Source organism: Eublepharis macularius, chromosome 3 (genome assembly GCF_028583425.1).
Source record: "Eublepharis macularius isolate TG4126 chromosome 3, MPM_Emac_v1.0, whole genome shotgun sequence".
NCBI classification, from domain to species: Eukaryota; Metazoa; Chordata; class Lepidosauria; order Squamata; family Eublepharidae; genus Eublepharis; species Eublepharis macularius.
In genome coordinates, this window is record NC_072792.1 from 177,239,746 (window position 1) to 177,383,924 (window position 144,179).

Consider the following 144,179-nt stretch of genomic DNA (forward strand, 5'->3'; position numbering starts at 1 on the left):
GGGTTGCCAGCCTCCAGGTAGTGGCTGGAGATCTCCCGGAATTACAACTGGTCTCCAGGCCACAGAGATCAGTTCACCTGGAGAAAATGGCTACTTTGGGGGTGGACTTTATGGATTTATGCCATGCCAAGGTCCTTGCCCTCCCCAAACCCCACTTTCTCCAGGTTTCTCCAGGTTTCACCCCCCAGATCTCCAGGAATTTCCCAACTTGGAGCTGGCAACCCTAGTCACAGCCGGTTTATGGGATTAGCTTTTGTAGGTGAAATGTGTTTTTGTTTTTGTTTTTTTTAATAATGAAGAATTTGTAGCCTCTGAATGCCCGTATTGGGTTGCACTTGTGATGGCGAAACTCCTTGCCGCCAATTGAGTAAATTAGTGTTATGCTATGGAACGTTTAGGAACATTCTGACTGCTCAAAGGAACCACATTTGTTGTTGAGGGGAGATCCTGCTGCATTAGTTTTTTCCCTTTAAAAAATGACATTGGCTAGATTGCATAGTCTACTGTTGGTACCTTGTTCATGGACATTGCATCCACCTGGACTGAATCAAGACATAGGCTTCCTGTCTCATTACCAATGCTGATTTCTCCGCACCCACCACCCCTCTGCATACTCAACCCTATTCAATTATGCCTTCCATTGTCATTCACCAGCTATTATCATTCGGCTTCTGCAGTCACTCCACTGTCCAAGATATAAGGACAGATGGACTCACATTCTAGCTGCATCTGAAGGAGCTGTGGCTTATGAAAGCTCATCCCTACCACAAATTTCGTTTGTCTTATAGGTGCTACTGGACTCTTGCTCTTTTCTACTTGTTCATAGTTCGACAGCCTAAGCAATACCCTATACTCTGTCTCCTTTAGCTAGCAATGCCAGGAATTATTGACCAACAACTCTCACTATAGTGTCTGTCATCTCTTGACTGTGTATTGGGCCGTTTCCACACTACTCACCTTCATCCAAAACGAGGTGCAACGTCGCGAAAAAAACATGGAAGATAGCATCTTCTTGCGTGAGTTTTGCCCGATGTCGCACAAAATTCGTGCAAGAAGACGCTTTCTTCCATGATGTTGCGTCCCGTTCCAGATGAAGGTGAGTAGTGTGGAAACGACCTTGATGTCCAGTGTGAAAAGCCAGGGGGTGGGTGGGAACGCAAAACAAATACCATACAGAGTTATTTAATAAACAGTTCCCAATTCCCGGTGCATTTCATTGAACTTCACCAGGAAGTTTCTTTCGGCATGCATATGTGTGTGTGTGTGTTTGTGTTTTAATCCATGTATTTAAGATGTTTTATGGTTTTAAATTGTATATACTATGAAATATGATTTTAAACTTGGTTGTAATCCGCCCTGAGCCTGCTGATGTGGGGAGGGTGGAATATAGATAGATAGATAGATAGATAGATAGATAGATAGATAGATAGATAGATAGATAGATAGATAGATAGATAGATAGATAGATAGATAGATAGATAGATAGATTGGACGGACGGACGGACGGACGGACGGACGGACGGACGGACGGACGGACGGACGGATGGACGGACGGACGGAAAACTCTGCAAGTTATAGATTCAGACCTCTGTATTTTTTTCTGGGGTTTTGTGTCCTTCTCTCTCTTTGGTTCCAACGCAAGTCAAGCCGCAGTGTACTATCAATGTGTTTCATGGTGCCCAGTTCCTTCTTCCTCAAAGCAAAGTGCCAATCCTGGCTTTTCTTCACCACACTGGAGTAGGAAGTGCTACTGAAGACTCCAGGAGGCATCATCTTTTCGTCTGCACGGAGCTCTCATCACAAGATGACACCACGGAGTTATCCCCATCCCAGGACAACACTTGGCTTAGGACTTCCCACTGTTTTGTAATTGGCCCCAGTCTTTATGACAGCAGTTATATGGTTGGCTGCCACTCCCCCAATGGAAGTCACCTTTTGTGTGTGTTACTCACTACTTGTCTAACTTCAAATAATGCCCACAGGCTCAAAACCATAAGGGACCTCTGATGTAATTCAACTTGCTGAACTGCAGGTAGCCAATTAACCACGTAACTGACAGCCAGTTATGGTCTCCGGAAGATTGAACCTGGTAACTGGTGAGAGGGCTGATGATGAAGACATGGCGGGGTGCGACATCAGCGACATCGCCATGTGACTTCTGCGGACAAGTGATAGAGGGTAGCTCCAGGAATCGCCAGAAAATCATTCCACTGATTCCAAGATATACTGTTATTTTGGGGAGAGTAGCCATGTTGGTCTGCAGCAGCCCAGCAGGATTTGAGTCCAGTGGCACCTTAGAGACCAACAAGATTTTCAGTGTTAAGTTTTCAAGAGTCAGCGCTAGACGTGGGCACGAACAGAAAAAAAAGCCCAAACATGGTGTTCGTTGTTCGTTGCTATCCATGAACAATGAACACTGACAAACATGACCTGTTCACAAACATGTTCGTTGTTTGTTGTTCGTGGGGGCCAGCAGGCCCTCCTCCAGCCATCAAGGTCCCTACCGCACCACTCCCAGAAACCTTACCTGAGCAGGCAGCAGGAAAGGTACCAGTAATAAATAATAGCTTAGCCCCAGAGCCTGGCAGCAGCCCTGGAACCTGAAGGGGTAGATCCCTATCCCACCACACACAGAGAAGATTCAAGCTCCAATGCACTCTCCCTGTCTCTCTCTCAAAATGCCAACAGCAACTGTCTCGCCCTCACTGTCTGCAAAACCAGAGCTGGGAGCCTCCCTCCACCCTGCTCTTTGCTTCCTTGTAACAAATTTGGAGCTCCATACTTGAAAGGAAGACCTGGCTATCAAGCTAAATTGAGCTTAGATTGGGGTTTCCAGGGCAACAGCAGGAGTTCAGAGTTCAGACAATCCCTGCCTCCAGTTGCCAAGGGAATTGATTGCAGGTGCCAGATTGTCTGGCTTGACAAACGGCAACAAACAACAATGAACGAGGCTTACAATGACCACCTGTTCGTTTAGAATGGGGCCTCATGAACAGCTTGTTCGCAAACATCTGATTGGGCTGTTCGTGGCTTTTTTTAGTTCATATTGCTGTCCATGCCCATCTCTAGTCAGCACTCCCTTCTGGTATCTGAACAGGGGAGCTCTGAGAGCCAAACTACAAGTGACGTCTTACACAGGTTGGACACTAGTCGGCTTCCCTCAAGTTTTGATGGGAAATGTAGGCATCCTGGTCTTGCAGCTGTAATGAGAGCCAAGCTGTAAAACCAGGGCGCCTACATTTCCCATCAAAACTTGAGGGAAGCCGACTAGTGTCCAACCTGTGTAAGACGTCACTTGTAGTTTGGCTCTGAGTCTCGAAAACTTACACTCAGAAACTCTTGTTTAAGGTGCCACTGGACTCTCAAATCTTGTTCTAGAAATACCCTTTGTCTCTTTTGGGTCGCACCCAAAAATGATGTGGCAATGTCACTGTTTTTTTTCTTCTGCTGCTGCTGCAATAAAGCTTTCCAGCAGGAGGCCTTCCCACCAAAGTGGGAAGACTGGCAAGCCGACGCCTCCATGCGATGCATTTTATTCTGACTGTACCCACTTCAGCCAATCACCCAGCAGAATTGGAAAGCGGGCTTTAAGTGCATTAGTAGGTTGCCTCTTCTGCCAGATGCTTGGCTACAGTAAAACTTAATCAAAACACCTCCACCTTCATGAATGCTTCTCCCCCTTTTGCTCACGCTGTGTCTGTTTTACAATTGTGACCTCTTACACAGCAATACATTTCCTGTTTAAGTACATCAAAGGACTTCCTCGTGTACTGATCTTTTTCCCTGGCACAATATAATTAGAGCTTTAATGACACCATTGTCATTGGTGTGCAGGGAGCTAACAAAATCGGGATGAAAAGTTCAGAAATTGGTAGCGTAATTTGCTCTTATCCCCGAAATGGGCTTTGATGCTGCTGACCTCCCCGTCAACTTCTCAGGCTCAGCCGAGTTCTTCTAAGAGAAATCACCTGGTTAATATTGAAGGGGCTAGCTTTAATCGCTCCCCACTGGTCATCCGAGCATCTTAGATACAGTTAGGTCCTTAAATGGAATGGAACCAAGGAGTGAGTTGGAGCGATGCCCTTCATTCATTTTTAAGGGCTTGATGGGAAACCTGATCGTTTCATATGATATAATGGGCGTGATGTTGTTTTTTGTTGAGACTTGGACGGTCATAACCATAGAGGAGTGAGACAGCATAAGGGAGGCAAAATGGATGTTTGTCATCAGAAGACCTAAACGATAGAGGTCTGCAAGATTCAGATGACACGCAACGCTTGATCAGATCTGGTACAGCAATGCGGATTAGAGCCGTGGCTTTGAGCTCTTTCCCTGTAATAATCCTTTAATTAATAATAGGGCATTTTTTGGGTGGAAGTACTCTCCAGTATTCTGTATCAGCGCTTTTGGGGGACTCCTCAATTCCTGAGGGGGAATGGGTAGACATCAGTGCAATCAGGAAGCAATTTCCCCCAGGTCAGTTTGGCTAGGGAACCTGATGGTGTTTTGTCATCTTCTGGGCATGGAGCAGGAGTCACTGGGGGTGTGTGGGGAGGGGGAGGTAGTTGTGAATTTCCTGCATTGTACAGAGGGTTGGACTAGATGACCCTGGAGCAGGAGTCACTGGGGGTGTGTGGGGAGGGGGAGGTAGTTGTGAATTTCCTGCATTGTACAGAGGGTTGGACTAGATGACCCTGGAGGTCCCTTCCAACACTATGGCCATTTTCACACTGCTTATTGATCGCGCAAAACTCCTGGAATGACGTGCCTTCCTGGCACGATTTCTCACGATAACCGGAGTTATTGTGGGAAATTGTGCCAGGAAGGCACGTTGTTCTGGGAGTTTTGCACGATCTGGTAAGCAGTGTGAAAACGGTCTGTGATTCAATGATTCTATTCATATATATGAGTGTGGTAGCTGACTTATGGCAACCTCTAGTGGAGTTTTCATGGCAAGAGACTAACAGAGGTGGTTTGCCATTGCCTGTCTCTGCAACCTTGGTCTTCATTGGAAGTCTCCCATCCAACCAAGGCTGACTCTGCTTAGCTTCTGAGATCTGACGAGATCAGGCTCACCTGGGATATCCAAGTCAGGGTGTGTGTGTGTGTGCGTGCGCGTGCGCGTGCACATGTGTGAGAGAGAGACAACGTACTGGTACCTTTCCCCTACTAGGATTAAAAGCACTCAGGGCAGGGAATTTTCATGGGGGAAATTGTATTGCAAAGATTAATGAGATGCAGTTTCTAAGCAATTCACACACTGAACTAGTACTATATAAACCCATAAACTAGTAGTATATAATGCTCCTCTTTATTACCAGGTGATGGGACTGCCTTTGATTACTCCTTTGCAAAGCAAAAGTACTTTGCACATGCTTAAATGATTCTTATTATTATCATTATTTAACAAAAGGTTTTGGCGCTGTTATAAAAACAATATCATGGAGCCATTCACAGACATGGTACGGTTACTGCATATATGGGAGGCTCTTCAGCTACACACATACATACAAGACGTCATAAACCACACACACACACACAAAAAGGAAAAAGAAAGAACACAGGCCTCCATTTTGTTATTACATCTCTTAAATGACATTTATCTGCATCATGATTGACCAGGACTCAGTCTGAGGAATAATGAGAGTCAGTTTGGTGTAGTGATTAAGAGCAGCAGGACTCTAATCTGGAGAGCCAGGTTTAATTCCCCACTCCTCTGCTTGAAGCCAGCTGGGTGACCTTGGGTCAGTCACAGCTCTCTCAGAGCTCTCTCAGCCCCACCCCGTCACAGGGTGATTGTTGAGGGGATAATAATAATACACTTTGTAAACCACTCTGAGTAGGTGTTAAGTTGTCCTGAAGGGTAGTATATAAATCAAATGTTGCTGCTGTTGTTGTTAAAATGGGCATATATAGAAGGCTTGTTTACAGTAGGTATTTAATGGAAAGGTCTTTGCTTTGGAATCAGTGAAAAATAGGCCATTGCAAGTTTGGTGTAGTGGTTAAGAGTGTGGGACTCTAATCTGGAGAACTAGGTTTGATTCCTCACTCCTCCGCTTGAAGCCAGCTGGGTGACCTTGGGTCAGTCACTCACAGCTCTCTCAGAGCTCTCTCAGCCCCACCTCTCTCAGCCCCACCCACCTCACAGGATGATTGTTGTGGGGATAATAATGACATACTTTGTAAACGGTTCTGAGTGAGTGTTAAGTCATCCTGAAGGGCGGTATATAAATCAAATGTTGTTGTTAAGTGCTTGTAATCAGAGCAGAGCCATTCACCAATGTGTAACTCAGGCAATGGTCTTTGACATGAGAATGTGACCATTCCATTTTCATCTGTGAACTGCTGGAGAGGATGTGAGCATAACCACATCTGGGTTTACCAAGCAGCCAATCAGGTCAGAAGGTGTGGCTTTGAATCTGGATGACGCTCCAGTGATCCTCTTCGTAGAAACTGAGCCAACATGCCTGCCTGCTTGGTGTAGGCTGCCTCGGCAGCTTCTGGTTTAGGAGACCAAGGGACTCGGTGATGTTAGCCCCAACACCCTGGTAGAATTCCACTTGAGATAACAATTGTCTGCTTGCATAAATTTCCCCCACGGTTTCAAATGGCATGGATTACTTGGTCCTGCCATTTGGCTTAAACTCCACCGAAGCTTGCTGCTTCGGCAACCTCATTTTCCTTTGCAGCATGTCTTACTTGTGTGTTGCAGTGCCTCTTGAGAAGCTGTGGCATTTTCATGGAATGGCTCTGTTTCAGATGGGCCGAGTAAATTATTTGCTTTAAAAATAGCACTCAGGGGGGTCTTGCAAATGCATTATTGATAATCGCCTGCATTTATTATAGCTGAGAAATACATGCAAACACTGTGCCTTCAATAAGGGCCCTTCCAGTGGATGGGAAAGGGAAGAAGGATTTCTGGTTTTAGCATTTTCCTAGAGTACTGACCTGGCTAACCCAGGCTAGCCTGGTCTTGTCAGATCTCAGAAGCTAAGCAGGGTCCGCCCTGGTGAGTACTTGGATGGGAGACTTGGATGGCCCAGGACTCCTGCATGTTTCTTGCCTTGAATATATGAATGTATTTTACCTTGAAAACCCCACCAGGGGTCGCCAAAAGTCGGCTGGGCCTTGATGGCACTTTATGCACACACAGAGTTGTGCCCAGTTATGCCCATTTCCACGGGGATACTGATGCCGTTAGCAGCTGCACTCAAGTCCAGCTCTACAGGGTGTGTTCACTCACATAGTAGTCTGGCAGTCAGCTGGCACCTGCCAACTACCAAGAGGAAAATGCTACTCTTTTGAGCAGGTTCAGGCACAAAGCCATGCACCTCTGATTTATAAAGCTTTTGGCAAATCCAGAGGCTTTATTCCATCTGGCATTCAGAAGGGCTGATGGCACACAGTTGTAACTGGGGTTTTGTGTGTGTGTGTAAAGCAAATTCTGAGTCTGGATACACACAAGCCACGGTTGTTCACAGAGCTGTCACCCAACCTCTCAGGTCCCTGGCTCAGATTCCAGACTCCTTGAGAGACAGCCTTTCAATCTCCAAGGCCTGAACTCAGAAATCTTTTCCGGAGTCCTGGGCCACCAAGGGGTCTGAGGGCAGTAGAAACCCTCTCCCTAAACCATTTAAGGAAATTGACACTAAGAAAACCTCTCCTTCAGAGCTAGCTCTACATGAGGAAAAAGAATGTCCGGGGGACCACATTTCCTTCATCACATGCCTTTGGAACGGTGTCCCCATGAGCAACTTTTAGATATCAGCAAATCTTCCTCAGAACGTTTCCCATGGTGACTGCCATAGATGGGAGACGGACCAGCATCTCTGAGCAGGTGCCTCAGAAGCAAAGCATTGCTTCCTTTAGGTGGAATATGAGCTTCTCCAGGAATCTATTTCCAGGATTCTACAACCTTCCTGCAGTCAGGTTTCACACCTCAGTAGGCTTCTGATAAATGGTGGCACACCAATCCAGGTGACCTATCAGCTGGTCTTAACCCAGCTCTGGCTCCACGGTGGCTTTCTCCAGGGTTCTCGTACTTCACATGTGGTCCCAGACTACTGATTAAGTCTATGTTCAGAACTGCTCTCTTCCTTCTAAGACTGTATGTTACTAGGCCTTACAAAACCCTATTCCCACCACTTGGTTCCTCCATGGGCCTCAACCTGCAGGAGAGCCTGTGTGTAGTGACTAGAATGGCAAAATGAGGATCAGGTGGACCCTGGTTCAAGTTCTCCCACTCGCCCATGAAGCTTGCTTGGCGATCTTGTGCTAGTCACTCCCCTATCTCACAAGGTTGTTGTAAGTGTGGGGTGGAAATGTACTAATAGATAGTCCTGAACAGAAGAGAGCTCGTGTTTTTTTTTTCTCTGAAAAAGAGGTAGGTATGTACTCCGGTGGTGAAGAGGACAAACTTTAAATTAGGTATGCCAGCTCTGGGCTGGGAAATTCCTAGAGATTTTAGGGATGGAGCCTGGGGACGGTGAGATTTGGGGAAGGGAGGGACCTCAACAGAGTTTAGTGCAATGGAGTCCCCCTTCCAAGGCAGCCATTTTCTCCATGGGAACTGATCTCTGTCACCTGGAGATCAGTTCTAATTCCAGGAGATCTGGAATTGGAGAGATAAAGAACAGGCCGCAAACAGTTCTCATTAGGCAAGGATATCACTTCAAGGGAAAGGGGTCATGTGCTGACTCCCCCCTCATTATCTCATGTGTTGTGGTCAGAGAAGAATTCCTGTTTTTGAACAACCTGTAATTTAGAGGCCTGATGTGCAGGCAGGAAACAACTACAGTTTGTTTAAGACATCACAGCTAATTGTGGTTAGTTCTAAAACAGAACGTTTTCAGTCACAGCTGTGGCGTAGTGTGGGTTTGGAGTGCCCAGGGCAATTCCCGGGCTCTGCATGCACACAAAGTGCATGCACAATCCCGGGACTACGTGATGACTGGAAATGATGACTGGAAATGATGACTGGAAATGATGACTGGAAATGCAGGGCATGGGAGCGCTCTTGTTATTTGGGCTGCTTGCCTCCCCGCCCCCGACAGACAGCCCTCCACAGGAGCTGCCCGCACCACCACCACTGGCTTGATGCGCTCCTCAGCTGCAGGACGGCCACCCCATCAGTGTGCAGGTGGCCAGGGCACCGCAGGTGGCCTCCCATGGAGCATAAGCTGTCCTCAGTGCAGCACCCCATGGTACCCCCCCAAATTATGCGCCCAGGATGACTGCTCCTCTTCCCCCCCACCACCACCACACTACACCACTGAGTCACAGTGAAGAAGGAATGTGAGCCCAAAGATTTCTGGGTCTTTTTCTCATGAAGAAACCGTGGTTTGCTTGTGTCATCTGGATTTAACCTCTGTGTATTCCTTTATTTAAGTGGCACAGCAGGCGGCATCTAGCTTCTAAATTAGATTTTCTTTTTCAAAATCACAATAAGAACTGGAAAGAAATTTTTAAACAGTTTCAGAATGCCACACTCAACTTCTGAACTTAAATCCTCTCTCTATGATTTCTGGTCACAACTTACGGGCAACTTCCAGCTTGCATGGTGGATTTAAAAGAGACATGCTCAGAAGTTTCAATGGTATGTGTCAAGAGCAAGTTGCTTGACTTTCTTGGCAGTGTGGAAATAAAATTACACACTGTAATAGTGTATCACGGCATACCTGCGACTCTAATACAAATGCAACTGTTTCCCCCCTACCTTCCCATTGTCCACATTTACAGTTAAAACCATCACTGTGTTTTTGTCGCTGACTAAAGTGTTTCCATGTCATTTTGCCACCTATTGGCTACCAATTGGCAACAGCAGTGGAAGGGAAACTTAATGTGCAGGCTACCGCTGCCACACGCTGCCATCAGAGAAGACCTCCTAAAGGTCATCCGATAGACTAGTTGTCTGACTCAGTAGCCCTGTTCATACTTTACAGTGAACACGCATACACCCTACATGTCTGCATGTTGACAAATCTGGGGTCTGCATGGTTGCTAGTACACTTTTTTAAAACCCTGGGAAGATCCTTAGAGTCATTTCTGTGCTGGTCCCAAAGTTAGCCGGTACACAGAGATAATTGAGACAATTAGAATGGGTGAGTGGATGAAGGAGAAAGTGTGCATAACAGGACATAAAGACTGCCAAATCTATTTGTCACAAGGAGCAGTTGTTGTCATCCCAGAATGGATGTTCTTTATTTCCGCAATCCTAGGGACAGAGCAAATGCCTCTTACTCAATGTATGTCCCTCGTTGAGATGAGATAGCATGATGAATGTCAAGCACCACAGCTCTGAAGTATCCCTTCAACAGGAAATTTGGATCTGGTGGCAACACAGGAGGCAGATCACCTCTCGGCAGCTCAGTTTACATCATTTCATATTTCACATTTCTCCTGAGTAGTCATAAGCAACGCAGCAGCTTCCTCAAGGGAAGAAAGCGGAGATGTTTAGGAACCTGAGTTCAGTGCCCATTCTGTCCTTTTCCAAAACTGGATGCAGAACTTTGGCATCTGCAACAATATCATTAATAGGAGAGGTTCTGCAAACGAGAGGTCATGACTAGAGATGGACACGAACAGAAAAACAAACAAACATGATGTTCGTTGTTCATTGCCATCCACGAACAGGGTCTCATGAACAACCACAAACATGGCCCTGTTCACGAATATGTTCATGGTTGGCTGTTCGTGGGGGCCAGCAGGCTCTCCTCCAGCCATCATCCAATCAAGATCCCTACTGCACCACTCCCAGAAACCTGACCTGAGCAGGCAGCAGGAAAGGTACCAATAATAAATAATAGCTTGGCCCCAGAGCCTGGCAGCAGCCTTGGAACTTGAAGAGGTAGATCTCTACCACACCACTCCCAGAAACCTTACCTGAGCAGGCAGCAGGAAAGGTACCAATAATAAATAATAGCTTGGCCCAAAGCCTGGCAGCAGCCCTGGAACTTGAAGGGGTAGATCCCTATCCCGCCACACACAAAGAAAATTCAAGCTCCAATGTACTTTCTCTATCAAAATGCCAACAGCAACTCTCTCCCTCTCCACTGTCTGCAAACTAAGCCAGAGCTGGGAGCCCCCCGCCCCCCTGCTCTTTGCTCCCTTGTAACAAATTTGGAGCTCCACACTTGAAAGGAAACCTGCCTATCAAGCTAAATTGGGCTTAAATTGGGGTTTCCAGGGCAACAGCAGGAGTTCAGACAGAGTTCAGACAATCCCTGCCTAAGATGCCAAGGGAATTGATTGTAGGTGCCAGACTGTCTGGCTTGACGAACGGCAACGAACAGCAACGAACGAGGCTTGCAATGACCACCTGTTCGTTTAGAATGGGGCCTCATCAACAGCTTGTTCACAAACAGCAGATTGGGCTGTTCGTGGCTTTTTTTTGTTCATATTGCTGTTTGTGTCCATCTCTAGTCATGACTTCAGTCCTTCTTCCAAACCTGGTTTCTGATGCTGGGCCTAGAGCTTATAGAAGAGTGAGAATTGATGGTGTGTCTGTGTGTAAGATGTTTATCCATAACCAGTATTCATCTCAGTATACAAAGTTGAAACAAAGATCATCCGTTTCAGTTCTGACTGACTTAATATTCTGAAAAAGGTCAAAAAGCAAAATTTAGATTTTCAGCTATGGGCCTATCTCTCTGTCATGGTGAACAAACTCCTCATTGTTTGCGTGACAAATGGAGATTTCTTCCATGTCAGAATGCAAGACTTCTTTGTTTCCGCTATTCATTCTCTCTCTCTCCAGAGAACAAACACCTTTATCATCATCAGTGCTAAACGGGAGGGGGGAGACCCTATCACTTCCTTGGTGTTTTCATTCCTCTGTGTTCTCTCTTACGTTCTCTCGGGGCATTGATAGAGTCCGGGATCGTGTTCCAGACCTTTATCGGGCTTCTGTTTCATTCAGCTCTTTTCTGAACGTTCTCCAACAGAGCAAGTTAGCAAGTCTATCTCTCTGTGACCTTGCACCGGGAGCTGCTCTGTCCCCTTTCAGCATGGAAAACAAGACTTCTCTCATCAGCTCAGTATGCAGAGAGGCAGCCTTCGCCCCTGGCCCTGTTATGGCCTCGCTCATATTGACACCGACAGCAGAGAATGTCCAGGCAGCAACTTTACAGGCTTTGGCTGTGATATTATCAAGGCCATCAGCTTGAGTAAGCTGTAACTGCGGAGTCCCATTACACTCCCTGTATTATGACACCAGCCTACTCGCTTTATGCCAGGTCTCGTAAGAAAGCAGTGCCCTTGATAAATACAGCCAATACTTCCTGTTACGCCTTCAGTGAAATATACAATTATATTATTTGATTGATTTAAGTAGATGTGTGGTACTAACCTGTCCAGAAACACCGTCGGACTGGGTCCAGTGAGCTTATACTTAGATTTAGCGGGAAGTAATTGAGAGTTGCCACAAAATTTCAACTGATGTGAAGGAAGGAATTAAGAGCTGCCACGAAATTTCAGCTGATGTGAAATTCTGAGACGAACTTTGAGGGTTTCATCTGAAATACACAAAAAACTGAGAAAATGGGATTTTGTAAGATGAGGGGGGAAAATGCCATTGGGAGGGTTCTGCGCATTCCTGACTAGCAGCCACAGAAAACATGGTTGCAGGTTAGGGTTGCCAGCTCTGGTCTGAAAAATACTTGGAATTTTGGGGGTGAAGCCTGGAGAGTGCAGGGTTTGGGGAGTGAAGGGACCTCAGAATGGTATAATGCCATTTAGTCCACCCTCCAAAGCAGCCCTTTTCTCCAGGTGAACTGATCTCTGTGGCCTGGAGATCAGTTGTAATTCTGGGAGATCTCCACCCACCACCTGGAGGTGGCAACCCTATTGCAGGTTGTTCACCAAAAGAGGTCATAGAGGTTTCAGCCAGAGGCCTTTTCAAGCACTGCTTCTTTAACTGGAGATGCTAGTAGAGACTGGACTTAGAACTTTTGCATACAAGGGCTATCAAAGTCACCTGCGCATTTGGCAAATGTGGTGAAATCTAGAGCTAGCTTTGCCCCATCTCAGGGCAAAAATACATGTTATGTTTGACATGAGTTAGGGGAAGTAACTCTCTAAGAAACATCAGAAGCATAAGTGGAATTCAGGAAGGGCTGAGTCCATGCAAAATTGCACAGAGATCCTTTTTGCCTAACTAGTATTGAATTCCAATCAGGCCTAAAATGTTCTCATACTGCCTAATAAAGGGATATCAGGTCCCCTGGTGGGGGTAGGGTAGGGGATCTCCCACCCTCCACCCCAGCCCCACTTACCTGGCCAGCGGGCGGAAAAGATGGGGGAATAGACCTCCCTGGCATACTTCCGGGGCAGTGCAATGACTTTTAGGGCCCAAACTGGCCACCTGCAAAGCACGGGAGCACGCCTGGCCTCTCTGCAATGATGTCACTTCCCAGAAGTGACATCATCACATCATTCCCAGGAAGACATTGAGGAAGGTAAGTGCCAGGCACCCCCTCCCCCCCCCCACACACACACACCAGGAGAGTAAGGGGACCTGGCAATCCTTGCCTAATATTCCCCCTTACTCACAAAATTGTTCTGTGTGATCCTTAATCATTCATTTAATTTTTTTTTCTGACTACATTTATATGCCTCCTTTCTACCCAAATTTGGTCCCCAAGGTGGAGAACGTTAAAATATTGTTTAAAATAAGACACTTTAAAGCAGTTTGAAACATTTAAAATAGTATAAAAACAATTCAGAAAACACACCCACATAAAGACACACAAACACACACACACACACACACGAAGATTATGTCCAGAGTGATATGGGAACAGCTATGCAACTTGGCAAGTCCCTATGGGTGAAGATCGTGTTCTGCAGTAATAAGGGAGGTATTACTGATGTAACAATCCAGTAATACTTGGCCTGGACCTCATATCACTTTGTAACAAGATCAAGGCCCTTCAATATGCTAAAAACGTTTTTTTAAAAAAGGTAAAGGTAGTGCAAGCACTGAGTCATTACTGACCCATGGGGGGATGTCACATCACGATGTTTTCTTGGCAGACTTTTGTTACGGGGTGGTTTGCCATTGCCTTCCCCAGTCATCTACACTTTACCTCCAGGAAACTGGGTACTCATTTTACCAACCTTGGAAGGATGGAAGGCTTAGGGCCAAGCTACAAGTGACGAATGACACTTGAACAGCAAGTGGATTGAGTGGAGAGCAAGTGGAGGGCAAGTGAACAGCGAAGAATACACTTTCCATTCAAGTGTCATTCATCACTTGTAGTTTGGCCCTGAGTCGACCTTGAGCCGTCTACCTGAACCCAGCTTCCACCGGGATCGAACTCTGGTCATGAGCAGAGCTTGGGCTGCAGTACTGCAGCTTACCACTCTGCACCACGGGGCTCTTATACTAAAAACAGTGGCCATATAAAATATCTGTGGTAGTGATACGTATTGAGTGAAGTTAGTGGACCCTAATGCTCCACAAGGAAAGGAACTGAAAAGCAAGACAAGCGGAATTTTTTAAAACCCTGATGCAGAAAATGCAATATAATGAGAAAAAGTGATTCCTGTAGCAGCACCTTTGCTATTGAATGCCATTATTAAGAGCTGATGTAAACACCCCAAAATCCTCATCCATATATTCCTCTTCCTCCCCCTCTACTTTTCATCTTAAGGCTTGCATCAAATGTAATAGATAGTAAAACATTGAAAAACATCATTGCTGTTTGCTTTCTTTTATTATTTACTGCAATCCCGTAAGGGATCTTGGCATGTTAATATTGTGGGATTGACTGAGAAAACTTTTCTACAAATGTCGATATTAAATATTCACAATTAATCACTGAACATCTCCCAAGGATTTGTCACAGATTTGATATCTACATCTGTCGAAATTCGAGTTCAGTATTTAACATTGGCATATACTAGCGTGGCATATTTGGCAATAACTCAGGGAGGACATGTAATAGTATTTAAAAGTTGACTGTGATCTATGGTAGATATGCAGTGATATTTTGGATTTGGTGTTCTGTGATAGATGAGCTTCCATGGTATTTAGAGTTTGACAATGTTTGACTTCTGAGATTTGATGTTTTTCCAAAATCGATACAAGCTAGTGATGCTAACAAGACAGCCCAATTTTGGAGGGACAGTCTAACATTCCCAAAATTAGAAAGGCAAAAATGTGGGGACATTGGCTCATTTTGAATATTTATTATTGTTTAGTACAGAGCTTTTATTTCCTCATACACCATGTACGCAACACCTATCTTTCTGCTTCTTCAAATTCCTCTTCAAAAACTATCTTTTTCATGAAGTGTGTAGGACTTAACCCCTCAGATGTTTGCTCCCCTCCCTCAATGGTATGTCCCGCCATCTCAACTGAGACCTTGGCCTGAATTAAATCTGCCAGAGACTTGGGCGGTAAGAATGGGCTGTACCACTTCGGACTGCAGGTGATGGATTTTAGCTTTAAAAGTCCTTCATGTAAACAGTTCCATGTTTTGCACATACAATGTACATCATTTATGCATATAGGCTTAATGTAAATGTCAAGCAGAACTCCAGAGAGGTGGCATAAATGTCTCCCAAATTAACATAACGTATTATATTATATTATAGATTTATTGACACTCAAATAGCAGTGGAAAATATGTACATTTTTAAAAGACAACTTTAGTGCGAGGAAATAGAAAAATGAAGATAGTCATGTGGGTTTAGTTTGCACCAAGGAGAAGTAAAATTAAAATAGGGATTAGGGGATTGAAACAGAAGAGATGAGAAATCATCCCTAGACAGGAACATGTCTTTTTGGCTTGCCTTACTCTGTGAGTCACCGTGGTATTATTTAAATAATAGAAATAATAAATAACAATTTGGTTCAGCTCTTCTCATGTCATCTTTGCAAGGATGCAGTTTTCTGCACAATGGAACTTCCATTAAATATTAAGTTCCCAGAAGACTTTTTTGGTCTGATATGACAACTCAGGAGCATTCTCTAGGTTTATTTCCAACACGTATTGCATTATACTATGAAAGGCCAACTTAGCAAGGTAGCTGGATGCCGGCTGTTCCCCTGCGAGCTCCCTAAAATGTGTTTACAGTCTAGTGAACTCATCCGCGGTCCAGATGTTTCTGCCCAGACTGGCGTTTACTTATTCAGCATTAAGATAGTCTCTTCGGCTGCTATTTTGTATCTACAAAACGATCATCCGTAGGTTTGCTGATGTACGAGGAGAGATTTCTCTTCTCTCAGGGTTCCTCGCAACGCCTGGCCTGCATTTAAATATTCAAGCAACTAATGTTGCTCTGCAGGAAGGATTTTTAAGGTTTGTGGAGTTTTCCAAGAGCAAGAAACAGTTGTCTCTATAAAATGGATTCTCAGTACGGGACTTTAAAATCGGATCAATTATTCATTCTTTTTTAATTTTATTTTTTATCACACCCTGCTTTTCTCCACCGAGCAGCTTCCAACATTCTTCTCTCCTCCATTTTATCCCTGCAACTCTGTACTCTGTTTGTTTGGCTCTTGAGGGCAACTGGTTGGCCGCTGTGCTAAACAAGACATTGGACTAGATGAGCCACTAGTCCTACCCAGCAGGGATCCACTTATGTCCTTAGCAACCCTGCAAGGTAGATTATGCTAAAAGAGAGCAACAGGTTCAATTTATTCTTTACTTCACTTATACCTCAGTGAGGAGCCAAAGTGTCTTACGACATTCTCCCCACTTCCATTTAACCCTCACAACAAACCTGTAAGGTAGGTAAGGCTGAGGGTATGTGACTGGCCCAAGGCCACCCAGTGGGCTTCCATGGCAGAGCAGGAAATTCGAACCTGGGTCTCTCAGATCCTAGTCTGACTCTCTACCCGCAACACGATGCTGGCTGTCAAGGTCACCTAGCAGGTAGAGTCGGGATTCAAACTTAGTTCTCCCAGGCCCTAACCCGACACTATACCGCACTGGGTCTCAAATGAATGAGCCTCTCTTCTTCCTTTCCCTCCTCTCCTCACATGTGGCCAGATCTGAACTGACAGGGTCTTTGTCCTTTGTAGGATCCCAAATGGTGGTTTCAACCTGGTTGGAAGGGAAGCTTAGTTTATTGCTTCAGGTGTGACAACATGCATCTTATGGGGAAAGGACAGAGTCAGAGGTCACCTGATTGTGCACACAACGAAGTGGAGGATTCCCCCTGAGTCAATCACAAAGCAATGAGCCATGGTGTACTATTACATCTGAGCCATATCATAGATGTTCTTCAGTCAGCATGAAGAGCCCCATGGCGCAGAGTGGCAAGCTGCAGTACTGCAGCCCAAGCTCTGCTCATGACCTGAGTTCGATCCTGGCAGAAGCCGGGTTCAGGTAGCCAGTTCAAGGTCGACTCAGGGCCAAGCTACAAGTGACAAATGACACTTGAACGGCAAGTGGATTGAGTGGAGGGCAAGTGAACAGGGAGAAATACACTTGCCGTTCAAATGTCATTCGTCACTTGTAACTTGGCCCTCAGCCTTCCATCCTTCTGAGGTCGGTAAAATGAGTACCCAGTTTCCTGGGGGTAAAGTGTAGATGGCTGGGGAAGGCAAACCACCCCGTAACAAAGTCTGTCAAGAAAACGTCATGATGTGACGTCCCCCTATGGGTCAGTAATGCCTCGGTGCTTGCACAGGGGACTATCTTTACTTTTACCTAAGTCAGCATGAGATTCAATTTGAAGTTTGACATTTACAAACAATGTGAAAAAGAATTGTGCTTTGTTTTCTATTTGTCAGGGATATTTATTTATTTTGTTTTCTCCCAGCCTTTCTCCCTAATGGGGACTCAAAGCGGCTTATGTTGTTCTCCTCTCCCCCATTTTATCTTCACAACAACCCTGTGAGATAGACTGAGAGAGCATGATTGGCCCCAAATCAGCCAGAAAGCTTCTATGGCAGAGTGGGGATTCGAACTTGGGTCTCCCAGATCCTATTCTAACTACCACACCACACTGGCACACTGTGATATGCACTCTGCATCAAGAACAGTAAGATTCTGCAGTTAGAATCAGTTATTACAATTAAATAGCCTTGTCCAGTTGCAGAATCCAAAGGAATTCCTTCCTTGGGCTTTCATAAATGGCTTCTGCCTCCATTCTGTGGGAACCAAGTGGGGCAAAGAACTTGTATGAACTTGTAGCATTTGGGGACTGCACGATTACAAGGTGTAGGTGAATGAGGTTTACAGTTGCCAGCCTCCAAGTGGTGGATGAGATCTCCTGGGCCGATTCCAGACGACTAACCTGAAGGCGCTGCATGCTGCCATGTTCCGGATCGCGACGGGGAAAACGCGAAATATCACGTTTTCTCGCGTGAGAAAATGCGATATTTCGCGTTTTCCCCGTTGCGATCCGGAACATGGCGGCATGCAGCGCCTTCAGGTTAGTCGTCTGGAATCAGCCCTGGTCTCCAGGTGACAGAGTTCAGTTCAGACGAAAAAAAAGGGGGGGTTGGGGGAAAGTCCCCACAAACTCAACCCAAACAAGCAGGGAAACAAAATAGAGGGGTTAAGTAACAACCTAAAGATATATATATATATATTAGAGAGTATTTATTATAGATGTGCACCAATATAGATTAAAAACAAGTTTAAACATATGGCCCGAATGGCAGGCTACATATATATACTAAAACTTGCTAAAACATCTCAAAATACAGATGATGGTACAGTGCAATGACCAACACAAATAGACCAAGCTACAGTAAAAACTGACCAGACGCGTCTCGGCCCTAAGGCCTTCCTCAGTGGTCAACTGTAAACAATTTATGATCAAACACACCCACACATATAGAAACCAGTCATGCAATGCTCCCGGTGTTTTATCTAGAGCTGTAACAAAAGAAGAAGGGGGGAGGAAAAATTTTAATATAATATAGTCCATTATTAAGTGCTAGAATTATTCTAGGTAAAATACTGGATCAGAATTTACCTCTAGTATTGTGTGATAAACTACAAATATTGCAGTAGATCTAGGACTGCATTCACACACTGCTCTTCATTTATTGTTGCACTCTAAAGAAAAAATGTACCAAATTAGAAAATTATTCCCTAACATGATCTTAATTGACCCCCCAGGTTTTCCAAACCGAATCACAAACTAACCTGAGGCTTGGTTTCCATTGTATAGGAGTGTGTTACATCAATCTGCAGTAAAGATAAAATGGCACTTTAACTTTCTTAGGTTAGGTTGTTACTTAACCCCTCGACAGAGATCATTTCTCCTTGAGAAAATGGCTACTTTGAAGGATGGACTCTATGGCATTCAAACCCCATTGAGGCCCCTCCCCTACTCAAACCATGCCCTCCCCAGGCTCCACCCCAAAACTCTCCAGGAATTCCTCAACCTGAACCTGGCAAGTTGGCAACCATAGTGAGACTCCTAATATTGAATGTTCCTTATTTTTTAAAAAAAATCCTCACTCCATGTAGTAAACAAATACTTCAGGAAAAAGGCTATGATTTGTTCTGAACTAGGACATCTTAAATTCCCAAGGTACATGCAAGAAGGAGGAGAAGCTCAAAAACTTCATAAACTCATTCTGATAAGGACGCATGCATCTGAAAACAGGTGCTTCAGAATAAATGTAATTTAAGCTCTTCTGTATCATTTTAGAATACTTTTGACATGGTCCAGACGTATCAACAAATTGGTGCCAAAGAAACGAACTTCGTGCTTACACACTTCCTCTTTCTCCTCCCTCGTGTGCAGTAATTCTATTTCCCCATTCCCGTTTCACAGCAAATTATAGTTTGATGTTACGTCCAAATTAGCTTGGCTCGCAGGCAACCATTTTGTTACTGACTTCAATCGCCACATGGCAACCATTTTGCGGTGGTGCCCATTCCCTGTCCGGAAAATTCCAAAAGCGTCCTGTGTCTCAACAAGTTTGGGGACCCCTTATGTGAGGCTGGACCATGCTGGCCAAACCCGCAGTCTGTGCAGTGGTTAGAGTGTAAGATGATGATGACCAGCAAGACCTGAGTTCAGATTCTTCCTTAGTGATGAAGCTCAGTAGGTGACCTTGGACCTGTCATTCTCAGCTTAGTCTGTGCCACAAGGTTGGCATGGATCAAATACAGAGGGGAGAGCCACGTGCACTGCCCTGGGCTCCTTGGAGAAAGGGTGGAAGAAGTGTATCGGATAGTTAAGTGTGTGAACTGATTGGATCTTTTTCTAAACTCTCGTTCTCTCTGTTCCCTCAGTGCCGGTAATTGGGGGAAGAGGCAAGGGCTAGTCTGGATTTTGAACAGGTGCCAGGGCGAAGCCATGGCGCGAGAACCCCACGAGACCCGTAACAATGATTTCTCACGGCCTTGCCTGACAGCTCTGGAGAGGAAAGTACTAAACTGGCTGTCAGAGAGCCGTGCAGTCCTGCGCTTTTGATTTTAAATGCAAAGTGTCTGCTTTTGGAGCCGGCCGGTGTAATGATTTCCCCGCGCGATGTAATCTGGTTTATAGATCTGTATAAGGGTTTTTATGGCGACGCTTGATTATGCGGTGTCCCAAATGATTTATCAAAGGAGCTGATGTAAAAGAGCAGCGAGAAATGCTGGGGAATTAACTACCTAATTCTTTCTGGGAAATAAACAAACAGGCAGAACCTTCAAGAAACTCCCGACCCCAGCCTTGGAATGGAAAGCAACTGCTCACGTGTTTTTTCCAACCCCTTTGATGACTTTCCTTTGTGTTAGATAACAATGCTAAATTCGCAGTGGATGACAAGTGAGAGGAGAATAGGGGGAGGCACAACATTAAATGGAAAGCCCCCAGACAAGTTTATCTAGTCAAAATGACTTTTTTGCCTCCCCTCCCACTTGACTAGAAGATGAATTATTGAGGTGGGACTGGGAAACAGTTAGAGAGGTAAGGAGGAGACATTTATTAATTTTATTTAACAAAATGTGTGTGTGCGTGTTATGTACTGTCAAGTCATTTCTGACTTATGGTGACCCCATGAATTAATAACCTCCAAAATGGCCTATCATTGACAGCCTTGCCCAGGTCTGGCAAACTGAAGGCCATGGCTTCCTTTATGGCAACAAGCCGTTTCATGATGGCGCTTCCTCTTTTCTTACTGCCTTCCATTTTCCTAGCATTATTGTCTTTTCCAGTGAGTCTTGTCTTCTGATGATGTGGCCAGACTCAATTAAACCATTTTAGCTTCTAGGGAGACTTCAGGCTTGAAGATCTAGAAGCCACTTATTTGTCTTTGTGGTGGCCCGTGGTATCTGTAAACCTGTCCTCCGATACCGCATTTCAAATGAACCAGTTTTCTCCCCGTCTTCATTGTCCAACTTTATTCCCTAATCTAGATCTTGGTCCCCAATGACACTTCCTGATCCTTAAGGAAAATTTATACTCCGGCTGCTTCCGCACACGTTGGATAATCCACTTTCAATGCTCTTTACGGAACATTTGAAACTGATTTTCCACGCGTGGAACAAAAAATCCCCTTCTAAAGGATTGCGAAAGTGCATTGAAAGTGCATTATTCAACGTGTGTGGAAACGGCCTCCATCTTTTTCCCTCATAAGGGCCGACAAACTAGCTAACAAATTAAAATATACATCATAAAAACACATCTCAAAAACCATTAAAACCAAGAAAAATCATAAAAACAATTAAAACCCACCTTGTTGGGTGGAGTTTCGCTCTGCGTATTAGAAGCACCTATATCTCTGACTATGGACTGATTGATTTCATTACTATTTATTTATTTATTATTTATTTATAGCCTGCCTTTTGCGCTGAGACTCAGAGTAGATCACCTGACTTAAACAGTTCAATCAGACGGCAGAAGACATCCAATAAACAATACAGTAGCACTAGGAGCCAAGCTACAAGAGACGAATTACACGAGGACATGCACGTGAAGGGAGTCGCAATGTTAGCCGGGAAGCTGAGTTTTAAAAGAGATCGGAAGGCTTTGTCAATTTCCCCTCTCTACTGAGCCAGGGAAATTGACAAAGCCTTCCGATCTCTTTTAAAACTCAGCTTCCCGGCTAACATTGCGACTCCCTTCACGTGCATGTCCTCGTGTAATTCGTCTCTTGTAGCTTGGCTCTAGGAGTGCAAAGTTAGAAGAACAATGCAGAAGAAAAAAGGTTTCAGGCACAAACTGTGACTGAGGGAAGCTCATATTGAAACAGATGTTGGTAGTCCACTGGACTTTTGTTTTAATTCGCTGTAACAGACTAATATGGCTACTCCTTTGCAAGGATGAGATATCGTAACAAGAAAATGCAGGAAATGGAATCAGAGACATCAAGAGCAGAATAAAACATACAAGAAACATACAGTCCTGTTTATAAAGAAGCATCCTACCAATTTTTTATTTTTAAAAGGTCTCTCAAAAGTCCTCTGATGGTACAGCTGGCACAGGGGCACTGCCTAGTCCCTGTTAGGTTATAATTCTATTGATGGCTCCTGGGGGGCAATTACCTGGGTGGGGGGGATGGCACTAGCAGTACACATTTGCTCATTTTTTCCAAGCCTCGCTGTTCTTCCCTACGGGAACGTTCAGCTTTAGTGAATAGGAATCTGGGAGACTAATTTATATTCACCCCCCCCCCGCCAGCCCCACAGATCGGGGGTACGTCCCTTTTAGATATGGGGAAGTGGTTCTTTTGACGCGGGCTTTTGTGAAATCCCTGGTGGCTGCAGTTCTCTGGTTTCCCTGGTGTCTCGAAATGTAATGAAATATTAACCTAATACATCTTCCTCTTTGCAGCTGGGATATGCAGGAATATTGATTCAGACCTAGGCGAGACAGCGTGTCGTTCCTATAATATAGTATTTCACAAGGATGACATGGGATAAGTGCAGAGGAAGGTGAAGTATTTATGGCCATGCATGGAATATAAAGATGAGATTGTACATTTCTCGTTGCAAGACAGTTGCTTCTTGCTTTGCATTTCTGAGCAAAGCAGCCACTATAATCCCTTTTCAGCATACCTTCTAGGAGAAATGAAAAGAGACTGTTCCCCAGTCCATCGATTTTCTTGTACCAGAACTCTCAAAGGTAGCTTTTACAATCAGCTACCTTGATACTGTAGCATTTAAGCTTGAGACATTCATATTGGGCCTAAAAAGAACCTTTTAATGATCAAGAATTTTCATTGGCTGTTTGTAATTTCCTTGTTTAAAAAAAAAATGGGGGTTTTCCCCAATTTCAGATATTTTGATCTGGAATTAGATATTACTGCAATAAGAAATGCATCTCAGCAGTAGAGTTAGAGCTTTGCAGGAAGAAGTGGTAGATCATGCTTAAAGCACCAGGAGATGTGCAGCCAATCAGAGTAGACTGTATTGAGCTAGATGAACCAATAGTCTGATGGGGCAGAAGTCAGCTTTCTGTGTTCTATCAACCATTGGCTTTGCATCTCCTCTGTCCTCCAATCACTCATGGTAAAACAGATTATGTCTCATCATGGCTCCATTCGGACATCAAACAAAACCATGGTGTAATTTAACCTTGTGAATCCAGGGTTTAGCTCATGTACACATGAAAACATACCACTATGCACGCAGGAAAAGGCGTTCTATCGAATTAGAACATCGGTCCATCAAGGTCAGGGTTTTCTACTCAGACTGAAAGCATCTCAGTTTGAAGGCTTTGATGTAGAGCTGGAAGGGACCCCAAGGGGCTGCGTATCCTGGAGGTTTTTTGCCTTCATCTGGGCATACAGCAGGGGTCACTGGGGAGGTGTGAATTTTCTGCATTGTGCAGGGGGTTGGATAGATGACCCTTGGAAGTAGGGTTCCCAGGTGTCCGCCGATGGCGGGCAAACTCCCCTTGCCCATTGATCCGCCAGTGATTGATGGGAGTTGGCAAGTTTCCAGAAGTTGTCCGCCACTGGCAGGCACCCCAGGAACATGCGCAACACATGCACTCCAGGGGGCATGACAATGTCAGTCCCACAAGTGATCTTGTCACATCAGCCACGGGACCACTCCCATGCTTCGTTTGGAGCCAATATTGGCCCCTCACAGAGCACAGGAGTGCTCTCATGGTTGGTGCGATGACATCTCTTACTGGAGTGACATCAACGCGCAGGTGCTGAAGCTCACACGGGCTTTGCATGCAAGGAATAAAACCACATCACCGGCATGAGTGCCAGGTTCCCCTGACTCCCGCCAGGAGGGTATAGGAACCTAGCAACCCTACTTGGAAGCGGAAAGCTTGCCTGCCAAACCTATATGTTATCCAGAGAGTCTGTGTTGTGCTTTTCCAGGGGTCATTTTGTAGAAAAAAATCTGGAGGAACTCATTAGCATAACTCATTAGCACAACTCATTAGCATATACCACACCCCTTGACATCACCGGAAGTATGTCATTAGCATAACTGATTTGCATATGCCACACCAACTGACATCACCTATCCTGGCTGTTTTGGACCCAAACCTGGCCATTCAGGGCTGAAATTGGGTCCAAAATGGCAAAAAGGGGCTGAAAATGGCCAGAAAGGGGCCTAAAATGGTCAGGATCAGGCCGCTGCTGAGTGGGAGAGTGATCCACCACTCGTCAGAGGCACGATCCAGGCTGAAACGGGCCCAAAATGGCCAAGGGTCAGGTGGGCGGGGCCACCTGACATGTGACCTCTTTGGGGACCTGCCAGAACTGCGTTCCTGTGCGTTCCCCCTCAAAATGAACCCTGTGTTTTTCTCACCAGTCTTTATCACTTCAGATTCTCTGAGGAAGAGAATATCCAAATCTTGTTCCAATTTTTTTTTAAAAAAAGAAACATACTTTAACATGGAAAATTAACATCTCATGAAGATTGCTGGGTTAGAACTCTTCTGCCTGCGTACTCTCTCTCTCTCTCTCTGTCTCTCTCTCTGTCTCTGTCTCTCTCTCTCTCTGTGGAGTGAAGAGAGGTGATTTTTATACAGGGGAGAGCACGCATTCTCCGTAATATGAAGTGGTAGAAGCAAGCAAGAGCTACTGCTTCCCATCCGATCGCTAGCATTTGCTCAAGATGGTGGAGATAGATGTGTTATCTTTGTTGGGGAAATTGCAGCTGAGTTTCAAAGCCAATTAACAAATTTACAACACTGGCCTGCTTTGGTATCTGTTTTGCAAACCAAAGGTAACGTTCAAACAGGTAAAGTTATTTAAAAAGAAAGAAAGCTGGACAACATTTACCTCTGATCAAGAAGCAGGGTGGTTTTTTAATGATCGGCGACGTCTCGAAGCCCTAGCCGAAGCATTTGCGCTGGCGAGGTGGGATGCCGATGCATACATTAAAAAAAACAGTGCCATTTCTAACAGCCGGGGATTTGGTTCAAAGGTTGTTTACCCACCCTTAAATCCAAATGGGAAAGACCTTTTCTATTTGATCATGTCTGCTTCTCAAACAGACATCTTGTTGCGGCCGCTTCTAGTGGAACAGTCACGTTTCAGACCCAGCGGCTCCTCGTTATTATTAAAGCTCAGGAAAAGGTTGTTTGTTCGTTCATTTTTTGCTAGGAAAGGGGAAATTCACCTCTGCTTTTGAAGTACCCAGGAAAGAGCTTATCCTTAGAGCCCATCAGACTCCCTTTGGTTGCAATGCTTGGGGAAAATCAGCTTGAATGAGACTAGAATATCAAAGCTGGGCCGTGCTCTTAGGATTTAGCTGGAATTTAGGGTTGCCAGGTCTCTATATCCTCTGAGTGGGAAAGGGGGGGGGACCTGGCACTTACCTTTTCCTTCCCAGGAATCTTCATCATGCTTGTGCTCCTGGGCTTGTGCAAAGACATCACTTCCAGGAAGTGACGTCATCATGCTGGCCATAGATGTGCTCCCACGCTTTGTGCTGGGCAAATTCAGCCCGTTTGGGGCTAAAATTGGCCTCAACAAAGCACGGGAGCACGCCCTTGACAGGCATGACATCACTTCAGGAAGTGACGTCAGCATGCCCAGCCGGGAGTGTGCCATGTGCGCGCTTTCCTGGGTTGCCACCAGCAGGCAACTTGGAAGCCTAAACAGCGGGAATCAGTACCTTCCTTTCGCTTGGAACACGGTGTTGCACAAAATTGCACACAAGATGGGTAGCACCGATAATGATGATTTGTCTGGTGATGGTTCGTCTGGAGACAGAAAGTGTGCCCTTGGAAACAGCTCTACAGCTGCGATGTGTTTGTGTGTCTGGCAGCCATTCCTGGATCGGAGAAGCCCTGGTTCTGCAGAGAAAGTTGCAAACTCTGGGGGCAAGTATTGTAAAGCAGCGGTAAAGATTTATAAGGATAACTGATACGAATCGCTTAGTACATTCTGCTACCAGTATTATAAGTTTTCTTAGTAAAAGGATTTTGTCATTATAGAATATTGTTAACCACAGTTAAAGGTTGGTAAGAGGGAGGCTAGAACTAGGGCTTTGATGAAAGTTTGCATATGAGCATTTTTAGCATCCAAAGTAAAACATTTGGAAGGCCAAATCTTCCCCCAGACCTTCTCTCCTATTCATCGTTTCACTGCTGTTCAAAATCTGTTTGGTGTTGGATTATCACCTGTTGCGGCATCATTACAAAGAAACAATGAAACCATCTTCTTCCTGGGAAGCAATCCCACCTAAGAAGAGGTCATCACGATGACATCATGACTTCCTACAACCAATCAGATGTAGGCATTTAGACAATATGACTGGGAAAATTCTAAAGAGCTGCTTTGCTTGTTCTGTAATACCAGAGGGGGCATGCATCAGGCACTTGCCCACTTAACTTCAGAGAGGTTGCTATATCTTGTACTTTCCTGCCACACCTTGGGACCTGCAGAATGTTAAATGACAGTTTGTGTCGGGAGGAGAATTCACACTGGATAAGAGGCACTGTGGGAGGGATGATGTAAATGCATCATGCCAACATCTGTCCCTGACCCAGTTTGGTGTAGTGATTAAGAGCAGCAGGACTCTAATCTGGAGAGCCAGGTTTGATTCCCCACTCCTCCAGTTGAAGCCAGCTGGGTGACCCTGGGTCAGTCACAGCTTCTCGGAGCTCTCTCAGCCCCACCCACCTCACAGGGTGATTGTCATGAGGATAATAATAACACATTTTGTAAACTGCTCTGAGTGGGCATTAAGTTGTCCTGAAGGGTCAAATTTTGATATTGTTGTTGTTATAAAAATTCCACCATCTAAACCAGATATATGGATGTATGCCTTTGCTTCATTAAATGTTTAAAAAACAAGGCATTTTCATGTGCTCCAAGGGACTTTGGTTGCTTTAACATAATTTCACATATTCCTGGCCGGTGCACAAAATCCTTTTGCTATGTTGATTCCCTGTCCTGAAATGAACTAAGGTTGCCATGACAAAGACATCGGGCTCCCGCAATGTTCCGGGTTTTTATCTCTTACCAGATGGGAAGGGGCATAGTTTTGACCCCAGCCCACACGCTGGCAACTCCACAGTAAACAAGCCCCATGATAAAGGGTAGGTGCATGGATTGGAACACACGCAGAGCAAATGGAGGATCCATGTCTCATCTACTGCTGTACAAAATGATGATAACGGGCTGGCTGAGGAACTGAACAGGAAGAAAACAATGGGTATTTTTTTGGCAGGGCAATGGCATCAACTTTCACTGTGAAAGAAAGAAGAACAGAAACCTCCAGAAATGGGATCCTTTGGGAGTGGAGAGTGATCCTAAGTTGCTTAATAATAAATCCCAGAAATTATGTTCAGGGAGAGAGAGAAGGCGGCATGGTGTAGCCCGATCTCAACAGATCTATGAAGCTATGCAGGGTCAGTACTTGGATGGGAGACCACCAAGGAAAACTCTTCAGAGGAAGGCAGTAGCAAACCACCTCTGCTTCTCACTCACCTGGAAAGCCCCTTGCTGGAGTTGCCATTAGCCAGTTGCGAATGGATGTAATTGTTTTTGTAGAAAATCCACATCTTCTATCTATAAAGACAAGTGTCCGACCCCTAACTGACTCATCATCAACACCTAGGCTAAACCCCAGGACCTAGAAACATGAAATTTGGGGAGAACGTTCCTTTTGTGATGTAGAGGCTCACTAAGAAGAGATTTTTTAAAATTTGCCCCCTAAGGAGTCAAAGGGGCTAAAATGTGTTTTCACAAAGGGATACAGATTCCCTATGTGGCTGGCCAACTGCTGCCTGCTTGCACCCCCACCCACTGCCAGCTTGGTCACTCTTTCCTAATTGGGCAGCCTTTCAAGGTCATTTACATATGTGGGCTGATTGGGGCTCACAACATTCCACACCTCATCCCACCCCCCAGAGATAATTGGACCACAGAGGTCATTTGCATATGCAGTGTAATTGGTCCTCACCCCCAGCATTCTAAACAGTATGCAGTTGCTATTGGAAGTTATTGAATGTGTCGTGAGGTTGAATGCCCCTCCCAGTCTTCCCCTTAGGGTTGCCAATCTCCCTGTGGGGCCTGGCTTTCCTGTGTGGCTGGCAGGCTCCTGCCTGCTTGCACCCCTTCTCTCTGATTGGTCAGCTGTGGAACTCTGTGTTCTGAGGTAAAAGTCAGGTAAAGGAAACTGCAGACAGTTGAAGAAAGATGGTACAAGACTCCTGAATAGGGATAATGCTTCACTTTATTCAAACACTTTTGTGAAGCTCGAATACTATGCTATTATACTACAACTCCTCCCCCCAAAACACACACACACACAAACCTAAAAATGTTACACACCCATAAGTATTATAATTGGATTTAAAGTAGTTAAATACTGTAGTGAAGCACAGGTATCAGGCTAGTCTTTAATATATTTATGGTGATTTTTCATAGTTATGAATGAGCTGATGTCAACTATTTATTGAGTATGATCCAAAAAGTAGTCTTCACCTGGGGCTTTTATGCATTTTAAAGGGATGGTCTTAGAAACATCTGCTCTACACCTCCTCTTTGTGATATCTTACAGAGGTCCATTTGGCCTTTATAAGATCAATGGCCTTTGGGGTATTGACACCCCTCCTTTAGAATGGGTTGCCGGAAGAGGTGTTTAGGGCACCTTCTTAAGCAACATTTCAGCCTCCCACCTTTGGGGTGAGGGAGGGTTCTCCCCACCACTGCACTTTGTTAATTTGTTTTATTGTTTGTATATTGATTTTAGTTCTCGTTTTTATCGATTTTAACTGTTCACCACCCAGAGCCCCTGGGGATGGGCAGTATATAAATTGAAATATAAATAAAATATAAAATAAGTAAACATTTCAGAAGCTGTGAAAGGCAAGTCTGTTCCAGTGAGCCTTTGGTATCCTTGTTGAATATAGGTGCCAGTATATTGTACTCTCCCGTAGATCCAATGCATAGTTAAGAACCTGCTGCATTGGCTTCTTAGCACTTTGGCATATAATTTTTGTCGTTGGATTTGATGTGGACTGCTGTTTGTTCAATTCTGCAGTTTTATCATGGTTTCATCTTCCTCTGTTAAAGCGCTCGGTTTGTAGAAGAAGTGGGATAATTTTTAAAAAATAAAAAAATAAGGGAATCCAGATTCTCATAACCGACCACTGCTTAGAAATGCAGAATTTCTAGAAAGTATGACATCATGGGGGAAAAGATATGGAGGGTTTTTTTCACACACAAAAACGAAATTTCGGGAGAAATTGAAATAGGTACAACAGTTACCTTTTAAATAAAGCCTAAACTACTTCGATACTTAGTAACATATGCATCATTTACAACGTAGCTAGTTCAACATAACAGTTCAATGTAAAATTGAACTGTGTGACATATATATGAAAATTTAAAATATAAATGCCATCGTTTTCTACAAGTAAAATTGTAAAGATAGAAGAGAGCAGCAAACTGTTGGTCCTTATTCTACCTTAGCACAAATATCTTAGCTTTTAACCATCTAATGAGGAGGAGAAAATAAAAACAGGAAAGCAGAAAACAAATTTTGTCTTAAAGTAAAGAAAGTGTATTACTGGACAGAAGCAATTTCAACAGTCATGATAAAACTCACAGCATATTTGGATATTAAGTTAAACTTTATAATACTGAAAACCCTGAACTCTTCAGTAGAGTATTATTCTTCATATTGCAGTACGATTAGTTTTGTCCACAACTAATACATTTGAACATAAATATATTATTTAAAATTAGTCGAACATGTCTGCAGTAGGAACAGCAATTATTCTTTTATGCTGTAAATTGTCATATATAAAAATCTTCAAACTTCACATTCGGAGTGAGGAAAATATTACATTAAGATTCAGGACACTCATTCCAGTAAAGTTTTAAAATCATTTCCCCTCATTTTCATCATTTCCCATCAGTTCATCATTTTGAAATAATTTTCCATCATTTTTTTTTTAGTGCTCCCCAAAATTTCCAATTGTTCTAGAACTGAAAAGTTCTCATAAAAAAGTTTTGGAAAAAAATTCTGAGTATTTTTCTAGGCCTGTCTCAAAAGCAGAAGGAAAATCATACCAACAAGAAAAGGAATTTTTGCTTCTTAGGCAGTAAACTCTGATTTGTAGTCAGAAGTATGTGCAAATATCGGGGGGCATAGTAAGCAGCAGGGCTTTTTTTCAGGGGGAACCCAGGGGAACAGAGTTCTGGAACCTCTTGAAAATGGTCACATGGGTGGTGGTCCCGCCCCCTGATCTCCAGACAGAGGGGAGTTTAGATTGCCCTCCGCCCCGCTGAGCGGCACGGAGGGCAATCTAAACTCGCCTCTGTTTGGAGATCAGGGGGTGGGGCCACCACCCATGTGAACATATTCTCCAAGGGCAACCCACTGAGTTCCCCAGAAAAAAAGCCCTGGTAAGGAGTATGTCTGATTTTTGATCTTTTTTATTTTGCTTTACTTCATTTATTTCCTGTCTGTCTCTGCAGTGGAGATTCAGAGCAGCTTACATCATTCTCCTTGCCTCTATTTTATCCTTACGACAATCAGGGCTCATTTTGAGGGGGAATGCGCACGAACGCAGTTTCGGTAGTTCTCCAAAAAGGTCACAATTTGAGGCCCATTTTGGCCTGGATCGGGGCCACAATGGCCCAATTCAGGCCCAAAATGGCCAGGATCATACCCAAAAGAGCCAGGATTGGTCCCCAAATGGCCAGGATCAGGCATCTGATGGGTGATGGATCACTCTCCCACTCAGCAGCAGCCCAATCCTGACCATTTTGGGCCCTTTTTTGGCCATTTTCAGCCCCTTTTTGCCATTTTGGGCCCAATTTCGGTCCTGAATGGCCAGGATTGGGTCCAAAACAGCCAGAATAGGTGATGTCAGGGGGTGTGGCATATGCAAATCAGTTATGCTAATGACACACTTCTGGTGATGGCAAGGGGCGTGCCATATGCAAATGAGTTATGCTAATGAGTTGCTGCAGCTCTTTTTCTATGAAATGACCCCTGACGACAATTCTGTGAGGTAGGTTAGGCTAAGAGTGCATGACTGACCCAACGTCACCGAATGAATTTTAATAGCAAAGAGGAGATTTGATCCGGAGTCTCCCAGATCTTTGTCCAAAATAGGGTTCTCAGTCCCCCAGTGGGAGCGAGGAAGGCCCCGCTCCCAACCTCTGCCTTAGGGTTGCCAGCTCCAAGTTGGGAAATTCCTGGAGATCTGGGGGGTGAAACCTGGAGAAACCTGGAGAAAGTGGGATTTGGGGAGGGAAAGAACCTTGGCAGCGCACAATTCCATAGAGTCCACACACACACACCCCAAGTAGCCATTTTCTCCAGGGGAACAGATCTCTGTGACCAGGAGACCAGTTGAAATTCTGGGAGATCTCCAGCCACTACCTGGAGGCTAGCAACTCTACTCTGCCTCCTGCCATACCTTACCTGGCCAGTGGGGGGGAAAGATGTGAGGAGTGCACCCAGGCCTTCATTGTTGCACTGGGAATGATGTCACATGACATAGAAGGGAAGGCCCCTGTGCAGGAGGGCATGACAACGAAGTCTCTGGATCTCGTGTGCGCTTTATAAGCATGTATTAAGTACACCCTTCAAGCACTCCTCCCCCAAGACAGTCCCCATTTCCCCAGTTTGGTCCCCAGGAGATCTGGCAATCCTAGTCCAAAATCCTAGTCATTACACCACCTGGGCTCTCAAATAGACCTGGAATACTGCTTGTATCCAGGGCTTTTTTTCAGCTGGAACGTGGTGGAACGGAGTTCCGGAACCTCTTGAAAATGGTCACATGGCTGGCGGCCCCGCCCCCTGATCTCCAGACAGAGGGGAGTTGAGATTGCCCTCTGTGCCGCCAAGGGGAGATCAGGGGGCGGGGCCACCAGCCATGTGACCATTTTCTCTGAGGGCAACCCACTGAGTTCCACCACCTCTTTTCCCAGAAAAAAAGCCCTGCTTGTATCAAATTGCAAACCAGTCATCAGAAGGGTCGTATAATGTACATGACGCAAGAATACATGATTGCTTGTAGACAATCATTACTTGGGGCTTGGCCTTGTGGTTCATTCTAATCTTGATTCCTGCCTCATTATTCTTTGAAGAATCAAATCAGCAAGTAAGTCTGTGGGGTTTTTTCCATAAGCTGGGAGCACACTCATTATTTTAGGTATTCTGGTTAAAAGAATTAATTAACTTGTTTATGGTATTCTTCCACCACACACACATCTCAAGCAATTATTTACCTTCGATTTTCACCGATGAACTTGGCCTGTTTACACAAAACAACTGTCATTAAGGGGGGGAGCACAAGCCCATCATTTGAAGCGTGCTTTGTATATTAATCACCAATACCTCCTTTTTTCAGGGAGAAAAAAGCAAAAAAGGAGTCTTTTTTTTGTGAGCCAGTTTTTCAGAGCTGACTGGGTAAAAAGACAGGTTGTATCGTAAGTGTAGCTGTTGAAGATAAAGGGGATTGGTTGCTGGCTCTCTCAGCTAGGAAGAGATTGTTCTACTGGGAAGAAGGCACACAGGAAGTGATGTCACCTTGGTGGGAGGATCTGGAAGTGCCCAAAGCAGTCATTTTCCATGATCCTCACAAATAACATTTGGAAATCAAACTGTCTGCTGTTCTTGAGTTCTCTCGAATCATGCACTCTCTATGCAGTACTGATGATTTGTTTGCAATTTGAAACAAACAGTATCCCAAGTAAGGTTGCCAGCCCAAGAGAATTGTGTGTGGGGGGGGAGAGTATTGAAATCCCAGAGGGGCTGGGGAAACCGTGAACCTGAAGGCAGTTTTGGAAAGGATGAGGGCTGACAAATGGAGACTTCATTCTGATAAAATGGAGGTGCTACTGATGCGGTAAGGGGTGGGGAGGAAGTTTGACAGAAGGTAGGGTTCCCAGGTGCCCGCTAGTGGTGGGCAAACTCCTGGGGATTTGACCTTTCATCCACAATTACCCAGTGGTTGGCAGGAGGGGGCAAGCACCCAGAGGTTGCCCACCACTGGCAGGCACCTCAGGAATGTGCGCCATGTGCGTTCTCCCAACCGGCGTGGCGACTTCATTTCTGGAGGTGATGTTGTCATGCCTCCCGTGGGAGCATTCCGCGCTTCTTTTGGGGCCGATTTGGGTCCCAAATGGACCAAATTGGCCCTGTGTGGAGCATGGGAGCACTCATGCTGCCAACATGGTGATGTCACTTCCAGAAGTGATGTCATCACGCTGGCCCCAGGGTGCGCAAGCTTCGCGCATGCATGAAAGAGGACCTCATGCAGCATGCAAAGTAAGTGCCTGGGACTCCACCCTCCCGACAGGAGGTGGAGGGTACCTGGCAACCCTAACTCAGAAACGGGGATATCTCCTGTTCTGGACAGGGTTGCACGTCCCCTAAAGGAGCAGGTTCATAGCTTGGTGGTGCTCCTGTATCCAAGCCTCCTGTTGGAGAAACAGGCGACTGTGGTTGTTAGGGGCACCTTTCTCCAGCTGCAGCTCTTACTGGGCAGGAAAGATCTTGCCTTTGTGGTGCTAGCCCTGGTAACGTCCAGCTTAGATTACTGCAGTTTGCTCTGTGTGGGGCTGCCCTTGAAGCAACAGGTGGTATAGAATGCATCAGCCAGAATGATAACGAGTCATAGGAACCATATTGCTTCAGTCTTGTTGCATCTACACTGACTCCCAATTTGCTTCCAGCCCCAATTCACAGTGCTGGTATTGACCTTTAAAGCACTGTACAGCTTGGAGCCGGCATACCCGAAGGACTTCCTATTCCCATATGAACCTGCCCTAAGGATCCCATCCCCCGCTTTCACCCTCCACCTGGTTGGCGGGGGAGAAGGATACAAGAACAGGCCTCACAGGCGCACTCCAGAGGTGGCACGACAATGTCACTCCTGGGAGTGATGTCATTGCGCCGCCCCAAGAGTGTGCGCATGCTTTGTGGTGGGACAATTTGAGCCCTAAATGGGCTGAATTGGGCCTGTTTAAGACCCCAGTCGGCCCCCTTGTGATGTGCATGTGTGTTCCTGCACCCACACGATAACATCAGCTGGAAGTGACGTCACCGGAAGTGACGTCATTGCGTGGGCTGAAACCGCAAGAAAGGTAAGTGCCCAGTCCCCAGCCTCCTGCCGGGAAGGTAAGGGGACCTGGCAGCCCTAACCTACCTGCTCAGTCATCTTTGGAGGCCCTGCTTTGGCCACCCTGCCATGTAAAACTAGAAGGGTGGCAGCCCAAGAAAGAGCCTTTTCAGTAATGGCACCATTTCTCTGGAATTCCCTTTTCAGCAAGATTCAAATGTCTCTCCCTATTGATGACCTCCAGCAATGGATGAAGATTTTTTTTTTTTGCTTTGTTGGACATTCTCTCATTAACTCTGATTATCCCTCCTCTCTGTTTGTGTGTGTTTTATGTGTTTATATTTTTTATTATTTAATTGTTTTAAATGTTTTCTATATATTTGTATTTTAAATGCTTCTTAATGTCTGCCATACCTCTGGGGATCTAGGAATCTCTGAGGCATTCCATATTTTACCCCAAAGAAAGTTAAAGGCTTGGTAAATCTGTTGTTTACATTGTAGGTAAGAACTGTTATTAGACACTTGCTTTGTGCCCATGTAACACCCCTCCCACCTTCTGTCTAGGCTATATAGGTTCAGGGATCTACATTTCTACTTGAATCTGATAAACAGGGCTTGAAAGCTTATACCCTGGAAATCTTGTTGGTCTTTGAGAAGTTACTGGACTTGATTGTTGCAAATAATAATCATTTTCAGGCAACCATATGAAGGAGTTCAGGCTACCAGGGCCAGGTTGAGGGGGGGCAGGGGGTAGCCTGCCCTTGGTGCTGCCAAAGAGGGGGTGCCGGGCGTGGCTGCCAGCCACCCAGGAGCATGCCATGGCTTGAGCACAGGGTTGGGAGGCCCTCGCCAGCCCTGCTGATGGGCCTGCGGGCTTGCCGCGCACGCAGGACCTCCCAGCCCTGCGCTCAGCCACCCGCACAGCAAGCCGGCTGCCCCAGTGCACACCCTCACTGCCACCGCCACCAGCTCCACGGCGCACCATGTGCTGGGGTGGCCAGCTTGCCACGCGGGCAGCATGGGGCAGTGGGGCACGTGAACTGTGTGGAGAGTCTCCCAGCCCTGTGCTCAGCCAACCGCGCAGCAAGCTGGCCGCCCAGCACACGGTGTTCCGCAGACCTGGCAGCAGCGTCATGCGCTGGGGCAGCTGGCTTGTCATGCGGATGGCTGAGCACAGGGCTGGGAGGTCCTGTGCGCACAGCTAGCCAGCCGGCATGCCCATGGCAGCGGTGGCGCCAGCTTCACAGCGCACTGGGCGCTGAGGCGGCCAGCTTGCTGTGCGAGCAGGCACACCTCCCGCCCTGCGTGATGATGTCACGAAAGTGATGTCATCACGCAGCACTGGGTGCACACGCGCACTGTGCGCTCGCACGCGGAGACCCAGGCAAGGGCTGCACCAGGCACCCGCCTCCCTCGATCCTGCTCTGCAGGCTACTTAGAAGAAGGTTTTCCCCCCTCTTCACAGCTGATGTGCCCAAAATGGTTTATATTGGTTACTTTGGCTGATGAGCTATTAAATTAGATTTTGTCTTTATCAGTTACTGTTTGTAAGCTGCCTCAAATGTAAAAAGGCTGGATTTAAATCTCTGAAAATAAATGGAAATAATATGTGGGCAAGTTATTTCATGAGGTTAATTGTAACAACAGCAACAACATTCGATTTATATACTGCCCTTCAAGATGACTTAACACCCACTCAGAGCAGTTTGCAAAGTATGTTATCATTATCCCCACAACAAAACACCCTGTAAGGTGGGTGGGGCTGAGAGAGCTAGAAGCTGTGACTAACCCAAGGTCACCCCGCTGGCTTCAAGTGGAGGAATGGGGACTCAAACCCAGCTCTCCAGATTCGAGTCCTTCCACTTTTAACCACTACACCGAACTGTATGGCAACTTCAAAGTATAATTTCCCCCTCTATCAAAACAGAATTATCTTATGCCAGGCCGGAGATGCCATATAATAGGGCACCCTGTTTAACTTGGCTGTTTCTTCCCAAGAGACAAACGCTTTCCTCCAACAGCCCTACACAGTGCAATAGAAATAACAACACCAAGTGTCAACAACATAAGTTTGAAGAGCAAACATATGGGCATAAAGAAAGAGAATGCCATTTTAAAATTTAAAAATATTCAGTGTCCATGCTCTCGCAGATAGCTTTCTTGTTCTTGCCGATGTGTATCTAAATATATTTCACAGTGCAGTAGTTTGGGAGATCCCCATTGCGAGCACAGTGGGATATCTTGCATGCAAAATGTACATCACAATATTACGGGCTAAATTGGCACTTGTCAGTCCCCCCTTTGTGCTGCAGACCCCCCTTGTGTGATTCTTCAGAGTCTCCCTCCCCTCCGAATAGCATTAAGAGCCAAAACACACGTTAAGAAAAACCTAGGTTCAGCATGTGTTCTCTTACCTCAAGGTTTGCCGGGATCTGTAGGCGTCCTGGAAGCTTAAAGTTTAGCATTTACAGAGCGCCTGTATTTTAAGCTTTAAGCTTCCAGGACACCTTTAAGCTTCCAGGACCTTCAGCTTCCAGGACGCCTACAGATCCCGGCAAACCTTGAGGTAAGAGAACACGTGCTGAACCTAGGTTTTTCTTAACGTGTGTTTTGGCTCTTAGTGGGGGATAAGTGGGCTGCAGTGGGAGGGGAGGTGTTATGTGCCATTAAGTTGCCTCCGACCTATGGCGACCCTATGAAGGAAAGACCTCCAAACTGTCCTATCATTAACAGATTTGCTCAGATCCTGCAAAATGGAGGACGTGGCTTCTTTTATTGAGTGGAGCCATCTCGTTTTAGGTCTTCCTCTATTCTTACTGCCTTCCACTGTTCCTAATGTTATTGACATTTCCAGAGAGTCTTATGTTATGATGTGACCAAAGTTCAATAGCCTTAGTCTTATCATTTTAGCTTCTAGGGAGAATTCTGGCTTGATTTAATGTAGTACTTGCTTATTTGTCTTTTTGGCTGTCCCTGGTATCCCCAAAACTCTCTTCCAGCACCACATTTCAAATGAATGAACTTTCTTCCTGTCAGCTTTCTTCACTGTAGCCAACTTTTACATCCATACATGGCAATGGGCAGGGCTTTTTTTCTGGGAAAAGAGGTGGTGGAACTCAGTGAGCTGCCCTCGGAGAAAATGGTCACATGGTTGGTGGCCCCACCCCCTGATCTCCAGACAGAGCAGAGTTTAGATTGCTGAGGACAATCTAAACTCCCCTCTGTCTGGAGATCAAGGGGTGGGGACACCAGCCATGTGACAATTTTCAAGAGGTTCCGGAACTCCGTTCCACCGCGTTCCTGCTGAAAAAAAGCCCTGGCAATGGGGAATACCATAGTTTGGATTATCTTGATCTTGGTTCCCAGAGAGACATCTTTAAGGATCTTCTCTAGCTCCCTCACAGCTGTTCTTCCAAGTCTCAATCTTCTTCTGATTTCTTCATTGCTGTCTCCCTGATTGAACCAAGGGACAGAAAATCATGAACAATTTCAGTTTCCTCATTGTCAACTTTAAAACTGTGTAATTCCACAGTAGTTATTACTTTTGTCTTCTTGATGTTCAGCTATAATCCTGCTTGGGCGCGTTCTCCTTTAACCTTCATCAGTGGTCGTTTCAAGTCTTCACTATTTTCTGCTAGTGGTGTGGTGTCATCTGCATATCTCAAATTGTTCATGTTCCTTGGGAGGCAGGAAATTCATTTTGCCATTGGAAAATCGAGTCCAGATCCAACTCTGCATCACGAGCAATGCATTTCCAACTCAGCAAAAGGAATCCTTTCTTGGAAGCTGTCTCGATGCCTGTTTCTTCTTTTCTGCTAGCAGTGTGCTTTCTTGAATCCTACTGCTGTAAAGGGCTTTGTGAGTGGGATGATGTGTTTGTGTTCACAGGATAATGTAGATTGATGCATGTTCGTTTATGGTTCCTGGCACTCTTATAGCATGGAAGGAGGGACCCCAAAGGCTGATGACGGTTTGCATACATGGCTCATAAATATGTACGCAATTGCTAAATTGTTTGTTGTTGTCACTGAAGTGGAAAACGAACCCTGAAGGGGGTGGAGGGACAGGTTGGGTTGACTTAAAAGCATTTTTTCATTCATGTAATCAGGGTAGCTACAGGGTGGTGAAACTGACAAGAGAGCGCTCTGTGATAATGTTTGCTCTCATTATGAAGATTGATTTTTAATTAAAATTAATTATTTTTAATTAAAAGGAGGAGGGAGAATGTGCACTGGCATTTCCAAGAATACACAAACGTTTTCTTTAAATGATTTTTTTAAATTGCAGCAAAGGGATGTTCGCTTGCATGTTTGTTCTATTTTTGGGTCACCCCTTTCTCCAATGTGTAAGGACCCAAAGAAAATTTCAAACATTACTTTGCCCTCTTTGGTCAGTCAAATAGAAAAGCTGCAGGGTTAAGTTGTAGCAATTGCTCGGTGTTAGATGATATGCTTTGATTGGATTTTTTTGTCTCCCTTCGGCTAAGTTGGATCCTATGACTCTCTTTTGTTACGTTTTCTTTCAAGGGAGAATGACTTCTCCAATGGAGAACATCAGGTGAGGAAAGGCTTCTGACGGAGAGCAGGATATGAGCCGAGTGGCACCTTAGAGACCGATAAGATTTTCAGAGAGTAAGCTTTCGAAAGTCACTCTGAAAATCTTGTTGATCTCTAAGGTGAGAGAGAAGACACAGGGCTCGCTCTTCCTGCTAGAGAGTTACCAAATACAAAGGAAGGCAGCAAACAATTAACAAACTTATATTTGGTTATTTATAAGTGCAATAAACAAATTAATATGCAGTACACAATGATTGAAAGAAGCAAGTTGCAAATACAAAAACAATTCAATAAGTCCGTTGGTATTGTAACTCCGTTAGAAAGCCGATGGGAAATTTCCCGTCAGAACACTCCCATTGTGGTTCTGTATCCTGTCCTGTTGGTTTGATTGCATTGCTGTATCTTTATTTGGGTGTGTTTTCTTATTATTGCCCTGAGGAAGCTTTGGCTGGTGAAACGGGAATGTCACATGATGCAAGCATTCACCCGTTGGCGGCTTTCTAACGGAGTTATTTTGCATTATCAGTTGGAATACCACCCCCATTGACTCTATTATGAACTGTATATAAACTGGTTGTTGCTTACTAACCATATGGACTATCTTATACAATACCAACGGACTTATTGAATTGTTTTTGTATTTGCAACTTGCTTCTTTCAATCATTGTGTACTGCATATTAATTTGTTTATTGCACTTATAAATAACCAAATATACGTTTGTTAATTGTTTGCTGCCTTCCTTTGTATTTGGTAGATCTCTAAGGTGCAACAGGACTCTGAATCCTGCTGTTCTACTGTAGATCAATGTGGCTACTAGACATGGGCACAAACAGCATTACGAACAGAAAAAACCCACGAACAGCCCATTCGTCTGTTCGCAAACAAGCTGTTCATGAGGCCCAATCCTAAACGAACCAGTGGTTGTTGCAAGCCTCATTTGTTGCCTTCGGCAGCCATTCGGCAAACCAGATAGTCTGGTGCATGCTGCAATCAATCCCCTTGGCAACTGGAGGCAGGGAGGGACTGAACTCTGTCTGAACTCCTTCTACCTTTCCTTCTGGCTTTAACCCTTCAAAGTACTTCCAGCAGAGAGTCCTGTTTTTGCCATTGTGAAGATAAAATGACAGCCAACAGGGAGACCCATGGATCATGCCTTTCCCAGGGTGCAATCTCTCTGAAACTTGGGGAGTCTTCAGAGGACAGTGAGGACTGTGTCCCCTGCAAATTTGGTGGGTATTGGACATTGGGAAGGTCACTTTTGTAACCCCTCAAACTAGCTGCCAGCAGACTGGTGGTTTTGCCAGGACAGAGCCCTTTAAACTATCAGCTGGCAGGCGGCAGAGGAGAATCCTCCCTGCCACCTGCCAGCTGATAGTTTAAAGGGATCTTTAAAGGTCCAGGTAAGTGGGTTTGTGGGGAGGGGGGGCTAAGGGGGTGGGGGTGGGTGAGGGTGGTTCTGGCCCCCACAAACAACGAACATGTCTGGGAACAGTTCATGTTCATCCATGTTCATTGGTCATTGTTCGTGGATGGCAATGAACGATGAACAGTGTGTTCGGATTTTTTTTTTCCATTCGTGTCCATGTCTAGTGGCTACCCACCTAAAAATATTATGATGGATATAAGTCTTTCTTTGTTCAAGAAAACCTCTCTCTCTTAGAGGAAGATTTGGTGGAAAGGGGCCACAGGACCCAAACCCATGTTTTAGGACCATCCAGTTTGATCTCTGAAGTCTGTAGTTAAATAGTATAGTTCAGTAGTGGGTGTTGGGAAAGACCTATCCTAACAGAGACTCATGGCAACCTCTGCTAATCAGAGTCTATGTTAGTGAATTCATGGGACCAATGGACTACCTCAGGCTACGGCAGATCCTACATTTGTCTGATCTTGAACAATACTCTCCAGTACAGTGCCCAATGATGCATTGGTGTCCACTTGCTTCTTCCCCAAAGCAAAGAGCAAATCCTGACTTTCTTTCACATCACTGGATTACAAGACTCTAGAGAAAACATCTTTGGATCTCCAGGGAGTGTGTATTTCTAAATGGCTGCCCTCATGGTCGTGAGGATACTTGTCATGGAATCTCCAAACATATTGATTGCTACAGCAGCCATTTTGTGCTTGGTCCCACCTCCCATGGCAGCCATTTTGTCATGGTGCCCTCTACCCTTTCTCAACCTTCCAAAAGTGCCTGTAGGCTCAACATTGCTGGGCAACCTGTCCTAGAGCATGTGTTTGATTTTAAAATGGTATACTGCTACGGTTGCCAGGTACCCTCCCAGCAGGAGAGGGGAACCGACACTCACCTAACTTGTTCTCTTTATGTGTGTGCTTCATGTGCACACACTCCTGGGCCTGTGCAATTACATCACTTCCAGGAAGTTAGGGGCTCAAATCAGCCTGCTGCAAAGTGTGGAAGTGCTCCTGTGGCAGTGCAATGAAGTCACTCCTGGGAGTGATGTCATCATGTCGCCCCCAATAGAACGCCCAGGAGGCCCATTCCCCCACCTTTCTCCTCTGCCAGCCAGGTCAGTGTGGAGGGGGGGGGCGGAGGCTGGGGGTGGGGGATCTCCTGCTCCCACTGGGAGAACAGTAGGGTTGCCAGCCTCCAGGTAGTGGCTGGAGATCTCCCGGAATTACAACTGGTCTCCAGGCCACAGAGATCAGTTCACCTGGAGAAAATGGCTACTTTGAGGTGTAGACTCTATGGAATTATGCCATGCCAAAGTTCTTTTCCTCCCCAAACCCCACTTTCTCCAGGTTTCTCCAGGTTTCACACCCTAGATCTCCAGGAATTTCCCAACTTGGAGCTGGCAACCCTAGGGAACAGCAACCTTATATATTGCCTTTCATTGAAAATGTTCACGAGTAGCCCAAGTGAGGTACACCTCTAGATATGTGATCCACAGAATTAAATCCACCCAGTAGCTGTGTCTGGAAGGCCCCTGGGGGAGGGAGGTTCATCAAAGCTCCAGTTTCCCTTCCTGTACAAGGTTCAACCCAGGGGGTTAACAAGCACCTAAGAGGCCACCTAAGTGGCTATCAGTGTATGGCTGATAGGCCACTTAAGAGGCTATCAGTGTATGGCTGATAGGCTACCTAAGAGGCTATCAGTGTATGGCTGATAGGCCACTTAAGAGGTTATATCAGTGTATGGCTGATAGGCCACCAAAGAGGCTATCAGTGTATGGCTGATAGGCCACCAAAGAGGCTCTCAGTGTATGGCTGATAGGCCACCAAAGAGGCTCTCAGTGTATGGCTGATAGGCCACCTAAGAGGCTATCGGTGTATGGCTGATAGGCCACCATAGAGGCTATCAGTGTATGGCTGATAGGCCACCAAAGAGGCTATCAGTGTATGGCTGATAGGCCACCAAAGAGGCTATCAGTGTATGGCTGATAGGCCACCTAAGAGGCTATCAGTGTATGGCTGATAGGCCACTTAAGAGGCTCTCAGTGTATGGCTGATAGGCCACCTAAGAGGCTCTCAGTGTATGGCTGATAGGCCACCAAAGAGGCTCTCAGTGTATGGCTGATAGGCCACCAAAGAGGCTCTCAGTGTATGGCTGATAGGCCACTTAAGAGGCTATCAGTGTATGGCTGATAGGCCACCAAAGAGGCTATCAGTGTATGGCTGATAGGCCACCTAAGAGGCTATCAGTGTATGGCTGATAGGCCACTTAAGAGGCTATCAGTGTATGGCTGATAGGCCACCAAAGAGGCTATCAGTGTATGGCTGATAGGCCACCTAAGAGGCTATCAGTGTATGGCTGATAGGCCACTTAAGAGGCTCTCAGTGTATGGCTGATAGGCCACCTAAGAGGCTCTCAGTGTATGGCTGATAGGCCACCATAGAGGCTCTCAGTGTATGGCTGATAGGCCACCAAAGAGGCTATCAGTGTATGGCTGATAGGCCATCAAAGAGGCTCTCAGTGTATGGCTGATAGGCCACCAAAGAGGCTCTCAGTGTATGGCTGATAGGCCACCTAAGAGGCTATCAGTGTATGGCTGATAGGCCACCATAGAGGCTCTCAGTGTATGGCTGATAGGCCACCAAAGAGGCTATCAGTGTATGGCTGATAGGCCATCAAAGAGGCTCTCAGTGTATGGCTGATAGGCCACCAAAGAGGCTCTCAGTGTATGGATGATAGGCCACCAAAGAGGCTATCAGTGTATGGCTGATAGGCCATCAAAGAGGCTCTCAGTGTATGGCTGATAGGCCACCAAAGAGGCTCTCAGTGTATGGCTGATAGGCCACCTAAGAGGCTATCAGTGTATGGCTGATAGGCCACCTAAGAGGCTATCAGTGTATGGCTGATAGGCTGCTTTCAGGTTGTTTAGTTTGCAAGCCTGCCACAGTCCACACCCCTGTAATGGAGAGATGTGGGGCAGCCTCGCTGCTGGGGAAAATGACTTGCCGTAGGGGATTGCTGTCCTCGCTTTGTCATCGCTTCAAAAAGTTATTGCAATTGTCTGGTCTTGCACACACGAGCATCCTTTGCCACCACTTCAGTGTCATGTGGCAAAGTGGCTTGTTGTCACAAGTGTGCAGATGGCGCCGTTAGAAAGCATCAGGAAATACAAGCTGCTGATATAGCCGGGAAGGAGGGGTGGGGGGAGAGGACTGCACAAAGCCATTTCTAGGCGCTGAACAAGTGACTGATGTTTATTGAGTCTTCCAGCTCGTTTTATTTGAGTTTTCATTTAATTTCGCTTTGCTGTTCACAAGCTGCATTGTATTAAATATTTACTTATTTGGGTTCGGCTGTCAAGATGCACTGGGTAGTATTATGGTAATCACCAAACAACCTTCCAGAAAGGTAGCAGGCTGTGTTTGTATTAGTGTAAATCCAGGGGACTTCTGTATCGTGCTTGTAATACACACGTGCACCCTCGAGAGCACTTCTTTTACCAATCCTCCCTATATGCAAAGAATGCCCAGCAAGACTCTGTTCCACTTACCTTCTTTATCAGACTGGCAGCCCTTGACATTGTTCCCGCTGGAATTCTTTTCATGAAGATAGTCACATTCCTTTCTGGAATGTTACAAATGGGAGAGCCGGTGTGGTGTGGAACTTAGAATAGGATCTGGAAAACTCAGGCTCACTGGGTGACTTTAGCCACTCATTCTCACTCGGCCTAACATCCCTCACAGGGTTGGTGTCAGGGGGCAGAACAGTGTTGTGAACTGCTTAAAAGTGGGGTATAAGTAAATAACAGTCTTCTTCTATCTCCCCTGATGACCTTCTGCACGGAAATGTTTTCGTCTTTTTTCTAGCGTTGCATTTTCTTATGCTATTCAGTTTTTAAAAAGCTGTCTTGGATGACAATTTCACCCAAGCGATGGTCATGGACGTGCTCTGCACTAAGGGTCAGATGCACATCAGATTTGTTGCTGACCTACACAACCTGCCCTGTCAAAAGGTGTGGCTTATTCTGCGTCTACTCAGCACGAAGAGCAGTGCCTGTACTAGGTCGTCCTGGGCCACATTCGAGAGGACTGGCTCCAGGGTTAGATACCCACATGGCGAGGCATTGTGGTGTTGCTTGTACATGAAACAGGGAGAACATTAAATGGGGAAAGCGCGTGTGCGAAGATGAGTTCGTCGGTTTTTTTTTTAATGGGGAAAGAGGTGTGTTGAAGTGGTATTGCACACACCTTGCATGTAGACCTGGCATCCCACCAACAAAATATTGTTCACAGTTATTGGGAAAGACCCCTCTGTGCCCAAGACCCTGGTGACTCTCTGTATCTGGCCAGTCAGCTAGATGGATCAATGACCTGGTATAAGGCAAATACACATTTCAGAGAGTTCAGATTTCTCTCTCTCTCTCTCTCTCTCTCTCTCTCTCTCTCTCTCTCTTTCCTGTCCATCTGTCCGTCCGTCCGTCTGTCTATCTATTGATCTATCCACCTTCCTTCCTTCCAGCCAGCCAGCCAGCCAACCATCTGTCTGTCTATCCGTTTATCCATCCGCCCGTCCATCCATCTATCTATCCATCCACCTTCCTTCTTTCCTTCCATCCATCCATCTAGCCATCTGTCTGTCTATTCGTTTATCCATCCATCTCCAGTGTTCTTTCACCCAGTGGTTAGATCCTACCCTTGTATGTGCATTAATATAAGCAGCAGGAAGCCATGCTTTGGGGGACCTCAGTTTTCCCCCCTTCCCTCCCATCCCCGGGTCAGGAAGTGTTCTGATTGCTTCTTTGGCTGCCTGGCAGTTCACTCCCCTGGCCTACATTCAGTGCAGGCCCACAGGCAAACTCCTTACTGCAGATCCCTTGGGATCTATTTTGGGTTGAATCCTTGACAGCGAGATTGCTTTGTTTCAATCATCTGGCTGGGGAAAGACAGACGGTTCATTCCCTCTCTTAATTTCTAATTTGTTTCTGGCGGTCAAGAACAGACAATATTCTTTTGGGTGCTGACCATTATGGAAAGTTCCATTTTTATTTTTAAAGCGAGCAGTAAAGACCAGTAGTTACCTCTGTAACGAAGCAGAAACTGGTTTTTGCTGACCAAAAAAAACTTAACATCGGGTGTTATACAAGAACCAAGTGCCTGCAAAATGAGCAGATTTAATAAGCCCCCCACCCTTCCCCTACTGCAGTGGCCATAACATGCCGGTTTGCAGAAGCATAGCTAGTTAATAGGAAAGTCACCCTTAGCCTTCCAAGCAAGCCAGGAAGTTTATGAAGTTGAAAACCTCCAAGAACGGCTGACAGCAGCAATTAAGGTGCCTCTAATCTGACTGACCCCTGTCCTTCTTGAGACAGTAACTGTAATAGTTACAGCCGGTGTCCTTTTACAACAGCAATAGGTCAACTGCAGCTCCAGTGCTTCATTGGCCTCAGGAGCTTTCTGTCTGCCCCCACCCCACCCCGGCAGCATAGCCCCTGCTCACATGGTCACATGAAGCTGCCGTGTGCTAAATCACTGGTCCAGCAAAGTTGGTATCGTGGACTCAGACTGGCAGCAGCTCTCCAGGGGCTCAGAGGGAGGTCTTTCACATCACCTTCTGCCTGGTCCTTTTAACTAGAGATGCCAGGGATTGAACCTGGGACCTTCTGTATGCCAAGCAGATGCTCTACCACTGAGCCATCCCAAGGACATCTCTCTTATTATGGACCTTAACAACTTATCCCGTGCAAAGCAATGCAGCAGTGAAGGGCTCAAAATGCCACCACCACCCCTTTCCCAGTTGGTGAATGGAGGCTCTGGCAGAGTTTGGTGCCTTCTGAGGTTCAGGCAAACAGGAGTCAGCAGGCGAAGTTCCCAAAGGAATGAATGGGTGGGGAAGGTTAAGAGCCCTTTGCTCATCTCTTGCGCTAAAAGAAAGCATTGAGTAATAGAGCCTCTGACAGTATTCACATTGGGGAGGAAAGGGTTAAAGAGCCCTTTGCTCATGTCTTAAAGTAGGAGGCTGGGCTGAATAATGAGAACTGTTCCAAAGCCTGCATCGCTGTTCACATGCCAGGGAAGGGGGTTAAAGTGTCCTTTGCTTGTGTCTTGCTTCAATGGGAGGAGCTAATATTATTAGTAGGTTTACCAGGCAAAGCCTAGCAACCAGTGGAATGACTAAAGGGAAGTACATGAGTGTGTGTGACATCACCAATGTCATTTCCAGGTAAAATTTGGAAATAACAAAGGGCACCTCTAGGAATTAATGCCATAGAGTTTCCAGCGATTCCTAGAGTGACCCTTTGTCAGTTCCAGGTTTTACCAGGTTTTACCAGGAAGTGATGTAGCGATGTCAGCAATGACTCTGTTTTTTTAAAAAAAATCTTCTGTCACTCTTTGGAGCAGTGGTCGGCAATGGAATTTGCCAGTGGGAGATCTCCCATCATAGTGGGAAGCCTGGCAAATCTAGTCATTAGGCCTTCGGCTCTTGTTCAGTTCAAATTACGGTCCCTGTTAAAAAAATTAGTAGCTGGCCTGGGCTTGCTTTGCATTCTCATAATGAAAGATGTGCTGCCCAGCATACCCTTGTTAAAGGCAAAATATATGCACATAGAGTTGCGTGGGTGAATGCTCATATGTTTATGTCATTGCCATTTTCTTATTATTTCTATTCTTGCAAGTGTTCTTATTTTCACAAATTGCTATTTATGATGCCCACAACAAAAAGCAGGGCTGGCTGCAGACACAAAATAAACAGCCCTACAAATGTTGCCGTATTCTTGGGAGTCAGCTTGTTTTCATGAATCACTGCTTGCGTTTTAATTTTATGTAGTTATTTAAATTTATTCCCTAGCATAGGCCATAGCCTTAGGGTAGCTCATAGTATTGGAAGGGGGGGAGGAAATCCTTGGCTCATCTAGTAAGGAACTTGCAATACATACTATTCATGAAATGCATTTATCATCCTGATGTAACAAAGGCAATTAGATGCGGTTCATCCAAGATGTCCTTTATGCCAGGAAGGATAATGCTTGAAAAAGGTTGACTGGGCGACTTGTTCAGAACCAAAGTCCATATTAGAAACTCACCTTGAGCCACCCACATTTCATTTATGTGTGATGTCAGTAGCATCTACCAGTACAGGCAGGCAGTCTGTGGGCGAGGGACATGTTGCTTTTCTCTAGGATATATTTTCTGCCCTTTTCCAGTGATTCTCTAGACTATCTCTTCACGAGACATCTTAAACGAGAACACTCAAGTATAGGGAGATGCAATGATAGCTGGGAAGCATCATTTAAAAAGACAGAGCTGAATTCTCTGTCAATTTCACCTCTCTACAGAGCCGGCAAAGATCCCTCCTCAGAAGGTTTGTTAATTTCCTCTTTGTCTTCCCAAAGCTCTGTTAGGTGAAGAGGAAATTAACAAACCCTCTTTATGAAATGGTAACAGATTTAATATTTGGTAAGAGAGTACTGTATTATTCTACTGATAGTATCTGTCACAGGTGATCCTATGCCTGGGGCACACTCCCAGGTGGCATGGCACACTCCCACATTCTGCAGTGGGCTGATTTGGGCCCCAAATGGGCCAAATTGGGCCTGTTTGGGGGCTAAATTGGCCCAGTGGGAAGCACAGGAGTTCTCCAGGGTCCTCCCAGCAGCGTTCCCGCACCCTGCGGAGGGCCGAGTCAGGCGTGTTTGGGGTCAAAATCGGCCCATTGCGAAGTGTGGGAGCACTCTGGGACCTGTCACACCACCCCTGAAGGGTCCAAGGGAGGCAGAGGGAACCATGTGTACCATCCCAAAGTTCTGTGGAAGATGGGCCAGAAAAAAATGTTATTATTGTTGCTACCTTTTTACGTTTACATAAAGGACAGGCCAACATCCAGCTAGAAATTAGACAGTGTGAGCAAAATCCTTGAAAGATGTGGCTGAAAAGATTTAAGGAGAGATGGGGGCAGACAGGAAAGGGCCCTGTGAGATTTGGCTCAGATGGGGAGGGGAGAAACACAAGCTTATAAATCTGAGAGAAAATAATCTAAAACACAGATATTCAGCCAGACAAGGCAACCTGGAAAGGAGTAATGGCAAAAGAGACCTTGGGGGTTTGGCAGACAGCACATATAATATATATAAGCTTAAAATGTTCTAAGATGACAAAAAAGGGCAAATGTGATTTGAGGCGATATGAGCACATAAGAAAACACGCTTCCTCCTTCCACAGGGGAGGTGATATTTCCCCCTCCACTCTACTGGCAGCGGGGCTCCAGGGTGCTGCAGACGGATGTTGACAAATTGGAGAAGATTCCAGCAGCAGCAGTTTAAAAAAAAAACAACCATTATGGAGTTTGGAGAGAAATCGGGTTGGGGAGACAGAGCCCCGAAGAAGACAGGCCTCCTTGATGGTATCTCAAGGCGATAATGACAAGAGAGTTTGGATTGCCTGTTTCACAGATGGATTTTTCCCCTCGTTGCAAGACCCGTCTTTTAGAATACACTCTCAAGAGAAGCAAGGAATGAAAAAGGGACTTGGAAAAAAACATCTCAAAAAGTTTCAATGTCTGTGCTAGACCGTAGGATGACTGACACCTAGGGAAATGAATTGCAGATCCCGGCAGTAATTGAGGCTGGACTGTCATGGAATTCAGAGTGTGAATGGAGACGAAGATTGACATCAGGCCAGGATATGAGCGGAGGCCTAAATTTTTGGGACCCTGAGGTTTGAACTGTTATGGGGGCCCCTTTGCGACCAGCAACAACAGGGCAACAAGGTCCAAAGGGCCTTGCAAGGACCTCGAGGCCCAAATGGCCGAGAACAGGATGGTGAGGGGGAGCCCTTGAAAACGGGCCATACCGTGAGCCCCTTAGTACTATTAAGCCGTGCACCAATGAAGGATTTGAGGATCCAGCTGCCAAAATGTAGGCTATAAATAGATTCTGGCGAGCGCCACGAGCCCATACAGCTGGGGGTTTGGGTACTGCAAGCCCCTGAGAAAATTTTGAAATTTGATCAATTACAGGGACGATGTATTGTCGAAGGCTTTCACGGCCAGAGACCGATGGTTGTTGTGGGTTTTCCGGGCTGTATTGCCGTGGTCTTGGCATTGTAGTTCCTGACGTTTCACAAGCATAAGCATAAGCAAAACTTCAACAGGAAAGAAGAAACCTTAAGAATGAACAGAGCATGGTTTCCAGTTCTGAAAAACACCAGGCTAACAAAACACTCTATACTCGACAATAGCCCTGCAGAGAAGATTAGCACATCAAGTACCAATCCATATGCAAAAGAACCTCCTCAGGATACAGTGAAGCCTCCCGCCATTAGCATTCCACACCCTGGGAAACTCTTACAGGATGACTCAGCCCAACCCCACCCCTCCTGAGTAGATACAAATGACCTACATCTTTTCCACACTGTGACACTGAGAGATCTCTGTCTTTTGGTGCTACACCTCTGAAGATGCCAGCCACAGCTGCTGGCGAAATGTCAGGAACTACTACAATGCCAAGACCACGGCAATACAGCCCGGAAAACCCACAACAACCAATTACAGGGACATTTTAAGGCCGTATGAAGAGCATATTCTAAGGTCGATATTAAGTACTTCAACCCATTGGCTTATGATTCTGTCACTAAAACCACCGGCCATACTTGACTTGACTTGAAAAGATCAGTTTGAAATGAAGTGACTCTTCCATCGCCATCTAAGGAGAAGTTTTTATTGTATGTCGTTTTAAAAAATGTATTGTAATGTTTTATCTGCTTTTATGTGTTTTTAAGTACATTAAAATGTTGTGCTCTGCCCTGAGCCCGCTCGGTGGGGAGGGCGGACTAAAAATCTAATCTAATAAATAAATAATAATATAATAACACTTTTAAAAAATCCATCAATTTTGTTGAAAAAGTCACTTATTTTAAAAAAAAATTGCTCCAGGGCCCCTCCAGGATTACAAGCCCTGAAGCCTAAGCTTCATTCGTTTCGTAGTAGATCCGCCCCGGCTGAGACATACACCTGTCAGGGGCTAGAATGACAATGCAGGAAGGGAGGTAAGTTGGCTGTCCAGCAGACTTGGGAAGGGTGTGGGCATGGAGCTGGAAGAGAAACTGGCAAGGAGTAAGACTGGAAAACCACACAAGGGAAGCCCAGTTGTTGCTCAGGAAAAGCTCTAGGAGTGACCTGGAAGGATATCATAACCAGAGCAGGTTGGGAGGAACCAATGGGAGAGGTGGATCAAAGTATTGTCTACTCAGATTGGCAGGAGCTCTCCAGGGTCTCAGGTGGAGGTCTTTCATATCACCTACTACCCCATCCTTTTTAACTATGTAGAGGAATGCAATGGCAAAGCAACTCTGCTCATCTCTTACCTTGAAAACCCAATGTGGTGGAACTTCATGGGGTCACCATGAGTCGATTGCGGCTTGACTGCACACATGTGCACACACACGCATGCACACAAGAGGGGAAATGTAGTATCCACCGGGTGACCGAAACCTACCATGTGCAGGCTGCACTGAATTCCTCAACAAAGCTTGTTGTGCGGCCTGGCCAATTCTTTTCACATCGAGTGTGTGTATCGGCCAATAATGCCGGAATCTCATTCCCTCTGCTATTTAGCTCCTTTTAAAACCAACGATAAAAATTAAAGGCAATTAACTAAAAACCAGTCGTGGGGAATAGGATTGTAATGCCATTCAAAACCCTCGATGCTGCAAGTTCCGTTTCCTCTTTTTAGCTAGTAATCTGTTAATCTGCTTTTATATTGTTGGGTAGAAATGGCAACATTAATTTCTCATTAGTATGGGTTGGGGGGGGTTGGTTTTCTCTCCTGCTAATACCTCCGCCAGCTTTCTCAGAATAGATAGCCATCTTGTTAGCCAGTGAATTGCCTTAGAGGCTCATCTTAAATCTTCCTTCCTTCCTTCCTTCCTCTCTTTCTTTCCCTTTCTTTCTCTCTTTCATACCTCACCTTTCTCACTGAGACTCAAGACAGCACAATTAAAACATTACAATCAATTAGGTAGGATTACAAAATGAAAGCGTCGGACGCTAAAAACATTGTGCTACATATCATAGAAGAGTATAATGCATACAGTTCCCGCTGTATGTTGATGGGCAGGAATCTGGAATTGACCCCATCTTGGGACAGTTATTATCTGTTTGTTGATTTTAAGATGAACTGTTGTTTTATGGTTTTAATATTTGTATTATATTTTTATAATCTGTTGTACCTCACCCTGAGCCTGCTTGCGGGAAGGGTGAGTTAGAAATGTAATAAATAATAATAATAATAATGTTGAAGGCTTTCACGGCCAGAGAACAATGGTTGTTGTGGGTTTTCCGGGCTGTATAGCCGTGGTCTTGGCATTGTAGTTCCTGACGTTTCGCCAGCAGCTGTGGCTGGCATCTTCAGAGGTGTAGCACCAAAAGACAGAGAACATTGACACTGAGAGATCTCTGTCTTTTGGTGCTACACCTCTGAAGATGCCAGTCACAGCTGCTGGCGAAACGTCAGGAACTACAATGCCAAGACCACGGCTATACAGCCCAGAAAATCCACAACAACCAATAATAATAATAATACAAACAATTTCATTATTAATTTTGTTTGTAGTCTGCCTTTCTTACTGGTTTCTGCAAGGCAGATTGCAAATCTGATAAGACCTAGTCAGTCAATCAGCAAGTGAATTACCAAGTAGGATAAAACACATTTGAATATAACAGCAAAGGTTCCTGTTAAAACAGAATAATGGGGGGGGGGGCTGAATTAAAACCATTAGATAATTGTTTCAACAGTAAAACGTATCCAACAAACAAGCTAATGAAAACTAAAATTTCACAGACGTTAACGACGACCCTGTTCCCTTTATTTTAAAAAGCCCTCTTGAACTGTTCTGTTCTACACATTCTGAGAAATGATAGAGGTACAGGAGATGGCACCATGCCACCAGACGGGAGCCTTGATAGAGAATACTAGGGTATGAGTCCAGGAGGCAGTGATGGGCTTAGATGGTGCCCACTATTTTCTCCCTCACCTCAGGGACTTGCCTCATTTGCTCGGTTAGAAAAGCAGCCCTGAATGCTGAGTAAAAATTGTAGTGTGCCAATGTTTAGCTTACCTGCCAGAGGTTACCCAGCCCAATAGTACAATAACAAAGAATGCAGAAGTTATTTCCATAGGACACAGCAGAGTGGATGCATCTGGCTATCTGGTTTAGAGAGGAGACAACTGAGAGGATAGGATAACCATCTTCAAGTGCTTGAAGGGCTGTCATAGAGAGGATGGCGTGGAGATGCCTTCAGCTGCTCCAGAAGGTTGGACCAGAACCAACAGGTTGAAATTAAATCAAAAGAATTTTCGGCTAAACATTAGGAAGAACTTCCTGTCAGTTACAGCAGGTCCCTCAGTGGAACAGGCTTCCTTGGGAGGTGGTGGTCTCTCCCTCTTTGAAGGTTTTTAAGCAGAGGCTAGATGGCCATCTGACAGCAATGCTGATTCTGCGAACCTTGGCAGATCATGAGAGGGAGGGCAGGAAGGGTTACATCAATGCTTAGTTCTCATGGCCCCTTCTTACATGTCCAGGGCGATGCTGATCACCACTTTGGTGTCAGGAAGCAATTTTCACCATGGCAGACTGGCTAGGGATTCTGATGGTCATCTTGTGGGCATGGAGCAGGGGTCATTGGGTGTGTGTGGGGCGGGGGGAGGTGGTTGTGAATTTCCTGCATTGTTCAAGGAGTTGGCCTAGCTGACCCTGGAGGTCCGTTCCAACCCTACGATTCTAAGAGGGTCCAGCTGAGGCTTCTCTCCATTTTATATAATTGATAATTTCTCAGTAGAATGTTCACCTGATCTGGATTGTTTCAGGCTATTCCGATCTCAGCAGATCTTGGAAGCTAAGCAGGGTCAGTGCTGGTTAGTGCTTGGACAGGCAGGATCACTATACAGCAGCCGGCAATGGCAAACCACCTCTGAACGTCTCTTGCCTTGCATTTCAATATCAACAAGAGCGTTGTTGTGTTGTAGGCATTAATGAAAGTTAGGATACGGTGCAGAGCAATAAACCAAACTGATTAATTAATCAAGCGATAAACGTTGCTTTCATTTTTTACTTTCTATAATGCTGTCAGACTTACTGTTTTGAATGATCTCTCTTCTTTCTGTGTGCTATTTCGAAGGAACCATCATTTTGCTCAGTCAACCTCAGAGGTTGGAAATCACACCGACGCCGACGGGCAAATCAAGCGAGTCTTTTGGCAGGGGTGGGGCTGCTTGCTTCTCTCCCTCATTCATCAACTTCACTGGCAATATTGACACTTTGGTGACACAGTGCCTGCCTATTGGAGAATACAATTTGATCCAATAACCTCCAAGCTAGTTCTCTGTAGTATATTTGTTCTATATTTTGCAATCAATTTCCCAGGGCAAATACTAATCTAGAGTGGCACCGTTCAAATCGGTGACTGTTTTGAACTCTCTCTGCACTCACACACCATAACTGAGACTGTCCAGTATTTGATATAGGACAAACCATCTCTGCCAGTCCAAGTTCAGTTACCTACAATTTATCATCCCAGTTATTATCATTGTATTTTTTATTATAGACCAATACAATGACTCTCAGTCAATGCAGACACTTTAGATTTGTTTAGTTTTCCCTATGACCATTCAATACTGTTAATTAAAACAACTTTTAGCAAGATGGCAGGGAGGGCCACAGTAACTAGAGATGGGCATGAACTGGAAAGAACCCAAACCATGTGGTTTGTGGTTCGTCAAATTTCACGAACCGTGAACTTTCATGAGCCTGCCCCTGGTTCATGAACCAGTTCATTTGGTTCATGAAAACATCACATCCAGGTCAGAAAATCATCATTTCTGGGTCCGCAGAAGGTCACTTCCAGGCCAGCAGAAGTTCACTTCTGGGTCAGCAGAAGGTCTGCAGGAAGTCCATCCCCTGTTGCCTAGGAAACTGATTGATTGGCACCAGGCTGTCTGCAATGACGAACCAAAAAATGAACCATACGAACCAGCCTAAAAGTTCGTGGTGGTTCATCAGAAATGGGATCTGATGAACCATGGTTCGTGAAACACGAACCGGCCTGGTTCGTGCTTAATTTTGTTTCGTATTTCGGTTTGTGCCCATCTCTAGCGGTAACTGCTTGGTGCATTGCCACCAGAATGCCTAGGTTTGGATCTGAACTATTTGCAATTGTGAATTATTTGCAACTTCTGAGCCTACCAAGCTAACCACAGTTATTGGGACATGAAGATCTAGTAGCTGTATGTCTGGAATTTTTACCTTTTTATATTCTTTGAATATCCATTTCTAATTACTGTTACTGGGGTTGAGTCACATAAAGCTGCCTTATACTGAATTAAAGCCTTTGGTCCATCAATGTCTGCACTAGCTGCTCACGGTCTCTGGTAGAAGACTTTCACATCGTCTATTCCCTGCTCTTTTTATCTGGAGATGCCAGGGATTCAACCCGGTGCCTTCTGCATGCCGAAACGTTCTTCTACCCCTGATCCATGGCCCCTCTCGGAGTCACATGTTTGTACATTTTTTAATTTTGGGCCTCCATGGAAATATTTTCCCCAAATATGCTGGACCCATTCCTAACCCATCATTTTTTGTTGCAAACATGTTGGCACCACCTCTTATCTCCGAGATCCCAGTCCAGCATTCTAGCCGTTAAAATGGGCTGGCTGCATCCACAGAGGGTGGCATATTGCACTGTAGCAATGTCACAACCGGATTGTTTTAGCCACCCTAGGAAACCCAGTTGTGAATGCAGCACTGTGAAAGCACCCGTCCTGTGTTTTTTAATTGCAAAGTGTTTTAATGCCTCTACATTGTGGGATTTCATCCACAGATTTTGGTAACATGAATTGTTATAACCTGTGGAGATAGATCAAAATGGATAGCTGTGTTTGTCTGTAACAGTAGAAAAGTACAAGAGACCAGTAACACCTAAAAGATTTATTGTCGAAGGCTTTCACGGCTGGAGAACGATGGTTGTTGTGGGTTTTCCGGGCTGTATTGCCGTGGTCTTGGCAAATGCCAAGACCACGGCAATACAGTCCGGAAAACCCACAACAACCACCTATAAGATTGCTGTATCAAGAGGGAATGGTCTTCAGTTGAATAACATCAAAGAAAGGAGAACCCACTCCAAGAAGATCATGTAAGATAATTTATATCAACCAATGTACAGTCCGAGAATCTTTCTCAACGATTAAATTGCAGCACTATTATATATTCCATTATATTCCATTCTATTTTTGTGGTGTGCACACGATCTTCATTACCGCAACACCCCTTCGGTGCGGTTTCCCAACCGGCAAGCTACGGGAAAACACCAAGTCCGGCAAACCCGTTGCCATCTTCCCGCTGGGAGCTCACCCCCTCAGGGGTAGCTCGCCGGTTGGGAAACAGCACCGAAGGGGTGTTGCGGTAATGAAGATCGTGTGCACACCACAAAACTAGAATGGAATACAATGTAATTTTTAGTGCTGCAATTTAATTGTTGAGAAAGATTCTAGGACTGTACATCGGTCTTACATAAATGATCTTACATGGTCTTCTTGCACCTATAAGATTAACAAAATTTATGGTAGGGTAAGGGCTTTCATTATTCACAGCTCACTTCTTCCGCTTTATGTGACTCAGTCCCAGTAACAATAATCAGAAATGGAAATTCAAAGAATATAAAGAGGTATCTGAGGAAGTGAGCTGCAACTCATGAAAACTCATACCCTATCACAAATTTTGTTAGTCTTAGAGGTGCTACTGGACTCTTGCTCTTTTCTACTGTTATAAGTTGTGTCTTTGTAACCTGTTTAACACAATATTGAGTCTGAGCAGACAAGATGGGGGTAGAAAAGTTTTAAAGGAATATACAAAACAAAACAAAATACGCAACCATATGTGGACATACCCCATCGCTGTTTCTTTCACCTAACTATATCCTTACTGTTTCCCGTTTTTTAACAGCCATCTTCCCTGCCTTTCTTTCCCTCTTCTTTTTGCTCATTAACCTTAACGAAGTTCTCTCTTCTGCTGTTAATTTGTTCCTTCAATGACTGTTTTTAGGTGGAGTGGGGTGGGGGGAAGATGCCTGACAGGGAAACCATAACTCGTCAGTGAAATGACAGTAGTAATGAAACATGTCAACATAAAGAGAACCTCTCTCAGCCAACCTAGTTAGCCCAATTTCTCCCCAGAGCGGGGATCCATTGACTTGCGGAGCAGCTGCCACCAGACGCGGCTTGGGTGTCCCATGTGGGTTTGTTAAACAGAACATATTAAAACAAACACTGGTCAGCCAAGCTTTCAAACAATTGACCCTGACCTTTAGGAGTGGGTTGTGCAAATCGAAAGCCTAATAGCTTATTACCCTGAGTGCTGCTGCTGGAACAGGCTGTGTGACAAATTTCTTTGCTAAGGGCTAAAGGGAGTGGATTTTGGATAACTTGCACAAACTGTTTCTTCTCAGTAAAAGACAGATCATTTCACTCGTGCTTCTGCCTTTTGGGTCCATTGATGGGCCGTTTTGGAATTCTGACACAGGGTAGTTGAGGAAACCACAAAATGGCTTCCTCAGGAGGCAGAGCCTACCATAAAACATCAGGGAACGAGGTTATACATAATTCTAGCTGTAAATCTTCAGCATTTCAGGCTGAAGTTCTGTTTAACTGGATGCCTTTGAAATGAACATTTTGTGTTAAAATATTTTCTCGCATATGCACAACTGACCTGCATCACACAGTGAAAATTTGTGTAAGAGTCCAGTAGCATCTATAGGACAAACAAAATTTGTGGTAGGGTAGGAGCTTTTGTGAGTCACAGCTCACTTATTCAGATAGAAAAGGGTAAGAGTCCGGAAGCACCTGTAAAAGGCATCCCCTCATGCCTTTTTCTTAATATCTAGCCTGTTGAAGAATTCAGATGAACTCACATATGCACATATGATACTGCCGTATACCGAATCAGACTGTGGGTCCATCATGGTCAATATTGTCCACTCAGACTGGCAGCTGTTCTCCAGGGCTTCAGGCAGAGGTCTTTCACCTATTACCTTATCCTTTTTTAACTGGGCCGTTTCCAGATGGCTTACCTGAAGCCGCTCCATGGCGCAATGTTGTGGATCGTGCCGGGGAAAACATGAAATATCGCGTTTTCTCGCGCATGTTTTGCATGACGTCACACAGAACTCACACAAGAAAACGTGATATTTCGCATTTTCCCCAGCACGATCCACAACATTGCGACACGGAGCGGCTTCAGGTAACCCATCTGGAAATGGCCCTGGACGTGCTGGGGTTTGAACCTGGTACCTTCTGCATGCAAAGCTGTCACTCTTCCACTGAGAGTCTCTCTGCACAAGGCACCTGGGCATGTGTTCATCAAAAGACAATGCTGGTAGAGATGGCTCCTCAGAGGGTTTGTTAACTTCATCTTCGCCTCCCCGAAGGCGCAGTCAATTTCACCTCTCTGGTCTAACACTGTGTGGGATGGCAACCAGCGGGAAGTGAAAAATGGAAATGGACTGGCGATGCCTACCAGAGCCAGGCTTGGACCTGGAGAGGTTATAGTGGGCTGAAGTTTCCCTTCTGGCATTTCACAGCCCCTTCACACAGCTCCAGTGTATAGCAAAGCCTTTGCCTTGCCACCATCTCTGTCTTTTTAAACTACCCCTCCTGGCTACCATTGCTTCTCCCAACACGTGTTCACGTGTCAGATGTCTCATGTAGAAAGACTCTTAGTTATAGCCCCTTCTTGAAAGCTTGTTTGGTGTGTTTTTTTAAAAAACCTAATTAAGATTCTATGACTGCCAGGATTCTTTATATAGTGAACTAGCTGGAACATTTCAGCAGTATCAACAAACTCAGAAGTATCCGTTCCAGAACTGATGGAATATTTTTATTTCTTTGTAGTTTAGCAATGATGATTCATTCTGCAAGGGAAAAAAATATTAAAGTCATTTCCTTTTTTATTTTTGTTTGATAAAGGGGGAAAACGCAGAAATAAGCGGAGGCATTCTACGAACGTTTACAGAATAAGTCAGGAGTGAGAAAAGATAAGAAAAGATATCAGATTTAATTTCAATGAAATGGCAAAAAGATGAATAGGCGCTTGTAAAGCACCAATAAATCTATTCAAAAACTTGACAAACGTTTTCCATCTTATTTCAAAATCGTTTCTGCCGCTTCCAAATCTCACCGACCTAGTCAGTTTAGAGTACAGTCCTAAACAGAGTTAAACCATTTGAAGCTCATTGACTTCAGTGGATTTACAGTGCAATCCTAAACCAACTAAAACATCAGTGATCTGAGAAGGATGCAGGTGCTTAGAATTTACCTGTTAGAAAGGTACTGTAGAATATTGTTTTAGTCAGGCAGGTATGGGATACTGTTCTTCCATCAAAACAGTGGTTTGTTAAAACTATCTAGTTACTGTCTCTATGTATGAAACACAGACTAGAGTGGGAAGGCATTACAAGTCACATTTACCAACTAAATAAATTTATGTATTTTGTTATATGTGACTGCCATGTTACCTTCAACACCTATATACCTTCAACACCTATAGGCATATACTTTGAAAGATCCAGGGAAAGAAGTCTTGAATGTAGCTTATGTGCTCTCTGGTACAGGCTTAAAGAAACATGTGTGTGTGTGTGTGTGTGTGTGTGTAAATAAGACATGTTAAAAAAGAGAAAACTAGTTTGCCTCTAGGACAGGTGTGTTAGGGGCAGGGGCATGGCAGAGTCCAGCATCCCTAACTAAATGACATCACTTCTGTGGAAAACCATAGAGTTTCTGGTGACTCCTAGAGCTACCCGCCTCAGTTCCCAGTTTTCCCCAGAAGTGACATCATCATGGTGGTGATGGCACAATTAAAAAAAATTCACCCGCCCCCATATGGAGAGGTGGTGGACAACTAGAGCTTATAGTGGGCAGCCCTCTTTGGCCTCCTATACCTAAAGCTGACAGTGGACTTGCATAGTAAATTAAAAGGAGGGTGTAGATGGTAAGGTAGTTTACAATTAGTGTTATAAAATAAGATAACAAGAGAAATGCCTGGATTAGGGGTTGGGTCTGTTTTTATATTCGTTCCCCTTCTCTTGGTCATCTATTGCTTTCCAACATGCTGCAAGTTCAGTCCTAGATAATGTCAAAATATCTTCATCATTGTTTCTAAATCACGCGATTCATTGGGGAAATTGCTTGGCCCATTGAACTCAGTCAGAGGGACTTTGACATTTGTTACCTGTTTCATTTTCCTCAGACACAACAGAGTGTTTGTGGCTCAGCTCTAACTTGCTTGCTGCTTTACTGTTCCTTCTCGACCTGTATATTTGCAGGTAAACAGATTGCCCCAAAGACATTGCAGATCTCCGGCAGTCTTTGTCTCACCCTGCAAGTTTCCCTCCTTACTGCTCAGAGAAAGGCCTAAGCATAATGAAACCATAGAGTTTCCAGTGATTCCTAGAGCTACCCACCTCAGTTCTGGGTTTCCCCCAGAAGTGACATCATCATGCTGGTGATGGTGCAATTAAAATAAAAATTCACCTCCCTCCATGTGGAGAGGTGGTGGACAACTAGAGCTTGCAGTGGGGCACACCCATCAAGACACAGGCAGCAGCGTTCTGGACCCGCTGTAATTTCCGGGTCAGATTCAAGGGAAGCCCTGCGTAGAGCGAGTTACAGCAATTCAATCTGGAAATGACCTTTGCATGGATCACTGTTTCCAGGTCATGGGTCGAGAGACAGGGGGCAAGCTGCCTGGCCTGCCAAAGATGGGGAAAAGCACTTCAATGCCCTTGTGCTACTAAGGTTTCAGGGTGAGCAACGGAACACATCTGGCCCCGCTCACCATATTGTTCCTGCCACTCTCAGGCAATGATTGGTGGGAGTTCCCAAATGAACCTTGAAAACAAGGGGCACATGTTCCTCTATGGTTTCTTTCTCTATACTCATTCCCAGGCTCTTCAATCCAAGCCTCAAAGCCAAGTCAGTAGGTGTGGACACCAGTTCTGCACTTCCTCCTGTGTCGAGATGCCCTGGTTTTGTTGATGTTTCTGAACTATGATGCAGCATAAAATTCTCTTATGCAGCACTGGTTTAAGCCATCACCTTATGCCCATGGAGACTTGAGAAGCAAAACTGCCTTAAGCAACACCGTTCTTTCCACAGTCACAGTCAATAGCCATCTTAATAAGTGTCTTTTAAGCCCTTCGATTGCAACAAGAATTCAGTTTCACTCAGCCCGGAGAACCCTTTTTATGCCATATTAGATTCCCTGAATACTTTCCTGGCTTCTTTGCTGAGGTAACTCTCCCCCCCGCCCCATCCGTCCTCCCCCTCTTTCCCCCTGAATTCACATTGATCTTAAAAACGCTTTGTCCTGTCTCCTACCTTTTCAGCATCAGTTCCAAATGCAGTTTATCTGATTGCTCCTTAACTCCGGCCTTGGATCTATGCAGGGCTTCACAGGCAGTTGTAGCATGGACCGATCGTGTTTCTTACATCACTCACTGTGATAACATTAGGTTCTTTGTTTGGATGGGGGATCAGGCACACAACAGTTGCCTCCTCCCTCCCTCACCTTCATAAAGGCTTATTTAGTACCTAGACTGGATGTGTATGTTCCAGCAATCTATCTCCCCCCTCCCGAAGACTGACTTAACCCAACCTGTCTCCTTAGTATTAGGTTTTCCCAATGTCAGACATGTTAGAGGTGTACCTTGGATGAAATACAACTCTTGGTGACCTTCAAGACTGTGGGGAAGTGGGGAGAGACCGTTCAGAGTTCCTGTTTTTCACGCGCAGCAAGTTCAAGAGTTGCATATTTGAGAGGAAAACGAAAGTCTACAGGAAATGGAATGATCAGCCGATCAAATATCTATATCAATTTATCGATCTATTGCAATCCAAGCACTCTTGGCGTCCTGTCTCTGTATCCCTCCCGGCTGTCTAGCAATATTCAAGACAGCAAGATGTTTATCTCACCAGCTCTTCCGTGTTTGGGAGTCAGTATCTGCTTGATTATTCCTTGATTCTTTTGCAACTCCAGCTCCAGTGGTATAGTCGCTCTGATGTGTGTGTGTGTTTCAGATAGCTGTGTTGGCCTGCAGTAGAACAGGAAGATTAGAGTATGGTAGCACCAGGAGCGGCGCCAGGGTTTTCCGTGCCTGCAGCCGGCCGGCGGGCCAGGCGCCCGCACGCCCGTGCCCGTGTGCACACACCAGCCTGTGTGATGACGTTACGTGTGACGTCATCACAGGCGCGTGCATGAGCCGGCCTGATAGCTGTGGCAGGCAGCTGGGACGGCACACAAGTGGCCTCCCAGCTCTCCCGCTCAGAGAGGCTTCTGCTGGCGGTGGCAGCAGCGTGGCACGGAAGAGCTGGGAGGCTGCTCTGTGGCGCACGCTCCCGCCACCAGCGCCTCCTCCGGCGCCCCCTCCAGTGCCCCGCGCCCTGAGGCAGCTGCCTACCTGGCTTTAATGGGCACGCCAGCCCTGGGTAGCACTTTAGGGGCCAAGAAGATATTCAGGGAATAAGGTTTTGAGAGTCAAAGCTCCCTTCTTCAGATACCTGAAGAAGATATCTGATGTGTGTGTTTTCAAGAATGTTTCATTTAACATGGTTTTAAGAAGATTTACACATTCAGAAAGACTATCGAGAAAGTATCTTATGGACAAATAAACTGTATGAATATGTGTCAGTGTCAAAATTAACATCTTATATGCACAATGGACCAATCCTAGAATTTCAGAAAAAATGGAAACCTTTCTTTGATTATGTAGGTGAAATTTAAGAAAAAAATTAAGAACAATTATCAGCAAAATGGATTAGGTTATCAAATTGGTAATTTAAAATGTTGAATATAAAACGTCGAATATAATGTATTCTAATATAAGTAAGTAAGGAGATGGAGGAGACAAATATTTTGTAGTCTATATATTCTGTTATTTATAGTTCTCTTTGATTTATATAACCATGTTATAAAATTCCTTTTTCCCCAATACTGTTTCTTATCACTGTTTTTCTTATTATTTGTTTTTCAAATAAAATCATTGTAAACCGATTTTAAAAAAGAGAGAGAGAAAATATTTTATAATAATAACTAGAAGGATGTGAAGGGGAAGACAATGCAAAATGTTTCCCTATTTTTCCAAGATTTTTTCAAGAAACCTCCCCTGGATGCATATTAATATTTATCCATAATATATTGTTATTTATATATTTATTTAGTACATTTTCATTCTGCCCTTTCTCAAAGGGGCACAGGGTATAACATTCTTCATGACAAAGCAGGGATTTGAACTCCAACCTGAAGATATTACTCTGGGCCTGGATTAAAACCATTTCATATTTTAAAGGGAAAAGCCCACATATTTTTAAAAGAAAAAAGTCAATGTGGGAAGAAGGTGAATATGAAAGAAAGAGGGTAAGAGAAAAACTACAGTTCCCAACTTTGGTTTGGGAAATTCCTAGAGATTTGAGGATGGAGCCTGGGGGTGGTGGAGTTTGGAGAGGGGATGTGATGTCATAAAATCCACCCTGTGGAGCTCCATTTCCTGCAGGGGGACTGGTCTCTGCAACTCTAGAGGGTGGCCAGATTTCCTTACCCTCCCAGGGGAGGGTGGGGGACGCAGGGCATAGCTTGACATTGGCAATCCTCCCGTGCATGCAAAACATGTGCGCTCCCAGCAGGCATGATGTTGTCACTCCTGGAAGTGATGCTATCATGTCTGGCATTGGGTTGCCAAGTCCAAGTTGGGAAATTCCTGGACATTTTGAGGGTGGAGTCTAGAGAGGGCGGGGTTTGAGGAGGGGCCTCAATAGGGTATAATGCCATGGAGTCCATCCTCCAAAGCAGCCATTTTCTCCAAAGGAACTGATTTCTGTCATCTGGAGATCAATTGTAATTCTGGGAGATCTCCAGCCACCACCTGGAGGCTGGCAATCCTAGTTCAGCAGCAGGCATGCTTCCAAAGTGACATCATCGAGCCTATGAGGAGCATGCCCGCTGTACAGTGGTCTGGGAGGTTTTTTGCCCCTCACCCTGGGCCTGTTTCACTTGGCCTTTACGCCCCACCAGCCAGGTGAGTGGTGGTGAGGGACAGAGGCTGGGAGCAGGGGATCTCCCACCGGGGGACCTGGCAGCCCTTGCTAGTTCTAGGGACGGCAGTCCATGGCAGTTAGATCCCCAAACCCTCACAGCAAGCACTCCAGTGCATTGGTTGAAAAGGTCTTTATTCAGGGATCCATTAAGTTCATGGGTACATCCATAGATGGGATAGGTTGGCAGGAATGAGTATACAAGCATATGCACTATTGATATAAGGAGCACTATTCCCCCCTCCCTTTGAGCAGTTAGCGTTTAGGTGCGGAAATCCTAAAAAGTTCCATGAGAACACAATAGCTTTGTCTGGGCAGAGAAAGGCAGAAGATTACAAGGAATCAAAACTCCCTCTTTCCCCTGTGAAGAGTTATAGTACAGCTGCAAGGTCACTGAGTATACTTTCAGGGCGAAGCTACAAGTGACGAATGACACTTGAACGGCAAGTGTATTTCTCCCTGTTCACTTGCACTCCACTCAATCCACTTGCCGTTCAAGTGTCATTCGTCACTTGTAGCTTGGCCCTCAGAGATAACAGTTGCTAGTTCTGGGAATAAGGCACTTTCGTTTTCAGCAAACAGGTTCACACTGATTCTTGATTATGTGACAACAGTACAAAGCATAATCATACGAGCAATTCATGAGATCAATGTATTGGAGCAGAGAAACACAAATGACATGGATGTGTGCAGACATGACAACCCTAGATGTAATTCCAGGAAAACTCCAGGCCTCATCTTGAGGTTGGTAACCTTAAGAAAAACATACACATTGTAAAGAACAAACCTTAAAATCGGCTACCTTGTTCCAAGGTGGGGCTCAAAATGGGTGCCGGTTTGGAAAAGGTTGTAGGCTGTCTTGAGTAAAGCAGTTGAAATCACTTTTAAAAGGAACACGGATCCTATTCACGTTTTTCAAGAGTCCCCAAAGACAGGCCGTCTGAACGAATGCCACATTTTTGGGAAGGCTTTTTAAAGACGGCCTTTCTTTTGAAATGCTTTCTGCTGTGCATTGAGCACAAGGAACGGAAAAGTACATGACAGGTGCGAGCATGTTTGTGCTGCCATGTGACCAACAAGGAACCATGAATTTGTAGTTGTCTTGCAGGGAATGGTAGTCTTTCACATGAGTTTTATTGTTAACATGAGGGAAAAGAGGCCCTCATTTCTGTTCAAGGATCCTTAATACTCATGTGGCATTACAAATTTAAAGTGGCCTTCTCGGCCATAGGAGTCTTCAGGGTCGGTGCCAGAGTTTCTGGCGCCTCAGGCCGGGGGCAGCTTCAGGGCTGTTGCCACCCCCGTGCACATGTGCATACCCAGACTGCTCAGTTGCCCCGCACCGCCCTGGCCACCTGCCACCCCTGGCCCTCAGCTGTGTGCTAGCGGTGGTGGCAGCAGCACGGGGCAGCTTAGAGCCGGACCAAATGAGATGAGGGTCGCACAAGTTTTCTTGGAGGGATGGGACGGAATAATGACAGAAGAAAGCAAAGGGGAAGGGAAAGGAGAAAGCGGGAAGGACCTCGAGAAACAGCTGCGCCTCAGGGTGTGTGCTTTGAATGAGCTGCTGAAGAGGCAAATCCTTCTTCCAGGCACAAGCCCCCCCTCCCCACCCCTGACACAGGGGCGTCCTGGGGGAGAGCAGCAGCAGCCCACCCCGGAACGGTCTTTGGGTGCCCTCGTGTCCAGCAGGCTTGTGTCTGGAAGAAGGATTTGAGACTTCAGCAGCTCATTCAGAGCGCACACCCTGAGGCGCCGCTGTTTCTCTAGGTCCTTCCCGCTTTCTCCTTCCCCTTCCCCTTTGCTTTCTTCTGTCATTATTCCACCCCAACCCCACTCCCAGTCCCCCAAAACAAACTTATCACTTTTCCTCCGCTCCTTCCCAGTTTGTGAGGCGATAGGCAGGAGATAGGGGGGAATGCTTGCCGTGCATGCGTCCTCCCAGCCCTCCCGCTCAGTTGCTCTGCAGCATGCACCCACACGCCCCTTCCGGCACCTCTGCGCTCAAGGCGATTGCCGGACCTGCCTCCATTGACGCACCAGCCCTGGGAGTCTTCATTCCTCCTGTATCTTGTATGTGGTTGTATGCGTGTGCCGTGCCGAGAGTTTTGATGTCTTCCAGCAAGAGGCCTTTCTCTCCGATCTGCTCTCTTCTGCCTTCTTCCCTCCACAAGATTCTTAATCCAGCCAATTAGCTCTTTCATCATGTACGCCTTAATCTTATGCAAGAATGTGAAACGCTGCGACTGTCTCTATCCCAGAAAAATAAATAGGTTCAACCACCACCACCCCTCTCATGCAGTGATTTTAACCAGATAAGGGAAACCAGTTTCTTACTTTTTAAAAATTTCTGGAGTGAAAAGTTGTCCCCCTGCCCCTTTAGTTCTAATTTTTGGGCAGGGGAAAGGACCGTTATATTGTGGCGGTTAGTAGAATGAGTTAGGAAGTCTGGATTAAATTTTAAAGCCGACACAAACTTGTTGTAAGATCCAAAGCAAATCTCCTCCACCCCTTTTTCCTTCTCCAGTCCATCTGAAACAGGGAGATGATCACTGGCCTACCTTATAGCCACGTCGTAACCATAACAGGGATAAGGTAAAAAGGGTAAAGCTAGTCCCCTGTGCAAGCACCGAGTCATTACTGGCCCATGGGGGGACGTCGCATCACGACGTTTTCTTGGCAGACTTTTTACAGGGTAGTTTGCCATTGCCTTCCCCAGCCATCTACACTTTACCCCCAGGAAACTGGGTACTCATTTTACCGACCTCGGAAGGATGGAAGGCTGAGTCAACCTTGAGCCGGTTACCTGAACCCGGCTTCTGCCAGGATCGAACTCACGTCATGAGTAGAGCTTGGACTGCAGTACTGCCGCTTACCACTCTACGCCACGGGGCTCACTCATAACAGGGATAATGTATGCAAATTGTTTATGTTAAGGAAAAATTTCTTTAAAGGTACTCTGCGTTCCAGATTACAACATCTGCGTTCCAGATTACAACAGCCATCACCCACAATTAACTAAGACACCAAAAGTGATCCATAAAGAATTAATGAGCTTTATTTACAATAAAACCCAGCTGCAGTGCCATGTTCCGACACATGCGTAAAGATCAGCCATAGCAGAGAATCTTATATACTTTCCAAAGTTAATTGCTTACCGAAAAGAGATAAAATTGTTATACAAAACTAGATACAAACAATTCTTCGGGATCCAATTCTTCAGGAGACATGACACAAAACAAGTCTGATTGACAAGACAGTAAACTCTCTCTGTAATATAAACATGTTCCATGTCTGGTGCCACACGGGAATCTTGGGTGTCTTCCTGAGAGAGTGTTTATCCAAGCTAAATCCTTGAGTACAAAGTCAAAACAAGAAAGATACTGTCCTTGCAACAGGGCTCTCTAACCCCAGTCTGAAAAGGAATCTGCTTACATAGGAATAACTTTTGCCTTCTGTGCGAACGGTCGGCTCCAATAAATGCTCTTGCATAGGTCTTTTAGAATAGGGGTCATAGAAATTCCCTAACAGTTTAACACTTAGGACAGCATTATAGATTGCATCCTACGAGCTTTTCCATTCGATCTCACCTGATTTCCCTATCTAGTATGTTTTTATTCCACCTTTCCTCTAAGGAACCCAGAGAGTAGCATACAGGGTTTCTCTCTGTACTGAGGACGTGTAATCCTCATAACAAACTTTAAGTAGGGCACAGAGAGAGTTACTAGCCCGTGGTCACATAGTGATCTTTAAGAACAGATTGGGGATTTGAACCCAGAGCTTCCATTTCCTAGTCCTGTCCTATCCTCCATGTTGTACCTCCCATCCTCTTTTGTCTTTTGACAGCAGAAAAGCTGGTAGGATCCAGAAAGCCGGTCATTGCTCTTGAGTGCTAGTTTATACATTCAGCTCTCCTGAACGTAATCAGGGCAGGCAAAATAACATACTTTTTTCACAGCAGCCATACTCTGTTCACTGAAAAGGAAGACAACCCTGAATGACCCCCTTAAAATTCTTACACACACACACACACACACACACACACACACACACACATTACTTGCATGCAAATATAAGACAACCCACCTCTTTTATTTTGACAGTATACATAGAGGGGGGAAACTCGCCTTGCATTTGAGTAAATACAGTAGTTAACTTGTGGAACTCCCTGTCACAGGATGTAATGATAGCCACAAGCTCAGATGGATTTAAAAGCTGGATTCGATGAATTCATGAAGTCCAGGGATGACTCGTAGCCATAATGGCTAAAATTGACCTTCATGATCCGAGGCAGCGTATTTCTGAACACTTGTGCAGGCAACAGGAGGGGGGGTGGACTTTTTGGCCCTTGGCATAATTCAGTTACTTACTTACCTCATGTATACCCCACCTTTGTCTCCAGTGGGGGGCCCCAAAGTGGCTTACATCACTTTCCTCCATTTTATCCTCACAACAATCTTGTGAGGTAGGTTAGGCTGATAGGGTGTGTGACTGGTCCAGTGTCGCCCACCAAGCTTCCATGGCAAAGCAGAGACTCGAACCTAGCTCTCCCAGAGTCTAGTCTGACACTCTAACCACTCCACCAGACTGTCTCTCTATTAGTATCTGACTGGCTGCTATGGGCCATTGGACTGATCCAGCACAGTTCTTATTTTCTACATTCTTAGCTTTTCCCACTTGGGTTGCAGGAGAGGGAATGTATTTTTAAATGCTCTGTACTTATAAAATAAGGCAGAAGCTACTGTAAACTTTTAGGAAGGTGAGGGAGATAGACAAGGCTTTTTTTCTGGGAAAAGAGGTGGTGGAACTCAGTTGCCCTCGGAGAAAATGGTCACATGGCTGGTGGCCCCGCCCCCTGATCTCCAGACAGAGGGGAGTTTAGATGGCCCTCCAGCGGCACGGAGGGCAATTTCAACTCCCCTCTGCCTGGAGATCAGGGGGCGTGGCCACCAGCCATGTGACCATTTTCAAGAGGTTCCAGAACTATGTTCCACTGCGTTCCAGCTGAAAAAAAGCCCTGGAGATAGATATTATAAAATGCATATAAAATAAATAAATGTAATCCATAAACTCGCAACACATACAGGATTTGGCTAACAATCGTAAGGGTTTGGCCTTCTCTGACCTTCTATTTTCATAATTCTGAGGTATTTGGCTGGGGCAGAGGGAACACAAAACATGGCAGCCTTCCACCTGTGGCCTACAGTGGTACAATCCGAGAAAGCTTTATCGTTGGATTCTGCCGTGCGTATCAAACAGCCCCTTGATTCTCAGTGCTAGAATGCAAAAGGCCTGCTTTGTATTCCACTTTCAGCATGTAGTGTTACGCCTTTGGGTAATAGGCTACAGGCAACTGCTCCCAACCCTATTCCTTTTGTCTCTCTTCTGGCCTGGTGCTGTCAGTCTAGTTAGCTTTCCACCCTGGCTGTCTGAGGCATTGTGGTCTCCCAGCCTTGTTTAGATGTCAGCCCTTGGATCTGTGGGATTTCCCTTTCCCGCCCACCATCTGCTGCCACGCAGGTAGAAAGCATGCTTGCCAACCTGACACAGCGTCCGTGATAATCGCTCACTCGGGGGTGAATTGACAAACAAATGCAAAGCTAAAGGAACTAAAAGGTGAATGTTTTCCCCCTAGCCTTGCCGGTTGCAAGCACAAATTTAGCTTTATAAAAATGTGCTTCTACATGCCAGAGCACATGTGTGTATTGTCGCTATTGTGAGTCTACGCACACACCCAAGCAAACACACGTTAATCCAATCCATTCAGCCAGATTGGATCAGTGGGACTAGAGGCTGTAAAGGCTGGGGTACAAAGTGTGTTTGGGAACGGGCTTGCTCTTGATAGACAGTTGGAAACATCAGTTTGAGCAGAATATGGTGGCCCACTTCATGAAGAACATATCAGAGCAGGTTTTCACTGGTCCACCAGCACATTGGTGCCAGCCCTTTGCAGCTCCATTATGGAGCAATTTCATTTTATTTACTTCATTTATACCCTGCCTTTCTCTCCAACGGGGACCCAAAGTGTCTTACATCATCACCCTTTCCTTCATTTTATCCTCACAACAACCCTGTGAGGTAGATTAGGTGTGAGAGGTGTGACTGGCCCAAGGTCACCCAGCAAGCTTCCATGGCAGAGTGGAGATTTCAACCTGAATCTCCCAGGTCATAGTTCAGCCCTCTAACCACTACACCATAGCGGTTCTCAATTCTTTCATTTCTGAAAGCACGAAGAGGAGCGATAGTTTATGATGATCCAAGAATGTGGCGGTCAAATATTCTGAAGCTGAGCAGCAAAAAGGGCAGTGAGCAGAAGACTGTACGTGCACACATGCGCACTTGCACATAGGCCCATGCATTTAGATGATCTCTAGTGTCATTTATTTGCCCCCCTGCCTGTTAAATTTAGGGCTGAGGCAAAAGACATCATTATAGAACATTCTAAAAATGTATTCTTGGCAATCCTTGGAGAAAAGTGTTTACCTCTTGATTTAGATTGCCCTCACTGTTTCTCCTTCATTTGCCTTTAATTACCTTCACTTGCAGTGATGTCATTATGTAGGTAAAACTGATTAGTTGTGTAGCATTATGAACTTCTATTTCCCGCATGATCCTGATTGAATGATAGTAAAGAGTCCAGTAGCACCTTTAAGACTAACCAACTTTATTGTAGCATAAGCTTTCGAGAACCACAGCTCTCTTCATCAGATGCACCCATGAGCATCTGACAAAGAGAACTGTGGTTCTCGAAAGCTTATGCGACAATAAAGTTGGCTAGTCTTAAAGGTGCTACTGGACTGTACTATTTTGTGACTACAGACTAACATGGCTAACTCCTCTGGATCTGATTGAATGAGGATCTTCTATGTGTCTTGTCTATGAGAGGGAAAGAATCTGATCGGCGAGGGGGTTTACACTGAAGTATAAACAAAGAGAATCAGTGCCACTGAACAGGGTTATAAACAGGAAAACCTGTAATGTTTTTCATGAAGTTCCCTGCCAAACTAATAAATGTAAACCCCCAAAGCAAGAGAGATTCAACGTGGCCTCGATTAAAGTAAATCTGTTTTGGTGCTAGATTTGTATGGTGGGCGGCAATAATATTTGATTAGTATTTGAAAGAAGGGAAATGGATTGAATGTGACATCAAACATTCTGCTTCTTCCATCCTAGAAAAAATTATTTGAAAGATACAATTTTAAAAAAATTGCTTAATGAAGACATGGAAGAGGTTGTGATAGAAAGCTGCATTCTGAACTGTTGTTTTCTTGAACGCTGTGCAGGTTGTGAACTTGCTTGCCATTTGTTGGATATATAAAATAATTCTTCATTATATGACAGGTAATTGATCATTATGAGTACTTTTTCAGGGAGTGGGTCTCCTGTGTGAGATTTTAATGCGAGCCAAGCTGTAACGGTTAAGAGGTTTATTTCTTTATTTTGATGTGTCTATCCCACTCGATTGCCCCAAAAATTCTCCAAACAAAGCAAGAAAATCAAAATGAAAACAAGCATTTGTCAAAACCATCTAAATCGTAGATGAATGAAAATCAGGTGTTGCTGGAATCTTGCCCCAATAGGTTCAAAATGACTGTACGCTCCACATCCAACAGAATTCCTCTTGACCAGCCAGCCTAGCACACCCTTCTCCCACTATCATCCATAGGATACTGCACCTCCTTAAAGCAAGCGACTGTTCTCCCAGAGTCCTCCTTTCCAATCAGTTCTTCCTTACCTTATTTCTCCATCTCTGCCTTTTTCTTCAAGTCACCATATCCTTATTTCAGATTTTTGTTTCTCAGGATACGGTTTACTTTTCACTTTTTCTTCAACCTTCTTGCTTTTTGGCTCTGTCCCCTTAGCTTGATAATCCCTGTGGGAGATTTTCATCCCAGCCAAAGCGACAACTTTCCCTTCCCTCACAGAAGCTGAGCTGCAAACTGCTTATTTTGTTATTTGCATTCTTTGTAGCCCACCTTTCTTTCAATGGAGTCAAGGCAGGTTGCATTTTCATAAAAATGAAATCTCAATACATATGCATTAATGCAACAAATAGTGGTAAGACACTAGAACAAACAAATCCCCGTGTCTATTCTGTTCTATCTGTTTAATTCTCTGAAGAACTGAATATTCAGTGCCACCACACCAGCTCAGCCAAGCAACATCAATGCTTTTCTCCATTCATGCGTTACAGTGTACCTACTTTGAAAAGTTCACAATAATTTACAGAAATACAACTTGTTTTTACCCAAATCAGTCCCTGTGTTATGACACACATGTGCACCACGTCATCTCCATGTATAGAATTGGACACAGATTCCAGGGGATCTTTTGTGTCCAGTGTATACACAGTTCCGTCCTTGCTTTATAAGGTTCTGAGGGAAGAAAGATGAAGAGGAAACAAATACATAACCAGAACTGCAACTTTGCTTACATAACCAAGATACAGAATACCAAAGAAGAGCAAAACAAGAGATCAGGACTGAACTATTCAAATGGCAACAATACAGTCAGTTTAATTATGGCCAGTCGCTTTTGCACAATCCTAGCACTCAGTTATGTTCTTTAAACACTCGATTAAAGTTACTTTTAACAACAATTGTGTTTCTTTCACATGGCTAGTGCAGAGAAACCAATCCAGAGAGAAGGAGGTCTAGGGAGTTGACCAAAAGGGGTCCATAAGATGTGAATAGGGTTGCCAGGTCTGGGTTGGAAAATTCCTGGAGATTTCTGGGGCAGAGCCTGGAGAGGAGGGGAGGGGCCTCAGTGGGTATAATTCCATAGAGTACAACCTCCAAAGCAGCCATTTTCTCCAGGGGAACTGATCTCTGTTGCCTGGAGATCAGTTGTAATTCTGGCCCATAGAGCAACTGAACAGCAGCTGTGGGCTGGGCGCGGCAGGCAGCCAGGGCAGCATGTGGTAGCATGCATCCTCCCAGCCCTCTGGCTCAGATGCTCCACATGCCACCCCAGCCACCTGCCGCACCTGGCCCGCAGCTGTATGCCGGTGGTGGCAGCAACACAGAGCAACTGGGCAGGAGGGCTGGGAGGCTGCCTGCTCAGTAGTGTGTGTCCCCGCCCCCATGCTGGCGCCCCCTCTGATGCCTTAGCACCTGAGGTGGTTGCCAGCCTGCCTTCAATGGACAGGCCGGCCCTGCCTTCATGCATCTGATGAAGAGAACTGTGGTTCTCGAAAGCTTATGTTACAGTAAAGTTGGTTTGTCTTAAAGGTGCTACTGGACTCTTTGCAATAATAACACTGACTTTGTTCACTGCTCTGAGTTGGGAACTAATCTGCCTAGAAGAATGGTATATAAGCACACTCACATTGTTGTTGTTATCATTTTAACTGTCTTGTTGGCTGCTGTAGCCTAGTGGTTAAGTGGTTGGGCTGTGGATCAGCGCTCTGCTGGTTTGACTCTCACGATTGCCATGAGCTCAGCAGGTGACTTTGGGTAAGCCATTCCCCTCAGCCCAGCTCCCCAGCTGTGTTATGTGGATAATAATAACGCTGAGTTTATTTACCACTCTGAGGGGGCAGTCATCTGTCTAGAAGAGTGGTATATAAGCACAGTTATTATTATAAGTGGTTGGGCTGTGGATCAGCACTCTGCTGGTTTGACGCCCACTACTGCCATGAGCTTAGCAGGTGGCCTTGAGTAAGCCCCTCCTCTCAGCCCAGCTCCCCCGCTGTATTGTGAAGATAATAAGAACTCTCACTTTGTTCACCGCTCTGAGCATGCACTAATCTGGATTAGTGTCCGGTAGGTGATTGTGTTGGTCTCCAGCCAAACAGCAGGATTAGAGTCCAGTGGCACCTTAGGGAGGAATGTGTTTATGTGTGTGTGCATGTGTGGTCTTCAACCTTTCCAGAACCAGAACCCACCTTTAGCCAACTGTCCCTTCAGTAGAGGCTTAATGTTTGGAAATGGACAGACTATACTTTTCATGGCATGGAGGTCAATAATATCACCTGGTACGTGACATCCCATTAAGCCTCAATTAAAGGGATAGAACATTTTTCACCAGGCCAGTTGGCAATCCTACCTTTAACCCCCAGGCTGCAGCATGAAAGACACTGAGCTACAAGCATGTGACATAATCATGTGACGAGGAGAGCGCAAGACAGGTTTATGGGCTTATGATTAACAAAGCCAGGACCACTGGCAGCAGACAAGATAGCTGGGATCAGGAAGCACAAGCCAAGCACAGGAAGTGTACCATAGTAAGGAACAAAGCAAGGGTCAGAGGCTGGAGGAATCCTCCAAAGAGACCTCACCACACTGTTCCACTGTTTTAACACAGAAGGGCAGGAAATATGATGTCCTCGCCTCTTGATGTATTCATGCTAGCAGCGGGTCCTTCCAAAAACACCAAGTTGGGGAGATCTATGGGAGCTCCCGACTCAGCAGACAGGTCAATGTGACCACCTGTTTCAGGTAGGCAGCCATGTGAGTCTTCAGGAGAACTGAAGGATTTGTGTCCAGTGGTGCCTTAGAAACCAATAAGATTTTCAGGGTGTAAGTTTTCAAGAGTCAGAGCTCTTCTATCTGAGGAATGGAGCTTTGACTCTCGAAAACTTAGGCTCTGAAAATCTTATTGGTCTCTAAAGTATCACTGGACGAAAATCCTGCTGTGACCACCTGTGGTTCTAGACTCATGGGTTGAAGACTACCGAAGCTTCTTATCTCGTCCCGATCGTTATGACAACCTTGTATGGTCAGAGTGAGAGGCTGAGAGAGTCATTTACCTAAGGCCATATGGTGAATTTAAGATAGAGATCAAGAACTATGCTCATGTGTATCTCAGCCACTCTACTTGTATATCTCTGCATGCCAGGATACTATGTATTACACGGTGGGCTAAACAATAACAACAACAACAATAATGAAATCTGTAAGGGACCTACCAACCATGAAGATATCCTTAACAACTTGAGGTATCCATAAATAATTGAGTGCTCTTAGCTGAAGCAGGTATGACCTTTGCCCTCCGTATTATCCATCTCATTTAATAAAATGTTCTAGTGGTACATTCAGAATCAACAAGGGTTTTTGTCAATGCTACAGGATGGGCTGATATCGGAGCCGATTAATGCGCGCATTGCTAACGAGAGATGAATGGGCCTGTTGTTGGGCTGTCTGGCATGGCGCCTGCAGCATTACCCAATCGTTTGTGTACAAACCCCAGAGTTTCAAGTAGCTTGCCTCCCTGCTGTTATGTATCATCATCAATTCTTTCTGGAGGATGGAGTTGGTAAATAGTGACATGCTGCTGAAAGCCAGTTAGGTTTTTTAAAAATTATTTTTAAAGAAGAAATCGCAAAGGTCAATTATGCACATTAGACTGGGATTTCTTCTGAGCCACTGTAAAATGGCTTGAAGAAATGCTGCTTGCGGAGGCTGTAATTTGACAGTAAAGCAGTGCCCCCCCCCCATCGCTTTTTTTAAAAAGCACCTCTAATAATGGAAGCATCTGATATTTAGGGGGAGAACAAGACGAGATTAGTTTGGCCAGCAGGCTTTGAAGAAGCAAAGAGTCTATTGTAGTATTCTGACTGAATGGATTCAAACCTCGATTTTTAACAAAGTTATTTTTAGGACCAGAATTAAGCCAGTTACGAGAGTTGCTAGCCTCCAGGTGGTGGCTGGAGATCTCCTGGAATTACAACTAATCTCCAGCCAACAGAGATAAGTTCCCCTGGAGAAAACAGCTGTTTTGGAGGGTGGACTCAGTGGCATTATACACCACTGAAATTCCTCCCTCTGCAAACCCTGCCCTCTACAAGCCCCACCCTCAAATCTCCAGGAATTCCTCGGCCTGGAGCTGGCAACCCTTCCCATTATACATGTAAAATCAGTTTCCTTTAATGGCTGTCATGCACCCACAGGAAACTACATTTCCCAAAGTGCCCTTGCCAACTTATTTGCTGTTGCAACAGTGTCTGAAGCTCCAAAAAGGGCAAAAGAAGCAGGGGCAGAAACTCTTCCATTCTTCTTCCAGCCATTGCCCTATTCTGGATTGGCAGCAAAAAAATAGCTAGGGATAGAGAGGTTAGAGGGGCGGGGTGGGAGAATGGAGAAGAGGTGATCAAAGAAGAGTCACACCACCTTACCACTAACTACTGCTACGCGTACCTTTTAAAGTGTGTGGGAAGAGCTTTCGTGGCAAGTTGCAACACTCTTGTTGAAACTCGGCAACCTTTCATTTCAGTGCAATGCACAAAGCTGCCTTATACATCAGTGTTGCCTGTTCTGATTGGAAGGGGCTCGCCGGAGTCTCAGATGAAGGTTTTTCACATCGTCGGCTCTAACAGAGGCTTTTAAATTGAGATGTTGGAGATCGAACCTAGACCCTTCTGAAGTCAAAGCTAGTGTCCTACCACTGAGCAACCACTGCCATTAATGTAATGTTGTGGATAAGACAGAACCAGGAGGCATCTGGATCAAACTTTACCTCCAGTATGAACTCACTAGGTGATCTCAGATGAGCTATAGTCTCATTTTTATCTCGGTATTTGCAATGCAGAGTATTATGATATTGACCTATCTTACTGCACGTTGAGAAGGAGTGTCCATGGTGACCATTCCTGTTGAGATTAATGGACGAATAGTCAGAAGCATCTCATGGTACACTCTTTTTGTATATGACAATAGCAGTGAGATTGCTATATGCTCAAAAATGGAAAGCTACAATATTACAGAGGAAAATGGCTGGAGAAGAAGAGGGAGTATTCTGAGATGGCCAAACTTACGTCTTTGATTAGGGAAAAGTCATTAGATAAATATATTGTTACATAAAAACCCCTTGCAGACTTATTTGTGGGAAACAGAAAGAAATGAACTGATGGTTTATGCATCTGAAAATTAGGAGGTGAGGGGAGAAAGTTTAGAGGGAAAAAGAGAAGTAATCATTCAGGATAAATTTTTTAAGTTAGGGTATAATATATAAGACTTGTATATCTTTTCACAGAGAAAATTGGTATTTATTCCTAATTTCTTTTGCTTTTTTCTCTCCTTTTAGCTTCATTTTCTTTTTATTAATTTGTTAAAATGTTGAATAAAAATATATATATTTTAAAAAAAGGAACGGCCATGACGATTCAGTGGTAGAGCATCAGCTCGGCAGGCAGAAGGTGCCGGGTTCAATCTTTGGCATCTCCAGTGGAAGAGGTCAGCATTTAGGCAATGTGAAAGACCTCTGCCTGAGACCCTGGAGAGCCACTGAGTAGACCCTGACGGACCAATATTGACCCTGATTCGGTATAAGGCAGCATTACGTGTACTGTCTTGATGTATTATGATCGACTGTGCTTTAGCTATCTATGTAACATACAGGTCCACTGGTTGAATTTCTACTTTGCTAGGATATGGGGAAAGGCACAGGTGCCCCAGTAGCAACTCAACTCCTCTATGAAATCTAAAGGAAAGCTACTCATGTATAAATGAGAGCCAAGCTACAAGTGATGCCTTACACAGGTTGGACACTTGTCAGCTTACCTCAAGTTTTTATGGGAAATGTAGGCGTCCTGGTTTTACAGCTTGGCTCTCCATTACAGCTGCAAGACCAGGATACCTACAATTCCCATCAAAACTTGAGGGAAGCTGACAAGTGTCCAACCTGTGTCAGCTGTCACTGGTAGCTTGGCTCTCAGCGTGTGGAGAAACCTGCCCTCATTTCTGTTCCCGAATCCCGCAAAAGCCGGTAAACAACCGAATGATCATATGAACACGGTGACGAATTGGCTTCCTGGCTTTCAGGCTGTGCCAAACCAGCCCTCGGAGAAAAAGCTTTCAACACAGAAATCCTAAGGCCCATGGCACCTGAACATGAGTAAGAAAGCAAATTTGGAAGATGGGAGGTAATCCAAAGATATGAACCCATATTGTGGACAGGGTGGTGGTTGTTTTCCTTCTCCTTTCAAAGCATTTGTGTGCTTTTGGGAGAGCATGCAGGTTTCGTGACAGGAAGGAGGCAGTGAGGCATTGTAGAAACATCCTTTAGTAGTTATGCCAGCCGGTCCATCGTTCTGACCCGTAACACCTGGAACTGTCCCCGCTGAGGGGCTCCGCCAGCCAAGCCTTAGCCACATACTGAGTTATTGGATGTTGAACACAGAAAACGGATGAGGAATTAAGACAAGCCAGATTCATTGGCAGGTTTGTTGCAAACAGGACATGAAGCATTTCTGTATGTGTTGTGGAAAGGGAGAGAACAAAGGCGTGGGCATTTGGATTTTTAGGGATGTCATAGAATGGCATAGAATGTCCAACAATCTTTCAAGAAAATATTAGATTAGATTACTTTATTACAGCACTTAGCCAGTACATTTACCATAGAAGTTTAAGTGCACATTTTACAACCATTAAAACATGGAACATATGAATACATTTCCAAGAAAAGATGTTGTCTAGATCTGAAATTCTCGTCGTCATGATTATGGGATAACGGTCCACACTCACACCTCTTTCCAAATAGCAGCACATTTTTGTTGTTGTTGTTAAAAAGAAAATAACATTGGACTGTAGAGAAAATATTAGAAGCAGACTATATAACAGAAAGTAACATTGAGACAGTAAGCATAATATCAAAAACAGAATATATAACAGAGTATTAAAAACTACATAATATTTCTCCTCTCCGTTCCCCTACTTTAAGATATATTATACTTGACATTTTATATTCAGAACTTTCCATGTAGTCCAAAAAATATTTCCATTTTTTCTTAAAATTCTGAAGTTGGTCTGTTATGTATATAAGAGGTTCATTTAGACATTGACGCACAAACATACAATTTATTAATCTATTCAGTCACATCTGGACAAAGTTCAGCCTTCCATTTTGTTGTAAATAGCAGCACCTCGTAATGCCAAGATAAGGCCCCAGGAGCCTCAGGTCAAAGACTCTGGAACCCTTCTTGAGGCATTCCTAGTCTACAGGATAGAATGATGGCCATTAACATAGGCCTGGTCAACACCTGCATCAAAACGAGAAGCTAGGATTTTCAGATGGTGGGATGGGGTGTACCACTTCAGCTTGCAAGGAAGGAGAATCATATTCTTAATACCTCTCCATGTAAAAACACTCTGTGAAGAAAAAATATGTCACACTAAGGAAAAGTTCCATCCAGGGCTTTTTTTCAGGGGGAACGCGGGGGAACGGAGTTCCGGAACCTCTTGAAAATGGTCACATGGCTGGTGGCCCCGCCCCCTGATCTCCAGACAGAGGGGAGTTGAGATTGCCCTCCGGCGTGGAGGGCAATCTCAACTCCCCTCTGTCTGGAGATCAGGGGGGGGCACCAGCCATGTGACCATTTTCTCTGAGGGCAACCCACTGAGTTCCACCACCTCTTTTCCCAGAAAAAAAACCCTGGTTCCATCCAATCCCTTTGCATGCCGTGCTAGTGTCCTATACTTTGAAAAATATAATCCCGCACCTGCATTCTGAAGACATACAGTCCATTTTACTATCTTAGTACTTTATCACCTCTTTCTCTTGCAACTGTAGACTAGGGCTAAAATGGCTTTAAAGAAGTTTCCACCAATTCACAGGCCTAACAAGTTCTCAGGAATTTCAGAATTTAATCACAAGCATAAAGATAGATAGATAGATAGATAGATAGATAGATAGATAGATAGATAGATAGATAGATAGATAGATAGATAGATAGATAGATAGATAGATAGATAGATAGATAGATAGATAGATAGATAGATAGATAGATAGATAGATAGATAGATAGATCAGGTAAGTGCCCCTGTGTGAATACTAAACTCTGTTGAAAACCTTTAATTTTGTAGAAAATTATAAAATTGTCCTCCCCCCTCCAATTGGCAGATAACCCCTCCTCTAAACAAATGTATTTGTGATATCTGTTCAGGCTCTGTTGTCAAAAAGGAAACAAACAAAAATGAGGACAGGATTTGGCTGCCATTGTGGGTTGCCCTAGCAACCACAATGCACACCAAGGCACCTGCTTGGAGATTTGGCACAAGGTCTCCAGAAAGCTATGGCAGGAGAAGGAGGACGCAGTGAAAACAGTGATGGCAAACAGGAAAATGGCTATGATGAATAGGAGAGGAGAAGATAGCTGGGGGACAAGGTGCGGTAAGCGGTCCTATCAGTCCTCACGTGCCTGCATCTTGTACTACTAAGAGCTGTAATATTCTCAAGAGATAATGAAATAGCCACTCTGCTTTTGAACCACAGAGATGTGTATCTTTGGCATGTATAACCAGTGGCTAGGTCCATTCCGGTGGGATGGATTCTGCTGATTTGCTCCACTAACAGCAAAACTTTCCTCCGGCTCAAGGAGGCATCTGAGATGCACAAAATGTCTTTTCCATGTGCAAAAGACTCCTCATGTGGTAGGAAAGTGTAACTCAGGGCCTGATCTAGAGTTGCCAGCGCCCAGGGCACCCCAAGTCTGGTATTCCCCCCCCCCCCCCGTGTGCGTGCTCACAGCACGTGTGCTCCTGGCACTGTATGATAATGTCACTTCCGTGAGGTCATCACACAGGGGCCTGGAGGTGTGCTGCCCACGCAGCAAGTCGGCTGCCCTGGCGCACGGTGCGCCTTGGAGCTGGCGGCGGCAGCGCGGGCCACTGAGCGGAGGGCTGGGAGGCCGCCCGCGCCATTCTCCTGCCCCGCTGATGGGGCGGCCGGCTTGCTGTGCACTCCCTGTCCTGCAGGGCTCTCCTCGCAAGAGGGAGGGCGCTTTGCTCTAGATGGCTTAAGGGGCACACGTAACTGGGAGTGAGCACCCTCCAAACAGATGCGCACAGGCTTGCGCTGTTGGAGTCTAATGGGAGAGCACAGCGCCGGCAAGCCCAAGACCTCCCCCTCCTCCGCCGCTGAATTTCCCTTTCATAGGGTTGGAAGGGACCTCTAGGGTCATCTAGTCCAACCCCCTCTACAATCCAGGAAATTCACGACTATCCCCACAACTGCCCCAGTGACCCCTGCTCCATATCCAGAAGATGACAAAACACGTCCAGGATTCCTAGCCAAACTGGCCTGTGGAAAATTGCTACCTAACCTGACCCCAAAGTGATGATAGGCATTACCCTGGGCATGTAAGAAGGCCATGAGAACTAATCACTGATGTAACCCGTTCTGCATTCCGCCTCATGATCTGCCCACGTTCACAGAATCAGCATTGCTGTCAGATGGCCATGTAGCCTCTGCTTAAAAACTTCCAAAGAAGGAGAGCCCACCACCTCCTGAGGAAGCCTGTTCCACTGAGGGACCAGCTCTAACTGTCAGGAAGCTCTTCCTAATATTTAGCTGAAAACTCTTTTGATTTAATTTCAAGCTGTTGGTTCTGGTCCAACCTTCTGGGGCAGCGGGAAACAACTCTGTGCCATCCTCTATATGACAGTCCTTCGAGTACTTGAAGATGGTTATCATATCACCTCTCAGTCATCTCCTAAATAGAACGGGGGATAAAACTGAGCCCAGTGGGACTCCATGCATCAATGGCCATAGGGCAGAGCTGGAGTCCCCCCAGTGCCAGCCAGACAAGTCTTGAACCACTATTGCCAGTGTCCCTTAAGCCCCAAGCTGAAAGGCAACTCAGTAGGATATCATGGTCAAAGGATGCTGAAATATCCAGCAGGACTTGCAGATTCACACTTCCCTTGTCCAATTTTCGGTAGTAGTTATCATCTAAGATGACCAATGCAAAGAAAGGCCATTTCCTCCCTATTGTAGGGATCCTCTTACTAGAGATGCCAAGGCCCGAACCAATGATCTTCCTCATGCGCGCAAAACATGCGTCATATCATACCAAAGTTGCCAGTTGGAAGCTGGTAACTGGTGAGGGGGGCTCACCGGTGATGTAGTGACATTTCTGTGACACGATGATGTCACTTCCTGTGCAACTGGAAGAAATGTTAGCACATCACTGGTGATACTGTAGCATTCAGCCAAAACTCTATTATTTAACCATAGTTACTTGGATTGGAGACTCCCAAAGAAGTTCAGAGTCACAACGCAGAGGCAGGCAATGACAAACCACCTCTGAATGTCCCTTGCCTTGGAAACCCTACAGGGTCACTATAAGACAGCTGCAGCTTAATGGCGCTTTCCACCACCATTCAATGTATAGATCCAGTGAGTTGGCTAGTGAAGGAAGCTGTATTCCTGTGCACACATAGCGTGGGAATATACTGCAGAATGTCAACAGTAAAGATGCAGAAGGATATTCCTGAAAAATAATTGTATATGGTAGGAATCCAAGAGTCACAGCCCTGACCTTAAAAGTTCAAGAGACCTTTGGGAGTCCCTGTGTTGGCACTGGCCCAGGCGTGGCAGCACCTTTGGCTTCACCAACCCGCTGTAATTGAACATTGTGTAGCTGCTGGTTTAAGGCACAGTAAACTCTGGCCGTCATCAAGTATTTTTTGCTTGGATCCTGTGAACCAGTTCCATGAGTGCTTGCTCTTCTGCAGTGGAGTTCACTTCCTCTGCCACTGGCACGTCTATTTATGCAAGGCCAATCATCTTGTGCAAATGGAATTAGTAGTAGAAGAGGAAGGAACGTGCACCACAGCTGGAGCAAAGCACAAATGGAACCTGCTCAGGATCTGGGCTCCTCCTTTTTTGATGCCACTATGCAGGGCTCATTTTGAGGGGGAACACACAGGAACGCAGTCACATGTCAGGTGGCCCCGCCCACCTGACTCTCGGACATTTTGGGCCCATTTTGGCCTGGATTGGGGCCAAAATGGCCCAGATCGGACCTCTGACGGGTGGTGGATCACTCTCCCGTTCATCAGCGGCCCAATCCTGACCATTTTGGTCCCCTTTTCGGACATTTTCAGCCCCTTTTTGCCATTTTGGGCCCAATTTTGGCCCTGAATGGCCAGGATTGGGTCCAAAACAGCCAGGATAGGTGATGCCAGGGTGTGTGGCATATGCAAATCAGTTATGCTAATGACACACTTCCGGTGATGGCAAGGGGTGTGGCGTATGTTAATGAGTTGTGCTAATGCATTGTGCTAATGAGTTCCTCCAGCTCTTTTTCTACAAAATGACCCCTGCCGCTACAGCAGCTTGTCAGAATAGAGAACCACTGGCTTGACCTCTGATGTACTGAGGTTGCCCGGAAGAAGATACTTTAAGTTGTCAAGGGATATCAGGAGCCAGCAGGATTTCAATTAAGCACATGGCCAGTGGGATTTCTCTTGGCTCTGGAAAGCTTCACCCACTAGCGGCTCCACAGATTCAGCAGCTTAACTCTTGAGAGAAAGAGGGGTGATATCTTGCCCTGGCTGTTTTCCCTCAAAAATCTTTGTTTCAGTTTTGCATCTCTGTTGCACGAGTCAAACATGCGAGTCTTTATTTCTGAGCTGCCGCAGTCCCGTTGCACCATTCCCCCCCCCCCCGCTGTGAAATGTAGCCTTTTCCCAGCATTATTTGTGCATCAATAAATCAGTATGGTATTCATGTAGCATATATATAAATGACGTCTGTTGTCATATAAATGCCAGGTGAACTGAACTGGAAAACCAGACAAGGCTAGCCAAGCTAGAAGGTTGCATCCTGCCTAAGGAAACTTCCTCCAACTTTACTCTGCTCACACCTGTCGAACGGTGCCAATTCATTCATTGCTTCCTTATGTGCTGCCGTACCACGTTGTAAGTGGTGCTAGGTAAGGCAACTGGTGAGCTGAACCCAGGGCTCATTTTGAGGGGGAACGCACAGGAACGCAGTTCTGGCAGTTCCCCAAAGAGGTCACATGTCAGGTGACCCCGCCCACCTGACTCAGCCATTTTTGGCCCGTTTCGGCCAGGATTTGGGCCGAAACGGCCTGTATCGGGCCTCTGACGGGTGGTGGATCACACTCCCACTCAGCAGTGGCCTGATCCTGACCATTTTGGACCCCTTTTTGGCCATTTTCAGCCCCTTTTTGCCATTTTGGGCCCAATTTTGGCCCTGAATGGCCAGGATTGGGTCCAAAACAGCCAGGATAGGTGATGTCAGGGGGTGTGGCATACGCAAATCAGTCATGCTAATGACACATTTCTGGTGATGTCAAGGGGCATGGCATATGCTAATGAGTTATGCTAAGGAGTTATGCTAAGGAGTTCCTCCCACTCTTTTTCTATGAAATGACCCCTGGCTGAACATATTGTTTGTGCTACTCACCAGATCTAACTAAGGGCCAAACTACAAGTGACGAATTATACTTGCCTGGCAAGTGAACAGACTCACGTGTATTCCTCCCTGTTCACTTGCCATTCACTTGCGCTCCACTTGATCAAGTGGAGCGCAAGTGAACAGGGAGGAATACACGTGAGTCTGTTCACTTGCCAGGCAAGTGTAATTCGTCACTTGTAGCTTGGCCCTAAGTGGCTCTTGCAGCACTGATAGAGCTACTGGGGCAAGCCCCTCCCCCTCGGAAGTTTCTCTATAATTTAAATGGCTGGTCCCCTTGTAACTTAAATACAAAACATAATTGAAATTACCTTCTGAGGCTGGATAGTCTGTGAAAAGCATGGCTAGCAACACATCCACCACGACGATCATTTAACTAGCAACATATCCAATGCAATCTTATGATGAATTTCTTAGAGCCCTTCTCTTGCTTCTGACAAAGAGCACTGTGATTCTTGAAAGCTTATGCTACAATCAAGTTGGATAGTCTTTAAAGTGCTACTGGACTCTTTACTATTTTGCTACTACAGACTAACACAGCTAACTCCTGTACATCTCTTGACAGTATCTTTTATTTAGATCTTCCTCCCTTTTCTCCCCGATGGGTATTCAAAGCAGCTTACAACATCATTCTCACCTGCTCCGTTTTATCCTCACACCAACAACCCTGTGAGGTAGGTTAGACTAGCAGGCCTTCATGGCAGAGTGAGGATTTGAACCTGCCTATTCTGACACTATCCATGATGCCGCACTGGTTCTCTTTTTGTTCATGAAAATAAAAATTCTTTATTTTTATTTTAATCACTTCGGCCGTTTCCACATGGAAACCTTGTTACCTTGTTCTGGAAAACAGCAAAATCTCGCATGAAATTGCGCGAGAAGACACTGTTATCACACGAGAAGACACGATAACAGCGTCTTCTCGCAAGTTTTCGCACGAGATTTCACTGTTTTCCGGAACAAGGTAAGCCGTGTGGAAACGGCCTTCATTTACAACCCTGCCTTTTCCCCTAAAATGGTTTCAGGTGTTTGTCTGTAGTAGAAGAGCAAGATTTGGGTCCAGTAGCACCTTAAAGATCAACAAGATTTCCAGGGTATGAGCTTTTGAGACTCAGCGCTGGAGCTCTGACTCTTGAAAGCTCATATCCTGGATATCTTAAAGTTGGTCTTTAAGGTGCTACTGGATCTGAATCTTGCACTCCAAAATGGCTTACATTATTTTCCTGTGTGTGTGTGTGTGTTTCAATTCTTCATCTTTGTCGGTGAATAAAAATGTCATTATTTTATTATGAATATTTTGTATAGGCTGTGCCGGAAGCTGCAGTGCCCTTATTAAGCAAGATTGTCAAGCTAGGCCTGGTTATTGAAATTGTTCCAGCATATTCAACCTATTCTCAAAGACTGACAATCAGAAAGCTTTCAGTGAATGCAGTGACTGTATATGTATATATGTTTTTAAGGCTGCATTTTCTTCTGTGAACAAGCTATGCTGTTAAGAACGGGTTTTAAGAAATCCATAATGAGCTAATGTTGCCAATTGTATTATCTTCATCTCTTATTTGTTATTAAATTGACAGTTTACATATTACCCTGACTCAAAGATTTATCAGACTATCAGTGCAATCCTATTCATAGTTACTTAGAAGCGAGTCCAACTTTAGACAATGGGGTTTATTTCCAAGTAACTGTGTAGGATTGCATCCTACCTGCACTTGCTAGATTATCTGTAGAACTTCTGAGGGCCAAGCTACACATGACGAATGACACTTGAACAGCAAGTGTATTTCTCCCTGTTCACTTGCCCTCCACTAAATCCACTTGCCGTTCAAGTGTCATTCGTCATGTGTAGCTTGGCCCTCAGTTTCTTCCCTCCCTGCCTCCTATTTCAGCCAGTTTGCTGTAGTGATTAAGAGTAGAGATGGGCATGAACCAAAATTCGGCACGAACCGGGCCGGTTCATAGTTTGTCAGAGCCCATTTCTGATGAACCACCACAAACTTTTAGGCTGGTTCATTTGGTTCATTTTTTGGTTCGTCACTGCTGACAGGCTGGCATCAATCAATCAGTTTCCTAGGCCACAGGGGTTGGACTTTCTGCAGACCTTCTGCTGACCCGGAAGTGGCCTTCTGCTGGCCCAGAAGTGACCTTCTCCTGACCCGGAAGTGAAAATTTGCTGACCCCGATGTGATGTTTTCCTGAACCAAATGAACTGGTTCATGAACCGGGGCTGGTCTGTGAAAGTTCATGGTTCATGAAATGCAACAAACCATGAACCACGGTTCGTTTTTTTCCCCCGGTTTGCGCCCATCTCTAGTTGAGAGTGCAGGACTCTAACCTGGAGAACAGGGTTTGATTCTCCACTCCTCCACTTGAAGCCAGCTGGGTGACCTTGGGTCAGTCTCAGTTCTCCAAAGCTGTCTCAGCCCCACCCACCTCACAGAGTGATTGTTGTGGGGATAATAATAGCATACTTTGTAAATCACTCTGGGTGGACTGTAAGTTGTCCTGAAGGGCAGTATATAAATCGAATGTTGTTGTTGTTGTTGTTAAAACATGTACAAATATGAAAACCAAATGAGAAGGCATTCACGTAAATAATTAAACCAAGGATAGCCATTCAATTTGCACACAATCACAGTGTCAAATAATTCAGAATATGGATCAACACTGGAGACGATATTTCTGAGATTGTTTTTCCTGCTTCAGATTAAATTTTAAATGAGTAATCATTTTTACAATTGCAAATGGAGTTCTTACAGAGGTGTAGTGCTTTCCAATGATAGGCATAGACCAGTTTTGCAACCATTTTCTGTCGTTTCCAAGATTTTTCTGTTGATTTGTACTAAGTACCTGATTTCTGCAGATTTACAAGACTGCCTTGCCCCACCCCACCCCACCCCCCGCTGCCTACTTCTGTGGTGATGACCAGCCTTTCACTTACCCCTTGAGTATGACAGCAGGGCTACAGGACTCACTCTGCATCTGTCACAACCCTATGCAGTAGGCCACCGTGATTCCCATTTTACAGATGGGTAGCTGGGAATGGACAGAGTCCTTGCTCACCTAGTGAGTCTTGTATTGTCAGCATCCATGAACAAAAGAGAAGGGATAGGCTATCAATGAAATAAATAAAAATTAGTCCGTTGCAAAAATGAGATACAGCCAGATATCCTCAACTAAAACGTATATTCACTCACAGTGTACATCTGATGAAGAAAACTGTGATTCTCGAAAGCTTATGCTACAATAAAGTTGGTTAGTTTTAAAGGTGCTACTGGACTCTTTTTGATTAGAGTACAACTAGATCTCATTGAGAAAGAAAATAACTCAGACCAATGCCATTTCAGACTGTTGGTGGGGCCTTGTATGACTGAGAGCAGAACTACAAGTGACAAAAGGCACAGATTGGACACTTGTCAGCTTCCCTCAAGTTTTGTTGGAAAATGTAGGCAGCTTGGCGGAATGTTGGACAAGTGACAGTTGAAAAGTCCATTGGACAGCAGTCGGAGAGCCAAGCTGCAAGACCAGGATGCCTACATTTCCCATCAAAACTTGAGGGAAGCTGACAAGTGTCCAATCTGTGCCTTTTCTCACTTGTAGTTCCACTCTGCGTGTTCCATAGTTTTTAAAAATTCCTTCTGTCTAGAAAATGTGTATTAAGGAGCATGATTCTAGCTAGGGTAGTTTGGCAGAAGGGCTAGGGGGCATGGACAAGGGGGTATACATGTCATGTCACCGACATCACTACATCACTTCCGAAGAGCAGCTCTAGGAATTGCCAAAAACTCTATGATAAAACTATAGTGGAGGGTGTAATAAGCCGAGTTCTGGGCTTTTAAAAGATCTGGCACTATCCACTAGTATCAGAATAACTCTGAGGTCTGCAGTGTAGATGTATCCTCAAATGTTTAGGCCAGCTCCAATAGTGAAGGTTGGTGTGGTGCAACTTTTTGAGTAATTGGCTGAGCAAACACAGATTCAAATCCCCACTCTACCATGAAGCTCTGTGGGTGACCTAGGGACAGTTACACTCTCTCGGCATGATTTACCTCACAGGGTTATTATCAGGGTAAAAATTGGGGAAGAGGAGACTTGGGTATGCTGCCCTGAGCTTCTTTAGGAAGAGTAAGATGAATGTATAGTAGAGTGAACCAGTACAGATGACTGTCTTACCCCATTATAGGGTTTTCTACCACAAGACAATGGCTCGGTTTACTTCTTTGTGGTAAAAGTTGGAGTCCTTATCAGGAGCTATGGTTTTCTATCACAAGACAATGGCCCAGTTTACTTCTGTGTGGTAAAAGTTGGGGTCCTTATCAGGAGCTATGGTAGAAACCCCCCATTATCCACCTACCTACAAAGGTGGCCAGTCCATGGGATAAGTGTGTTTAAACTTGATGGTGAACATCTGGAATGCTTAACATAACCTTGTTTAGGCTTTGACGTGGGCTGTTGAAAAGTCTGGCCCAGTTTTGTAGTGGCTTTCTGGCATTTTTGGAAATGTTTCTCTTAATAAAGTCAGCTTTACAGATGAAACATACCTATTGTGTGTGTCTGTGAGGGCAATGGTTTCTGAGAACCGGCTCCAAGCATGAATGTGGTAATAGTGGAATTCTCTGATTTCCTGTCAGAAAAGGAACATAACAATAGAATACCTGTGGGCCTGCCAGACTTTTATATAGCACTGTTGGCCAGCTTTTCAGACATTAGAATACACAAAAGTAGAAGAAGGTAATTGTGAAACCTGTGGCTTGTCTTTTCAAAGCGAGGCGCATGCCACACAGTTCAGTTAACACCTCTTAAAATGTCTCATTTCTGGAAGGAAATATCACCACCCTGTCCCTGGATTATATACACAAATATAAACAGGCAAATTTTTGACAATTTCCCCCCTGTGTATATCAACTCAGTACTGGAGTTTGAGTCAAATCAGTCTCTTTTCTTTTTCTTTTCTTAAAAGGTAGGGTGATTGGATTCATCTTCAGACAATTCAAAGGAGTCTAGAATTTTTTCCCCTTAAAAGCACGCTTCGTAATCCTGTAATTCCATGAAATCATGATAATTAGGGATTTTTATATAAATTCCTCCACCGTCATATATGCACCACACAAAGCATGGTTGTCTGTGTAGAGAAAATTGGTCTCTTTGGCCACAAGAATTAAGGCCTACTGGCAAAGAGTATTGAGGCAATATTGGTAAGCACTGCCAGTTGGAGAATGACTCCACGGTTTTCTAGCACGTGTTCCGGGAATGAGTGAGAACTACTCCAAGGGGGAGGCAGTGCTGAAGAATCCTAGCTTATCTATCCAGCTGTAGTTCTTATGGAAAAGGATATGTGCTCCTGATAGCGTAAGGTGATGCTGACATAGCCACAGAATGTCACTGCAAGAGTCTGACCAGTCCATCAAATCTTGCTGAGTTGCTAGGCCTGCGGGCATAAAAATGGCATAAAGAAGTTTGCTTTTGTTGCTTTGGCCTCCTGCTGTTGGCCTTTGGCTCCTTCTGACCCTGATTTGGTTTGGGGTGTCTTGTCCTTACATCCTGGGATTGATGCCTTCGACTTTGAAACTGAACGCTGACCAAGAATGCTGTGTGATTAGATTGGCAAAGGTTTCAGCTAGCTTTTCGTTCTATCTGTCTGTACTGTGCGCTCTCCAAATATAGCCATTTACGTACCATTTTAATAAAGCAAAATATCCTTTGTAACTGTGTGGAGTTTACTGGTTTCTGGCTTCAGCTTAACCCAGTGCTCAGACCTTTATCATTTCTTTGGGAGGATTCAACATAACTGAGTCTCCAGTATAGTTTCTTAGTCTCTCCCATTACATCCCCTGCAGGGCGTTGTGCTCTGCAGACAAGCAACTCCTGGGGGTTCCCGGCCCGAAGGACATCTGTCTAGCCTCGACCAGGGCCAGGGTTTTTTCTGCCCTAGCCCCGGCCTGGTGGAACGCTCTCCCACTGGAGATCCGGGCCCTGCTTGACCTGTTAAAGTTCTGCAGGGCCTGTAAAACAGAGAAGCTCCACCAGGCCTTTAGCTGAGGACCAGCAGGTGTCCCCCCTCTTCCACCTAAGACCACCACTTTTTCTGGGACTGCCCTTGGCTATGTGCTATGCCCATATGTATGCTTATATACAGACTCCCAACTGTTTATTTAAGTACCCTATAGATACAGCACCTGGACTATTTTAATGACTGTTTTAAGATTATTACTGATTTTATAGTTTTATGATTAAGTTATTGTATTTTATGAGTGTTGTGAGCTGCCCTGAGCCCATCCGTGGGGAGGGTGGGTATAAAGTAAAATTGATTGATTGATTGATTGATTGATTGATTGATTGATTGATTGATTGATTGATTGATTGATTGATTGATTGATTGATTGATTGATTGATTGATTGATTGATTGATTGATTGATTGATTGATTGAAACCTGGGCCTTGTTTTCCCCAGCCTCTGTGCTAGGACTTAGTTGGAGAAAACGATGGCAGCCTAATTCCCTCCCCCCCGCCTCCCCGATTTTCTGTTAGGGTTGGCTATTACTTTCTGGTTCTGAAGACACACCCCTCCCCGAATCGGTGGGCCTTTTTGTTCCCATTGAACTCTTGAAAATCTTCATTTTGAAATGCAAGTAATTAAAAACATTGTATCATGGAGGTAAACCTGCTCAATTGTATGAGCAGGCCAGGGCTGGCATCAGCACACAGTGAGGTGGTACAGCTGCCAGGACCTGTGGCTTCTGGTGAGGCCCACTGCTGTTGACTTCCTACTCACACATCAGCTCTGATGCCTGCACTCACATCCTTCCACTGCCTGCTTGCATATGCTTTGTCTCCTCTGCTCCCAGCAGAATATGCTGCCCAGCGATGCTGGAGAAGGGCATGGGGATGGTGCACAAAGCATCAGCATTCCTAGTGGCCTCAGCAGTGCTCCTCCTAGCTATGCCAACCACCATCAGGGAAAGGGCATGCGGGCAGTGCGGGCAGGTGGTGAGAAAGCTCACGAGTGGGCAAAGGAAGGATGCACAGGCAGGTAGGAACATGTGTGTGGGAGGAGAAGAGGGGGAGCCCAGTAGTGGGCATAGGGGGCCCTTGAGCACTCTCTGCCCAGGGCACCCCAAAACCTGGGGCCAGCCCTGTTGCAGACGAAGAAAAGAGGAGGAGGATTGTGACATCGCCACTGCTGGTTCAAACAAGCAGAAATCTCAGGTTGGAATGACAGTATGCTGCATTGGTAGAAAGGACTGCAGATCATTTCTTAGAATGTATATTTCTGTTTTAAAACTCCCTGCAAAGAGAAAACCAGCAGCAGAAGCAAAGAGAGGGAGGCAGAACCTTTCTCCCTGCTGTACTACTTTTATGTCTGCAGGGAGTTCTTGGAATATGAGCCATAAAGTCAGAATCTACCCTTGGTGGTCTGAATCGGTCCACTCCGTTCTGCCATCTGGAGGCTCTGCCGTGTCATGACCACCTCATTCCTCTGCATTTGTGGGCCTTTTGGGGGCGGGGAGTGGTTTATAAATTAAAAGCATTAAAAGTTAAAAGCATTACATCAGTATCACAGGAAACAATAATGTACTATCCCCGTATAATTATGTTATAACTAGAGATGGGCACGAACTGGGGAAAAACTGAACCATGCGGTTCGTGATTCGTCAAATTTCACGAACCACGAACTTTCACGAACCTTTCAATTCAATCCCTGTCATCTTCAATTAAATAATCTAGCATTAGATGATGTGAAAGGGTTCTATCTGAGACCTTGGAGAGCAGCTGCCAGTCAGAGTAGACAACACCAACCTTGGCAAAACAATGGTCTAAGTAAGTAGAGGGCAGCTTTATGCGTTCAATGTTATTTATGGATTTTGTGCCTATCCTCTTTCAAGCAGACCATAATATTCCCAGAGAATCTGCTAGGAATTCAGCTTTACTCAGGGCAACTTCTTCGCCGCCTCCTCCACCTAATGTGTGAATCGTCAGTTTTGGAGTCTATTTCTCTTTTACAGCCCTCCCCAACACCTTTTCTCCTGCACTGTCCAGCGAGCAAGATTGACAGTGAATGGACAGATAAAGCAATTATGCGTTTGATGGCTAGGGTTTACAATGAACGTTCAGCCCTCCGTGGATCCCCGCAATAAAGATTCAAGAGTCATCCTCTCGGCCCTTATCTCCCCTTTGCAGATATGGCGAGAGAGAAAGGCATCGCCTGCCATGAGGAGGTGAACTTTACATTTGGGCACGTGACTGGCTGGACAGAAACAGCCCCCCCCCCAAGGTTTAATAGAGTGGCTTCAGTGTAGGTGGCTATTTGAAAAGAAGAAACGTAATGCATTGCCTTTGGCCTTTTCGGAAAAGAACCAAAGCAGAGGATTCTCGGCTTGATAAGTTTGCGTCAGTCGATCTTCCTGGGCCTTTGTTATTTTCATTTTTTAATTGGCTCGAGTTTGGGAGGACACAAGTAAATACCGAGATGGCATTTTAATGGAGAGCTGTCTTCCGACTTTTAACCTTTGGCACACAGCACGGTTGCCTTTTGTCACGGAGAATAGCACATTACTGGCACCTTACTGTTTTGGAGAATGGGGTAGAGGATGCTTCTTCCATTTGGGGCATATCCGGACAAAACAGTAATGCACAGTAATGGTGGAGATTCTATAACTTGGATCCAGTGGAAGGTTTCTGCAGATGGAAGAATTTCCGCTCACGGAGTGTGACTTTCTCCCGTCTCCCCTCCCTATGCATCCCCAGGGGCTTTTGGGGCTGCAGCATGAGCAGGGGAGGTGCGAAAAGCTCTTCACAACCTGGCACCATCATAACTGAAGGATCATCTCTGCCCATATAGGCCAACTCACCAACCCTACTCAACCCATCAGTTGTTGCTTTAGGTTCTCTCTTCTGCAAAGTTTGCTCGGCTTTGATAAGAGAAAAGAGCTTTCCAACTTTCTTTACACATAGCTCTCCATCTGTGGCAGGGATCCCCAATCTTTTGGAACCTGTGGTCACTGTTAGACTTTTGAGACCGGGATGTGGATGCAACCACAAAATACCTGCCACGGTAGGTGGAACCCACCCCGGAATGGCCACCACAGGATGTGGAACTAGCCATGCCCATAGACACACACAGATGCACACACAGAAAGCTCAAACACAAGAGATAAAAGGACTAATTTTAAAAAATACACAGGGAAGGAGGAATGAGAGAGAACAAAATCCACACTGGTGGCAGCTGCTACTGAAACATTATTTTAATCTGTACAGCTCATCAGTTCTCCAGCGGCCAATCAGAAACCCCGCTGAGAAGGAACTCCACTTGGCTCCGCCCACTTTCTTAAAACACTTGGTAGGTGCCTGGAAGTGTGTTGGTGGGTGCCATGGCTTCAATGGGAAACATGCTGGGGGACTCCTGGGATATGGAACGACCTGGTAGAGGAGGTATCTGAAGCTCCTTCTGTATCAGATTCCCCTGAACGTGTAAACAGTTTTGTTTCAACGGCTTCTGCAAAGGATATTTTAGTTTGCCCCCTCCCCTTCCTTTTTTTTTGGAGCTAATAAGTGTGAACAGTTCTTGGCCATTTCCACATGTCTTACCTGCCTGCGGAACATTGCGTGAAAGATCCAGAAGACAGCATCTTCTCGCACAAAATCGTGCCAGGAAGACTCTGTTATCTGGGAGTTTTATGCGAAATCACGCGAATTTTGTGTGCAAAATCATGCAATTTTGCATGAGAAGATGCTGTCTTCCAGGTCTTTTGCACGATGTTCCGCAGGCAGGTAAGACGTGTAGAAATGGCCCTTGTTTGGGCTGAATTTCTCTGTGTTGTTTCTGCTGCTATTGACGTTCCACTTATTTTACTGTAGCTTTTTGATCGATTGGTGGCGTCTCGAACACAGATAGAAGCAGGGCTGAAATTTGTAAAAATCGCTTACAAGAAATAAAGTACCGTACAAATACTAAGTGTTCTTATTAAAGACTCCAGAGGGCTGACTGTTGTTGATGTATATGTTGTTGATGTATATGTTGCTGATGTATATCTGAGAATAGTTTCAGACAATGAAGGTGAAGAAATGCCCTATGAATGGCCAGAGAGTGGTAACTGGCTCAGAAATTACCCCTTTCACCCTAGCCTAACTCACAGGGCTGCGGTCAGGATAAAAATGGGACATATCTCCCCTTATGCTTCTTGGAGAAAAAGTAGGAAGCAAATAGGATATAAATAACCAGTATAAATATATTTCCGGGGCCAATAGCACCTTAAAGACCACCTAGATTTCCAAGGTATGAGCTTTGATGCTCGAAAGCTCATACCTTGGTAATCTAGGTGGTCTTTAAGTTGTCATTGGACACGGATCTTACTCTTTGACTACAGACCAACAAAGCAACCCACCTGAAAGTATAAATGTATTTCAGTATTGCTGCATAAAAGAGCTTAGGCAAATTTTCCCTCGAGCTTTTGCCTACTCTCTCTTTTACAATGTTAATTATATTCCAGATCACAAAGGTTTATTTATTTATTTATTTATTTATTTGTTCGTTCGTTCGTTCGTTCGTTCGTTCGTTTGTTTGTTTGTTTGGGCTTTTTTGTTATTTTTTTCCCTTTCCCCCCCACTAACAGGACAGAAGCCTGTTTATTCTTCTCCCCTGAAAATCCTTCTTATCAAACCCAATAAATTCAGCATCATTACTTACCTTGCATTCTCAAGCTGACACCTCTGCCTTTGATGCGCCACTGAGGCTGCCACAGATAAAGATTCCTTTGAAGTCCATGATGAAAGGGAAACTGGCAAGGGACGGAGGGAGTGGAGAATGTGACTGTCAGCTGAGATGGATGGGCTTCTGAGGCCCACGGTTTTCAAACAGAGGGCGAACCGCCCTGAAGGGCGTGGACACAGGCAAACAGAGACACCTTCTTTGATAGCCCTTCTCTTCCTCCTCCTCCTCCTGCAGCAGGAAGTAATGCCAGGTTCTTCCCCACTTCTCCAATCCATATAGTTAGATTTTGTGCATTCCAGTTCTGGTTTTCATTTCTGCACCAAAGTAACGGCTTCTGTTGATCATGAGTTGTTCATCTAATGGATGTGGGATAAGAGACTTCCAGTGCTGTTTTTTATATGGGTAAGGGCTGTAGCACAGTGGTTAAGTGGTTTGGATGCGAATCAGCACTCTACAAGTTCAAGTCCCACGACTGCCATGAGCTTAGTAGGTGGCCTTGGATAAGCCGCTTCTTACAGCCCCAGCTGCGGGGATAATAATAGCACTAACTTGTTCAGCGCTCTGGGTGAGACACTAATCTGTCTAGAAGAGCAGTATATAAGTGCAGTTATTATTAGTAGTAGAGCATAGGGTTGCCAGGTCCAGGTTGGGAAATTCCTGGAGATTTTGGGGGTAGAGCCTGGAAAGAGTAGAGTTTGGGAAGGGGAGGGGCCTCTGTGGGGTATAATGTCATAGAGTCCACCCCCCAAAGTAGCTATTTTCTCCAGGGGAACTGATCTCTGTGGCCAGGAGATCAGTTGTAATTCCAGGAGATCTCCAGCCACCACCTGGAGGCTGGCAACCCTAAATATATGTTACATGCAGTCTTTCAGCCCTCTTCCCTCCCCCCCCCCCCCCAGTATCGTGGCTTTTAAAATTTCTTCTCTTGGAGAACCCTTCCCAGATTGACTTAGCTAAGGAATCTTGGAATATCTGTTGCGGAGGAGCCCTAACAGAGGATTTTCGAGGGCAACAAATAGCATGTTCTCAGCTGGCAGAAGGAGCCAGCAAGGTTTATTAGGCCTTCCAATCTATATTTTGAAAAACTTTGTAACAGTGCATTGCCAGGGAAAATTGGCACATGCAGGCTGCCTGGGAAGCTCATGTCTGGCGTTACTGAACTTTATATGGAGGAACCCACATAAACTTCCCAAGCCGGCCTCAGATCCAAAGAGCACAGTAGGAAATTGAACGGACTACTTGGTGCCCTGAGTTTGCAGAGGTGGCGCTTGGACTGCCTGCTGTATAGATCACAGAGTCTTTAAAGACCCAGAGTGGAATGCAACTTACCATTCTCTGGGGAAAAAGCCAATCTTTATTATTAAATAAACATACCATTGTCTTTAATGACCTGAATGTTCGTTTGCTTTGTTTAGACTGGCCATGCTGGCCAAGTTCATAAATATGAGCTTGGGAATCTCCTAAAGTTTACCTTCAATGCTGCAGTGAGTGATACAGCTCCAGAATTATCTGGCTTCTAAGATGTACTGAAGCAAGCAAAGAAGAACGTTCTTTCCTGAAGGAAGGGGCCGTACCTCTGGGGAGGGGCTGTGGCTCAGTGGCAGAGCATCTTCTTGGCATGCTGAAAGTCTCGGGTTCAACTCCTGGCATCTCCAGTTAAAGAATCTGGCAGTAGGCGATGTGAAAGACCTTGGCCTGAGACCCTGGAGAGCTGCCACCAGTTTAAGTAGACAAGACTGATCTTGATGTACCGAGGATCTGATTCCGTATAGGGCTGCTTCCACTCATGTTGGATAATCCACTTTCAATACTCTTTAGTGAACATTTGGAACTGCTTTTCCATGGCTGATTCCGCACACATTGGACAATGCACTTTCAATGCACTTTAGCTATCGTTTGGAAGTGGATTTTTTGTTCCACACGTGAAAAATTCAGTTCCAAATGATCTCTAAAGAGGATTGGAAGTGCATTATCCAATGTGTGCAGAATCAGCCCATGTGTGGAACAAAAAATCCACTTCCAAAGGATTGCTAAAGTGCATTGAAAGTGCATTATTCAATGTGTGTGAAAATGGCCGAAGACAGCTTCATGCGAGTGTCATGTCAAGTGTGTAGTTGCTTTCCACCTGCCGCACTTCATGCAGCAATTCCTGCTGCTACAATGGAGGTGGAAAGCTAACCAATCGGTAGAGGATACAGAATATCTGTCCCCCCTTTGCATCTTCTTTTTTCCTAGTGCCTCAGTACACCCTGGGAAATGTAGTACTTAGGGTGACTGACGCTATTGTCAGAAACTATGAGGATGGTTAAAGAGAAGGACAAAGGTTATGGTTGTCCTAAAAAAAGAACTGAAAAGGAAGAATGCAGCCTTCATTTCTCTGGTGGAGATTTTGCCTTTAATCTTTCCTTTACACCCTCTGGGTAGATTGCTGCCACCAGGAATATTATATTCCAAGATATTTTATTTATATTTCCCCTTTAGTAACGTGCCCAAGCGTCAGGCTCCTTCTATGTGGCCCTGAGGATAGGAATGGGATATAGTAATGACAGACACTCAGGAATATAACAAAAACAAAGTAAACTTTTATTTTTTCAAGAAGCGTATCGGTTTCATAAGAGTTGTTCTCAATTCTTAAAGTTACTTGATTTAAACTCATTCACACAGATCTCTTCTAAGGCTTCACACACAGTTTGCCTGCTTTTCCCTGACTGAATGTTCTTTCACAAACATATTCAGATCAGGTTTCCACATAGGTTATATTTCTCTCAGTAATACTATGGCAGCACACAGCTAGGATTCATCAAGAGCAAGGTTTTCCAAGGCTTATACTCTGGAAATCTTGTCTGTCTTTAAGGTACTGCTGGACTTGAATCTTGCTCTTCTACTGTAGACCAAAATGGTTCCCCAGCTGAAATTATTTTCATAGGCTGCATCAAGAGAGAGAACATTATTTCTTCTCCGGGTTTTATCAAAGACTTGATTCCTCACTAATTCCCAAGCCTTCTCCATTATTTCCAATCATCCCACACTCACATATGAATTTGGCTTCTACCAAGGCAGTCCATTGGTCCATCTAGCTGCTCCTGGCCAGGGGTGCGTGTTGGCAGCAACAGCAGCGTGGGAGAACTGGGAGGCTGCAGTAGCTGTGGGCCAGGTGTGGCAGGTGGCTAGGGTGGCACGTGGGCCGCTTCCCACCCCTCCTGGTCAGCTGCCTGCATGCTGCAGCCACCAGCTCTGCGGCGCATGCCCCCAGCCCTTGCCCCGGTGCCCCCTTTGGCACTGGGCTTGCCTCAGTGGAGGTGCTAGTCCTGCCCATGTGTGACTGCAGAACTCCTGTCTTGAAAGAGTAATGTGAGTTATCTGGGAAAATTTGAATCAGAACATTTAAATAAATAATTAAAATATAACAACAACATTTGATTTAGATACTGCCCTTCAGGACAACTTAACACCCACTCAGAGCAGTTTACAAAATATGTCATTATTATCCCCACAACAACAAACACCCTGTGAGGTGGGTGGGGCTGAGAGAGCTCTGAGAGAGCTGTGACTGACCCAAGGTCACCCAGCTGCCTTCAAGCGGAGGAGCAGGGAATCAAACCCGGCTCTCCAGATTAGAGTTCTGCTCTCATAACCAGTATACCAAACTGGCTCCAATTTGGCAAATGTAAATAATGTTATCAAATGGAGGCAAATACATCAGGCATAATCCTGAACAGTTTACAAGCATTGTGGCTGGCCCGTGTTTCACATCCTACATTTAGACCAGCTAACATGATCAGTTTGTGACACAAATGTTGTGACATCCCTTGCTTCTCTTGAGAGTGTATTCTAAAAGCCAAGTCTTGTGACTAGGTGGAAAGTCTGACAACTGTAGATAAACAGACTGTATTTACATATGTAGGGAGGAAAATTTTCCATGGAAATATGTAGCATTAGAAAGTTTTTTGGAAATTTTTCTGTGGAAAAATTTTCACCCTACATCACTGTCAGGGACAGCGCTGGGCAAGAAACGTTCTCTTAGTTACACAAATCTTCACCTGACAGGACATTTTATTACAAGAAAAAACTGTCAACTCTGCTACCTAATGCTCCAACAGACACAGGCCAGCCTCATTTAGAAAAATAGTTTTTAAAAAAAACATGTATCTTAACAGAGTGATTCTCTCCATGAGAAAAAATAAAAACACCTGCAATGGGCACAGAATAAACATGAAGAGACAATATTGATTTCCAACAGTTTCCTCTGCACTGAGGACACAAACTAATTACCAAAGGATGACCAGTTCTTGAGATTTAATTGGAGCTCTGGGGAATGTAAAGATTTGGGGGTTAGTAAAAAGAGCCTAAAATACTAGAAGTCCGTATTAATAAAATTGTCAGAGAGGGAGGACAAACTTGAGGCTGTTCAAAATGCTCATCACGTATCTGGCTTTTTCAGTTTTCCCAAGGCCTCACTCTTGGGTCCTGCTGCTGAGAGTTCTGCAGTGTCCCCCATTCAAATGGGAGCTGTGGTATTGAGGAGCGATAAACTCTCGTTTCCCATGAAGTTTTTCCAAACGCACTGCCCTACACAGCTACTCTTTGTCCCTCTGAGGCAAACACAAGATCTGTACATTTGCCTCAACACTGCAAACAGCAAGTGCATGGCATTTTTTTTCACACTCAGAAAATGATGGAAGACAACGTGCTTAATCTTCCCCCCTGCCTCCACCATGGTCTTGGTCCGTATTAGTTCCCTGTACACTTGGATATTTATAGTCCTAACCTAAGTAGAATTTGAGACTAGTTGCACCTTAGAGACCAACTAGATTTCCAAGGTATAGGCTGTCAAGAGTCAAAGCAGTCGAAGAGGTTGGACTCAAATCTTGCTTTTATACTGCAGACCAACACGACAGCCCACCTGAAACTAAGCAGAGTTATGCCCTTCTAAGTCCATGGACTCAGGGCCAAACTACAAGTGACGCCTGACACAGGTTGGACACTTGTCAGCTTCCCTCAAGTTTTGGCGGGAAATGTAGGCAGCTTGGCGGAATGTTGGGCAAGTGACAGTTGAAAAGTCCACTGGACAGCAGTCGGAGAGCCAAGCTGCAAGACCAGGATGCTGACATTTCCCATCGAAACTTGAGGGAAGCTGACAAGTGTCCAACTAGTGTCAGGCATCACTTGTAGTTTGGCCCTCAGTTGGCTTAAAAGCATGTTATGCACAGAACTCCCAGCACCTCCTGTGATTTGAGCCTTATTGGGGTGGCACATCTGTGCCCACATGGCGTCGCTTGAGTCTGAAGACGGAAGAACATTCCTCTCTATGAAAAAGACCATTGCGCATAGAAAAATAGCACATCAAGGCTGTTTTCAATGGCATGAGAGTGAGTAGAGCTGAGAAAGGGCAGATTGCCCAAGGAGGGTAGAGTGTTCATGAACTCTGTGACTGGAATTCCAAGGGCAGTATTTGAGCCTCCATAATAGCGCTGTGGTGAGAGGATTTAGATTCCCTGTCTTATGTCAATTGCTGAACAGAAAATGGTGGCTGGGAGGGGAGGAATACAGACACAACAATGCCTGTATCTTGACAGGGAAGGGTGCTCTTTTGGGGGGTGAGAAGACTTTAACCCTCACCTTCCCTGCACCACAGCCCCAATTCTGTTTTTTTTAATAATTTTTTTATTTTTAATTACTAACCTCAAAAACTACAAAAAGGGGAAAAGGGAACAGGGGGAAACGGAAGAAACAACATATAAAACACACACACTACATCTACAAGTATTGCATTCCCTTCATAATACAATTATTTAAAGTTAAACTTTCTAATATGCTATTAGATTGGTAGATCTTATAAAATACGAACTACAGTCAGGATCAGGTCTTCTTCCCCCCCCCCCACCCACATCTCGGTCGCAGCTCTCTCTGAACAGCTACAGTAGCTGCGCTCACTCCCTCCTCCCCATTCCCCCCTTCAGATTCTAAATCCTCTCCTTGCTGAAACTCTTGATGATTAAACACAAAGTCCCTCAGCTGTACTTCCGATGATATCTTGTAGGCTCGGTCTTTATAACTGAACCAGATGCCTTCCGGAAATAACCATTTGTATTTTATTTCACGCTTCCTCAGAAAAGCTGCAAACCTTTTATATTTGAATCTTCTTTTCCGAGCTAAAAATGGAACGTCCTTCAATATCTTAACCTTGTTACCCAGAAAGTCCAAGTCCACATTGTACGAATTATATAAGATGGTGTCCCGAGTCTTCTTAGATGAAAAATCAATAATAATCACGCGAGGCAACTGACGCTTCGTTGCATATTTTGAAGATGTCCGGCGGACTTCCAGAATATCGCTTTTTAACTCTTCTTTAGTTGCCTTTGCGGATGACGCCAAAAGTTCCGACACCAAATCCAAAGTTTTCACTTTCCTCCTCCTTCACATTCTGAAGACGCAATACCGTCTGAGCATGATCCACTTGTAACCCTATCAATTGATTCTCGAAAAGCTTTACTTCTTTGTTTGTTGCTTTCATGAGTACTGCATTTTCCCAAGCAGACTGCTCTGCCCCAGACGCTACGTCTTTAATGGTTTTCACTTCGTTCTCAACTGAGCCAACCCTTTGACCAATTTCATTTAGCTTATCAACAAAGGGCTTCATAGCTTCAACGACCGACCGTTTAACCACCTCTTCAAGAGAGTCTCCTTTCCCCTGCAAAGCAGCCGAAACAGATTTGCCCACAGCAGGGCTCTGCTTTTTCATCGCCATCTTAGGGGGGGGGGTCCGCCAACTAAGTTCCAAAACAATGAAGGGGAAGATATCCGAACCTTCTTAGCTTCAACTCCCACCAATCCTTCGCATACGCTTGAAATAACAGAAGGGATTTGCTGACTTACAGGTTTTCACCTTAAATCTGCTAGTTGCCGTTCTCCATGGCCCGACAGCACGCGATGTGCTGCACAAGTCTGCTGGCCTCCGTAGGAGCAGACGGGCAATTTACCCCCTGCATCGACTTCAGGGGGCTCTTCCCGCAGTGCTCCAGACCCTGACCCCCTTACTGGGAGTCCTGGGGGTTAACCCTCGCAGGTCAACCACCCGGTCAGGCTGCTCGGGCGCTTCCTCCCAGACCTGCGGAGAGAAGCGTCCGACATGGCCGGGAAAATGAAACCGAATCACTACAGCCCCAATTCTGATCACACACACACCCAGTGTGTTTAGGGCCAAATTACACATGAGAAGTTCTCGTAAAGCTGCTGCTATGGAGGCCTAGCAAGGTCAGTATTGCCTTCGTTGACTGGCCATGGCTCTCCAAAATTTCAAACCTATCACATCACTTTCTACCTGGTTCTTTGAACTGCAGCTGCCAAAGACTCAACCTTCTTTCGACTTGCAAAGCAGATGCTCTACCCACTGAGTCGCAGGCCCTTCCCATAGCTCCAGTCGCCATGCAAACATGCAGTTTGGACTGTGTGCTGCTTATGAAACTCCTGGCATTTGAACCAGGCACTTCTGGATTGATAGCTCTTTGCCATTACCCTCTGTTGCCTCCCTTAATGAGATGTTAAAATGCTGGTCTCAGAGGCCTCGGCACGTGTTCATCAAGTGTAAGGAGACACAATGTTATTTGGGAAGCATAGTTTTAAAAGACAGAGCCAGCGGAGATCACTCTTCAGAAGGTTTGTTAATTTCATCTTCACCTCTCCAAAGGCTCTGTCAATTTCACCTCACCAGTCTAAAACTGTGTGGGATCGCAATCAGAGGGCAGCGAGGAATGGAAATGGGCTGGAGCTGCCTTCCAGAGCCAGGCTTGGACCTGGAGAGGTTATAATGGGCTGAAGTTTCCCTTGTGGCATTTCACAGCCCCTTCACACAGCTCCAGTGTCTAGAGTAAAAGGCTGGTGGCCTTTGCCTTGCCACCAGCTCTGTCTTTTTAAACTACCCTTCCTGGCTAACATTGCATCTTCCAACATGTGTTCTTCACATGTCAGATGTGTCATGTACAGAGACTCAGAGATGCCAGTCTGGCAGAGGTTGTTTCCCCCTCCTCCTCTACTCCAGACAGGTTCTTTGTCAAGATGGAACCCTTACTCCCGCCTTTATCAAGATGCAGCCACAAATCTAAATCTCAAATTCTTTAAAAATCATCTTTCTTGGTAAACTGGTTACTAGCTCCCCTCCACCCTCCACCCACCCCTGTCTGCTGATAACGAGCAGATGGAAAGCGGTTCTAATATAATACATGTTCTTCTAGCCAAATGTTTCCCATTATCGGCTTGCTACTTAATCCTGGGGTAAATAAATTCTTGCTGGCATGTCTTTGCCAGAACTTACAAGGCCTATGATTTAGTGCGGCTCCTTATAAACGGATTGTGTGTTACCGATTTCTCTCTCACACACACACACAAAAGTTTCAGGGCTGCTTCTCGATTCATACTCGCATACACAATCGCTTGCCAAATGAAGGGAGCCCTCAGCTTCAAAGACTTGGCACAATAAATCCAATTAGCCAAGTATACTAGTAAAATTTGAGTATAAGATGTTGGAACTTCAGGCGAGAAGGCTGGTGTGTGTGTGTGTGTGTGTGTGTGTGTGTGTGTGTGTGTGTGTGTGTGTGTGTGTGTGTGTGTGTGTGTGTGTGTGTGTGTGTGTGTAGCATAATGGTGCCATCTGGGGAGGAACTGGTTCTGCTCTGTTGTGCAGAGATTCATTGCAGGATCCTTAAACAGGTTTATTAACAGTGCCATCCTAAGCCAGGGTTGCCAGTCTAAGCCTACTAACCAGCGGGATGGCTGGCCGGGGGGCGGGGGTGTGTGTGTGGAGCATGAGGGTGGCACTGATATCGTCAATATCACTTCTTGCCCTCCATGCATCTGACGAAGAGAACTGTGTTTCTCGAAAGCTTATGCTACAATAAAGTTGGTTAGTCTTTTTTTTAAAAAATATTTTTATTAATTTTCCATTTTTTAAATATAACAATAAAAACATAACAAATAGCAAGTAACAATAAAGAATCTACAATTACAACTTGTAACATTTAAAGCTTTGATAAAACTCCATACATTGGCATTTTGATAAACTACAACTTACATTATGTTGGTTGGCTTCTTAATGAGTTATAAAGTTGGTTAGTCTTAAAGGTGCTACTGGACTCTTTTTGATTTCGCCAATCTCACTAACTTCTTTTGAGGGGTCTCATTCTAAGATCTCTGGGAAGGTCACAGTTTTATGCTTTAGGGAGACACACCTTTTTGATCAGGTGAAATCTCCCTTTTCCCACCCGCGTACCTGCTTTGAAAAGTATGGTTGTCCAAATCAGAGCGTAACTCCCTGACAAAGAAGCTAAACATGAGGGGCAAGTGTTGTATTATGTAGAAGAGGGCTCAGGCCCCTAAAATATCATCTTGGGAATTATCTTAGAATGGCTGGCCTGCAAATAATAATGAAGACATCAGGGTTGCTCCAACAGTAATTATCCGCTAGACCCTTTTCTCTCTCCATCTCCTGTCGGGTCAAGAGGCAGACATATGGAGTGACATGCAAGCTTCATGGCAAATTATCATTCAATTACAGTGGCTTTGGAACCCTGCTGGACGCTAGATTGAATTGTCCTTCTGGGACTTGGCTCGTAGGATGATTTTTACCCCCCGAAGTGAGAGTGGAAAGGCAAAAGTGCAAAGAAGGAACAGTCCAGCTTCATGCACAGAAATCCTCTATAAGAGTCCGGACATGCAATAAATGTTACTGGTTGCAGGATGAGCAAAGCGAGTGCGTTAACTTGTCAGATGCCAGAGTAAGCCTATTGTTCCCATGTTCGTAACTCTGGTGCTAATGTGATCACCCATGTCCTCTATCTTGGAAAAGCTGCCACTCCATCGACCTCTGGTCAGAGTACCCTGGGAGTACCCACTCCTCTGGATTTCCACATACTATGCAAAACTGAGTTATTCAGGAGGGCTTTTTTACTCTGGTAGTAGGGATGTGGTGTAAGAAGTGGCTCAGAGAGATCTTTTGGTAAAGAGACGGACTGTAGACTATACTACTGGATACTGTTTGCGATGTACAGATGCACCTGCTAGATAGTTTGGCATTGTTAAGTATGTCATATTTAATCACTGACCTTGGTAGACTGATTCAATGGACCAGGGAGTAGGTGATGTGAAAGACTTCCATTTTAGATCCTGATGTCTCATGACTAGGGATCCCAGGTCCCCTGGTGGGGCCAGGGGATTCCCCATGTGGCCAGCAGAGAGAGAAGGTACAGGAATGGACCTCCCGGGCACACTTCAGGGGTTGTGTGATGACATTACTTCTCGGGAGTGCTCCCATTATTCATAGCGGGCTGATTTGGGCCCCAGACGGGCCAAATTGGGCCCATATGGGGACCAAAATGGCCAGCTGCAAAGTGGTGGCACACACATGGAGTGGGCAGAAGGTGAGTCCTGGGTCCCTCTCCTGCTGGGAAGGTGAGGGCACCCAGCAACCCTTCCCATGACCTCTTGCCCGATCTTTTTAAGAACTGATGCTGGACTTGAACTTGGGACCTTCTGCATATCGGTGGATTTTACATGGGGATGGGATTTTATGTTGCTGGTGTGGCTGCAAATAAAGTACAGTAGATTTATGTCACATCCAGGGCCCAAGCATGGGTGGGAAATGGGGAACATTTTACCAGAACGTGTAGATCCTCGGGCAGGCGATTAGGGATCCCATTCTCCCGGTGGAGGCAGGAGATCCCCTTCTCCCAGACCTTAACCCCCCCCACACACTACCACTCACCTGGCCAGCAGGGGAATGGGCCCAAGAGCCTTGCCCCATGCTCCTGCACTCAGCCGAGCACTTCCTTGTTATGCCGGGAATGATGTCATTTCCGGTGCAACAAGGAAGTGAAGGCCCCTGCTCAGGGCTGATACAAATCTAATAGTAATAATAGTAGTAGTAGTAGTAATGAAAAAATCAAGATCTTGTGGAATTTAAGAATTCAAACTGATCGGCACCTTGAAAATAATACACCAGACATAACTGTCATGGAAAATCGAAAAGTTTGGATAATTGACATTGCAATTCCTGGGGATGCCAGAGTTGAAGAAAAAGAAAAAATGATTAAATGTAGAGATCTGGCAATAGAAACCACCCGACTGTGGAAGAAGAATGCAACAGTAGTCCTCATTGTCATCGGGGCACTTGGAACCCTCTCGAAACACTTTGCAATTCATATGGAAAAACTGCAGCTTTCTGACATAACACCTACACAACTGCAAAAGATGGCGCTACTTGGAACAGCGTACATATTACGCTGATATCTGGTTGATACTTAGGTCTCTGGCGGAAACCTGTATCAGCTTAGCAAGACCAATCAATAATAACATGTAACCTTTGATTATTGTTGATTGTGTTTTGGATAATGATGATGATGATGGTGGTGGTGGTGGTGGTGGTGGTGGCGGTGGCGGTGTTACTTGGGACAGTGTACATATTACACAATACTTAGGTCTCTGGAGGAAACTTGTATCAGCTTAGCAAGACCAATCAATGATAACATGCGATCTTTATTTATTATTGTAATTTGAATAATAATAATAATAACAACAACAACAACTTGATAAATTTGCCCCCAACACTAGACAAGGAAGTGCTTGGGAGGTAAGTACCCCGAAGCTGCATGCCCCCCTCAACTCCCCCAGTTTGGGACCGGGTTCCGGGGGAACCTGGCAACCCTACAGGGGATGCAGCCCAAGTTGGAAGCCCATTACTAAAACGAGGAGAGCAGAGAAAACGGCAGTGATGGAGCAGATACCCGATGGGGAAGTCTGAGTGTAGCATACCAGTATTCAGTCTGTGGCTATACTACAGCCGTGCATGGGAGTTCAAACTGCATCTACAGCACGGTGCATCTCTTTTTGATAGACAGCCGTCTTCAGCCTTTTTGAGTGTTTAAAGTGCGGTGTAGTCACAGCCAGCTGGCCCCATAGGGTTTTCAAAGCAAGAGACTAACAGAGGTGGTTTGAACACCAAAATATTTTTCAAATGGTTGATAACACTCTCGCCTCTAGCATCACAATGTTTGCTATGGAGTTTCTAGTCCTTGTAGCAGAGCATTTAAAAACACGCTTGAAAATGTGACATCTGAATTTCCCTTCTGGCCCACTCAAGTTCCCCCTCTCCTGTTTTAGATCACAGAAGGGAGAGATCACAGAAAACTGACATAAATGAACTTTTCTCTGTACTGTTTTAGTGGAATCCTGTGGCAAATTACTCCAGTCTAAGCCTATTGAGATCGGTTAGCTTAAACTGGTGTAACTCTACACAGGATTGCACTGTTTGTCCGGTAAGAAGAAAGCAAGTGAAAGGTTAAATATTAGAAAGCCAGAAAGGGGAGGTTTTGAAGACAAGTACATGGGAGCTGAGGGAAAGGGCTTTTTGGAAGGTTCAATTCTTTTTAAAAATTGCGTTTTTAAAAAATAGTATGCCTTGACAGTGTTATCAAGCCAGGCTTATGGTAATCTTCCCTGAAGGTAGATGATCTATAGAAATTGAACGTATTCATGGAGATGGAAGATTCAAGATATTGGTCGAATTTAGAGAATGGAGGGTTCATTCCCAGGGCAACTATTAGTTTGATAGAAGGCAGTGGAGATGTGGAAATCCAGTTTGTAGAGAGATAGACAAGGCAGTTCCCAAGCCAAGCAAGAGTTCGATACTTATTAGCAGGCAGTCAAAAAATTCCCCACTGAGAATGTGATCTAGAATGGGCTGCAGATTTATTTTTAGTTAAATCCTGCTCCAGTTATTTCTTTTCCTCAGTTTACTTTACTCTTTCCTAAAGTTCAGTGCCTCATTTAAAAGACAATAAAAACAGGGGGAATGTTCCACGTGCACAATCTAACGTCATTAAGACACAAGTTCACTACTCACCGGAAAAAAGGTCTAGAAAATTACAATATTTATTTATTTTTTATTTCATTTATTGAACACCTTTCTCACAGATTCAAGCTGAGATTGCCAGGTTAGGGTTCGCAGTTGCCCACCGGTAGCAGGCAAACTCCCGGGGGGGGGGTTGATTCCTTGCCCACCAATCTGCCACTGGCAGGCACCCCAGGCCAGGAACACACACGGTGGAAATGACATCATTGCGCATGCACTGAGAGCACGCACACACACTGCCCACATAAGGTAAGTGCCAGCGCCCCCCTCCTACCAGGAGGGGAGAGGGACCTGGCAACGCTATGCCAGGACCCTCTACCTCCTGGTGGTAGGGGGGGGCGGTACTTATGATGACATCACTTTCGGAAGTGACATTGTCGCTCCCCGCTGGGAGCTGGCCGACTGCACGCTTGTCCAGGTTGCCTGTTGGTGGTGGGCGATCACCAGGTGGTTTGCCACCTCCCCCTGATCGCAGTAAAACAGATTATGAAATTTGCAATACAATGAATACAAAATAGTAAAAAAAAACAATGCTGTACTGAAAACAATTCTATACTGTAAAGTACAATACACGATGTAATGAAAAGCAGTCTACATTTTTTTCACAGACATTAAAGCTACGGCCCTATTCCATAAAAATCCTTTGCTGAACAATTTTGTTTCAATGTTTTAAAAACTGTGCAGCCACAGTCTTACATGGCCTATTGAATGCCTACAAATTTGGAGTTCTGTGCACCTCTTCTTGGACGTCGTTCCAGGCATAGAGAGAATGGAGTCTAGCAGTTGCCATGCAGACTAGACATCCAGAGGATATTGAAAGGGGCCGCAGCTCAGTGGTAGGGCATCTGCTTGGCATGTATATGGTCTAGGGTTGCCATCTTCCAGGTGGTGGCTGGAGATCTCCCAGAATTACAAGTGATCTCCGGGCCACATAAATCAGTCCCCCTGGAAAAAATGGCATCTTTGGAGGATGGACTGTATGGCCTAATACCTCACTGAGGTCCCTCCCCCCCAAACCCTGCCCTCTCCAGGCTCCACCCCACAAATCTCCAGAAATTTTCCAACTTGGAACTGGCAACCCTAATAAGGTCCCAGGTTCAATTCCCCGGCATCTCCAGTTGAAAAGGACCAGGGAGTAGGTGATATGAAAGACTAGTGCCTGGGATTCTGGAGAGCCATGGAGAGGGGCTGTGGCTCAGTGGAAGAGCAAATGCTTGGCACGTAGAAGGTCCCAGGTTCAATCCCTGGCAAATCCAATGAAAAGGACCAGGCAGGAGGTGATGTGAAAGACTTGAGATCCTGGAGAGCTGCTGCCAGCCTGAGTAGACAATACTGACCTTGATGGACCGTGTTCGTGATTCAAGGGTAGCGGCTTTGTCCGTGGACCAAACCGCAGGTCTCATCTGTGGCTACTCGCCACAATGACTATGTGGAACTTTCCTTGTCCCCCTCGATATCAGTGTTGGTCTGGTCCAAAATGGCTGCTCTTCTATTGGCCTTGGGCACAGAAGGGGACCTTCATCCCTGCAGTATATGTACCTGCTGAAGGATTCATCTCAGGCCTTCTATAAACATTATACTGGCAGGACAGAAGAACTTACCTGTCTGAAGTCGCACACAACTGGGCCTTCAGATGCAATGTCCTCTGTGTCAGTACCCTAAAATTCCACACTGTTGTAGCATGGTGGTTCTGCTGTACTGTAGTGGTTAAGTGGCTGGTCTCCAAGCCAGCACTCTGCTGGTTTGACTCCCACTAATGAACTCTGCAGGTGGCCTTGTGTAAGCCACTCCTCTCAGCTGAGAACGGCTCTTTACTTTCGGGAAGAGACAAATGTCAAATGGCTGCCAGGAAACCCATTGGCTGCCACAATAGCTTTATTGGGCACCACGTTGAGGATTATGGTCATAGGATGTGCATTTACTTGGATTTCTTACTGTTCCAAGGTGCAGGATCCTTAGACGTCTCTCCCATATAGGCGTCATGTTGCCTATTGGGTGTTTGGGCTGTCGTGCAGTGAAACGTACCCATGAACTGCAATATTGAACTATAATAATCTGTGAGGATCTGGAAACCTTACATGGACTTTCTGTATGTAAAAGAGAAATCAGAGCTAATGATTTGTGGATTTGAAAATTAGAATTATAAGGTAGGCAACAAATAATAGGCTGAAATGCGGGAAAATGTGGATATCTTCTCAGTAAAGTCAAAGTTATATATTTAGTAAAGATATGGGTAATACGGAAGAGTTATTAAGTAACGATTTTAAAGAAATTCTGTAAAATGTCCAAAACAGTATGTCTCCCTCTATGTTTTTGTTTCTTTATGTGAATCTTTGTTAGTTGTTCATTGTAACAAAAATAAAATGATATAATCTATCTATCTATCTATCTATCTATCTATCTATCTATCTATCTATCTATCTATCTATCTATCTATCTATCTATCTATCTATATCTATATCTATATCTATATCTATATCTATATCTATATCTATATCTATATCTATATCTATATCTATATAATAATCTAATGGAAGCACTGAGATCGGTGAGCTTTAAATGAGCTCTAAGTTTACCTGTACTGAGGTTTGCATGTGCTTGCACCGAGACCAGCTTTTTAAAATCGGAGCTATCAGCCTGCAAGATATTGATTTGCAGCGTCTGGACTTCTCTCCACATTTGACCTTTGGCCTCCTCTTGTGTAAACACAGCGCACTCTCTAGTTAGGCTCAGGGATAATGACGATCAAATTCCATAAGCTGAATAAAATCGGGTTTGTTTTTAAAAAGCCTCTCGGAGGAATGTTTTACCATGCTCCGAGCCATTGCCGTTGATCCTTATAAACTGTATGCTAATAACGGCGACCTCGTGACCCTCCGCCGGCAACCTGGCAGCGTTGACCAAAGAGCACTTAAAAGTCGCGAGACAGCAGCGATCTTAATCTGACACTAATTCGCCGTTTACATGTGGCAAGAATCCCAAGAAGCTATAAGGATAATACACTCTGTTGTACCTATTAAGCAGCCTGGATATCTCGGCTAAAGGGTCATGCTATCAAGAAATGCTGAGTTGCCCAGGTATTGCACCTGGTATTAGTGCTGAATTTTGCTGTGAATAAGTAGGCATACCGTTGCTCAGGTCATCACACACTATGCGGCTCAGACAGGAAGACCTTGAGTCACAGCATCCTTAGTTATTATGCCATTGGGTCAGTTTGTCAGGGCTGTGGAGGGAATAGGGTTGCCAGCTCCAAGTTGGAAAATTCCTGTAGATCTGGGGGGGTGAAACCTGGAGAAACCTCAAGAAAGTGGGGTTTGGGGAGGGAAAGGACCTCGGCATGGCATAATTCCATAGAGTTCACCCCACAAAGTAGCCATTTTCTCCTGGTGAACTGATCTCTGTGGCCAGGAGACCAGTTGTAAGTCCGGGAGATCTCCAGCCACTACCTGGAGGCTGGCAACCCTAGGAGAGAATGTTATTTATTTTATTAGACTTTTATTCTGCCCTTCCCATGAATGGGCTCAGGGCCGATCACATCATTTAAACCACAATACGTAATTCTATACAGTTTCCATAAGATCAGATTAAAACATTATAAAATCTCAGTGCATTATTATAAAGAATCATAATAAATAGTTTCCTTCGATGGCAGCAATCATTGCTTAGCTAATTTAAAAAACATAGGGTGGAGGACAGATCTGACGGGGAGGATTAAATCGTTCATCTCCTCCTCCTACACAGCTGGTGGAGGTCTGACCCAGCGTCAACCATATGTCTGGAGGAACATCTCTGTCTTGCAGGCCCGGCGGAAAGATAATAAATCCTGCCGGGCCCTAGATTCAATAAGAGAGTTCCATCAGGTCGGAGCCAGGACAGAGAAGGCCCTGGCTCTGGTTGAGACCAGGCAGGCCTCCCTGGGGCCAGGGACCACCAACAGTTGTTTTTCTGCTGATCAAAGCATCTTCCGGGGTATATATAGGGAGAGGCGGTCCTGCAGATATGCTGATCCAAGTCCACATAGGGGCACGTTGACCTCAGAGGCCAGCATGCAGATTCCCAGCAAAACATTCTAGACAGCGAGTCAAGTGATCAGAATAACCCAATCATCTTTCATTTGCTTTGAAGCAAATGAAAGCATTTGGACCAAATCAGTATCTTCTTGAAGCCAGTTTTGTGTAGCGGTTAGCAGTCTTGACTAGACTGGGAGAACGTTGGGTTTTCAACTCAGCTATGAAGCTTATTTCACATATACCCTGCCTTTCTTCCCCATGGGAACCTAAAGTAACTTACATCATTCTCCGATCTTCCATCTTATCTTCACAACAAACCTGTGAGGTTGGTTATGCTATGAGTGTGTGACTGGCTCAAAGTCACCTCAGCGAGCATCTGTGGCAGAGCAGGGGTTTGAACCTGATACTAGTCAGGCACCCTAACTACTATTTCACATTGGCTGATCTTGGGCTGGACTCTCGCTATCTGAGGGCCAAACTACAAGTGACGAATGACACTTGAACAGCAAGTGTATTCTTCCCTGTTCACTTGCTCTCCACTCAATCCACTTGCCATTCAAGTGTCATTCGTCACTTGTAGCTTGGCCCTCTAAGTCTAACCTACCTCACAAGCTGGTTGTGAGGTAGAAGTAAGAGAGGGGAGAACATTATATGCTGCTCTGAGCTCCCGTGGAAGAAGGGTTGGATAAATATTTGAAAGATGGCGAGCCAGTTCCTCCTGTGACCTGTTGGATTCAGTCCCACAAATTAAACTTTTGATTGTCCATTGGGAGATACATGATGCTGGAACACGTGGACCAATGGTTTGATCTAGCAGGCCTCTCGTTTTGTTCCTTCTCAATCTATAAATAAGCATGACCTACCTCTGAGAACTGTTGTGAAGGTAAAACCATTGCATTAGACCTATGCCGACATGTCTGATAACTGATTCATAAGACCACCAGTCATGTATAGTGATCTCCTAGGGGCTTAAAAACTTCCTGTTCTGGCAGCTAGTTAGAGTCTGTTCAAGTTGGTGGGCCACCGATTAGACAGGCCTGTCATAAACGACTACAAACCACCATGCAAATTAAGAATTATTTTATAGGTGCTAGAAACACTTGAAAATCCTCCATTTTCTTGTTAAACACATCGTCTGGAGCTGAGTTAAGTATTTGAGAGGACAAAATTTCTCCACTGCCTGTTCCATAGAGGCTGAGTCATCTGGAAACGCTTGGGCAGAAAAACCCCATGCTTTTTCATCAGTTTCAGATCGGCTGTTTATATTGGCTTTTCTAAGCCTTCTTTATGGACAGGGGTAACTAGTGCCTCAAAAACTCAGGTGGACTGCCTCTAATTCAGCTGCTTCCTTTCCTCTATGTAGCCGGGAAGATACCTGTTATATGCCTAAGAGCGGAACTACAAGTGACAAAAGGCAAAGGTTGGACACTTGTCAGCTTCCCTCAAGTTTTGATGGGAAATGTAGGCATCGTAGTCTTGCAGCTTGGCTCTCCGACTGCTGTCCAATGGACTTTTCAACGGTCACTTGTCCAACATTCCGCCAAGCTGCCTACATTTCCCATCAAAACTTGAGGGAAGCTGACAAGTGTCCAACCTGTGCCTTTTGTCACTTGTAGTTCCACTCTGAGTCTCCCAGGCATACGATACTTGCAACAGGCTTGTTTGTCTAAATTAAAATTGTGGGACCATTTCTCTTGTATAGTCAAAAAAAATCCTTTCGGAATGGGATCAAGATGGGTAGCCATGTTTATCTGTCAGTAGCAGTAGAAAGGAGCAAAAGTCCAATAGCACCTATAAGACTAACAAAATTTGTGGTTTGGTATGAGCTTTCATGAGTCACAGCTCACTTCTTCAGATCTGAAGTCTTAATAACAACAACAACAACATTCGATTTATATACCACCCTTCAGGACAACTTAGTGCCCACTCAGAGTGGTTTACAAAGTATGTTATTATTCTCCTCACAACAACAAACACCCTGTGAGATGGGTGGGGCTAAGAGAGCTCCTAGAAGCTGCGACTAACCCAAGGTCACCCAGCTGACTTCAAATGGAGGAGTGAGGAATCAAACCCGGTTCTTCAGATTACAGTCCTGTGCTCTTAACCGCTACTCCAAACCGGCTCTTGTAAGTCTTATAGGTGCTACTGAACTTTTGCTCTTTTGTTTCAGGATGTGTAAGACTCCCTTTGTGTGCTTCTGTGTGAGTCCCTGTTCTGACAGTGTCTCCAGAGGGGAAGGAGCCAAGGCCAATGCAGTGAGTGATGCTCAGGGAAGCAAGAGTAGTAAAACAACCACAGAAGCAGCAGTCAGCCTTTTTGAAGAGTGACTATCTCAGGTTCACGGGAGCCTTTAATTATTCAATTCTCCACAGAACCCCAGCTGTTCTCTCCGAGCATGCAGTTTGGAGTTGCTAGCTAGGTGATTATGGTTTGAGGCAGGCCAGACTTCCCAAAGCTGTCATATCTGCTGCTTATAAAAATGCCATAAATGGTTTGCAAGTCCAGTCTCAGGATCTATTCCAAGTTTATACAAAGGTCCCCCAGGGTCGTAAAAGAGACTGAAAATGTCCACAAGTGTGTTTTTACTCCCGACCTATTTAAATACCACCTGGGCAGCAACGGAGACTCACACCCTGCTGTTTCCCTCACACAAAGTGGTTTTTCCGCCAGTTCATAAGGATGTGGGATTCTCCATACGCTTGCTGCATGTACTGAGCAGTTACTGAAAGGGCAGAATGACATTTTAAAAGAGAATATTGTTTCTGGATGTCATTGCATGCTGTGAGGTAAATTTGCATGAATAAAATTTGCATGCTTCCCTCCCCCCCCTTTTCGCATAACTTAGACTTCTCATAGTTTTCTTTTCTTTGTCCATACGAGTTTTTAATCAGCAATATACCTTACCAGAGCCACTGTAAAACTGTAAAAGAGACAAATCGGACTTTAGGGCTGCAATGGGTGACATAGTAATGAGAATTATTTGTATGGTTACAGTCCTGGGGGAGGGGAGTCTTGTGTTTGGATCTAAAAAAAATAAAGCTGCAATTTCTTAGTCTCAGAGATAGACTTTGAAAATATAGTGGCAACAATGGTAGAAATGCAGAAGCTAGTAAAATGGTGCAGAAAAATCCATTATGGCAGTTTCTGTTGGGTAGCCGTGATGACCTGGTGTAGAAGAGCAAGATTTGGATCCAGTAGCCCCTTAAAGACTACTGAATTGGACTGTCAAGTGCATTAGCATATATTGGGATTTGTGAAGTTAGCAGTTTTCCAGGGCTTTAGGCAGAAAGAAATCTTTCCTAGCTTCCTTAGCTAGAATTCTTTTAATTGGAGATACTAGAGATTGAACCTGTGGCCTTTTGTTTGCAAAGCACGTTCTCTGCCCCTGAGCTTTGGCCCCTGTATTGGATAGCTAGGTTATGAACTGAACGCTGGGAAGTCAGTTTGGTGTAGAGGTTAAGAGCAGCAGGACTCTAATTCGGAGAACCTGGTTTGATTCCCCACTTCTCCACTTGAAGCCAGCTGGGTGACCTTAGCACCTTAAGATGAACAAAACATCCAGGGGCCAAGCTACACATGACGAATGACACTTGAACAGCAAGTGTATTTCTCTCTGTTCACTTGCCCTCCACTCAATCCACTTGCCGTTCAAGTGTCATTCGTCATGTGTAGCTTGGCCCCAGGATATAAGCTTTTGAGTGTCAAAACTCCCCTTGTCAGGAAGACGCTAAGGATGTTATCTGACAAAATGAGCTTTGACTCTCAAATGCTTATACTTTGAAAGTTTTGTTGGTCTTTAGGGAGCCCCTGGGCTTGAAATCTTTTTCTGAGAGCCAGTTTGGTGTAGTGGTTAAGAATGCGGGACTCTAATCTGGAGAACCGGGTTTGATTCCCCACTCCTCCGCTTGAAGCCAGCTGGGTGAACTTGGGTCAGTCACTTAAGAGCAGCAGGATTGTAATCTGGAGAGCCAGATTTGATTCCCCACTCCTCCACTTGAAGCCAGCTGGGTGACCTTGGGCTAGTCACAGCTCTCTGGAGCTCTCTCAGCCCCATCCACCTCACAGGGTGTTTTGTTGTGGGGATAATAATGGCATACTTTGTAAACCACTCTGAGTGGGCGTTAAGTTGTCCTGAAGGGCGGTATATAAATCAAATGTTGTTGTTGTTGTTATTATTATTATTATTTATGACAGTGATACTCACACATTGGTTTGGGAACCACATGTGGCTCTTTGATATGCCACCCGTGGCTTTTCTGAGCACCATTCCGAAATGGGGCACCCACCAAGTTTCAGGAAGGTCGACAAAGCCGTTACCTGGTGAACCTTGTGATTTGTAGGTAATATTCACTTTGAAACAGCTGCTGTTGGAAGGACTGGTGGATGGATAAACTGTGAGTGTCTCCAAGATGGGAGTCTCATGGCAGGAATGGCAGTAGAGTCCTCTCCGACAACCTTCCATTTTTCTGCAGCCTCTGGACTCTCACCTGGCACCTGGGAGAGCACAGCAAGCTGGTTACAGTGGTGAGCGGTGGCTGTTTTTAGGGAGAGGCTGTGGCTCAGGGGAAGAGCATCTGCTTTGCATGCAGAAGGTCGTAGGTTCAATCCCCAGCATCTCCCGTTCAAAAGACCAGTAAATAGGTGATATGAAAGACCTCTACCTGAGACCCTGCAGTCTGAGTTGACAATGCTGGCCTTGGTGGACTGATGGTCTGATTCTGGCTCTGGTGATTGACGGTAATTGTGACTGTGGCTCTCTTTGAGCTGTGAAGTGAGGACCGCACTGCATTACGTTTTTCAACCAACCTCCTTTCTGAGAACTCTCATCAAGATTTTTCAGCCTGGGTGACTTGCAGTGTCAGAATAAGAAGACAGGGAAATGAACTGAACTCAAAGCATTTTGCTTTGTCACCTACTGGGTTGATTTGCATGCTGTTGGAATGCTATGCAAATGTGTTAATTATATGCAACACAGAGCTAATCTACATATTCAGCAAAATCAGCAGAACGCTACCCTCAGAGTACCCTGGTGTTTCTCGTTTGCATCAATATTGTATGATAACAAATCCGTGATGGGTGAGTCTTAAGTAAACCCTTTTTATTCTGAGGACCATAGCAAATAACAACAACAACAACAACAACAACAACAATAACATTCAATTTATATAACACCCTTCAGGACAACGTAACACTGACTCAGAGCAGTTTATATACAGTGTTGTTATTATCCCCACAACAAAACACCCTGTGAGGTGGGTGGGGTTGAGAGAGCTCTGAAAGAGCCATGACCAACCCAAGGTCACCCAGCTGGCTTCAAGCAGAGGAGTGGGGAATCAAACCCGGTTCTCCAGATGAGAGTTCCACCACTCTTAACCACTACACCAAACTGGCTCTTAGGTAGAAATCTAGAGGAGTTCTTCCAGTTTTGATATCTAGAGACAAACTACAGCAAAACAGCAGAGGTTTTTAATTATTTTTTATTTTATACTGCGCATGCCGGTAAAATTTCTCTGTGTTAAAAAAAAACCCGCAGCTAGAAAGTTAGCCCACCAGTAAAAAGTCCAGCCTCAAATCTCCATACCTGCAGTTTCCATACATGCAGGGAGAAGAGAAAGCAGAGAAAGGTGCCTGTCTGTTCCAGGGGAGGCTCCAGGTGCAGATGAGACTCTAGAAGAAGTCATTTGGGCTTCCATTGGGTCTTAGAGAGGCCCCAGCCTGCTTCCACGTATCAGTGCATACTGCATTACAGTTGTGCTCCAACAATCTTTCCCATCTGGACTGTATAGTCTACACAGAAAATCCCATTGTGAATTACTGCTGTAGACCAACAATAGCACAACCATGTGCGGAGAAAGACACTGCGCTGGCTCTGACCATGTGATAGCGGAGGAGAAGCCTTCCTTAATGCAATTCTGTTTGCACAAGAGTTACTGTAAGATCAAGGGATGTATCTTTGTTTCTAATCAGTGTTGTAGTTGTTGTTTTAATTTATGCACAGAACAAATAAACAACAAAAATTAATGACAAGAATGGTGGCAGGTTTACACATAGGTTTCTGTGAATGGTCTCCAAAATAGTTTCCGTTCAATGTTGCTTCTTGATGGGTGTGCCTTTCAGGACACATGTAACTCCAGTTCTGCAGCAGCTACACTGGCTTCCTGTGGAGTTCCGGATCAGGTTCAAGGTTTTGGTATTAACCTACGTATAAAGCCTTAAATGGACTGGGACCAGCACACCTGAGGGACCGTCTCTTCCCATATACTCCCCGGAGGGTGCTGAGATCAGCCGGTAAGCACCTACTGGTGGTACCTGGCCCCAGGGAGGCTCGATTGGCCCCAACCAGGGCCAGGGCCTTTTCAGTCCTGGCCCCGACCTGGTGGAACTCTCTGTCTGAGGACACCCGGGCCCACCAAGATCTTGTCTCCTTCAGGCAGGCCTGTAAAACAGAGATGTTCTGCCAGGTGTACAGTTGAGGACATCAGGGTTTCCACCAAATGAGCCTCTCTCCTGGTCTACCCTATGTCTGTAGTGGGTATTGACCATCTACCCCCATATATGAGCAACTACGCAGACGTTATATGGTTTTTATATGGTGAGCAGGTGTTTTATTAGAAAGCTGTGTTAATTTATTGTGATTTTATCCTGTATATTTTATCTTCTGTTGTAACCCGCCCTGAGCCTGCCTGCGGGAAGGGCGGGATATAAATATAATAACTAAATAAATAAAATAATGAACATCTTGTGTAAGCAGAAATGTAAGTTGTGCTATAGTCAAGTTTGTTAGGTCCAAGGGTTGCTTCAGATGACTTTTTCGTTTCGTTTCCACTTGTGCAAGAGCTCTTGTGTGAGCAGGAACATTCCCTGCAATACAACCTTGTTGCGTGTCACACAATGTAGCCTTCTGGGGAAACCTGTTTAGGCCTCTGCCCAAGTTCTACAGGATAAAAGCAGGGTATGAATGGAAAGAATTCAACACATCAGAAATGTGGGGAAATCCAGGCTAAACAGACATTTCAGCAGATGATCAATTATCCCAGGCTAATTGTTTGTGAACAGCACCAAGCGCAGTTGTCTATTGGTGTGCTCTCAAAGGCATCTCCTGATATCCTCAGCACTGGAAGCCTGGAAGGAAACAAATGAATTGTGTGTCCTACTTTTAATCTTTTGCAAGCGCTACTGTAAGAATACAGGTTTGTTTGGCATGGAAAGTGGGGGGTGGTAGATGGTCGGAGGAAGCATCCGTTTGTCCGTCCATCCATCATTAGAGGTAATTTAATACTTAATGACGTTTGTGATCACCGTGCCATGCTTCTAATTGAAAATGAATAATTGAAATTCCAATTACTGCAGGGGTCAAGCTAAGGGGAAACCATAGAATAACTTGCCAGGCAACAGTCAAAAGTCTTGGGACGGCAAATAATGTGAGGAGTTGTTCAATTATTTACGGAAAATGGAGTCTACTTTCTCTCTCGCGCTCTCTCTTTTGTGTTTTCTCAAAAAGCCTTTGTTAGGAGTCCAATATTATTAACTCCTAAGAGCGATAACTACAAGGAGATCTTGCCAAGTCTCCATCCCCAGCAGGTGAAATATTACCTGTATATCTCCAGCTACAAAAGCAACTTTGAACATTTTTTATGGAGACATTGCAGTGGGGAGGAGAGAGCAAAAAAATAAAGAGTTTTCCACAGTGCTGAAATGTTTCGAGATAATTGCTGAAGTGCAAAGAAAGTTCAGCAGTAGAATCTTAGAGAAGCAAACTTCAGAATGCTGGAGAGCTTTTAAGGTATACGCATCTTGGAACAGGAAGAGCTTGTGTTGTGCAGTGGTTAGAGTATTAGACCGGGACTAGGGAGACCCAGGTTCAAATCACTTCTCCTGAGCCATGAACCTTTGTAACCTTGGGCCAATTGTTCTATCTCTCAAGGTGGCCTACACCACAGGGTTGTGGAGAGGATAAAAGTATGTATACCACCCTAAAGTCTTTGGAAGAAGGTGGGATAAATATGTTTGTTTAGGCAGGAAGATGCCGATTGAGATCCACTAGACGTGGATCTGTCTAGACATGGATTCTGTGGCCTATCAGGAATTCCACAGGAATCCCTTCACAAATTCTACAAATTAGGGCACGGAGAAAAAATGTACCCTGTTGAATTGTTCCTTCTGAACCACGCTGGAGTGTCCCCAACTTTTTTGAGCCTGTGGATACATTTGGGATTCTGATACAGTGTAGTGGACACAGCTTAGAGTTGCCAGGTCCTCTTAGCCTTCCAGCAGGAGTCTGGAGATCTGGCACTTACCTTAGGAGGTCTCCGGGAAGTGACATCATCTCTGGGAAGTGATGTCATTCAGCCAGAATCAGGCCATTGTGGAGTGCAGGAGTGTTGCTGTGCTCCGCATCCGCCCGAGGGAGTGCTGCTTACACTCGGCAGTGTGTAAGGGCTGAATCAGGGCTGAATCGGGCCACTGCAGCGTGCACCGTATGACCCAGGAGTGTGTCCCAGGAGGCGCATCCCCCCCCCCACCGGCCAGGTAAGCGTGGTCAGGAGAGGGTGGGAGCGAGGGATCTCCCACGCGCACCGGGGGACTGGCAAGGCAACCCTAGTGCAGCCACAAAATGGCTGCCACAAAATGGCCACTGCAGGAGGCAGAGCCAGCCACAAAATGGCTGCTGCAGCTCATCTTCAATCACACAGTGAAGATCCTTGTGCTGTGGAAGCAGCTTTTGCCTAAGCGATGTTTTAAAAAATCTGCACAGCCAATCAAATCTCCAATGGCCAATCAGAAGCCATGCTTGGCAAAAGCCCCCCCGGGGGGGTGGCACTCTTACTACCTACACCCAACCCTAAAGCATGAATTCCCAGGGTATCGGTAGAAGGAATACCAGATCTTGGCTTTGGTGAGCTTAAACATTCAAAATATGGCCATTTTCAAGTGCATAAGAGACGCACACATGCATGCAGCCATCCACACACAGACATGAAATTTGAGGGGCTACTGTGAAGTGAGAGGACTATACCACATTTTCTTATGTTCCTCAATGATGGCCTAGAAATAATGTCAGTGGGCCATATGCCCTGCTTGCAGAGGTGTGAATGTAGTGTCCTCCTTTACAGGGTTGTTTTGAAAGTGTGAATACAGAGCTGTAAGAAGGGCTCTCTCTTGGCTGTATGACTTATTGTTAGTATCTGCACTGAAATAATTGAGAGATTGAGGTCTCTGAGCATCCAAGAAGTACCTTTTCTGTACTGTTATCAGACATCTGGGAGTTTTGGCATTCAGGCAAGCTGAGCCCGGGCAGCTCTCTCTTTCTTGAAATTAGCTATTGATTGCTGAAGGTTTGACACACTAAACACGTCCTTAAAATAATAATAATCTCCACTGTTGATAACTGGCAGTAGCTGGAGTGACCGCCTAATCAAGAAAATGAGAAATCAAGCCTACTTCTCAACCTCTTAGCCACTGGCAAAATTTCCAGACTTCCCCTGAAATCCGATTCCCAACCGGGAGTGCAGAGAGGGCACCAGAACAGAAAATAATTGCCGTCTGTCTGATGGGTTGGCGTTCTGCTGGCTGCAGGGTCCAGCCGACGGTGTCAAGGATTCGACCCGAGGGGTTTCGAGAGGTGCTCACGCGGTCTGTAAGACTCCACTCCCGAGCGGTCTACTGAGCATTTTTCCAGCTGATCAATGTCTTCAAGCGAGCGATACTTAGCTGCTGGAAATGTGTTTGATTAGTACATCTCATCCTTGATTGATTGGTTATGATAAATAATTAATTGCCGTGTTCACACCAGGGGAGGGGGAAGTATAAGGAGGGAACCCAATGAAACTTTAATAAGCAACAAGGAGTTTGACTTCTCTGCAGTGTGCTTGATAGATGCTTTGCCTCCCTTCCTTCACTGGCCTTGTGATACTTGCAGATCACAGCTCCCTCGATTGTCCCTCGATTGTTCATTATTCATTCATTTATTTATTTATGTGCTTCATTTATATACTTTCAGGGCTCATTTTGAGGGGGAATGCACAGGAATGCAGTTCTGGCAGTTCCCCAAAGAGGTCACATGTCAGGTGGGCCCACCCACCTGACTCTCGGCCATTTTGAACCCGTTTCGTCCTGGATTGGGGCTGAAATGGCCCGGATCGGGTCTCTGACTGGTGGTGGGTCACTCTCCTGTTCAGCAGCGGCCCGATCCTGACCATTTGGGGCCCAATTTCAGTCCTAAATGGCCAGGATTGGGTCCAAAACAGCCAGGATAGGTGATGTCAGGGGTGTGTGGCATATGCAAATCAGTTATGCTAATGACACATTTCTGGTGATGTCAAAGGGCGTGGCATATGCTAATGAGTTATGCTAATGAGTTCCTCCAGCTCTTTCTCTTCAAAATGACCCCTGTATACTTTCATCCCGGTGGAGACCCAGAGTGACTTAAGCGGGTCCCCTCTCTCTTTGCAGCAACCCTGTGAGTTAGACTAGGCTGAGAGTTTGTGACTTGCTCGAGGTCACCCAGGACTAGGCTCCAAGAAACCCAGGTTCGAATCCCCACTCTATCATGAAATCTTGCTGGGTGACCATAGGCCAATCACACAGTCTCAGCCTATCCTCCCTTACAGGGTTGTTGTGAGAATAAAGTGGGAGAGAGGAGAACACTTCGGATTCCCAGCAGGGAGAAAAGTGGGATACGAATGAATAATTAAATAATTTCTGTATGCTGAGGCCACAACCAAGCTGGATTGACTCCTGAGCGGTATAGAGTACTGTTACCAGGCTGAACCTGGCAACTGGCAAGAGGACTGGGGGTGGGGACATGGGGGCACACAGTATTAGCTGCATCCCAACATCACTTCTGGGGAAAACCCAAGGGTGATGTAGGGTTGCCCTAGAGTTTAATTGTAAACTCTAATTGTAATTTTAAATTTGTGTGTAAATTGTGATTTGCCCTGAGCCTGCTGGCGTGGGGAGGGCAGGATATAAATCTAATAAATTAAATTAAATTAACCGTAGAGTTTCTGGCGATTTCTAGAGCTACCCTCGGTCACTTCTGTTTTTTTCCAGAAGTGACGTAGGAACACAGCTGATGTCATTTTTTAAAATTCCCCGCCAGCTTTTTGAGTGGCAGTAGATGCTGGGGGATACCTCGCCCCAACCAGGTGACTGGCAAGTTTAGCACAGAAACACAGGTTGATGAGTGGGCTACCTCATTCCTCCATAGAGTTGTCAGCCTCCAGCTGAGTGCTGGAGATCTCCCAGAAATACAACTGCTCTTCAGTCGACAGAGATCAGTTCTCCTGGAGAAAATGGCTGCTTTGGAGGGTGAACTCTGAGGCATTATATCCCACTGAGGCCCCTCCCCTCCCCAAATCCCACCCTCTCCAGGCTCCAGCCCCTCCAAATCTCCAGGTATTTCCCATATGTTGATGGGCAGGAATCTGGAATTGACCCCGTCTTGGGACAGTTATTATCTGTTGTTTATTTTATGATGAACTGTTGTTTTATGAATTGTTTTAATATTTGTATTATATTTTTATAACTGCTGTACCTCGCCCTGAGCCCGCTTGTGGGAAGGGCGAGTTAGAAATGTAATAAAAAATAATAAGAATAATAACTGAATTGGTAACCCTAGTCTATATTCTTTTGTAGATTTTTTTTTCTCAAAGTAGGCAAAGATAGCCTAGTTATGTGCTCCCCAGTTGTTTCAACAACTCGCATAAGCCAAGACATAAAAGCCAGTGCAATCCCTCCTCCCCAATCCAAAGATCATAACTTTCAAATAATATTATGATGCTGAGAATGTCAAAAGCTTCGCTCCATATTAGGGCTGCAATGAACATTCCTTCATGTCAATATTGACTTCAAAATTAGTGCATGCAATGCACAGAGGTTATCCAAGAAATATTCCATTTGCATCGATTTTGAGCTGAGCATGAGTTGGCAATGTGGTGCAGCTTCCCCAAAGGCTGTTAGGATGTCAGGGTGCACTCAGAGGAGTGTAGCATCTAAGTCGTGCAAAGTACGCATCCTGCTCTGTTCTGCACAAATTAGACCTCATCTGTTGTGTGGTCAGAAAAATATAGACCAGTTGGAATTGGTCAGGAAAGGGTAAGTATGATAGTTAGAGGTTTGGAAAACGAGTCTGTCAAGGAGAGGTTGAAGGAATTAGATATGCTTAGTAAGGGCAGGATTATACTTTTTATGGTACTGAGGAAATACTTAGGCTGTTTCTCCTCTCAATCGCCACCCAGTTCTTCCCCCGAAGCTCCTGCCCCCCTTTCATATTTCCGTTCAGCCGCAGAAGCCTTTTTGCAACATTAGCTGCATGCAATTGCGCATGCGGAAAGTAAAAAAAAATAATTTAAAGGGGGATGAGTGCTTTTAGTCTATAACGATGAAAGTGCCTGACCTCCCCTCCAAAACCATTGTGGGGGGAGGGTTTGGAGGCATATTGTTTTATTACAATATGCATATTGTTTTATTACTGGGTTTTCTGAGATGGCACTTGCTCCAATGTTTTCTTTTGTTGTGGATTTCTGGCAGGGTTTTTTCATTTCTTTCTTGCTTTCTTTTTATTTTTTTTGCATTTCTGGCATATGAATTTGAAATGTTTCTGAAAAAAAACTCCTCTGAATCGCCACCCAGTTCTTCCCCCCAAAGCTCTTGCCCTCCTTTCTCATCTCCGTTCAGCTGCAGAAGCCTGTTTGCAACAGGAGCTGCACGCAATTGTGAAAAAATAATAAAAGGGGGTAGGTGCTTTTTGTCTATGATGATGAAAGTGCCTGACCTCCTCTCCAAAACTCCTTTGGGGGGGGGAGCGTTTGGAGGCTTTCCTGCAATCCCACAACCAAAAGTAAGTGTTTGTGGGTACTGCATGCGGAGGGTGAGTTGTTGGGGCGACTCAGCAAAACACAGACCTAAAGCGGGAAAAAGGCGGGAACAACCCGCTGTGCGGAAACGGCCTTAGTCTCTTCTGAGGAAAGCCTCAGAAAGGACTTAGGGCCAAGCTACACATGACGAATGACACTTGAATGGCAAGTGGATTGAGTGGAGGGCAAGTGAACAGGGAGAAATACACTTGCTGTTCAAGTGTCATTCGTCATGTGTAGCTTGGCCCTTAGTCTCTACAGCTTGAGAGGATGAGACTAGATCAAAAGGGCTGAAATTACAGGAGGGTAGATTTTGATTGAACATTAGCACGAACTTCTTAAGAGTGAGTTTAACAAAGGAACCCATTATCTATAGGGATGAATGGGTTCTCCCACTGGAAGTCTGAATGAGCATCTGTTGGGAATGGATTAAATCTCTTGTGCTGAGCCGAGGGTTGGACTAGGCGGTCCATCAAGTCCCCTCCAAATCTCAAAGTTCTTCTAATAATTCTCTCAACCATCACATTCGTCTAAGAGTTCTAAGAATCTTCTGCTAATTGTTGTTTCTTTTTTTCTTCTTTGCCGTCAGTGTCCTCGACTTCATTTGTCCACATTCCTATTTTATCTGACCCGCCATGGCATAATTTTATATAGGAGTATCACTGCCAGGTTTTTATCCTACAGCATCCTGATGACATTGACAAAAATCACATGAGATATACCAATGAGATTCAGTGACAGTGAGGGCAAGTGAGGGCAAGGACCATGAGGGCAATGAAGAAGGAAAATGGCTTCAAGATGTACAGTGGCATAAATTTCCTTCAGTTCATCCCAGTTCTATATCATAGATTTTTGAAAGCTGTTGTAACAATATTAATAATGACAATACTTGCTTTATAAACTGTGGGAATCTAAGTCAGAACTATACTAGGGACTTCCCATTGTAATCAAAATTTAGGGGTTGTAATATCGGAATTAGCGTTTTGAGTTTATTATCCTGAGATCATAACACAGCTATACAAACAGATTATTTAAACTTTTCACAGTTGCTGATTATCTTACAACATGACTCTGTGGGACCCTCCATACATGTCTATGGGTTTTTTTTAATGTATTGTATTTGATTCTTGCTTGTGGTTCATACGACGTTTTCCTATGAAAGGAAGCAAACCAGCCTCTCTCCTCCCCCCTCCCATTGTACATCCATGGACCTCTGCTAATGATTAAGGTAGAAATCACTTCCATTATTTGCTAGTTTAAAATTACATTTATCATGACAGGCTAGTAAATATGCAAGGCAAACCTCATGATACAAATATTTTGAACATTTACCAGTAGGTCTTAAGATGAATCAAGTTTGGCCAGGGACCAGATTTCACTGTCCTGTCTATCCATTACTAAGCTTTTTGCTTTAGCGCCTTCTTAAATGTCCCAAAGAGGTCTGGGAGGATATCATTTCTGACCTATACCAGCACATCTCAACAATGAACGAGTCCCATCAACAAATGACATGTAGACATTTAAATGTTTGTCATTGTGCAAAAAGAATTGCCTCTCGAGCTCTTTTTGTTGTTGCCGCATGAACTATTATTTCTCTAAAGTGATTCTTAATGCATTTACTGCAACAAATGAATGCAAATAAACAATTAGCTTAATTAAGATATTTTTTTTAAGTGTCTGTAGAGACGTTGACTGGAAGGAAGTATCGAGATATTTCCTTCCCTCCCAGAAGGAGGGCTGCAGAGGTTGGATTGCCTACCTGCCTCCCCCACAAAATGCTTCCATGCAAGAATAAATGTGTTTACTCACAAGAAAGTGCCTCACCCTAATAATTCCATTGACCGGATGGGGCACCTACCATGCAGCAGAAACTGGCTGCCCCCTGTCTCCCACTTACCTTTCTTCCTTGCTTTGTCTCATTTCAAAATACCTTTCTTGTATTTCTCGAACACTTTCTTGTATTTCTCGAACACTTTCTTGTATTTCTCAAAATACCTTTCTTGTATTTCTCGAACACTGCTTAGGATGCCTATAGCAATAGCTGTAAAATCATCCGTCAATATGACTTTTCTTCCTGTTTTGTGGTGTTTGCTTAAGGTGATGGGCAGCGTCCTGATCTTGAAACTGATTAGGACCAGGGGTCCCCAGCCACTTTAGGGTGTTGCCAAGGTGGCTTGGGAATTGCGATCACAGGTTTTCCGTGTTTCAGACTGATTCACCCTGTGGCTGAATTTCTCTGGCATCAGTGTGTGACCAGACCCCCCAAGTGGCTGCTTTTGTGCACTTACTTGTTTGCATCTCAAACCTTTAACCTCCCGACAGGAATTCCTTGTACGGGGAGAGATGCACGTGCAAAACGAAAGGCAGAAACATTTTGCCTTTGTCAGAGAATTTGTATCGGGCAACATCGTAGTGTTGTAGTGTTTGAGTCTCTTGTCTGGTTTCCTCTGTCTGTATCTGCACACTGCAAACTTCTTACGTTTGCTGGGGAACAGCGCAAGAACTGTGCATCGCATGTGCGATAGTTTCTCACTACCGGATACCCACCAGCTCTTTTCTGTTAGAGACCACACCACATAGGAAGATAGTTTCAGGTGGGTAGCTTGGTTGATCTGCAGGAGAAGTGAAGAAACAGCAAAACGTTGTGTAAACAGGGCACATGTTGTGTAACTAGTGCACATACAGTATGTCTAATAGAATTCTGAAGAGCCCCCTGTCAAAGCTGAGGCGAAATGCATAGGGGTTACTCAATATTAAAGAATTATCCCCTTACACCATTTGCTGTTTCTTCTTCATTTTGACTTGGTGAGGCCCCTTCTTTCTCTGCAGGAGAAGAGCAAGATTCAAGCCCAGTGGGTCCTTAAAGAGCAATACAATTTCCAGGAGTTTTGAGAATCAAGCTCCATTTGTCAGATCTAAAGCTTTACCTTCCCCACCCTGCTTTTTTTTTTGTCATCCGCATACCACCCCACGGAGCTGTTGTTGGCATCCTTATAAAAACCACATTACTTTATGTGGCTCCGCATACATTTCACAACTGACCTCAATGGGGCAGCACGCAGGGTGGAGAATAACGCAAACACAAAAGAACCCATGTGTGTCTCAGAGCCAAGCTACAAGTGACGAATTACACTTGCCTGGCAAGTGAACAGACTCTCGTGTATTCCTCCCTGTTCACTTGTGCTCCACTTGCGCTCCACGTGATCAAGTGGAGAGCAAGTGAATGGCAAGTGAACAGGGAGGAATACACATGAGTCTGTTCACTTGCCAAGCAAGCGTAATTCGTCACTTGTAGCTTGGCTCTCAGAGGCTCAAAACTCCCATCCCATGCGTGATATAAAATATTTGTGTCGTTCCCAAAAAACACAGGGATTGCATAATGTCTAGACAGAGCCACAATCTCTGCATTTGAACCCAAGGCAGCAGTATCATCAAGGCTCAATATGGCTAGTTTTCCTCCCTCTTTTGACTTTCTCTGCAAGAGAGGTTCTCAGCAAAGCTTGCTACTTATGGAACCGCACGGAATACACAAGTTCCTCTGCCGTTCTTGGTTGGGTTCCCCCAGTAACCTTGAAACCTCATTTTTACGGATGGCTCCTGAAACGCATCTTAATAATCACACCAGTGGTAGCAATAATACTTAATAATACCAGCTCTTACACAGTCCTGCAAAGCCTCAAAGCACTTCAGACAAAATTAATGAAACACTGGCACTCCGGCGAGGCAGCGCAGAATACATAAATATTGTAAGCGGAATAAATGTGCCGATCGTCTCTAAAATGGGTTTGCACTGATTTCTGCACAGGGGGACTCGGAGCATATGCTCCATCTCTGTACCCAGAAGTGACTGGTCAATCAGTGTCAATTGCCAATCCCAACCCTCTCACAGGGGGACTCGGTGCATATGCTCCATCTCTGTACCCAGTGTCAATTGCCAATCCCAACCCTCTCATACCCCTGCAAGTTCTGTTACTGAGGGCCAAGCTACACATGACGAATGACACTTGAACAGCAAGTGTATTTCTCCCTGTTCACTTGCCCTCCACTCAATCCACTTGCCGTTCAAGTGTCATTCGTCATGTGTAGCTTGGCCCTGTGTTTGATAGAATGTGGACTGCATTTCAGGCGAGCATATCAGGGCAGCCCTCCGGCTGACACTCTGATCATTTGGTTTGACCCTCAGGGCCAAGCTACAAGTGACGAATGACACTTGAATGGCAAGTGGATTGAGTGAAGGGCAAGTGAACAGGGAGAAATACACTTGCTATTCAAGTGTCATTTGCCACTTGTAGCTTGGCCCTCAGTGCCAGATCTCTGTTCAAGTGCCCAAGGCGCTGGCAGGCCCAGCTGTGCAGGAGAAGGCAACAGTCATTGCTTATGCCTCTCATAAGCCTGTGATTGGACCTGTGCAGCCACCAGCCAAATCCACAGTGAATTCTTGAGAAGCCAGATGGCAATACCCCTGGGCATCGGCTTGCCCTGAGCTTGTTTGGCCAAGCTAACCCTTATCCCTCCCCTGATATTGTGTGCAAGCTTGCCAACTTCTTCACAGGTAGATGGTGCGGGGTTTTGGGTGCTTGGTCCTTGACAGAAAGTCTCAGGTGGGTAGCCGTGTTGACCTGCTGTAGAAGAGCAAGATTGGGATCCAGTAGCCCCTTGAAGACTACTGAATTGGACTATCAAGCACATTATTGTCTATTGGGATTTGTGATGGTAGCAGTTTTCCAGGGCTTTAGGCAGAAAGACATCTTTCCTAGCTTTCTTGGCTAGAATTCTTTTAATTGGAGATACTAGAGATTGAACCTGTGGCCTTTTGTTTGCAAAGCACGTTCTCTGCCCTTGAGCTTTGGCCCCTGTAGTGGAAGGATCCAAACGATAGCTAGGTTATGAACTGAAATGCTAGGAAGTCAGTTTGGTGTCGAGGTTAAGAGCAGGAGGACTCTAATCTGGAGAACCATGTTTGATTCCCCACTCTTTCGCTTGAAGCCAGCTGGGTGACTTTAAGTCAGTCACAGCTCTCTCAGAGCTCTCTCAGCCCCATCTACCTCACAGGTGTATGCTGTGGGGAGAGGAAGGTGATTACAAGCCATTCTGAGACTCCTTTGGGTAGTGAAAGGCAAGGTACAACATCAACTCTTCTTCTTCTTCTTCTTCTTCTTCTTCTTCTTCTTCTTGGAACATAAGGAGAAAGGCCTGGATTATCAAAGACTGAACCCACATGAAGCACAATGTGCAATAAAGTATCTTACCATCCTTGTGGCCTCACAAAAACATTCAGGTAGAATAGATCTGCATGTTGTGAGAAATTACATCCGCATAATATCTAATGATGTGTCGATCCAGTCTCCATCTAGATAGGCAGGCTGTAGGAAGACAGGACGGAGCAGGATTTAAGACAAACAAAAAGATTGGGGAAGGCGCTAATTAAAGACAGAAAGCAGAGCAAAGAGAAAGAGACTGTGCAGAGGAACCATGCTAGAGCATCCGATTTGCACACAGAAGGTCCCCGGTTCAGGCCCCTCCATCTCCATTTAAAAGGTCAGGTAGTCAGTGATGTTAATAAAGACCTCCACCTGAGATGCCAAAGAGCTGCTACTACTTAGACAAGACAAGAATGACCTCGAGAGACCAAGAGTCTTTTTCAGAAAACAGTCGCTTTGTGAGTCCATAAGCTATTGACTCATCCAGTAGTAGTTTCTTCTTGCCTTCTTTTAGAGGGGAAACTGCAGTCATATGAACACACAAAGCTGCCTGATACTGAGTCCCAGGCCTTTGGACCGTCTAGCTCGGTATTGGCAGCAGTACTCCAGGGTCTCGGGCCAAAGAATACCTACTACTGGAGACCTTTAAGTGAGGGTGCCAAAGACTCAACCAAGTAATGGGATTTCCAGTGGTCATGGATTCTGGTGCTTTGATAATCTGCACAATTCATTATCCCCATGACTCGTGAAACAAGAATAAATTATACAAAACTACTGAAGTCTGAGCGTAAGTGTGTAATTTGGATAATTTATTGGCTTGGCTTGGTCCTAGGTTGAATACTTTTGATGCATTTATTACTATTATTATTTTAAGAGAAGAAACAGGTTGACTTCTGGACGAATCTTTTTGGAGGCCTTTCAATTCCTGGTTGCCGAAAGCGGTGGGGGAAGGAACCGTGGACCACTAAGCATTGCAATTTGTCTCGGGCCTTGTTCCAAAAGAGATTAGCATGTTCTCCATTCGACATGTCGTTTGAAGGTGTATGGGATATCAAGATAAACAGAGACGGCAAATGAGCTCTCCTTTATCACTCTTTGTTTTCAGAATAGTTTCTACTACTGTACTTAACATTCCAGCTGGGAAACAAAATTAAATTGTCTGGGTACTTGATGGCCCACTGTTTTTAGAAAGCTATTAAGATGCTGTTATCGCGTCGGGGACGGCCTCCTTGACCCTCCTTAGCTGGCTTATCTCACAGCCCTCCAGCTGACCTCCCTCTCAGCACCATAAGACTGAACACAGATGGTGACCATGTTTAGGGCTGCCTTCCATTAAGTGGCAATTTAGTAAGCAGCTGATTGGACCTTCATGAGGTGCATATATGTGTGTTAGGTGCCGTCTAATCGCTTCCAACTTATGACAACTCTATGAATGAAAGACCTCCAAAATGCCCTATCATTAACAAACTTGCTCAGATCCTGCAAACTGGAGGACGTGGCTTCTTTTATTGAGTCAAGCCATCTCATGTTGGGTCTTCCTCTTTTCCTACTGTCTTCCATTTTTCCTAGCATTATTGACTTTTCCAGAGAGTCTTGTCTTCTCATGATATGACCAAAGTACGATAGCCTCAGTTTGGTAATTTTTATCTTCTAGGGAGAATTCAAGCTTGATGTGATCTAGAACCCACTTACTAGTCTTTGGGGCCATCCATGGTATCTGCAAAACTCTCCTCCAGCACCACATTTCAAATGAAATGAGGTTGATGTCCTGGTCCAAAACATAAAACCATTTGGGAAACACCAACCCATCAAAATCTCAACGGTGCCTTCCAGTGGTTGTTTTGTAGGTAGCTAGGAACCAACAAAAGATTTTCAGTCATCTTCATCAACATTACTATCAATGGGGTGGAACAGGGTGAACTTTTCTGTTTGGTCGGAAGGGACATTTCTCCATCATCAGTGGTAAAGACCTTCACTGCATGGCACATAAGGGAATAGGGGAGATGATAGCCCTGGTGTACATGGGCAATCACTTCTCAGGGTGAAGAGAAGCATTTCTAAAATGGGGTCGAACAGATTTATTATATATTTATTTTACTATTTCTTTACTTCATTTATACTCCACCAGTGGGGACTCAAAGTGGCATACGTTGTTCTTTTCTCCATTTCATCCTCACAACAGCTCTGTGAGGTAGATTCGGCTGAAAGTGTGTGACTGGCCCAAGGTCACCCAGCAAGCTTCCGTGGCAAAGTGAGAATTCGAATCTGGGCCTCCCAGATCTTAAACCTTCACTCTAACCACTACTCCACGCTGGCCACACTTATGTTGCATTTGTTTCCAGGGCAGAGAAGTTGTGTTCAAACCCCTCTTCTCACCGTTAGAATTTCTGTCTTTCTTCACCGTCAAGCATTGCTTTCGGTCAGGGCACTCCTTGATGTATCTAACTTTGTCATCTGACCCTCTTAACCTTCTTGAAGTTCAGGGCTTAGATACCAGAAGAGCACTTGGCTTAGCCAAAGACCAGACTGAAGGAACATGTAACCTAGTGCCGGGATGAAGTCATTAGATTACAGGAAAGAGATGACGGAAATGCTTCTGCCAAAAGCTGTCTCCTAACCCCTCTCTTTAGGAGGGGATGTACATGGGACACTTGAGGAAGATCTACTAATAATCCACTTTGAGTCTCAGTGAGAAAGGCGGGTTATAAATAAGCTAAATAAAAGAATGTCAGTGGATGAGCTGTGGCACTGACTTTTCATAGAATTAAGGAAAGCATAGGAGGGTGAGGACCCAGTGCTTATCTTCCCTGTGCTGCCAGGATTATCCAGGATCATCCTTGCACGTGCATGGCCCTACACCAGCATGATGACATCACTTCTGGGAAGTGACATCGTCATGCAAGACTGAGGAGAGCATGCCCACTGCACAGTGGGCCGATTTGGGCCCCAAATGGCCCAGCTGTGAAGCTCAGGAGTGCTCTCAGGGCAGTATTAGAAAAGGGGAAATTTTCAGGTACCCCTAGGGAGGCCAGTCCCCTGCCAGGGGGGGGATCCCCCGCTCCCATCCTCCACACCCTGCCCCCGCTTACCTGGCCAGTGAGGGGGAATGTACCTCCCAGGCTGTATCCCCAAGTAGTGTAGCTCATTCCCTGGTAGTGTGGCATGCTCCCACATGCCACAGCAGCCCAATTCAGGCCACTGCGTAGCACAGGAGCACTGCAGCAATCAGATATGGGCAGATTTGGCCCCGATTTGGCCCGAATCAGCCTAGATTCGGTCCGAATCAGGCCCAAATCAGAACAAATTAGGCTGCCGCATAGCGCGGGAGCGCTGCTGCGCTCTGCAGTGGCCCAATTCAGGACGATTAGGACCTGAATTGGGCCAAATCAGGCCCAATTCGCCCCCCTGGGGAGTGCAGGAGCACTCCCAGGGTGGCCCATGACCCGCATGATGATGTCACGTCCCATAAATGATGTTATCACACAAGCTGGAAGTGCATGCATGCATGCAAAGAGGAAAAAATGCAGATAGGAGCCTGGCCCCAGATCTCTAACCAACCAACCACCCCCGTCGGAGGACCAGGCAACTCTGTGCTCCTTCCTCCTGCATTCCTCAGACTTTCCCCTTATGCTGTCCCCTAGGAGCAATGTTCCAGGGGGATGTGGGGTGAGCAGTAGGGGGAATGTGAGGAGGACCTGCTCCACTGACAGAAACATCTTCCATCAGTGGTGATTTTCAATGAGATCCAACTCCGATTTGCCAGCCCTTGAAAGTTCTTACAGCAGCTGGCCATAAGGGTAAAAAGCTGTCACTCTACTGGAAAAACAAGCCAACAATAAACCAATCAGTAATGTATAGTAATGTATGTCAAATGCACAGATCGCTGTTGCTTTAAAAAAAATTCTTGCCTTGGGTTAATAACATTGTTATCATTATGGGAAATAAAAGAGTGATTGTCACCAGTGCTTTCAAAATGCACTCTGTTTTTACAATTTAGTCTTGAATCTATCCAGATAGGGACCACCCTGCTACTGAAAACTCCCCCGCCTCCCTAAAACACTCTCCCATTCCGTGCAGAGGTTTGAATAGAACAAGGGATAAATGTGCAGGGAGCTGGCTGGTGATCCTGAAATGAATGGTCACCGATCCCAAGTCATTGTTTTCGAGGGGCCTGCTATTTCCTAAAAGGAAGGTTTCTCTTTCACTTTGATGCTTTCAACCTGTGCTTTCAAAGCTTTACCTTAAGGGGGCTGGAGGCCGATATTCTAAAAGGACCCAAGCAAAGAGGCAGAAGAAATAAATAAATAGCAACGAGGCCCTCCGGGCAAATTGCCGGATTAATACTTTGTTGAGGTTTAAGTTCAGGCCCTTGTGCTAGAAGCGGGCTGCCCCTCTTTTCAAGATCTTGCCGTCGTTTCTGTCTCCTTTGCAATTCAATTTTCGACAGTTTGCGCCTGGGTCTGCCAACAGTGGCGGTCTTGTGATCTCTGCGCAGATGAATGGCTGAGCCCTGAATCCCCTTCACTGCAGATTTTCTAAACCCGCCCATGGCAAAAAGAGCAAAGCCGCTCCGTTTGCACAATGCTATCCAGTGAACCAAAAGGAGAGCTCATCTCCTCCTGGAGGCACCTTATTGTTCTGGGGCACTGAAATGGCAACCCGGCTGCTTAAGTGGCTCCTTTCTTTAACTTCTGAAGATTTCTTTTTGAAAAAGATAAAGTTGCATTTGATTTTTTTTTTTAAGGATTACATTTCATTCACATTGAAATCATTCCGGGCAGGAGCTTTTGAAGTTGTTCCCTAATAAGTGTTGCAGGCTTTCCTGTAGATTTGTCTGGCTGAAAGTTCAACCTCAATCTGGGCTGGGAAATTCCTGGAGATTTGCGGGGTGGAGCCTGGGAAGGGCGGGATTTGAGGATGGGCGGGAACCTCAGCGAGGTATAATGCCATACATATCACCTTCCAAAGAAGCCATGTTCTCCCAGTGAACTGTTCTCTAGATCTGTCAGATCTAGACATGGGCACGGACAGCATTATGAACAGAAAAAACCCACAAACAGCCTGATCTGCTGTTCTCGAACAAGCTGTTCGTGAGGCCCCATCCTAAATGAACAGGTGGTCGTCAAAAGCCTCATTCGTGCCTTCGGCAGCCGTTCAGCAAGCCAAACAGTCTGGCACCTGCTGCAATCAATCCCCTTGGCAACCAGAGGCAAGGAGGGACTGAACTCTGTCTGAACTCCTTCTGGCTTTCCTTCTGGATTTAACCCTTCAAAGTACTTCCAGCAGAGAGTCCCGTTTTTGCCACTGTGAAGAGAAAATGACAGCCAACGGGGAGACCCATGGATCATGCCTTTCCTGGGGTGCAATCGCTCTGAAACTTGGGGGGGTTTCAGAGGACAGTGAAGAATATGTCCCCTGCAAATTTGGTGGGTATTGGACATTGGGAAGGTCAGTTTGTGGGGTGTTTAAAGGGCCCTGCCCCTTGCACGTGGCAGGAAAGCGCTCTTTAAACTATCAGCTGGCAGGCAGCAGGGGGGAATCCCCGCCTGTCAGCTGATAGTTTAAAGGGATCTTTAAAGGGCCAGGTAAGTGGGTTTTAGGGGAGGGGGGCTAAGTGGGGTGGGTTCTGTCCCCCACGAACAATGAACAACGAACAACGAACATGTTGGGGAACAGTTCATGTTCGTTCATGTTTGTTGTTCGTGGATGGCACTGAAAGACTAACAGGGTGTTCGGGGGGTTTTTTCCATTCGTGCCCATGTCTAGTCAGATCAGTTGTAATTTTGGGAGCTCTCCAGACTGCCTTTGGGGATTGGCTTGATCCTGCAAGTGCCAGCGAGGGTGGGAGGAGGATAGGTTGATCTTCCTCTCTTGCAAAACTTTTAAACCTTTCTCCTGGCATTTCCCCAAACTTCAGTAGTTCCTAAACGTCTGGATCACTGTTGCTCATCTCATACATAGCATTCTTCACAGCTGGCTTAACTGGGCATTGTTTCTAACACACGCACCACTTTAAGAACAGCAATGTACTTCTGAAATATTGCTGCCTACCATGCATATTGGCTTAAATGTGCATCATAGCAGAAGCCATTTCTAAAACCAGTGCTTAGGTAATACCATTTTCTGCATTGTTTCCCTTATGATGTCTAATAGTCCACCCTTTTTTTCAGATTGCTGTAGTCCTATGGCATTGCTTGTCAGATACATCATCCTATTGATTGCATTGACTTACAGTGTGTCGTCTGTCTTGAGTCTCAGTGAGAAAGATGAGATGTAAATAAAGTAAAATTTAAAAATGCACGTCTGAAACACTTGCTCACCTCATGCATCTTGTTATCTATAGCTGGCATGTCACTTCCTTGCACATCAGCTTGCACATCTGGTAATCTCTCTTGCTTTTGTGGATGTGATTTCATATATATATATTTACCATATTTTTATGCTGCTTTTCCAGGCCAGACATCACCGAATTAAAAACTAAACAGGTCAAAACAGGAACCTCAGTAGGGTATAATGCCATAGAATTCACCCTCCAAAGCAGCCATTTTTTCCAGGGGATTTGATCTCTATGGCCTGGAGATCAGTTCCAAGAGATCTCCAAGCACCTCCTGGGCCGTTTCCAGACGACTAAGCAGAAGGCGCTGCATGCCGCCATGTCCCGCATTTTCCCCGTCGTGATCCGGAACATGGCGGCATGCAGCGCCTTCTGCTTAGTCGTCTGGAATCGGCCCTGGAAGGATTCCTGACATTTAAATTGTATTGAAAGTATTAAAAGGTTGACCATTGTATTGGGGGGGAAATGTTAATTTGCAGGTCAGATCTTGGGCAAATATTTTTTAATGTGTGACATTTATTCGAGCACCGAAAAAGATTCTTTAATTGTTGACAGATTTTATACTTACCCCAATTGCAAAACCAAATCGGATAATGTTATGCACACTTCTTCACTTTGGCTTTTGTCCTGGAAACTGCCGAGTCAGCCCAAGTTTAAACAAATAAAAATGAAATTAAAAGAGGAATAGAGCAAAGTTAACAGTGACTACTGGGGGGGGGGCGGAATGCAAAGATCAGTTTTTAAAGGCAGTTATGCTAAGTGGGCAGTGGAAGAGTTCTTCCAGTTTGCGACATCTGCAAGTAAAGCAGGCTGCCATTCTGAGGCAAATAAGCAGTTAACACAGTGACTGATATAACGCTGCTTTGCAACATAGGCTGAGCGAGCCAAACAACGCCAGCAGCCAGGAAGAGCACACTGCTCCAGAGAAGAACAAAACAGCCCACGTTCCTTCCCTTCCCCACCAGAGAGTGGCTGCAGCAATTAAGGACTGTTATGCAGCCAGAAAGTAACTGTGAGCCAAGCTACAAGTGACACCTGACACAGGTTGGACACTTGTCAGCTTACCTCAAGTTTTGATGGGAAATGTAGGCGTCCTGGTTTTAACGCTTGGCTCTCCATTACAGCTGCAAGACCAAGATGCCTACATTTCCCATCAAAACTTGAGGGAAGCTGACAAGTGTTCAACCTGTGTCGGGCGTCACTTGTAGCTTGGCTCTGAGTCTTGCACAGGAAGCAAGAGTCCCAGCAGCCCTGTTAGTTCAGGGCAGGCTATAATTCACCCAGCCTGCGTACCAGCATGCTAGCTCATTGGCTAGCCTACTGGCCATTGGCTAACTCATTGGCTTATTGGCTAGCTCATTGGCTTGCTTGTTGGCCATGCTAGCTCCTTGACCACTGTGATTTCCTGTTTTGCCCTGAGTCCCTGATTGGTCAATGGATTCCATAAGAATTTTCTCTTATCTCCTTCTCCTCTATTGTTTCTTCACGGATAAGGATGACTCTATTCATAAAGACCTTTCTCTTCCTCTCTCCTTGTAAGTTGGGGGGGGGGAGCTGTGCATGAGAGTCACTTAGTCACTCTACAGGAGACATCATACACAGGGATGCTCAAGCGTAGGGAGATGTAATATTAGCCAGGAAGCATAGTTTTAAAAGACCCAGAGCAGAGGAAATTGCTCCTCAGAGGGTTTGTTAATTTCATCTTCACATGGCCAAAGGCTCTGTCAATTTCACCTCCCCTTCCTGGGAGATGAAGATGAAATTAACAAACCCTCTGAGAAGTGATCTCTGCCAGCTCTTTTTAAATTACGCTTCCTGGCTAACATTGCATCTCCCCACACTTGAGCATCTTGGTGTAGAGAGACTCTTTGTAGGGAAGCAGTATTTGAGTCCAGTGCCATCTTACGGACCAACACGATTTTTAGTGTTTAAGCTTTTGAAAGTCAAGGCTCCCTTCTTCAGATACCAAATCCTGCTGTTTTACCTCACACCAGCATGGCTACCTACCTTAAACACTCTTTGTTAGGAAGGTTTTGCTTCTCTGCCATGTCTCTCTCTCCTCTCCAGTTGAGGAATTTCCCACCTGAAGAGTCCAGGAAGAACCTCACCATTCTTTCATTCTGCAAAATGCGTAAAATGAAATTTTTAAGAAGGGCATTTTTATAAAAAGAATAGGGCTGTCACATTATGGAATAGTTCAGGAGGATGCTTCTTTGTAAAACGAGCAGGATTTATTCCTGTAATTTATTTATCCCCGGCCTTTCTCCCCAGTGAGCTCTCTAAGTGACTTGCATCATTTCTGCTGCTGTAGCATAGTGGTTAGGCTGTGAATCAGCTCTCTGCTGGTTCGAATCCCACTACTGCCATGAGCTCGGCAGGTGGCCTTGGGTAAGCCACTCCTCTCAGCCCCATGTCCCCAGTTGTATTGTGGGGATAATAACAACACTGACTTTGTTCACCGCTCTAAATGGATCTCTAATTTGTCTAGAAGAGCAGAACATAAAATTCTTGTAATTATCCTCACAACAACCCTGTGAGGTAGGTTAGGCTGAGAGTGTGTGACTGGCCTATGATCACCCAGCAAGCTTCCATGGCAGAGTGGGGATTTGAACCTGGGTCTCCTAGATTATAATTCAACACTATAGTTCAACACTGCATCGTGCTGGCTCTCTGGTGATGGTAATGGAAAGTGCCATCAAGTCATAGCTGCTTATGGTGACCCCTGCTGGAGTTTTCAGGGTACGGAACTAGCAGAGGGCGGTTTGCCATTGCCTGCCTTTGTATAGCAACCCTGGTCTTCTCTGGAGTCTCCCATCCAATTACTAACCAAGACCACACCTGCTTAACTTCCAAGATAGATTGGGCTTACTTGGTCTATGCAGGTTTATGCACCAGCTCTCTAGAAATAAGAAAAAGGAACAGGTCTGTAGCCCGCTCCAATATTTATTGTATGTTTTATCCTGCTGTGGCTGCATGGAATTCTACTTTTTAAATTCCATTTTTGTATTGTTTGTATCATGCTCAATAACTTCGTCTGTCTGTGTGTGTTGCTTTTCTGACTTCTGAGTCTAGTACTATTGCATTGTGTGTTGAATGTCTTATGCTGACTGCGCTTGTATCTTGGATCTCGGGAAGAAAAGCAGGCACTAAAAAAGTAAAAAAGCAATGACAAGACAGAGACTCAGGAAGAGGCTAGCGCACTGTTATCCCCTCGACTTGTGTTACGTGAAACAAGGGCTGGGTGCAGGTGATTCTCGTGGGACGGTGCCCCATTTGTTCTATTGGGCCAGCCTCTCGTGTTGTTGCGGCTTCTTCAGAAGGCCTGGCCTGGACTTTGCTAAGCACGGAGCCCGTATTCAATTACTTACTGAGTCTTTTGGTTACATTTTTCTTCCCAACTAGCCAACTGTCCCCTTGCATGGCTATTTTGTCCCTCATCTGCATATTTACAGTTCATAAAAATGGCTCTGGGAACACCTGATGGGTCTGTCCGTGGTTAGTTTTATGAGGGGTGAAATTGAAGTCCATTTTATTGCTGTGCGGAGTTCAGCGGCTAAGGCACTGCATTCCGAGAGCCTTGTCCCCTTGCGAGAATATTTAGTAATTTCCCAAGAGGTGAGTTCAGAGAATAATTAAGGGTATTATTCCAAGATAAAGTGGCCATTATCTGTTGCATCCAAACTTCAGTGATCTGTTCCATGAGCTTCACTTTTCCACTCTTCTCTGTTCTCCAGTCCACCCCCCGCCCCACCCCCCTCCAGTCATCCAAGGTGTTATTTCAGAGACACAATGAAATACGAATAAAATAGGAAAAAGAAATGAAAATGCTTCCCCCTGTAATTTGCTCCCCCCTCCCCAGTAGTTCATATCAAACCCAAATCGACAGCTTTTGTCAAACTGAGTCATCTTAGTTATAGAAATATCCTGGTGTGGAAATGTTCTTGAAAGCCACTTGCCAAAGAAAATAATTATCACCTTGTTGAAAACAGTGCATTCTCGCTGCCACCTGTACGACAAAATCTAACCATTTTCGACAGGCACTTTTAATTAAATCTAAATAGATGGGAGACGGTTTGATAAACCATCTTGGGAGTACAATCTTCTGTCTCCCTCCTGCTAAGCAATTTCAGTGGGCTCTCTGCACACATTTCAACCATAGGGTCAAAGCTTCAGTGGAGTGAGAATTGAAGTTTGTTTCCAAGAATCTTGCTTGCTAGGTAACGGCACTCAGGTGGTTATGTTATAAGAAGCTGGGAGAGGGAGATAAAAAAGATTGCCAACTCAATATTCATTTTGTCCATCTTTGGAACTTGAGAGACCCCCCCTCCCCCAGTGAAACTGATTGGTAATAGGTTAGCAACAGATAGAAAAACAGAGGAATTTATAAAAGGTGTAATTAATGTTTGGGGCTTACCATCATAGTACACGGAAAGACATTTCTCAAAAAGGCTTTGACATATTTATGGAGGATACCTATTATTTATTTATTTTTATTTTATTTATGTCATTTATAGTCCGCCTTTCTCACTGAGACTCAAGGCGGATTACATAGCATGAGATTATTATAATCAGTATTGGGGACATTTCCGTACAGTATCAAGGACATTTCCATACAGTGTTAAGGACATTTCCACATAGGATTTTACAATGACGTAGCATTCGCAAGAATCCAATGCAGAGCTGAAGAATTGTTCAAACAGAACATAATCAGTTCTAGGACTGACATTAGTTCAACATGAAGTACAGGTAGTATAAGAGTACATATTTGAGCAACAGATAATAATGCAAGGCAATGTAGTGGTAAAGTCTATGGTCCCTAACTCATTAGTGAAGCATTTGAGACCCCTCCCTATAATACTTCCCTCCGATCTGAGTAAAAAGCCTTTTTGAATAATTTGGTTTTGCATTGTTTGTGGAAAGACAGGAGAGTGGGGGCTCTCCTTACCTCCTCAGGCAGACCGTTCCATAGGGTGGGGGCCACCACAGAGAAAGCCCATGTGCGGGCTGCTGTTGATTTTGCCCATGTGCAGGCCAGCACATTCATCCCAATATTCATCCCAATAGTAGCTATCGGGATGAATCTATCAACAGCGGACTTTCCTTGGTACGCAGCTGAATGGCAGAGGATAACATGGGCAACCCTCACCAAGGAGCCACGTATGTGAGCTTCCCAAGACCGAACACTTTTGGAAACTTCTTTATGGATCTAGAGAGACCTTGATCCACCAACTATGGGGCTCAAGGAACTAGTGAGTGAAAGATTCTTGATCAAATCATGAGAATGAATCACACTGTCGAAGGATCTATAGATCAAGCAGATCACTTCCGATGCTATTTTGTTTTGTTAGATGTGCCTATTTGGAACTTCTTCATAGCCTAGAAAACAGTCTGAAGACACACAGTACAGTTTTGGTTCTGAAGCTCAGCAATTCTGGACCGCTCCATGGATAAGATGGAGATTGCCATAATATAAGCCACTCTGTGCTCTGTGTAGGAAGAGTGGCAAATAAGTGTAATCAACTTGCAGCGGAAAACACGGACATAATAATGTTACCATACTATCGATTTTGTCCTTGAGAAGTTTCTGTGAAATGGGCCTGAACTTCAAGAGAAGGGATTGTTCATTTTCATTATGCAACAAAGACTGCGTGCTTTCCCAGGGGTTGACAGGGGTGCCCAAATGGCAAACCTCGGGTGTCTGATTAAAGAGCCGGTTTGCAAAACTGGGGCGTAATGGTCTGCAAAACACTTGACAATCTTTGAAGATGAATAGCTCTTCCTGAAATAAACTCTGCGATAATGAACTAAATGCATTAGTTTGCTACCTCAGAATGGTTCAGTAAGGCTTTAATTAATTAAATTTTTGTAATGGCATCGGGGACCATCAGATGAAAGGCAGTTGAGAAGGGCAAATTGCAGCATATTTTCATTCATCTATGGCTTTCTGAGAGTGGTGTTTACAGGCTGCATTGGAAATCCAGTGTGTATGAAAGCAAAATGTGAATGGGAGAATTTATTTGTGAACATACTGATAAAGCCTTTCTTTCATCTTCTTTTTTATTTCCTTTGCTGAACTCCGGGCCTTCCAAATTATAAACAGCTCTTAACACCATTAATTACCATGGAAACTAGTGAGTCTTCAAACAACAAAAAAGGACCACTTCTTAGGCTCGTCCATATTACTACGGGGTTGTGCGAGACAAAGTATTGGCAAAATATATTTGATATTGGGAGGTGGGTTTGCTGGGGCATATAATGCATGTACTTCACACAGTCATAGAATTATAGGGTTGAAAGGTACCACCCTAGGGTAATCTAGTCCACCCCCCTGCACAATGCAGGACATTCACAACTACATGTGGGTTGTATGCACATGTCAGTTATATGTTCTGATTTGCACAGGTAACAGCAACCTAAGGGGAACCATTGGGCATTAAGGGTTGCCATGGCTCATTGGTAGAGCATCTGTCCCAGGTTCAGTCCCAAGCATCTCCAGGTAAATTGAGCAGGTACTATTGTAGTGGAGCATGCCATCAAGTCATAGCTGACTTACAGTGACCCTTTGGTAGGATCATAGACTCATAGGGTTGGAAGAGACCTCCAGGGACATCTAGTCCAACCCCCTGCACAATGCAGGACATTCACAACTATCTCCCCTCCTACACCCCCAGGGACCCCTGCTCCATGCAGGGGTCCCCTGCTCCATGCAGAAGATGGCAAAACACCATCAGGATCTCTAGCCAAAGTGGCCTGGGGGAAATTGCTTCCTGACCAAAGTGGCAATCGGCATTACCCTGGGCATGTAAGAAGGGGCCACGAGAACTAAGCCCTGATGCAACCCTTCCTGCCCTACCTCTCGTGATCTGCCCAGGTTCACAGAATCAGAATTGCTGTCAGAAGGCCGTCTGATGGGGTTTCCAGGGCAAGCGACTTAACAGAGGTGGTTTGCCATTGCCAGCTTCTGCAACCTTGATCTTCGTTGGTGGTCTCCTATTCAATTATTAACCAAGGCTGACCCAGCTTAGCTTCCGAGATATGATGAGATCAGACTTGACTTGGCTATCTAGGTCAGGGCTAGGTACTATTAGCTGCCATGAAAGGCCTCTACCTGGTACCCTTTGCTCTTTGCCCCATCCTTGGTTTGTCCTTCTTCTCTGGCATCCTGGAGAGTCACTTCCAGTCTGTTGATCTTGATAGACCAATGGTCCGATACAGTGTAAGACAGTGTCATGTATGTGTTCGGTCTCACACTCGTCCTAGCACCTTATAACCTGCAAACTATACAACCTCACTCATTTTGAAAAGAAATAATAATTTCATACTCAGTAGATCCCATTCTTGAGTTCTGTTTAATATAAACATCCCTAAAAAGACTTCTCCATTGATAGCAGGAGGGCTTTTTTTCAGCGGGAACATGGTGGAACAGAGTTCCGGCACCTCTTGAAAATGGTCACATGGCCGGTGCCCCTCCCCCTGATCTCCAGACAGAGGGGAGTTTAGATTGCCCTCCACACAGCGGCTCCAAGGGCAATCTAAACTCCCCTCTGTCTGGAGATCAGGGGGCAGGGCCACCGGCCATGTGACCATTTTCGCCAAGGGCGATTTAAACGTTAAAAAACTCCCCCTTGTTCCAGCTCACCCAAAGTGACGTCATTGTGCAGTCCTGAGTTCCACCACTGAGTTCCACCACCTCTTTTCCCAGAAAAAAAGCCCTGGATAGCAGCCCTTTCTTCTTGAAACACCTCCAGCCGTTTTTGCTAGAGAGGTGACCAACTCAAACGTAAGATGAGATCCAAAGAAAGGATTTACTTGTTCCAGCATTATTTCACCATTCAGAGTGCAGATAAACATTTTGGTCTATATGTACTTCATCCTTCTGTTGTTTTCAGAAGAAGACCTGTTCTCTGTACATCTACACTCTCTCCCAGTTAATTGCCTTCTCCTCCAAATTGAGAGTGCTTCCTTATCCACCTACACCGTTCACTCCGTGTTTCCTTCCTGTGTACCTCTTTCTTGTTTTTAGCAATACTCTTCCAGTATCTCTTGACATTCCAACAGGGGATTGTTAGGTGCCAAGAACTTCCTCATGCCAACTGTTCTGAGAGTGGATAGAGCCAGAACAGAAGCAGGAAGTACAGAGAATCTCATGGGGTGAAAAACAAGCATGTTCAACCAAGATTTCATGGTCTACAAAAACAAGTCGCAGAGGTACAGCACACTGAAGAAAAGTACATGTGCCAAAGTCTTAACCGTGCTAGATGTTAGTAGTATTTCTCCATATGTGTAATCATTCTCTTGGGTGGGATAAAAAGGATTCTTGTGCAGAATTCTTTGATATTAAAGTTTGTGTATTGTGTGGCTAGAGGGCATCTTTTATTATAGGTGGTTGGATCGCACTGAAAGGGTTGGATCCAGACTAAAGTTTCTGCTAATGTAAGGGATGGGTTGATTTCCTCCAGGTCTTTCTTTTTTCTGCGGACCTCCAGTTTGCCTCTCATATTGTTC